The 144,179-nt window shown below is 41.2% G+C and overlaps 2 protein-coding genes and 1 pseudogene across 5 annotated transcripts; all 3 read left to right on the forward strand.

Moving 5' to 3' along the window:
- The first annotated feature begins 3,456 nt into the window (after nt 1–3,456).
- On the forward strand, nt 3,457–77,207 carry Aplp2 (amyloid beta precursor like protein 2). Of its 4 annotated transcripts, XM_071616871.1 has the most exons (18): nt 3,457–3,658; nt 38,701–38,874; nt 39,735–39,858; nt 50,939–51,051; nt 52,187–52,377; nt 52,776–52,975; nt 54,040–54,207; nt 57,526–57,656; nt 58,638–58,712; nt 60,771–60,929; nt 61,846–61,974; nt 65,940–66,039; nt 67,934–68,086; nt 69,674–69,709; nt 72,810–72,895; nt 73,749–73,823; nt 74,150–74,305; nt 75,740–77,207. In XM_071616871.1, exons 1-18 carry the CDS (start codon nt 3,554–3,556, stop codon nt 75,839–75,841), a joined length of 2,277 nt encoding a protein of 758 aa, XP_071472972.1. In that variant the 5' UTR covers nt 3,457–3,553; the 3' UTR covers nt 75,842–77,207. The 4 variants fall into 4 exon arrangements, with proteins under 4 accessions (XP_071472972.1, XP_027801237.1, XP_071472973.1 ...); XM_027945436.3 differs by lacking the exon at nt 69,674–69,709; XM_071616872.1 differs by lacking the exon at nt 54,040–54,207.
- Nucleotides 76,379–82,313, forward strand: LOC114100673 (holocytochrome c-type synthase pseudogene; annotated as a pseudogene).
- Nucleotides 82,314–98,699: 16,386 nt separating this feature from the next.
- Nucleotides 98,700–143,738, forward strand: St14 (ST14 transmembrane serine protease matriptase). The gene is made up of 19 exons (XM_027945528.2): nt 98,700–98,910; nt 119,686–119,845; nt 120,148–120,275; nt 120,499–120,569; nt 121,539–121,696; nt 121,887–121,922; nt 122,210–122,450; nt 125,815–125,954; nt 126,290–126,387; nt 128,756–128,865; nt 128,997–129,127; nt 130,519–130,623; nt 131,039–131,149; nt 131,255–131,368; nt 131,680–131,802; nt 132,631–132,817; nt 141,635–141,909; nt 142,783–142,919; nt 143,013–143,738. The coding sequence occupies exons 1-19, from the start codon at nt 98,830–98,832 to the stop codon at nt 143,172–143,174; spliced, it is 2,568 nt and encodes an 855-aa protein (XP_027801329.1). The 5' UTR covers nt 98,700–98,829; the 3' UTR covers nt 143,175–143,738.
- Nucleotides 143,739–144,179: the final 441 nt, after the last annotated feature.

Below are 144,179 nucleotides of genomic sequence, written 5' to 3' on the forward strand. Positions count from 1 at the left end.
GGAGACCACCAGACCAGAAGTTTCTGACCCCAGGGTAAATGATGTCATGGAGAAATCTGGTGGTAGCTGATAAGGATTGAAAGGGGGATCAAAAGTCCCAAAATTTAGTATAAATGATAGAGCTGATGAATAGGGATTGATAAGGATTGAAAGGGGGATCAAAAGGCCCAATATTTAGTATAAATAATAGAGCTGATGAACAGGGATTCAGCTAGCTGAAATAAGGAGGCACTTAAACTGGAGAGCCTGATGAGGACCTGACATCCCATCACTTGTCATCATTTCCTGATTCCCAGCATAGTCCTCACCGATCTCGAACTCTACCTCCTGGTCTGGACCTTGGTGAGAGCCCTACAACCTACAACCCTCCCTACAGCCCTCTCCTAAACTATACCCCATTACACGCCAGGGAAGCCTGCCTTGGTTCCGGACCTGATCACCGTGGTTTGAGTGAGTGTGCATCTGCTGGACATAAAGCCTAAGGCTTAAGACTTTTGATCTGACATTTGAACTTAGCATGCAGAGGGAATGTCTGTTATTAGCCTGTCATGATTAAGTGTGTTTTGTAGTGCTTAGAATTAATCTAGAATTGTTTGCTGTGATTAATTAATCTAGAATTGTTTGCTGTGAATTGATTATGTCTATTGCAGTGCCTAGCATTAAGGATTGTCGTTTGCTTGATTAAGAACCTATAGAGTGAAATTGTATTGAGTAATTTGAGTGAATAAAACATTGAAAGGGGCAGAAGTATGTGGACATCCTTTATTTCTCCTCTTGACTGCATACATCACAATTTTGCCCTCTGGAGACACTGAGGCAGGAGGATCATGAGTTCAAAGCCAGCCTCAGTAACTTAGCAAGGCCCTAAGCAACTTAGTGAGCCCCCGTCTCAAAATAAAAATTAAAAGGCGGGGCTGGGGTTGTGGCTCAGAGGTAGAGTGCTCACCTAGCATGCATGATGCACTGGGTTTAATCCTCAGCACTACATGAAAATAAAATAAAGATATTGTGTCCACCTATAAAAAATAAATATTAAAAAAAAATTTCAAAAGGGCTGGGGATGTGGCTCAGTGGTTAAGTGCCCCTGGGTTCAAGCCTTGGTACACACACACACACACACACACACACAAAAGATTATCAGTTGTTTTACCATCTTCCACCATTTATATTTAAGTCTCTTTATGCTTTTCACTTTTGTATATTCATTCCCTCCCCCCCCCCCCCATTGAATTCAGGGCCTGGTGCATAACAGGCAAGTTCTCTACCATATTCCCAGCCCTCAGTTTTCTTTTCTTTTTTTTTTTTGGTGCTGAGGATTGAACTCAGGGGCACTCAACCACTGAGCCACAACCCCAGCCCAATTTTGTATTTTGTTTACAGACAGGGTCTCACTGAGTTGGTTAGCACCTTTCTGTTGCTAAGGTTGGCTTTGAGCTCATGATCCTCCTGCCTCAACCTCCAGAGTCGCTGGTATTACAAGCATGTGCCACTGTGCTTAGCTCTCATTTTTCTTTGAATCACCTAACTGGTGAAATGAGATAGGCTTTAAGATTCACACTTGACAAGTAAGAGAGTCCCAAGTGTTGAAGGAGGGAGCCCATTGTTACACAGGTGTTCCAGCTACTGTAACAAAATACCATAAACTAGGTAGCTTAAACAACAGTAATTGATTTCTCCCAGATCTGAAGGCTGAGAAGTCTGAGATTAGGTGACAATTTGGTTCCTCAGCGATGGCCCTCTTCCTGGCTTGCAGATGGCTACATTTTTATGATGGTCTCAGAGACAAGAGAATGCAAAGGAGGAGGGGTGGGACAAACTCTAGTCTCTTCTTTCTCATAAGGGTACTAATCCTTATTGGAGGGCTTCCTCCCTCCAATATCCCTAAGGACCCACTTACAAATATCACATTGGGGGTTAGGGCCTCAACATATAATTTTGGGGGAGGGCCAAAACTCAGACCTAAACTCAAGTCAGTTCCAGAACCAGGACTAGCACCCAGATAATTGGCTTCAAAACCACTGAACACACATCTGTCAAGGCTTCCACTGTGAGGGGCATTGCAGTATGATATAGCCAAGTATCTTCAGTGGCATAGGAGGCAAGGAAATAACTAGGGGAGCAAGCGCCATAGTAGGAAATAATCCTCTGAGCATTCAGTTATGAATGATATCACATCTACTTGAGCATAGAAAGAGTGAAAATGTTCCCAATAGGTAAATATGGAGCACACAGCAGGAGCAGTGTTAGGAAGACTCTGTAATGGAAAGGTACTCAAAGTTTTTGGGGAATGAGGAAGAGCCAGTTTAACCACAGGAACTACTCAATGTAGGTGAGTAGTTCAAAATAATCCAGGGTTCTTCTCATTGCTCCACTCTGTTCATTCTGTGAACGTTGCCTCCTCTGTTTACTGTCAGTTGCTGAGGGTAGAGACTACTTATTTAGTTGAACCTAAAGAAGCTAGTCCAGATTTCTGCAGAAAGTGGTACATAAATTACAGGTTACTGAAAGGATACAAAGCTAGCAGAGCCCTCATGATGGCAAGGCCATGGTGCCAATGTGAAATGGGGCAGCAGAACCTTTTCCCGGTGAGAAGAAATGCAGTGGAGGAAGAAAACAGAAGGCAATTTTCTTGCTAGTGATCTTAAACAGAGTAAGAAATAAACCAGGATCTTTTCCTAAAACACGAGGAGGAGGGGGGCCTGGTCTTTCTACTTAGCGTGGTGCTTGCACTAGGGGTCTTCATGCAAAGCAGCTATCCCTGGTTTGGGATGAGGCCCAAGGACCACAGGTCAACGGTGTGGAAATTCCGTTGGTTCACGGGCAAGGAAGAGGCGAAGCAGACTAGGGGTGGGTAGGTAGGTAGGTAGGAGAGCGCGGGAGGCGGGCGCGTTCCACTTGGGGGATTGAGGGAGCAGGAAGGCTCGCTGCTTTAGTCTACCCTCTGCCTCGGGGTTCACCTTTGGTAAATAGTCCTGGACCCTTAACGATCCATCCTGTTTTTAACAAAACCATTTTCAGAACCAAAAAGAAGGCGGTACCCAAAGGAATCTGAAAAATATTCCGCAGGGGCGGGGAAGCGGAATGTGCTTGAATCCGGAGGCTGCAGGCGGATAGACCAGAGTCGTGAACACAAATCACCGCGCGGGTGCTAGTATCCGGAGCGCACCTCCGCCCCAGCGGAGCAGAGGCCCGCGGTCCACCCACCGCACACCCCCGCGCCTCACGCCCTCGGGGTCCCAGGCGGGGACGGGGCTGTCCGCGGTTGGGGGCGGAGCCGGGCGGGGGCGCGCGTCTGGGACTGCGGGAGGAGCAGGCTATGCCATGCACTGATTTGGTCTGGAACGAACAAGGGGCGGTGTCTTGGGGGCAGTCCTGCGGGCCAGCATTGGGTGCTGCAGGAGGAGGGCGTGGTTTTGTGAAGTCAGTTCCGGTTGGTGTAAAACCCCCGGGGCGGCGGCGAACCGGCTTCAGATGCTTCTGGGTCGCGGTGGGGAAAGCGTTCTAACCCGTGTGTGTGAGCTTGAGAGCCCAGGCTAGAACGACCCGGTGAGGGATGGCGGCCACCAGGACGGCGGCCGCCGCGGCCACGGGCAAACTCCTGATCCTGCTGCTGCTTGTGCTTACGGCACCCGCTGCGGCGCTGGCCGGGTACATCGAGGTGAGGACTAGGCGAGTACCCGAGCACCGTCTCCGCGAGCTGCGGGGAGCGCGGCCTGTGGGCTGGCAGTGGGGTCCGCGGCGGGCCGGACAGGGGGCGCAGCGCGGGGTGGTAGGGGTGGTCCGTCGCTGCGGCGGGTCTGGCGCGCCCTCCCCCGCCCGCCCCTGCTTGGCGCAGTGCTAAGCGCTGAGGTCGGACCGCCTCCGCCGCCGCAGAGGCCAAATGAAAGGCGTCGGGGCTGCGGGGCGCTGGGGGCGGCAGGCCGCCTCGGCCGCCCCGACCGCCCCAGCCCCCAACCTGCCCGCGGCACCGGTACATTCTCCGGGGATTCGGAGCCGCCCGGACGCTCGCCCCACCCTCCCTCGGGAAAATGCTTGTCTCTGCGAGCGCCCTGCGGCCCCGCCGGCGTTAGTGGGGCACTTGCCACCGCCTCTCCGCATCTCGCATCTCGGGGTCTGGGTCCCTTCGGAGGCGGTCCCGCACACACCCGGTTCACTCTCTCCCACGGCGGCAGGGCCTCTGGTCACGGGACTCCCACCTGCAGACGGCAGGCTAAGCCTTTGTTGGCCAGGTGGACTTTGTTGTGGGATGCGGCTCCGCAGCCCCGGCTCTTGGCTAGCGGCCGCTTTGCCGGGCGCGTCCCGAGAGGCGCCCGCACCGGCCGCGGGGTGCCTTTGCTCTCCTGGCCGCCGCGGGAACCGGTGCCAGCGCGCGGGCTGCAGGCCGGGAACCGGAGCCTTACAATACAGCCGGTTGCTCAAGTTTAATGAACTATGGAAAACCTGCCTCTGGATTTGGTGTTTGCCTCTTTTAAGTAGGGGGGAAAGGGTGGGGTCTTAGCCAGAGAGGAAAGTATCCTTTGAAGGCGTTATAAAAACTCTATTTAAATGCTACTTTTTTAGTGTCAGAATGTCAGTGGACGTTTCGCATCGGAGGTAACCCTGTAAAAAAAAAATTTTTTTTTCCCCGCTGCTGGGTGGTGAAGTGGCCAGGCTCCCTGGTGGTTGGCGGGAGTTCAGGCCACTGGAAAAGGCAGGGTGGCCAGAATCGGTGTGGATTGGCGTTCTGCAGCGCGGTCTGCCTTGAGCCTCCTTAGAGGATCCCTCTGTTGCTGAAGTAGACGTGGGACTTTATTTTTATTTTTTTTTCTCAAAATAGTGCTTGAAGTGTTGCACTGGAATGTGTGTTTCTATGTAGTTTATTCCTTGTGCCTGTTCGCTATATTTAAGATTACTTTTGGTTTCTGCGTGTTGTGCTAATTTCAGAAACGTGAGACTGGAGTTGATAACTAGGCATTGCCTGCGAACTTGTTAATAAATACCCCAATTTAGAATGTATTATTTACTTCTATAGAATGTGTAAATATTTCCATGGCAAAAGAAATCTAATAAGAAAAAATCCCTTAAGGAATGGCTTAAAAACGTTTGTATTCGTCTTGCTTAAGCTTTTTGATTGGGGGGGGGGGGGAGTTAAGTTTTAAGTAGAAATAGTCAATGTTGATATACACAGGCTTTTATTTTAGTCTCCACAAAGTGGATCCCCATAAGATGTCTCATGAAAAGCAACTACATAAGTAGAACGGGAAGGGAAAGGGAAAAAAGGGATTTTGTATTGCAAGATGGAACTTAACTAGTGAGGTAGGATGTCAGAAACCATTGTTCATACTCTTACCTCACTTTCCAGTGGTATGAGAGACTCCAGGCACTAATGAATTCATAAGAGAGGATTTATCAACTTAAAAATATTGGAGCTGGCATTGTAGCTCTGTGGTAGAGTGCTTGCCTAGTACTGGGTTTGATCCTCAGCACCACATAAAAATATAAAAATACTTTAAAAAATATTAACATGCCTATGGAGAACGAAAAAACAATAATAGAATTGGTTGTTGTGGATTAAATTTGCTAGCCACACTGTGTTCAATTGAAAAATCTGACTAAAGAAAATAAGATATCAACTTCTGCAAAATGCTTTGTAAATGCTAGTTTATGGTAACTTTTATCCTATGGAACTGTTTTTGCCCACTTAATAAGTTATCTTTATTCTTTTGTGAGAATGGCAGAATTTTATTCACATGTATATAATTTGATTTTATTTGCTGTCAGGATTGCTTAAGCCTTAATTTAGATGAGAATGGCCTAAATCAGGATGTCTTTGGGGAGGCCCGTATTGAGATTAGCCAAAGGGATTCTGGCCAAATCCCTGATCAAGTTGCTTGGCACAGAATTATTGATTGGCGAATCTTTTCGTGTTGCTTGGTGTTGACTAAATTAATCTCTTACACCTGTTTAAAAAGAAACCCCCCCACCCCCTGTACTCAGGGTCACTTCCTCTGTTAAATCCGAGACCTTCTCCTGTGTGCCTGCTCCTGTTTGGAAATCAAGAGACAGTTTTTGCGTTGAAACCCTGTATGCTAAACACAAGGACATTTTAGACTTCTTAGAGCTGGAACTAGTTCTGGCACATCTGAAAATAAGAGGGCCACTTGATTGCCAATTTTCAGGAAACTCAAATTAAGCCTAAATGACAGTATGACAACTGAGGCACAGGAGAGAAGGCTTTGTGTTGGTATTTCTGAAATAGGGAATATCTAATTGTGTTTGGGAGAGGTACGTTGGTAGTGTTTCTGTTATGACTGTGTTAAAAATCTGTTGATAATAGAAGCTGTTTTATGAACTCCTTTTGTAGAGGGAATTTGTTTTATTCTCATCTAAAGTTAGGCTTTCCTATATTGTAGCCATTACCTATTGAGATAATTGTGGCTAGTGTGGCTGAGAAATGAATTTTTCTTTTTTCTTAATTTTAATTTAAGAAGTTTACATATAAAAAATGGATTGGAAAACTTTTTAACTTTGAAATAATTTTGTCTTGTAAATCTAGTTTAACTGTACATTTATGAAATCTAAATGCAGGTGAAATATTTCCTATATGGTATAACAAACTTAGCTTCTGAATTGAGATACACTGTTAAGTGTAAAATATCTGGTTTTGAAGATTTAGTATGAAAGTTGTAAAGCATCTCACATTTTATATTGATTACATTGAAATGATAATATTTTAGACATTTGGCTAAGTGTATGAAAATTAATTTCACCAGTTTCTTTTAACTCTAATATGGCTATTAGAATTTTTTTTTAAAAAAATATTTCTTTATTTTTGTAGTTGGACACAGTACCTTTATTTATTTTTATTTGGTGCTGAGGATGGAACCCAGGGCCTCACACGTGCTAGGTGAGTGCTCTATCTCTGAGCCACAACCCTAGCCTCTAGAAAATTTAATACTAAAAATTTAATTTTCTTGGATAGTACTGACTTAAAGTCTACTGTTGGCCCAATGTGTTGCTATGTTTTCTTGCTTGTAGTTGGGGTTCAGCATGATCTTAAGTGTTTTTTGTTGTTGTTGTTGTTGTTGTTAGGACAGTTTCCAATATACCTTTTTTCCTATTACTTTTTTTCAGTTAAATTAAAAAAAAATTTTTTTTTTAGTTGTTGATGACCTTTATTATTTTTATATGTGGTGCTGAGAATCGAACCCAGTGCCTCACACATGCCAGGCAAGTGTGCTACTGCTGAGCCACAGTGCCAGCTCCCAATTTTTTTTAAATTTAGAAATAACTTTACGTTTAAAAAAATTCAAAAATTGTACAAACAACTTTCATACTACTTTATCCACATTTACCATTAATATTCAGAATTTGCTTTCACTGGCTGCCAGGTTTAGCTCAGTGGTAGAGAGCATGCTTAGCATGTGCTAGGCTCTGGATCTCCAGCACAGCCAAAAAAAAAGGTTTACTTTAACATTTATTCTATTTACTATATTTTTTTGCTAAATTGTTTGAAAGTAAGTTGTATTCACTTTTCCCTTTGTCCTTTAGAACTTTAGTGTGTATTTTCTAAGAACCAAGGACATTCTCATACATAACCTTAGTATGGTTATCAACCTAAGGAAGTTCAACAATACTTGAATCCAGTAACAAATGTCTATAGAACCATTTGTTAGTTGACCCCAAAGTGTCCTTGCATTTGAAAACATGGTTATTTTTAAAGCTGAAGAACTTTTGAATTCTTAGCAGTAATGTGTGGAAGGTTATTTATTTTTTCAAAATACAAAAATCAGATTTTTAACTTATGCTCTTTTGACTTGGAAAAATAAAGACATAACTTTTTAAGATTCTCATGTTATTTACCCTTACTGATTTTTCAGGCTTTCATGTTTTATTTTTAAAATAACAGAAGAAAATTTGTGTAGGTAATGCGTACTCATTTGTAAAAACATATTAAAGGGCTGGAGTTGTGGCTCAGAGGTAGAGCACTCGCCTAGTACGCATGGGCACTGGGTTCAATCCTCAGCACCACATAAAGTAAAATAAAGACATGTGTCCACCTATAACTAAAAAATTAAAAATATATAAATAATAAGGAATGAAAACTAATCTGAAATCTCCAGGAATATTGCACTGTAAACATTTTGGTGGTGTATGTTCTTCTCTATCTTGTACAGAAATTTTATAAAAATGACACTATAATGATTAGTTTGAATTATCTTATAATAATTAACTCCTGAAAGAAAAGAATCTTGTTTTGTCAAAAAGTAGGGGTAGAGGCTGGGGATATAGCTCAGTGGTAGAGTGCTTGCCTCAAATGCACAAGGCCCTGGGTTCAATCCCTAGCACCACAAAAAAAAAAAAAAAGATAGGGGTAAATCTTTGTATAATAATTGTAGTTGTTGTGGAGGAACCAGTAGAGAGAGAATTCTAAATTGCCTATAATTCAATTTTCATGACTTGTTTTTTAGTGAGATAAACTAGATTACTTTTAAGCTTAATTAAATTTAGTATATCATACCTTGATTTATGACCTGAAATGGAAAGTGGATCATGTAGTTATTCAGATAGAAATGGGTTTCAGTTCTTTGTATTAAGTGCAACTAATAATTGCTTTTAAGGGAATTTTTCTTTATATAAGCATCATAAATTATTATTTAATTTTAGTTTTTAATTTTTTTTGTTTATTTTTTGTGGTGCTGAGGATTGAACTCCAGGGCCTTGAACATACTAGGCAAACACCCTACTCCTGAACTACACCCCAGCCCAAATCTTTGATTTTTTAAAATTATTTGTAAACATAACTGTAATCTTTTTTAAAATAGGAAGGTTAGAAAACTAGCCAGCTTTTCTTTTGTTATTCAAGTAGTATTAAACTCCTTTTTGGGGTTTTGTGCTAGGTGCTATAACAATACAGAAGTAACAACAAATAAGGTTTGTTTTTACTCTTAAGAAATGCCCTTGCATGTGATTTTGAGGTCCCCACCCCCAAATACTCATTGTAGACATTTGGGCTGCTCAGTTTCAAAAGCTCTCCAGGTGATTCTAAAATGCAAGTAGAGAAAACAACTCCAGCCAATAAGAAACCCCAAGAAAACAGCAGTCTGGTTGTTATCCTCACCTAATAAGGTAGTTAGTAGAGACCAAGGTTTGGCCAGGGCATAAATCTGTCCATCCTAAGTCCACTGCTTTTTTCCTTTTTTTCTGTTTTTGTTTCATAATGTTTATTGTTTGTTTGGAGTTTTTTTGTTTTTGTTTTTAATGTTTACTTCTCTTTCACACTACTAAAAATCTTGACATGACTATGTCTTTAAAATGCCTGTAATCCCAGTGGCTCACAGTGGCTCTGGAGGCTAAGGCGGGGAGATTTTGAGTTCAAAACCAGCCTCAGCAGCTTGGCAAGGCCCTGGGCAACTTAATAAGACCCTATCTCAAAATAAAAAATAAAAAGGTTTGGGGATGAGGCTCAGTGGTTAAACCCCACTGGTTTCAGTCCCCCGTATACATATATATATATCAAACGAATCAATATGAGATTTAACAATGACTCTGGAGGATATAATTGACTTCTTTGACATTTTACATTTTACACTGATTAAAAAAACTTTTGAACTTTTTTTGTATAATATGGAAGTTCTCTTTTTTCATCTTTATATTCTGACAATAGTTTTAAAAGAAATTATGACCCCCATATGGGGAGTTTTATCACAATCCATAGCATTATTTGGAAGAGGAAAGGCTAACAGCACCAGATTTATAACTACTGATCAATGACCAATGTGACTGTGACAGTTTTTGGAGTGAGACGTGTAAAGGTTGGTTATTTAGCAGTTTGCCACCATCTTTTCTACTCCATCTTCCTGAAACTAACTCCCCCAGTGGTTGAAGAGTGGTTATTGCATGCTGTGGAGAAAATATCTGGAGGAGCTGGGAGTAGTGGTGCACTCTTGTAATCCAGCGGCTCAGGAGTCTGAGGAGGATTGCAAGATCCAGGCCAGCAATTTAGCAAGGCCTGTCTCAAAATAAAAAATAAAAATGGCTGGGGATGCGGCTCAGTGGTTAAGTGCCCCTGGGTTCAGTTTCTGGTACCCCACCTCCACTCCCCTGCCCCCCCAAAAAAGAAAAGAACATGTCCAGAGGAAGAGCAGGAAACCGTCTCTTCTCATATATCTCCTTTAAAGAATGAAGAAACCTTTCTCAAAGTCCACCTTCACAAGACTCCTAAAATGTCACTGGCCAGATTATGAGCTTCTAGCCAAATCAAGCCTTTGCAGGAGAGATGGTGCTACCTCAATAGTCGTAGATTCTCAAAACCCGCTTTTTGATGAAGCAGGTGGCCAGGAGCAGGAGATGCAGCCTTGAATCAAATTGTGTGTGGTTTGAAAAGAGAACTATGAATATTGTTAATAACCCAGTGTTATCATCAGTTAACAGTGTCTGCTACGTGGACATTCTCCATTTGGGAAGTTATCCAGCTGAGCTGGTGGAAAGAGAAGTAATTTTTTTTTTTACTCGAAATTACCCATGGGTTAAAAGTTACTGGTAAAATTGAGACCTGTCTTAGGCATATGTGTTACCTATGCACTTCATTTTGTCATCTAGAACCCAGTGGCTGGAAGAGTGAATATTTTGACTTGCATGAACTATAAAAAGGAGATAATCTGGAATAGAAGAAAATGGGGAAATTTTTTGGTGGTGGTAAAAACATAAATATTTTCAAATATTTCATCTTTTTCTCTGTAAGGCTAACAAATGCACAGGTAAAAGCAGGATTTTTACCTGGAGAGATGAATTGATAGGATCTCCTTTATTTTACCCTCTTTAATTATGAATAGCTGTAATATAAATATATTTAAAATACATAGCAAACATCCAGTTTTGATAAATTTAACACTTTGCCTTAGCCTTAAAAAACAATAGTACAGATACACAGAAATAAAACAGAAATAAAGATCATATTTGAACTTTCCAGAAGCAAGTTTTACCTTGAGTGAGGAGTGTAGTATTCCCAGTCATGTTTTCATGAAGCTTGCTCAGGTTTGATTACAGCTGTAGTAAATAATTTGTTTAGTGTTAAGTAAGCCCTTGGGTATTTTTGAGATTTTTAAAACTTAAAAGCATACAAAAAGAATATACCTCCTTGTATTTTCACCAAACACTTGTGTGATCACCACCAAAGTCAAGAAAAAGAACATGGCCAAAATTTCTTTTCTGTCTCCAGAAGTAACTATTACCCTTTTATGGTAATCATTTCTTGCCTTTCTTTATAGTTTTTCCACCCAAACTTCCTCACACCACCCTAATTTTTCCTTTTTTTTAAAGCTTCATGTAAATGAAATGATTCAATATGTATTTGTAAGTATTTGGTCTCTTTCAGCAAACCTATTTTTTAAAAAATATTTTTTAGTTGTTGATAGACCTTTATTTTATTTATTTGTATGTGGTGCAGAGAATTGAACTCAATGCATCACATGCATGCTAGGCAAGCCTGCAACCACTGAGCCACAACCCCAACCCCTCAACAAACCTATTTTTGAGAGTAGTTTGTATTGAATGCAGCTGTAATTGGTTTGTTTCCATTGCTGTGTAGTATTCTGTTGTATGAATGAAACACAATTTGTTTTGCCTATTTGCCATTTATTTCTAGTTTAATGCTGTTCTCTCTGTGGCTTTCCTTTGCTCTTTTTTTGGGGGGGGTTGGGGGTGGGTACTGGGGACTGAACCTAGGGTCACTGTGTACTCTACCACTGAACTACATCCATATCCGTTCACTGTCTTGATGTCTTTTGAAGAAGGTCTTAATTTTAATGTCTAATTTTTCAGTTTTTATTTTATCTCATGTTCTGCGTGGGCGAAGGAAAGGACTCTCCTCTGGAGAGAGGGGCTGGCTGAGAAATAAAAGCTAGGAAAAATAGTACTAGGAAATAACCACAGGACACAGAAATACGGTTTCAGAATGGGGGCTTCTGACAAAGAACAGAGCCTGTGCCTGGTTTATTTATATCAGAACACATCAAAGACATTCGATAGAAAGTTCTTCACCAAAACAGGATAGAGGTAGGGGCAGGTAGGCTACTCAGTCACACCCATTCCAGTGTTGCTTGGGACCTTTCTGGGCAGAGTGGAGGGGGAGTTCACTTGTAATTGGGCGATCTTAATAACAGGAATGCCACTATAAGTTCCCAAATAACAGATCTACCCCCTCACTGGCTTCAACGCTGAAAAGGTCCTCACACATTTCACAGGTAGCTTCCTCCAACTTTATGTAAAAAAAAAAGTATAGTAGGTGCTTTTTGTGTCCTAGGTGCTTTTTGTGTCCTATTCTTCTTTTACTATCCTGAAGACCTAAAAATATTTTTTTAAACTGGATTTTCCCAATCTTATGACTGTATATACCTTTTATTAGAATTGTTTTTTCTAAACTTCTTTTCTAATTTGTTCTTTTTAAATTCACATGACAGTAGAGCATATTTTGACATACATAGGTGGAGTAAAACTTCCCATTCTTGTGGTTTTTATATGATTTGGGATTACACTGGTCATGTATGCATATGTGAACATAAGAAAGGTATATCTAATTCATTCTACTGTCTTTAGGAACTTTTTTTTTTTTTTTTGCCTTTTACATTTGGAGCTATCATATACTTGAACTGATTTATTTATTTAGGTAGGTATATAGTGAAGGTCTTTTTTTTCCTAGTTGCTCCATATGGATATCCAGCCTGCTCCATTTATCGTCAAGGTTGTCCTTTCCCTTCTGCTCTTCTCTGCCACCTTTATTGTAAATCAGGTATCTCTGAATCTGGTTTTCTCTCTTACAGTACATTGTTCTCTTTGTCTATCCTTGCACCAGGTACTATGTATGGTTCTATATCTAATAGAACAAGCTTTTTTTTTTAAACCTTGATTGTCTTTGATGGTGTCTTGGCTATTCCTTAACACATTTCTTTCTATGTAAATTTGCCAGATTCCACCAGAAACAACTACCTGGTAGGACCCTCCCTGCACAATACTGGGGATTGAACCCAGGGGTTCTACCACTAAGCTAACAGTCCCAGTCTTTTTTTATTTCATTTTAAGACAGGGTGAGGGCTGGGGTCGTGGCTCAGCGGTAGCCTCGCATGTGTGAGACCCTGGATTCGATCCTCAGCATCACATAAAAAAATAAACAAAATAAAGACATTATGCCCATGTATAACTTAAAAAAAAAAAAAAAAGACAGGGTGACATTAAGTGGCCTAGACTAGCCTGGAGCTTGTCATCCCTCCTGCTTCAGTCTCCTGAGTAGCTGGGATCATAGGAATGTGCCACTGCACCAAGGGCCCACTGGAATTTTTATTGGTATTGTATGAAGTCTGTGGTTCAATTAGAAAAAAAACCTGACCCTAACCTTGAGTCTTCCAATCCAGGAAAATGTCATATGCTTTCATTTAGGTCCTCTCTATACTCAATGTTTTATACTTTGCATAGAGATCTTAAACAGTTTTGTTAGGTTTATTAATAGGTTTTTTTTTTTTTTTTTCCTGAGACAATCTTGTTAAATTGCTTACACTGGCCTTGAACTTCAGATCCTCCTAACTCTCAAGTAGCTGGGATTATAGACATGTGCCACCATGCCCAGCTTGATGTATTTATTTTTTTGGTATCAGGGATTGAACCTAGGGACACCTAACCACTGAGCCACATCCCTAGCCCTTTTATCTGTAGCTTTGAAACTTTTTGAATATATTCTGTGAGTTTTCTTTGCATTTAATCCTTGTAGCTTTTCTTTTTCTCACTTTATTATATTGGCTAGGACTCTAGTAACATGTTTTCTGTATTAGATGATATAGATGAAGCTGTTATATAACATCTTTGTCTAACTCCTGATCTCAGAGGAAACTGTATCATTTATATGATACTAACAGATACTACCTTTTAAAAAATATTTATTTTTTAGTTGTTGTTGGACATAATACCTTTGTTTTATTTTTATGTGCTGCTGAGGATTGAACCCAGGGCCTCACATGTGCTAGGCTAGTGCTCTACTGCTGAGCCCCAGCCCCAGCCCCAGATACCTACCACCTTTTATCAGAAGAGAAAGAACTCTTTCATTCTAAGATTCCCAAAGATCTTCCCCAATCCCTGGTGCTAGAGATCAAACTGGGGCCCTTGCACATGCTAGACAAGTGTTCTACCACTGAGCCACACCCACAGCCTGCTCTTTAATTTTGATAGTGCAATATTGTAAGCAATTTTACATTCCTGAAATTAACCAAATTTTGTTTGCTAAAATTTTTCTGGATTTGATTTGCCAAAATTTTGTTCAGGAATTTTGCCTCTGTGCCCCAAAGTGGGTTTAACCTATAATTTTTCTCTTGTTTATAATATACTTGTAAAGTTTTAGTTTCAGAGTTGCTGGCTCCATAAAAGCTTGGCAGAGAGCTTGCCTTTTTAAAAAAAATATCTAGAATATTTTATTTAAGAGCAGCATTATCATTTCCTTAAAAGTTTGGGAGATATTTACCAGTGAAGTCATTGGAATTTTCTTTGTGTTAAGGTTTATAGTTATGAAGTCAGATCTTTTGCCAGTTTTGGTGTGTCTAGTTGTTATTTGATCTGACTTTTAATTTAATTTTGTAGTCCTGGGGGATGGAACTGAGGGCTGCATGTGCTGTGCATATCATCCTCTACCACTGAGCTATAACCTCAGCTCTTATCTGATTAAAGTTTTTTATAAATATTCTTATGGTCTCTGAAATGTCAGAATCTGCAGTTATGTTATGTAGCCCACCTTTTTTTTGAAATGGGTTTGTCACTGTGTTGCTCCTGGGCTCAAAGCAATCCTCCTGCCTCAGCCTCCCAGGTAAATGTAATGTCAGGCATAAATTACCCTGCCCAGCTTCACCCCTCCTTTTAGCTAGTCTTGCCATGTGTTAGCAATAACTAGACTTTTCAAATGATCAACTTGGGGGTTTGTTCATCTTACTACATATGTATGTGTATGTGTGTGTATATATATATATATATATACACACACACACACACACACACATACATACACACACACGTATATATATATATATATATATATATATATATATATTTAGAGAGAGAGAATTTTAATATTTATTTTTTTTAGTTTTCGGTGGACACAACATCTTTGTTTATATGTGGTGCTGAGGATCGAACCCGGGCCACATGCATGCCAGGTGAGTGCGCTACCGCTTGAGCCACATCCCCATCCCATACTGCATATTTTTTTCAACTTTATTTCTGCTCATTATTGTTTCTTTCTTTATACCTTCCACAAGTTTAATTTGTTCTTTTTCTTTTTTAAAATTTTATTTTGTTATGCTGGGGATTGAACCCAGGGCCTTTGTACATGGTAGGCAAGTGCTTTAACACCAAACTATATAACCAATCAAGTTTGTTCTAACAATTTGATATGGTTGCCTAACTCAGTTTTTTTATACTTTCTTTTATTTTATATTAAAGTTATAAATTCCCCTCCAAACAGATCTTTAGTTTTAGTTCATGAGGTTTTTTTAAAATGAGCATTTAGTTAAAAAGTTGGTTTTCCTTTGTGATTCTATTGTTTTTTTGATTCAGGTATTACTTAAAAAGTGCATCTTTCACTGTATGTCATTTTTTGGGTGTTGGGGATTAAACTCAGGGCCCTCGTGTGGCCAGCACACACTCTACCCCTGAGCTTCATCTCCAAAAGTATATTTCCTTTTTTTTTTTTTTTGTGGTACCAGGCATTGAACTCAGTGGTGCTTAACCAGTGATCCAAGTCAGCCTTTTTTTTTTTCTTTTGGTGATGCTGGGGATTGAATCCAGGGCCTTGTACATGCAAGGCAAGCACTCTACCAACTGAGCTCTATCTCCAGCCTACCACCAGCCTTTAAAAAAAATATTTTATTTAGAGACAGGGTCTTTGTTGAGTTGCTGAGTCTGGCTTTGAACTTATGATCTTCCTGCCTCAGCCTCCTGAGCTGCTGAGATTATAGCCACATCAATGTTTATAGCAGCACAGTTCACAATAACTAAACTGTGGAGCCAACCTAGATGCGCTTCAGTGGATGAATGGATAAAAAAATGTGGCATGTATACACAATGGAATTTTACTCAGCAATAAAAGAGAATAAAATTATGGCATTTGCAGGTAAATGGATGGCATTGGAGACAATAATGCTAAGTGAAGTAAGCCAATCCCCCCCCCACAAAAATGCCAAATGTTTTATCTGATATAGGGAGGCTGACTCATAGTCTTGTAGGGAAGGGGAGCATGGGAGGAATAGATGAATTGTAGATAGGGAAGAGGGGGGTGGGAGGGAAAGGGAGGAGGCAGGGGATTAGCAAGGATGGTGGATCGTGATGGACGTCATTATCCAAAGTACATGTATGAAGACACGAATTGGGTGTCAACCTACTTTATATACAGAGATATGAAAAGTTGTGGTATATATGTGTAATATAAGAATTGTAGGGGCTGGGGATGTGGCTCAAGCGGTAGCATGCTCGCCTGGCATGCCTGCGGCCCGGGTTCGATTCTCAGCACCACATACAAACAAAGACGTTGTGTCCGCTGAAAACTAAAAAAAAGTAAATATTAAAAAATAATAATAATAATTTAAAAAAAAAAAAAGAATTGTAATGCAAAAAAAAGTACACGTATAAAGACATGAATTGGCGTGAACATACTTTATATACAACGAAATGAAAAATTGTGCTCTATATGTGTATATAAGAATTGTAATGCATTCCGCTGTCATGTATTTAAAAAAATAATTAAATTTAAAAAAAGATTATAGGTGTCTGCCACCATGCCCGGCCTTATTTATTTCCATGAATATTAATTATACAACATTAGAGTGGCATGCATTATTGCAGGTGGCAAGTGGTGGTAATCATGGAGATAGTAGATGCCCTTATTGTGGTACCAGTAGAAATATCTCCAGGCAAACTGTAGCCTTAAGACTTGAGAGACTATCCTCATGATGTGAAGGTTGCACACATTCATATCTGCCAGCTTTGGGTGCTTGGGCATATAGACATTTTTCTTGGCTATCATCACACTGTCCTTAAAAAGGAGTTCATAAATGGCAGTCCCATTCTTCTTGGGCATCTGGCATGGTGGAAACTGCAGGGTTTGAGGTCACTGCAGGAAAGAAGTGTGAATTCTTAAAAAAAAGTTCTTGTGAAGTTCCTTAATCTGTAGTTGATGTCTTTCAGTTTTAGAAATTTCTCAGTCATTCTCTTTATTTTTATTTATTTAAAATATTTTTTTAGATGTTGATGGACCTTTATTTTATTCATTTATTTATATGTGGTGCTGAGAATCAAACCCAGGGCCTCACACATGCTAGGCAAGTACTCTACCACTGAGCCACAACTCCAGCCCTGAATCATTCTCTTTAAATGTTTAAATATCTACTAACATTTTACTACTTAGTAGTTTTCTATTTTCCTATAGGACTCCAAAAAATATCTTAAAACAAGATCCTATATCTCAGGAATAATGCCAAGAGTTAATACATGGATGACATAAAATTAAAAAGCTTCTTCATGGTAAGGGAAACAAGTAGGAATGTGAAAAGAGAACCACTTTTTTTCTTGGTACTGAGGATTGAACCCAGGGTGTTTGACCACTGAGTCACATCCTCAGCACCACCACCCTTTTTTAATAGGTGCAGATGGATACAATGTCTTTATTTATTTATTTTTATGTGGTGTTGAGGATTGAACCCAGTGCCTCACATTTGCCATTCAAGCGCTATATCATTGAGCCACAACTCCAGCTCCTCAGCCCTTTTTTATTTTATTTTTTATTTTTTGAGAGAGAGAGAGAATTTGAGAGATTTTTTAAAAAAATATTTAAAAAAAAAATATATCGGTGGACACAACATCTTTATTTTTTATGTGGTGAACAGGATCGAACCCAGCTCCCCACGCATGCCAGGCAAGCGCTCTACCGCTTGAGCCACATCCCCAGCCCAGCCTTTTTTTATTTTGAAACAGGATCTCATTAAGTTGCTTAGAGCCTTGCTAAATTGCTGAGGCTAGCCTCCCAAACTGCTAGGATTATAGGTGTGTGCCAGTATGCCTGATGAGAACCTACTTTATCTTTGCTAGCTGCTCTTCTAATAGAGGGTTAATATCTGGAATATATAAAGAACTTAATACCCTCAAAACAAATAACCCACTTAATAAATGGGCAAATGAGTTAAACAGACACTTCTCAAAAGAAGAAATATGAAAGGCCAACAAGCCAGGCATGGTGGTGCACACCTGTAATCCCAGTGATTTAGGAGGCTGAGACAGGAGGCTCACAAGTTCAAAGGCAGTCTCTGCAATTTAGCAAGGCCCCAACTTAGTGAGACTGCTCTGTCTCAAAATAAAAAATAAATAGGGCTGGGAATGTGACTGAGTGTTTAAGCACCCCTGGGTTCAATCCCTTGTACCAAAAAAAAAAAAAAAAGCCAACAAATATATGAAAACATGTTCTATATCTTTAGCAAATAGGGAAATATAAATCAGAATTACACTGAGATTTCATTTCACACTAGTCAAATTGGCAGTCATCAAGAATCCAAACAATAAGTGCTGGAGAGGATGTAGAGAAAAAGGAATACTTTTACAGTGCTGTTGTGATTGTAAATTAGTACAACCGTTACGGAAATCAGTATGGAGCTTCCTCAGAAAACTAGATATGGAACCATCACATGACCCAGTTATAACCCTCTTTCGTATTTATCCTAAAGAATTAAAGTCATTATTACACTATAGTGATACATGGATACTCATGTACATAGTCACACAATTCACAGTAGCCAAACTGGAACCAGCCTAGGTGTCCATTAGTGGATGAATGGATAAAGAAAATGTGGCATATTTACACAATGGAGTTTTATTCAACCACAGAGAAAAATGAAATATTTGCAGGAAAATGGATGGAACTTGAGACCATCATGATAAGCTAAATAAACCAATCTCAGCGAAGGTCTAGGGGGTTATACGTTTTCTCCGAAATGTGGAACCTAGAGAGGAAAAAGGAAAAGAAAGGTGAGGTCAGGAATCTCATGAAAATTGAAGGAAGATAGTAGAGGAAAGGGACCAGGAGGTGGGAAGAGGGGAGAGGGAGCAGGGAAGTCCTTGGCCAAATATATTGTTTGCATGTGTGGATATATAACAACAGATCTCATCATTATGCACCAGTAAAAGACCATGGAAAGGGGGAAAAAAGTGTGTGTGAGTGTGTGTGTGTGTGTGAGAGAGAGAGAGAGAGAGAGAGAGAGACAGACAGACAGAGACAGGGGAATCTTAAGACATTATCATTGTATTCCTCATTTGTCTTCCCTCATTTAATGATTTTATTTTGACTCATTCTGTATATTGACAATTTCTTTAGCTATAGCCTATTTACCATTAAGTCCATCCAGAGTTTTTTTTTTTTAATTCATTTATTTTTTATGTGGTGCTGAGGATCGAACCAGGGCCCCACACGTACTGGGTGAGCACTCTACCACTGAGCCACAATCCCAGCCCAGTTTGTTTGTTTTTAATATTTTTTTACTTGTAATTTATTTACTTATTTTTTATGTGGTGCTGAGGATTGAACCCCAGGGCCTCGCATGTGCCAGGCGAGCGCTCTACCACTGAGCCACAACCACAGCCTCCATCCAGACTTTTAAATTTTCATTGTTGTGGCTTTCAGTTTTATAATTTAAAGTTGGTTCTTTTTCTTCTTTCTAGATCATAATGGGGAAAGTCTCAGTCTTTTTTGTATCTTCGAACATGGTAAGAATAGTGGAATAGTCTAATAATTCTTGTATCTGTGGTCCCTGTGGAGATCTTTTCCTATTTTTTTTAATATTTATTTTTTAGTTATAGGTGGACACAATATCTTTATTTTTATGTGATGCTGAGGATCGAACCCAGTGCCTCACGCATGGTAGGTGAGCTCTCTACCTCTGAGCCACAACCCATTCCTATGATTTTTTTCTGCTGGTTTTCATTCATGTGATTTTATTTTTTTTTTAACATTTTTTTTTCAGTTGTTGATGGACCTTTATTGTTATTTATTTACATGTGGTGCTGAGAATTGAACCCAGTGCCTCATACATGCTAGGCAAGCCCTCTACTACTGAGCCACAACTCCAGCAAGTTATTTTTGATTGTATGTCAGACATTTTATTTATATAGATGCTCATAGATTAATTTGAGGGCCTAGTGTTTATGCTCCAGAGACCATCTTTCATTTGATTCTACCTGGAGCTTAAGGACAGGAGCAATCCAGAATCTCTTTCTAATTTCCTGGATTTGAATGATTGGAAACTGAGCTGCAGTCTCTTTGGCGTTTTGCCAATTTCTGGCTTACCTTTCTAGGTCAGTTTGTTTAGGGATATCAAATCCAAACCTTTATATTCTCCAAGTATCCTCTCTTCCTACTCTTCTTCAGCCCTGGACTCCAGTCCCTTTCTCTCTTTAGTCCTTCTATGATGCCAAAAGATATATTTTCTTCAGAATCTTTTAACTTCCCTACAAACTGTACTTGGGCTTCTATCCTATCCTGGATAGTGGCTTGGTAATTCTTTGCTCTCTTTCTAGATATCCTCACTATCTGCAAGCAAATGCTTTTTAAATGTTTAATATTATTTTTTAGTTGTCCTCAATGGGAGGACTGACCATGACTGCACATTAATTACCTAGAAATTACAAATATTTTTAAAGTAGCTTTAGAGAGAATTTATGAGACTCAAGTAGTTTAGGGAAGAAGAATAGATTAGCAGGAATAGACTAGAAAATTCTGGAGTTGGTAGGAGTAATAAAAATAATGGTAGCTATTTATGGTCCAGTTATTTTGTGTTTAGTGTTCTTCATATATTCATTAAAACTTTCAAATAATCCTCTGAGACAGGAATTATTATCCCTGTTTTACAGAAGCAGAAACTGAGGTGTGTATAGGTAAGTAACTTGACCAAGGTCATAAATCAGTAAGTGGAGGTTTTGCTCTAAAGTTTGTGCCAAGTGGAGGAACAGATGGCTTGAAGTATGGGCCATCTCACACCAGCATGTGGGTATAGATCAGCAGGTTGACCAGACAATTAATATTTAGGCAGAAATTTGGAATAGGTAATTATTAGTAATCAAAAAATAAAGGGAAAACTATTATGTTTCTCAGTACTTTCCCTGCACCAATTTACTATCCTGTCATGGAATTTAGAGTTCTAGTAGTTGCACATTATGATTTGAAATGTATACAGTGTATCTTAGGAATCTGCTGCTGCTTCTTTCTTTTTTTTTTTTTTTTTTTTTTAATTGGTGGTACTAGGGATTGAACCCTGGGCCTTTGCATATGCTAAACAAGTTCCCTACCCCTGGTTATAGTGCTTGCCTAGCTCATGCTAGGCCCTGGGTTTGATTCCCCCAGCCCCGAATAAACAAAAGACCTTGAGGGGCTTAGAGGTGTGGCTCATTGTAGGGCATATGCTTTCGAGGTTTTAGGCCCTGGGTTTAATCCATGGCACACAACAGAAACCAAAACCTTGAGATTCTAAATAGACACTTTACAAATTATTATATAGTGACTCTTGCTGTGTATCTAGTAGTATGTAGCGCTTGCTTCAGCAGCACGTATACTGAAATTAGAACTATACCAAGCAGATTAGCTTTTAAATGAATCAACCTTCATGGTTTGGAACTTTCATTGATTTTTTTTTTTTTTCAAGTTGTAGATGGTTATCCAAAGTACATGTATGAAGACATGAATTGGTGTGAATATACTTTGTATACAACCAGAGATATGGAAAATCGTGCTTTGCTCTATATGTGTAATAAGAATTGTAATGCATTCTGCTGTCATATTAATAAAAAATTAGTTAAAAGAAAAAAACTGTAGATGGACACAGTGTTTTATTTATTTACTTTTATGTGGTGCTAAGGATTGAACCCAGTGCTTCACACGTGCTAGGCAAGCGCTCTACCACTAAGCTACAACCCCAGCCCCAAGAAATCACTGAAATTTTACAAGTCCACTCCCTGCCCTCAAATAGCCTTTCATATCCTGATTTTGAATTTGGGCTGTTACGTAAACATTGTAGGGGGGTGTTGCTTTCCAGCCTGTAGTTGCTTATTTGGAACTGGTATTTGAATATTTTACTACATTTTACCCTCATTTTTATAAGAATGTATTTTAAAAAAAGGAAAGTGCTTATTTTACTGATGAAAGACGCACGGTTTGATAGAATTGATACATATTGGTGCTTCCCAGGTAGAAAATATTTGAACTTAGGTGAACACTCAATGGATTCGGTTATGTATGAATTTTTATAAAATGTTTAAGGATTTTCCCCTTGAAACACTGGGTATAATTGAAATTTGATAAATTATTAGTTTGCTAGAAGCAGAACTTCCAAATAACATGCATGACTCTGAAACTTCCCCATGTTTTCGGGAATACTTTATATGTGAAAGTAGGGAATTACCTATTCTGTGATTTATTTAATTGAACAGCCATGTTTCTAATATTTCTTTGAAAAGCATGCATTGGATGTTTTCCTGGTCCTTTTAGCTGAAGCCCAAGTTGACATTTAAAAGAACCTCTGGATATAACTTATTTAGAAGTTGAAGACATTCCATGGTAATTGGTTCATTCAAAGTTCTTCAGTGTCATTATTAGCAAACATTTATTAAATTATTATATGTAAGGCATTGTGACAGAACAGATAACATCAAAACTGAAGGTGTCATGGAGTTTCTAAGGTGATAAATTCTTGAAGTTTTTTGTTTTTGGAAAAATGATAACACTTTTCAAGTCCTTTAGTGTAGATTATTTTAATCTAGCAGACTTGTTTTCTCACTGATTTATATGCTTTACTTCCAGATAGTTTGTTAGCTACAAGAATAAAAATTCTGTAAACCTGGGAGATGTGAGATGTGGCTCAGTGGTAGAGGCGCATGCATGAAGCCTGGGGTTTGATCCCCAGCCTGACAAAAAAAGTTCTTTGAATTACACATCTCAAAATCCAGATGCTCATTGTTGTTGTTTCCTTAGTAAACATACATAATATAAAATTTATCATTTTAACCATTAAATTTTTTTCTTCAAGATAAGAACACAATGTGAGATTATCCTCTTAAAAAATCTAAGTGCTTAATACAATATTATTAACTATAGGCATAGTACTATATAGCAGATCTCTAGAACTTATTCATCTTACATGAATGAAACATATTTATATCTGTTGAATAACAACTCTCTATGCCCTTCTTCCTCCAGTCTAGTAGCTATAATTCTACTGTTTCTATCAATTTGACTATTTTAGATAATATATAAAAATGGAATCATGCAGTTTTTGTCCTTTCGTGATTGATTTATTTCACTTAGCATAATGTCCTCCAGGTTAATTCGTGTTTTGTAGCTGGCAGGATTTCCATCCTTTTTAAGGCTGAATAATATGACATTTTATGTATATGTCATTTTTTTTTATCTATTCGTCTGTTGGTCATTTAGGTTGTTTTCATATCTTATTATAAAAATTGTAATCGACAGGATACAATCAATTTTAGTTTATGTTATGACTTTAGGGTATTAGTATTTGGTGAATTTTACTCACCTCTTCATTGTAATACCCACTATATAATCAAAAATCGAGGTAGAAAATCTGCAGCCTACAGACATAATGTGTCCTGTCCTTATGTTTTATCTTTTCCTCACCATGTTGGGCTTCGTTGTATTTTAAATTCAAAGTACATATTTTCATTTCCAAATAATATAGATTTTAATGTAAAATTTTCTCCTGGTGTTTGGAAGAAATTGAAAGATCTGACAGCAGGGGCAGGTAGCAACAGGTTTCTTTTAGTTTGCAAAGAGACCCTGTGGTCTTATGAAGGAGAGACCAAGTGTGGTTTGCCATTTTTGTTTTATACATCCATCTACCTTGTTATGTGTAACCAGTTAAGTTTTTAGCCCTTATTGAAAAAGAAGAGATAAAGGTGGTTTGAGTTGATAGCTTGAAATCAATATTTATAGTAGTAACCTCCTTATCTACGGGGGGATATGTTTCAAGACCCTATCTTGTTTTTTCTTATACATACCAATGATAAAGTTTAATTTATAAATTAGACCTACTAAGAGATGAATGATAAATAAAAATTGAACAATTGTAGCAATATATTACATTAAAAGTTATGCAAATGTGGTTTCTCTCTTAGAATATCTTACTGTACTGTACTTACCCTTGTGATAATATGAGAAGATACCTGAAGCATTTTATGACATCTTTGGTATATTCAAATTGCCAATATTACTACTCTTGTGCTTTGGGGCTGTTGTTAAGTAAAATGAGGGTTAAACATAAGTGTTGTGATACTGCAACAATCAGTTTGATAACTCAGACAGCTGTTAAGTGACTAACAGGCAGGTAACGTATACAGTATGGATACACTGGTCAAATGGATAATTCATATCCCAGAAGGGACAGAATGAGATTTTATCTTACAACTCAGAATGGTGCCCAATTGAAAATTTATAAATTATTTTTTTCTGGAAGTTTCCTTTTAATATTTTTAGACCGCATTTGACTGTGGGTAACTGAAACCATGTAAAATGAAAGCTCACATAATGCAGGATCACTGTATTACCCATGGTAATATATGTGGGTGTGTGGGCACGCGCGCACTGCATATCAAATGCAGGGCACTGAACTATATATCTCCAGCACTTTTCTGTTAGGTTGAAACAGTGTCTTGATAACTTGGCCAGGCTGGACTTGAATTTACAATATTCCTGCCTCAGCCTCCCAAGGAGCTGGGATTAGAAGGGTGTGTGTAACTATACCCAACCCATAGCAAATTTTTAGTGAACTAACAGAATCATCTGATCTCTCCGGTTCTACCCTGTCCCATTATCCCCTAAGGATATTAGTGTTGACATTATACATTTTTTTCTTATGGCAACCTATTTCCCCCCTCTCTTTTTCATAGCAGCTGCTAGAAAAATGATTATTTGAGGCTTTGTTAGCTTCCTCAGGATCAATATTACTAAATGTCCTTCTGGACTATTGCTTTGGAAGATTAATCTTGTGAATTAATACAAGTCATTGAAACGATGCTGGTTAGTGTTATTTTTAAACAATAGAAATAATATACAGGACAGATTAAAATCAGATTAATTTTCATTTATTTATTTATTTATTTTAAGAATTGCTCTTAAAAGATTAAATACAGGGCTGGGATTGTGGCTCAGAGGTAGAACACTTGCCTGACATGTGTGAGGCACTGGGTTCGATCCTCAGCACCACATTAATAGAAAATAAAGGTAGTGTGTCCACCTATAACTTAAAAAAAAAAAAAAAAGGTAAAATACAAAGCACAGAATCAAACCTGATCAGCTCCTAGCCAAGCAGAGCCATTGTTGTTTTATGTGTATACAACATGTAGTGTGTGAAAGGTGAACCCATCGTAGAGTATGGACATAGAAGTCTGTTGTGAATCATCGAGTGCCAGTCTCTACTGGATAAATGGATTTTCATTAAAATATCCCTATGGTAGTCTGATTTTTATGGTATCAAGTATTAACAGGGCCTGTTCTCTACCACTGAGCTCTACAACCTTGGCCTAGAATATGCCAAATTCAATAGAGCCATGCATGGTAGTTCAGGTCTATAAACCCCCAGGTATTCTCAAGGCCAAGGCAGGAAAAGTGCAAGTTTAAGGTCATTTTGGGCAACTTAGCAAGACCTTGTCTCCAAAATAAAGAGAATAAAATAATGATGACTACTATTATTTAATAGAAGTCATCCAGTCAAAGGGTCAAACAAAATGAAACTAGGAAGAAAAAGATAAGAAGGATAGAACAATCCAGGAGGTCCAAGGTGCAATTAAATAAAAATTTGAGGAAGGGGGTGGAATCAATAGGGCTGAATATGTTGAGGTTGACTTGGCTCATTGAGAGCTCAGGTCAGTGAATGACACAAAGATCACACCATAGCACATTTGTCATTTCAGAATACCAGAGATTGGGAAGAGAAGGAGGAATAAAACAGGACTGCACAAAAGATTAGGAATCAGACTGACTTTAGATTTATCAACAGCAGTGCCACTAAAACTGGAAGTAAGTCAAGAAAGATTAAAAACAGTCAGGAAGCCAGAGAAAATTGTAAGGAATTTTCAGGACAGATGACATCAAGATCAAGAATAATAGGTCTAGGGGCTGGGGATGTGGCTCAAGCAGTAGTGCGCTCGCCTGGCATGTGTGCGGCCCGGGTTCGATCCTCAGCACCACATACAAAGATGTTGTGTCTGCCGAAAACTAAAAAATAAATATTAAAAAATTCTCTCTCTCTCTCTCTCTCACACACACACACACACACACACACACACACACACAAGAATAATGGGTCTAGATGAATCAGGGATCTGAAGGCCTGGAGGAGGATTGTCTTCATGTAGTGAAGCCATGAGCTGAGAATGTAGCTCAGTGATAGAGCACTCTCCTAGCAATCGCTAAGCCCAGAATTGCATCCCTGGTACTTGTGTGTGTGTGTGTGTGTCTGTCCAGTAGATCACCTAGTACATCTGACTGTAGTGTAAGGAGTTCATGGTGTGTGAGTGTGTTTCAACAATTTCAGGGGAGAATAAGTAATCAGTACATGAGATATCAACAACATGTACTGATTAGTAATTCTCCTTGAAATTGTTAAGGAAATAGATGCTAAGAAAGGAATTCTAATTGCATTATGTGTTTATGTTAGAATAAGGGAAATAAGGAGTATGGATTTGACCAACAAACAAGTTAATGGATGAGTTTAAGGTGTAATAGTTAAAGAGTTGAAACCTTCTTAATAGCAGGTTGATAGATAATTTCTGGACTGAAATGGTACAAAAATACATGTTCAGAAATGTGGAGCTAAACAGACAGGGGAGGCCTTGAAGCTATGGAAGTAACCCCTCTGAGGAGTGTGCTCATATTGGATTGGAGGGCTGTTCTTCTAGTACATTGTTCGGGTCTTGTATTATATAAGTGGCTTTCTGGAGTCAATTGGCAAAGATTAAAATTTTAAAAACAAAATTTCCATCCTGTGTAAGTTTGTTTTGTTATTCTTTGTAGATCAGTGTGCAGATTAGTACAGTGTTGATGATTTAGAAATCACTGTTGTTCAATATTACTTTAACTAAATCCCAAGGTTTTAGAGTGTAACAGTCAATTACTTGATTATAAATGACTGTGTATTATATTCTAGGTGCTATTGCTGGATACAGAGGTTAGAAAAATAGGAACTTGTGTTCTTTTAAAAAAAAATTTAAAGTTGTAGATGAACACAATACCTTTATTATTTAATTTTTATGTGGTGCTGAGGATTGAACCCAGTGTTTCACTAATGGTAGGCAAGCGCTCTGCCACTGAGCTATAACCCCAGCCCAGGAACTTGCATTCTAATGGTGGGCAATGGATACTACAAGTCAGTGAGCAAGGTAGTTTCCGGTTAATTGAGGAAATAAACTAAATGGGCCTTAAGATAGAGTCATCAGAAAACCTCTCAAATGACATGTACTTGAGCTGAGTACTGAAAAGTGAGAATACACGTGCTTAGGGAAAATTTGTAGTATAGGGCCTGAAGATGAGTCACCCTGGCGTGGTTGCAGTATTAAGGGTGCTATTGAAGTGAGTGGGGTGATAGAGCAAGGCAGGGGCTGTGCCAGTGTCCTTTGCAAGCCATGCTAACAATCTTTTTTTTTTTTTTTTGTATGGGGTATCAAACTCAGGAGTGCCCTACCACTGAACTGCATTTTGAGACAGGTTCTTGATAAATTGCATTGCTGAGGCTGGCCTCAAACTTGCCATCCTCTGCCTCATCCTCCCTCATCACTGGAATTATAGGAGTGCACCACCGCGCTCAGCATAAGGACTTAGAATCCTATGGAATGGAAGAGGAATGGGTTCTGACTTGTGGTGATTCAGAGTACTAAGGTGGAGACTGGATCCTGGAAGGCAAGAACTGGCTCATCTCACTGGTGGCCACCTGACAAACTGAACAAAAGTACTGTTGTACTTGCCACTGTGTGAGGTGTGTTTACCTATGTTCATACATGTTTATATCCTTATTCATTCTTTTTATTTGAGTGCAGCTTTTCCTTCTGTTCTTTATGCATTTATTTAGTAATTAGATGGCTTTAACCCAGCAAGACTAATTAATGGCTAATGCAGTAAGCAGTAAACATACTGACTTGCAGCATACACTAGCCTTATTACTTTATTTTTTAAAGTTGCTGATAATTACAATAATGCACATGGGCATGGGTCCAAGACAGGAAGAATTATTGTCTGCAAGCAGATCTGGTGTGAGCTGATAATGCAGTCTACTTACTTTTAAATTTAAATGCTACATAAATCACAGGAAAGATGTCTTTTGACTTGCTTTGAACTTGGAGAGGGTAGAGTACTTTCATATTTTTGTTATTTTCACAGTTTTAATGGACATTAGTTAAAATGATTTGTTTTTATTTCCTTGAGGTCAGTATCTGAGTATTGCTTGCACTTACTAAAATGTTTAGCAGGATAACTATATAGAAATTGCCATTTGTATTTTAGATTGTCAGTTTCCTCCCTCTGTGCCTTGTGCAAATTATGTTGACAGATTTTCATCTTTTCTAGTTACAGACAAAAGTACAGGTTATTCATTTAAGAATTCCTTGCCTTTCTGCATCACAGAACCTTAGAAATTAAGAGCTGTTTGTGGTTTCCAATATTTGGTTTTCATAGAATAAAGTTTTAGGTAGAGAAGGATGTTATTGCTAAATGCTAAATGTTATAAAATATTTTTTTAAAAACCAGACTGTTTATTTATGATTGCCATCATTTTATGAAAAACATTTTTTAAAAAAATTATTAAAAACATTTTTAATATAGAGCCAGGTGCAGTGGTGAATGCTTGTGATCCCAGCTACTCAAGAGGCTGAGGCAAGAGGTTCATAACTTTTAGGCCAGCCTGGGCAACTTAGACCTTGTCTAAAAATCATACAACATCAGACCAGCTAGCAGAGTGCTTATAATTTGAGAATATTACCAGGTTTGTGCTTAATATTCTGTAGAAAACCCTCCATCATAAAAATGTTTGTCATCTATGAAGCAATAAGAATGATTTAGAATGAACATATTTTATTGTTAGTATTTAATTGGTAGTCCTGCGTTACTTGAAATCATTTCACCCTTTTAAGGTTTAGGCCAATTCATCTTTGTGCATTCTCCCCAGTCCTGCACATGCAAACGACTGGGGGGAGGGCAGGTACCGGGGATTGAACTTGGGCACTCGACCAGCAAGCCACATCCCCAGCCCTATTTTGTATTTTTATTTAGAGACAGGGTCTCCCTGTGTTGCCTGGTGCCTTGATTTTGCTGTGTCTGGCTTTGAATTTGCAATTCTCCTGTCTCAGCCTCTTTGGCCGCTGGGATTATAGATGTGCGCCACTATGCCTGGCCAGCACATACACCCACTTACTAGGTGGCCAGTAAGTACAAAGATTAAGCCTACATCACACCATTTAGATCATCTTATACTAAAATCTCCTGAGAACCTGATCTCCGCAGTTAGCATGCCTTGCAAAGAATGACAAATGACAGCTTTGCTACATAATCATAGTGAAATGTAGTTCAGTGAGGAAGAAGTCTTTATTTGCAAGATATGTTTCTCATGCATTAGAAGTTTTAGGAAAGTAAACTGTTGTTTGTTGTTGGATGAACCAAAGTCCAAAGTTAATATTGTAATTGTCTCACTGATTGAAATAAACGAAAATTTGGGTAGCACCATATTTGTGTTGCACAAAAGTAAACACTAAAGTGAAGAGCAATTCAGTAACTTCCGTGAGGTTGTTTAGCTAGTATGTAGAGGAAATATCCTTCAAGAAAATAAATTTAGAGAAATAATTTACATAGAGCTTCTTTATCACAGAAGTGTCTCAGTAGTGACTACGTATTCATTTGACTGCAGTTACCAGCCAGCAGGAAGGTGGGCCAGTCAGAAAATCAGCAGCTCCTAGTGCTTTTCTTTTAAATGGTAGGGCCACGTTAAATGTTCATGTAAACATTTGGTGACGGATTCTCATACCTTATGCATGTCTAGATTTAATAGGTAAAGAAGGAATGTCTAGTCTTTTAAACCCATTTCTTGTCATCATGGATTTTGGAGATGTATAGTCACATGGAGGCTTCATGTGCTCTTCACTTGAGTGCCTGTAATTTAAGCCCCATTCTGTGTAATTGCGGCCAAGAGAATTAAATCTTCAGGAGCCAGTTCAATGATGCTGGCTCTGTAGCACGCATTGTGTTTAGTGCTTCTGTGCATTATCTTAATTTAATCTCCACAAATAGGCCTGAGAGGAATAGGTATGTTAGTAGCCCTATTTTACAAATGAAGAAATCTAAAGCCCATTATTATGGCCACCAATGCTTGAAAAGTTCCTTCTGTGTGACAAGCACTATTTGAAACACTTCATCATCATTTTAGTAGAAGGAACAGGCTTAGAGAGATTAGGTGATTGCCATAGGTGGCATAGCTAGTCAGTGATGAAGCTGAAACTCAGTCATGGTTTGTATCTTAAAGCCATGTGCTTAGCTAACCCCTCATGCACTTCCTCTGAGGCACAAAGTGCAATGAAAAAAACAAAAAAACTACTGGCAGCCCAAGGTAATCCCTGGAGACTATACCCCTGGAAATCAGTTTCTGAGACTTCCTTTTTTATAATGACATTTGGGAAGAAACACAGGAACTAGTGAAAAATTCATTCGTGAGAATATGAGTAAACACTGTTCTGCATCCTTTTTTTAAATAAAAATATTTTATTGTCTACTTTTATTAACTTTATAAAAGTTATATTTAAAAGTTATTTATAAAAGACTTTTGACTCTCATCTCACACACAGTGAAAAGCAGACCTGTATTAAATCATGGTTCTTGGATCTTTACCAGTGAAATCCAGATGGACAAATTACAGTGTTCCTATAAAAAGCCTTGGAGACAGGCTAAGCCATTTTCAATCTTGGAAATGATACCTCATTTATGCTTCAATATTTAAAGCTCTAATGAAAGCAGGGTTATTTGTATAAATTACTACCTCCGAAATAATGCCCAACAGCTGGTATACATCTGTATAAGAATAATGGCCTTTAATACTTGGAGTTTTTCCTGTACACTTAATTTACCAATTTATAATTAGAATTAAGTTCAAATGGAAAAAATAGGCCAAGCATTTTCAGTTGGTATAATGTAAACTATCCTTTTTTTTTTTGGTACTGGTGTTCAACCCAGAGGTGCTTAACCGCTGAACCACATTCCCACCCCTTTTTATTTTTTGAGACATATATCAGTTGCTCAGCCTGGCCTTGAACTTGTGATCCTCCTGCCTCAGCTTCCTGGGTTGCTGAGATTTAGAGGTGTATGCCACCATGCCTGGCTCAAACTCCTTTTGTTGCCTAAACTTGAACATGCTTAACAAGACGCTATTCTGTCAGATAGTGGATTGAAATGTTTGAAGCCTGGAATTTATTTATTTATTTATTTACTTTTTGGTTGAACCCAGGGCCTCGCACATGCTAGGCAAGCTCTATTCCCTATCCCTTTCATTTTCTTTTGAGATAGGATGTCACTAAGTTGCATGTTGACCTTGAACTTTGGAATCCTGCCTCAGCTTCCATAGTAGATGGGTTTACAGGCATATATCACCAGGCCTGACTTGAAAGCCTGGGTTCCTCCCACTTAAAAAGTTTCCATTTTTTGCTGCTGAAGATACTCTAAAGTTTGTAGTCACTCTTTTTATAGCAACCAAGGTGAAATTTTTTTATGTTAAGCCCTGGATCAGAATTGTAATAGACCTCTGAAACAAAATTTAATTATATGTATTAGGATATGTGCCTGTGTGTTTGGAATAAACAACATGCTTTTCAGGTATTGAACCTGCTTTGGTTGCGCTTATTAGTTGCCTAATCTAAAAATGTGTTCTAGGGCGGGGGATGTGGCTCAAGTGGTAGCACGCTTGCCTGGCATGCTTGCGGCCCGGGTTCCATCCTCAGCACCACATACAAACAAAGATGTTGTGTCCGTCGAAAACTAAAAAATAAATATTAAAAATTCTCTCTCTCTCTAGACTCTCTCTCTTTAAAAAAAAAAACAACACATTTTTATTTTTATTTTTTATCAGTCCCTACCAGACATTTTATTTTGAACTAATTTTAGACTTTTAAATAAAAATGGCAAAGATACTACTGAGTTCCTTGTGCCTTTCATTAATGCTAACATCTTAAATAATTCAGAGCAATTATTTAAAACAAACAAACAAACAAAAAAAAAAAAACAGCCAAGTGTGGTGGCGCTGCGCCTGTAATCCCAGCAGATCTGGAGGCTGAGACAGGAGGATCACAAGTTCAAAGTCAGTCTCAGCAACAGCGAGGTGCTAACCAACTCAGTGAGACCCTGTCACTAAATAAAATACAAAATAGGGCTGAGGATGTGGCTCAGTGGCCGAGTACCTCTGAGTTCAATCCCTGGTATCCCCCAACACTCCCCCCCGCCCCGCAAAGAAAAAATTAGGAGAGTTACATTGGCCATTGGTACAGCTTATACAAATAATTGCTTCAGTTTCCCCACTTAAGTCCTTTTCCTATTCCAGGTTCCTGTCCAGGCTCCCACACTGCATTTACTTGTCATTTCTGCTTAGTCTTTTCTCTACTTGCAACCTCAGTGTTTTCTGATCAGTTGTTGTTGTTTTATGTTTTGGTTTTGTTTTGAACCTGGAGATGTAACCCAGGTCCTTATGCATGCTAGGCAAGCACTTTACCATTGAGCTATGTCCTCAACCCTTGATCAGTATTCTTGAATGTTTTATTGCTGGTAAAGTTAACCTTTTTTTTTTTTTTTTTTTTTTTTTGTGTGTGTGTGTGTGTGTGTGTGTGGTCTTGGGGGTTGGAACCAGAGGTGCTTTACCACTTAGCTACATCCCCAGCCCTTTTTGTGACACAGGGTCTCTTTAAGTTGCTGAGGCTGGCTTCTAGCTTGTGATCCTCTTGCCTCAGTTCCCCAAGTATCTGGGATTACAGGAATGTACTATTGTGCCTGGCAACATTGGTGTTCTGATGGGTGCCTGTACTCTAAAGTAATTGCATTTCCTTTTGTAATTTAGAAATACCTTGGGGAGGGAGGGAAGGGAAGGGAGAGGGTATGGGGGTAGGAAAGACGGTGGAATGAGTGGACATCATTACCCTAAACATGTATGAAGACACGAATGGTGTGACTCCACCAGAGATATGAAAAATTGTACTTTATATGTGTAATATGAATTGTAATGAATTCTGCTGTCATATATAACAAATTTAAATTTTTAAAAAAGAAATACTTTGAGGAAAATACTTTTAAAGTATGCTAAAAACAGGATTTATTTCACTTTATACAGTTAAGTAAATCTTTGTTGATGGTTTGTGGGCACAGATTAAGCCATTGTAGTTTATGAATCATGAAGTGTCTTTCAGCACTTGATTAAACAGGAATGAAAGTAGTATATAGGTTCTTCAAATCTTTTAATAGATTGCTCTTTACTGACTTTTTCTTTAACAAAAAAAGAAAGGCCTTTGTGTAGGAATGTTGCATCTTTTTCAGTCATGAACCTCAAGTGGTACCTAGGCCCGTGAAGGCCTTTTTCATTAGTGTTTATTAGAACTGGAACTGTGTTGACTTGCCTTCAGAGGGTGGAGCATGTCTGTAAATCAGTGCCTTCCCATCCAGGAAAACATGGTTCTACCCTAAGTAGTAGGATAGAACCCTGCTCTTTGGAATATGTTCTCTTTACAGTAGTTGGCATTTTCACAAACCCTGTAGCTGATTTGATTCTGGGGCAATAGCTTTAGTGAGGGTAGAAATAACTCAGCCTGTATGCTGGCTTTGGGGTGGGAGGGCTAGTGAGGTCCTGAGTGTATGTATAAAGGGAGAAGTAGGGATTAGGTGGCCCCAGTAGCAGTGTCTTTTGAAGCGGTGACTAAAGGACCTGATTTATCATAGGTTCAGATTCAGATTTATCATATTTACATATTTATTGCTTAAAGTTATTTCAGGGTTTCAACCAAGTTACTAGAAGCAGTTTTTACCAAGTTGAATTTTGTCCTTGGATAGCTAAACTCTTTTCCCCAAGCTAAATTAATAAAATGGAATTTCTTATTAAGAATGAATTATTAAGTAAAGTGGAAGCACTGGCTAGGAAAGCAATTGATGCAATTTGTTTTCAAAGCCTTAAAAGTGCTGCAATGTGCATAGATCACAAAGACTGGCTTAAGTGCCAACACATGGGGCATTAATTTTCTTTCATAGAGGATTCCAGGTTCACAGGAGCTCAGAAATGCTGACTTGGCAGTGAAATCCCATTTGTAACATGTTAGATTAGGAAACAGATTGATTTATATGTTGATGTAATGGATCAAGGCACAGTCTGTGCCTAAGAAAATGGAAAGCACATTAAATAAGAGCATTTTCAAAGGAGTCTAAATGTTATAGAAAAAGTTACCCTATCATACACTAGGTAAGGATGGGGTGTGTTTGATTAGTTGATTCCTAGACATGGTCCGCAGAGGCTTTTTATATTTCAGATGATACCTTCTTGAGAGTCTCTCATAACCACAAGGATTAATCTTTCTGAACTCAGAAGTGAATCACTATAGCTTATTAGCTGTCTGGATTGATTCCAGTTACTCTCCTTTTTCTTGGTGGTAACTGATGTGAGGATCTGTTGCTGCTTATCTCTTCTTCCTGTTGCTTTAACCTCTGGTATTTTAGATTCTCTTTAGAGATGATAATGCTGACCATTTCAGTGCAGAGATCAAATGCACTTACTACTGATGTATTGACCTCCGTGGTTGACTCATAAACTGAACATTTATACTGTTGGAACTCTTGTGGTCTTATAGCCAACAACCATAATGAGTAACATGTGGAACATAATCTTTGGTGCTGATGAATGGTTGCCTGCACTAAATTTGACCACTTCAGGACTGTGGCTTGGGTGAGCTCATATAACAAATTGACACTTGTTTCTTACCTGTATCAGTTTTAGAATTTAAGGTATAAATGTTCTCTGCATTCCCCTCTATTATTTTTGGGGATTGACTGGGGATTAGACTCAGCCACTCAACCACTGAGCAACATCTCCAGCCCCATTTTGTATTTTATTTAGAGACAGGGTCTCACAGAGTTGCTTAGCACCTTGCTTTTGCTGAGCTGGCTTTGAACTCAGAATCCTCCTGCCTCAGCCTCCTGAGCTGATGGGATTACAGGTATGTGCCACCATACCTGATCCTCTGTTACTCTACCACAAATCCTATTCAGTAGCTGTGTTGTTTAATGTTGAAAGTATACAAAGCCATAGAGAGAATTTAGGAAACACTGCTTAGAATCTTTTGCTAGTTTATTTGTAGTAAATTCAGGAAACATATCCTTCTGACCTTTCATTTGACTTTCTCATATAACGTTTATCATGTTTTAGATTTTCTTCATTTATTTCTATCTGGACATTTCAAGTAGGGAAATAAAGAACTTAGGAAGAGTACTGGTTTTGCCTTTATCCCTGTATGTACCCATATTCTTCTGTATCATAATCCAGGTTTCTAGCCACAATTCTTAGTTATGGATCACAAAAGAAGAGCCTTCTCTCCTTTTTGTCATTCTTTTGGGGGTGAGATGCAGGGCCTCCCTCATGCTAAGCAAGCTCTCTACGACTGAGCTACACTCTAAGCCCAAAAGAAGCCCTTCCTTTTGGTTCACATCTTGAACTTCATTTTAAGAATTAAACACATTTGTCTTGTGCATCCTCTGTACCTTTTAATGATTTGTTTACCTTAAACACATTGTTTGAATTTATAGTATTCCCTATAATTAAGTATGTGTTACTTTCTTTAGATAGCTTTAATTTTTTTCCCTTCTTTCAAGGAAGCAGGAATTCACATCAGTCTGTAAGCTTCATATGCAGTTTTACTGAAGGCATAGAACCTAGGGTCTTCTCTTTTAATAAATGATTGTTGATCACAGCAGGACTACAATCAGTTTAATTAATAAGGGTGCTAATTGTTTGTTGGATTTAATTGCAGTGTTTTCCAACCTTGATAGATCTTGACAACATTTTAATTCCAAATTAGCTTTCTCAACAGATATTTGTGTTTCCTTCTCCTGAGTGGAAAGGAGGTTGATTTTAATAAGCTCTGTTCTATTTTATTAGCAATTGTTGCTTGTTTCGTACTATACCTAATTTATAAATTAAACTTTATCATAGGTGTGTGTGTATGCATACAAAGAATATTATTCATCTGCTAGTAGAACACATCCCTGCAGATAAAGGTGGACAGCTGTAATAATAGATGCACTCCTGTGCTTGTTTCTTTGCAGGAGGCTTACCACCATAATTCCTAAATGGTATTTCCTGTCTGTAATTTCTGAGATTACTAATAGTTAATATCTGGTCACAAAACAAGAGGCTACTGACCAAAGACTTTATGGAATATTTGATTATTGTTGGATAAAAATAGTTCATGGAATCCCTTTTGTTTTAAAAGAGTTGATCTTCCTGCCTGCCTGCCTGCCTGCCTGCAGTGTTAGTGATTTAACCCAAGGCCTCTCTACCACTGAGCTACATCCCCAGCCTTTTTTTTTTTTTTTTTTTTTTTAATTCCTTTGAAATAGGTCTTGTTAAGTTGCCAAGGCTGGGCTTGATCTTGTGACTCTTCTGCCTCATCCTCTTTAGTTGCTGGAATCTACAGACATGTAATGGAGAATGGACTAAAAGGAAATAAGAATGTAAGCAGGGAAATGCCTCAGGAAGTCAGAGGTGCACAGTCCAAAGAAGGAGAATGGTAGCTTGGGTCAACTCAGCTAAGATAGGTCTTTCTGTGTTGCCCAAGCTGGCCTCAAACTCCTGGGCTTGTGCAGTCCTTCTGCCTCAACTTCCCAAGTAACTTGAGCAGTAGACACAAATTTTTCCCAGCTCAGGAATTCCCTTTTGGTATTGTTTCCATGAATGATGCCACCACATATTGAGTAATGCAGACTATGGTACTTGGTTTTGCATCACTGTAATAAGATATCTGAGATAAGCAAACTAAAAAGAGGAAAGGATTATTTTGGCTCATTTTAGAGGTTTCAGAATATGGTTAGTTGGGCCCTGTTCTTTTGGGCCTGTGGCATGGCAGAACATTATGGTAGGATTGCATGGCAGAAGAAATTGTTCACCTCATAGTGGCTGGGATCCCAGTGTCTTTTTAAAGGCATGCCCCCAGTGACCTAGCTTCCTCCCACTAGGCCCCACCTCCTAAAGGTTCCACCACTTTGCAGTAACACTACAGGCTGGTCACTAAATTTTCAATACATAGGCCTTTTACGGGATGATGGAGATCTAAATAGTGACACAAGCCAAATTTTACATCTTCCTCTTCCTCCTCCTCCATATTTAATCTATCTTCAGGACTTACTTATTTTCCTTTTGTCCTTCTCTAGAATCTCTGTGCTTACTTTAGCCCAAGCTACCATCATCCTTTTGTACTGTGCACCTCTGACTTTCTGAGGAAATTTCTTTGTTTACACTCTGCTTTCCTTTTAATCATTCTTCATATTGCAACCAGGAAAAGCAACAGAGTTACATATTGAAAGTAGTAACTTTGTCCTTAAAATCTCTCAACACTTCTAGTGAAGTAGACAAATTCTTGGGCTGGGGTTGTACCTCAGTGGTAGAGTGCTTGTCTAGCACATTTGAGGCACTGGGTCTTATCCTCAGCACCATATAAAAATAAATAAATAAGGGTATCATGTTCATCTGTAACTAAAAAATTTTTTTTTAAAAGACTGAAATTTTTTCCATCTACAGATTGTCTAGAACTATTTCTGCATTCCACTCTACCTTTTCTCTACCTCATGGTCTACATTTTCTCCATGGGAGATGCTCAAAGCTCTGCTCAAGCCTCACTTTTTTTTTCCAGGAAGATTCTTTGATCATCTTTCTATTGAAGATTGGGTCAGATACCTTTTTATTATTATTTTTTTAAATTTTTTTTGTAGTTGTAGATGGACAGAATGCCTGTATTTATTTTTATGTAGTGCTAAGGATCAAACCCAGTGCCTCACACATGCTAGGCTAGCACTCTGCCATTGAGATGACCTTTTTGTATATTTTCTGAGCACTCTTCTCTTTTCCTTCTTAGAACTGGGAATGTAATCACACATTTTTGTGTGAATTTTGACTTCGTGTATTACATCAGAAACAGAGAGTGGGGCCATGACTTCTTGCTTATCCTTGTGTGCTAAGCATTAAGCACATTGCCTTCAAAATAATTGCTCAATAAAATTTTTATTGTTGTATGTGTGAATTAAGTAAAATCACTGGAACTTGAGCCATTCTCTATTTTGTGACTTATTATATTGAAGAAGTGAATAGATTTGCTTGTAGTAGGGCAGGTACAGTCAGGTTTCTTAGGTTACAAGTATCCCAGGTTGAAACTGGGGTCTGGATTTCTAATTGACCTTTCTCTTTAGCCAAAGATGTCCAGAGGTCATTTTAAAATTCTGGATCTCCTCCTGTGGAAAGGGTTTGTATATGAAGATAAAAATAGTAAATAACAAAGTTTATCAAAAGATCAGTTTTGTCACAAACCACTGAATGACTGTGCTGCCACCCTCTTTGGAGTAAACCTGGACTTTCCCCCCACCCCACTCTTTGGTAGGCTCTTGCAGCCAATGCTGGAACAGGATTTGCTGTTGCAGAGCCACAAATTGCAATGTTCTGTGGGAAGTTAAATATGCATGTGAACATCCAGACTGGGAAATGGGAACCTGACCCAACAGGCACCAAGAGCTGCTTTGGAACAAAAGAAGAAGTTCTTCAGTACTGTCAGGAGGTAAGATTGTTGCCAGGCAGTTAAAACTTACCCCACCCCTGGGGTCAGGATTGAATTTGTTTACCTTGGAAATAGATATGATGCCAATAACTGGAGCCCAGGCCTTTTGCTTCTAAATGTCTGGTATGACTGAGGTCTCTCAAAGGCTTTCCCTGTGTATGCTGTGAGGTCTCAGTCCTTTCCAGAAGGAATACTCCAGAAACTTGGCAAGTGCTGTAGAAGCAGAGCTTGCTACTTTTGTCTACCTACCAGTCTTGGGAAGATGGAAAGCAAAATATCATGTGTATGTCTGCTTGTTTTCTACTTGCTAATAGAAAGTCACCAGTATTGTAATTGATCATCTCATATCTGAAGTCAGCTTCCCTTTTGGTCCAAAGAGAAAAGGTCGTTCAAAGAAAATGAGATGCTTTAACTTACCAAGGCCAACATATAGGGCCAGGAATGAAATTTTGTTCTGTATTTTTAACAGATATTTCCATAGACTTGCCTTACCTAAAGAGTTTCATGAACTCAGTGATTTACTCATGCCCTGTAGAGGAACTTGATATCCAGTTGGATTTGTTTTGGGATGAAAGCCTGCTGCTTTTGTTTGTCCTTAAATACAGATTCCTTTTTATAAGAGAATGCATGGGAGCAGTCAGAAATGTAACCTGTCAAAGGAAAACTAATAGTTTATGTCTTTTTTATTTGGTGACTTTAGTTTGAACCACAGGGGTGGTGGAGTGAAACTTTATGTAGGATAAGATTAGAGCCTGAGTAAACTTAAATACTTATCCTAACTTGAAAGTACATGTCCATCTGCATGTCAATTTATTGTATGTGCATGTTTTTGTTTTTGTGTTTGTTTTTTTCCTTAACAGATTTATCCAGAACTGAAGATCACAAATGTGATGGAAGCAAACCAGCCTGTCAGTATTGACAATTGGTGCCGGAGGGACAAAAAACAGTGCAAGAATCACATTGTTATACCTTTCAAGTGTCTTGGTAAGTGTTTTGAGTTACTTTTGACATCTCCCTCATCTTTAAATTTAACTTTTTCTAGACATAACAGTGAAGTATCTGCATCTGTTAAGATGAACTTACGAGGGAATTTGTCCTTTGGATAGGCAGCACTTTCCTATGTTGGTGGTTGACTTATCAGTGATTACTAACTGCCTTTTCCATTGTAGGTGTTTTCAGTCTCTAGAGTAAGAGTACTGCCCAAGAGCAGTTCAGCTTTTCCCTCACATTAACAGTTTGAAATTAGTGTTTTACAATGATAGTAGAGAGTGGTGATAGTAGAAAGTTGTCCAAGGAAAAGAGTCTTTGTCTCCCTTACTTGAACTGCATTTGTACTGTTAGATTAGACTTCTGGTAGTGTTCGGGAGAAGGAAAAGTGACTCATGGTAAGTACAGGTGCCAGGGCCAGATGCTATGGAACCCACCATTCTTATGGGTTTGGGGCTTACTGAGGTGTTTATGACTCCATTGATGGCATTAGCATTTGGAGCCAACTAAATAAAGCTGTGATAGTATATTATTCAGCAACAGTATTAGTGAGTAGTCATCCTAACCATTCCTCATCTGACACATTCCATATTTGGTCATAGATGATTAAAGGGACAAAAAATGGGTTTAAATGATTCATGATAATTGTGTGTGTGTGTGTGTGTGTGTGTGTGTGTGTGTTTTGCTGGGAATTGAACCCAGGGCCTTGTGCAGGGGAGGCAAGCACTCCACCAATTGAGCTATATCCCCAGCCCAAATCCATGATAATCTTAACATAAATTTGGCATCAACAGTTACATCCTGAGGAGTTCTGTAGATACATCTATTTTGAGCTGTCAGTTAAATTTATTTCCCTCCCTCTCTTTAAAACATTTCCTTAAACTACAGACAGCAGCAGAGTAGAATGCTATTTTTCTTTGCCTAACATCCAGCAAGCAAATAATAGGAAGAATCAGCACTTGAAGGAACAGTATTTAAAATACTGAGCAATTAACTTAGTTTTAAGAGCACTCAGTAGGGGGAAAGAGGGACAGTGTGCATGCTTTAACATTTACTTTAAAACTGAGCATCTTGCAGTAGTGTGAAACTTGTCAAAATTTTTGTATGATGCATTTTAAGGATATTCTTTCCTTCCATTTGACTCTGGGAAATCTCGGCCTATGAGGTTTCATTCATCATCTGTAACATTTTCAACTAAAAGTGAAACATGATAAACATAAATGTGTGTGTGTATATGTGTGTTGCCATGCTGAATATTGTACCCAGGGCCTTATGCATTCTGGGCAAGCACTCGACCTCTAAGCTACATCCCCAGGCTAAGAGATTATTTTTGAATATTTGTGGACAATAAATAGAAAGTACTTAAAATTATTTCTTTTGCATCCTTACCCCTAAAGATTTTGCATTCAAATCTTCCTATTTGTTCTTGTTAATTGCCAGCTTTACTGTACAGGTAGACTTCCAAGTGAACCTGGGACCTATGATTCTTCTATTATCATTTATCTCCCCATATCCATTTCAGTTTTTTTTTTTTTTTTAAACCATGGATTAAATACAGGGCCACTTAACCACTGAACCACATCCCCAGCCTTTTGAGACAGTATCTCATTAGGTTGCTTAAAACCTTACTCAGTTGCTGAAGCCAGTTTTGAACCACTGATCCTCCTGCCTCAGCCTCCTGAACTGCTGGGATTATCAGCCACCATGTCCGTCCCATTTCAGTTTTCAAGTCAGCTTGATTTTTACCTCTTATATATGGCTTATATCCATGATTCCAGGATTTGCAAGAAACTAAAAAGGACATATTTTATTTGCAGGATATATTTTATTTGCAAGGGAAACGTGACATATGCCAGATGTTCTTCAGACTGTTATCTGGAGGTAGTTTTATTTCAACATTATTTATCTTGTGAAAACTTCATATCTTTATGAAGCTGTGTTCTCAGTGATTCCTGTGGAAAAAAGCAAACATACCAGTAAAATCACTTTAGAAGAAGAAACAAGGGCCATGATATTCAGTCTGATTGCAGTGTGGAGGGAGTTGTGCAGTGCCCAAAATGCACTTAATGGTTGGACACAGATACTTATTTAGTTTGTTTTTTGACCTAACTACTTATCTTTAATGTGTTTTTTAGTTGTACATGGATACACAATACCTTCATTAATTAATTATTTTTTGAATGTGGTTCTGAGACTCAAACCCAGTGCCTCACACATGCAAGGCAAGCATTCTACCACTGAGCTACAGGCCCAATCCCTCTTTAAGTATTTTTTTGGCCTCGGGGTGCTATGAAAAAATTGAGATACTTGGGGTGCTGTGAGTTGAGGAAATTTGTAAATTTCTGGATTATGTCCTCCATCAGATTCTCACTGCTCTAACTCAGGCTTTGGTCACTTCTTGTCTCCATCATGACAGAAGCTTCCACATATTTCTCTGTTCTGTCGTCCAGTCTGTTGCCCTTATGGTGATTCAAAGTGAAAATAAAGTTATGTCTCTCCTGTATGTAAAACTCTTTAGCATCTCTTCTTAAAATAATTTTGAAATTTCTTAGTATGGCTTTAAAACTCCATAAAATGTTGGGCACAGTGGTGTATATCTGTAAATTTAGCTACTTAAGAGGGTGAGAGAGGAGGATCATAAGTTTAAGACCACCTTGAGCAAGTTAGTGAGACCCTATCTCAAAAGGAAAAGGGCTGGAGGTGGAGCTCAGTGGTAGAGTAACTATACCTGAGGCCCTGGATTCATTTCTTAGTACAAAATAAAAATAAAAATAAAAATTACCTTCCATAATTTGCTGAACCTTGACTTTAACCCTGCCTTGTTATCTACCACTTCTTGTTCCATGCTTCATTTAGTGTATGCATTTTTTTTTTTTAAAGTACAACATCCATTGCGTTTTTTTTTTTTAACATTTATTTTTTTTTTTTTAGTTTTCGGTGGACACAACATCTTTGTCTGTATGTGGTGCTGAGGATCAGAACCCGGGCTGCATGCATGCCAGGCGAGCGCACTACCGCTTGAGCCACATCCCCAGCCCATAGTGTATGCATTTTTGAGAGGAATGTCACAGAATTTTGTGACATTGTATTAGCAGTTGTGTGATGTCAATTTGTTGTGTTATCCTTGATCATGTTTACCTGCTGGCTAAGATGCTGTTTTGGTTTGGATATGAGATGTTCTGTTAATGCAATCAAGTGATTGAATTATGAGAGTCTGTCCTAGTTTGAATGGACTGACTGGGTGGGTAACCATAGGCAGGTGGGACATGGCTGAAGGAGCTATGTTACTGGGCTTGTGCCCCCTTCTATCTCCTCTATCTGCTTCCTGGCTACCATGAGGGAAGCAGCTTCCCTTCATCACACACTTCCCATGATATGCTGCCTCACTTTGGACTGAGACCTCTGAAACTGTAAGCCCCAAATAAGCTTTCCCTCTAACTATTTTTTTGTAGGGTACTTTGGTCATAGGGATGTGAAAACTTAACTAAAACAGATGGTTTTAGATTTCAGTTATTTTATATGTATTCATTTTCCAGATTTGATCTGTGGAAACCATTTTATGCTGTTTTCCTGTATCCTTTTAACATATCCCTGTCTTTCTTTGAGGGCTTACTTGCCTGGTACAAAAGATTCTCTAAGTGCATTCTGAATTTTCCTTTGCCCATGCCTGGAGTAAGCCATTTCTTCTTTGATTTCTTAATGGGACTGGTAGCAGTGTTCAGGATTTGGGGTCCTGGGATCTGGGCATTAGGAATGCTTACTGCTGCCAAGGGTGTTGTTGCTTCTAGGCGCACTCAATAAACGAAGCTAAGAAATATATGTATGTATTACATGTCCAGATGTACAAAAATCTGCATTGCCTTATTGACCTGTGAGTGCATATTAAAACCAGTGAGCTGGATGCTATGGTGCATGCCTATAATCCCAGCAGTTGGGGAGGTTGAGACAAGAGGATTGTGAGTTTGAAGCCAGCCTCATCAAAAAAGCAAGGCACTAAGTAACTTAATGAGACCCAGTCTCTAAATAAAATACAAAAAGGGCTGGGGATGTGGCTCAGTGGTCCAGTGTCCTTGAGTTCAATCCCTGGGAACCACCCCCTGCCCCTCTCTGTCCCCCAAAACAAACTAACAACAACAAAAGGCTTCAAAGTGATAGCTCAAATTCCTGTATTCTCAGTATATTTTCTTCTTTGCCTGCTATTCCCACAACCAAATCTTGGCTTTTTTAAAAATTGGGTTTGTTGAGGTATAATTCACATGCTATACAATTTACTCATTTAAAAGTATGCAGTTTGACTGGAGATGGTTGCACGTACTTATAATCCTGTGACTCAGGAAGCAGAGGCAGGATGATTGAAAGTTCCAGGCTCTGTGAATGTAGCTCAGTGGTGAAGTGTCCCTGGATTCAGCCCTCCCCAGCCCAAGTTAAAAAAAAAAAAAAAAAATGAATGCTATATGTTGAAAGAGAGATTGCAATAGGGTGGTTGGCTTAAATCCTGAAATCTCCTTTAATATATTGCTGCCTAGCAAATCCAAAGCATAGGCCAGCCAGAGGAAGGGTGAAGAAATGGGGAACTGGGGAAGACAAGCTATGTATATATTGATTGGGTGCGGGTTTATTAATTGATTTGGATATCACAGTGTTCTTACCTATGTTTCTGGGCACTATTTTTGTTTGCTTGTTATTGTTTTTATTGGGTAGTATATATCTTTTTTTTTCTTTTCTCTCTCTCTCTTTTTTTTTTTGGGGGGGGGGGGTACCAGGGATTGAACCCAGGGTTGCTTAACAGCCCAGCCTTTTTTTATATCTTATTTAGAGATAAGTTCTTACTGAACTGCTTAAGGCCTCAGCCTCCCAAGCCTCTGGGATTAAAGATGTGTGCCATTGAGCCTGACTGCTAGGTAGTATCTTTATTACAGTTGATTAAGTTACTGACAGTGTTCATAATAAGTCCAGGGTTGGATTGTCTGAAGTTTTATGATGCCGCATGTCTATCAGTGTGGCTCTTTTAAATGTTGTATAGTAAATTTGGTGAGAAGGAACAGTTGAATAATCTTCTCCCTCCTCAACATGAACCTTGTATCTTACATTACTACTGCCTCCTGGTTATCTATAATATATATAGACAACCTACCACTATATATATAGATAGATAGATAGATAATCTACCACTGAGATTATATATACACACACATGTACACATATACATACATACATACATGATAATAGTGACCCAAGTAGGACAGAGTAGGTGATGTGTGAAGAAGCAAAACTGACACCTGGGGATATAACTCAGTGGTAGAGCACTTGCTTACCTTGTATGAGGTCCTGAGTTCAATCCTCAGTACTTGGGGGTGGGAATGGGGGGCGGTTTAAAAAAAAATGCAGCAAAATTGTAGGTACTGGTGGTGGTGGGGAGTTTAGTCATCTCCGACATTTGTATGTGTACTGACTCCTGTACTAAAGAAGAGAGTTTTATAAGTTCATGACTGATTTTGTTTTGGGTTATATTTGGATGGAGATTTGGACAGGGAATGCTACTGCACTGGAAAGACTACCAGAAAAATTCCCATTTAATAACTAAATCAAAACCAGTCTCAGAGGCTTTGAGATGCAGTCTTCAGCAGTTGTAGGTAGGTTGCAGTAACTTGCTTTTCATTGTAGGTGTTCCTTTGCAAGTCCTGTAGTCTTTGAATTCACAGTGGCCCCAAACATTATCTCTGTTGACAGTGTGGACCCTTGTGCTAGGTAAATGTTTCTGCTTGGATCCTTCAGTTCTTGGAGCACTCTTTACCTCAGAGATGTCTACCAAAGATGGCTCCTACTTATTGCTTTAGGCAGTTTTCTTCCACCTGGGCAGTATCCTCCAAGAGTTCCATAAATGTATTCCTTTCCAGCTGGAGAGTACTTTTGCTGTAGGTTTATTTACACACATGGATGTTAGTGTTGGGGGCTTTCCTGAGTAGATAAACAGCCTTTGTTTTTCTTTTAATTTTTTTTTTAATTTTTATTGTTGGTTGTTCAAAACATTACATAGTTCTTGATATATCATATTTCACACTTTGATTCAAGTGGGTTATGAACTCCCATTTTTACCCCGTATACAGATTGCAGAATCACATCAGTTACACATCCATTGATTTACATATTGCCATACTAGTGTCTGTTGTATTCTGCTGCCTTTCCTATCCTCTACTATCCCCCCTCCCCTCCCCTCCCCTCCCCTCTTCTCTCTCTCCCCCCTCTACTGTCATTCATTTCTCCCCCTTGTATTATTTTTCCCTTTCCCCTCACTTCCTCTTGTATGTAATTTTGTATAACCCTGAGGGTCTCCTTCCATTTCCATGCAATTTCCCTTCTCTCTCCCTTTCCCTCCCACCTCTCATCCCAGTTTAATGTTAATCTTCTTCTCATGCTCTTCGTCCCTACTCTGTTCTTAGTTACTCTCCTTATATCAAAGAAGACATTTGGCATTTGTTTTTTAGGGATTGGCTAGCTTCACTTAGCATAATCTGCTCTAATGCCATCCATTTCCCTGTAAATTCTATGATTTTGTCATTTTTTGCTGGGAGCCATTAGCCAAGTAGGTATGACAATTTCCTTGCCAGCATACCCCATGTTGTAGTGACATTGCATGTAGGTGACCTTGCTCAAGGACCAGGGCGGATTAGGGTGTTCCCGGTTTAGGATAATCGGGTTTAGGGCGTTCCAGGTTTAAGATTATTCCTGCTGGGAATAGGGTGTATCCTGCTGCCTGAGTTCCCCTTGAGTTCTCACGGGATTCAGACAGTATTTTTTGGGAGACAGAAGCCCAGTGGATGTGGATTTGGGCAGAGAACGTGGATTTCCCCAGAACGTGTTTGTAGACGGCTGGTGTGAGTTCGGGAATAAAGAGTTGCTGTTTGAATCTACAAGCTGTGTGGTGGCTCGTGATTGTGTGCCCAGCCAGACTGCGGCAATTTTTTAATGCAGAGTAATACTCCATTGTGTATAAATGCCACATTTTTTTTATCCATTCGTCTATTGAAGGGCATCTAGGTTGGTTCCACAGTCTTGCTATTGTGAATTGTGCTGCTATGAATATCGATGTAGCAGTGTCCCTGTAGCATGCTCTTTTTAGGTCTTTAGGGAATAGACCGAGAAGGGGAATAACTGGGTCAAATGGTGGTTCCATTCCCAGCTTTCCAAGAAATCTCCATACTGCTTTCCAAATTGGCTGCACCAATTTGCAGTCCCACCAGCAGTGTACAAGTGTACCCTTTTCCCCACATCCTCGCCAGCACTTGTTGTTGTTTGACTTCATAATGGCTGCCAATCTTACTGGAGTGAGATGGTATCTTAGGGTGGTTTTGATTTGCATTTCTCTGACTGCTAGAGATGGTGAGCATTTTTTCATGTACTTGTTGATTGATTGTATGTCCTCCTCTGAGAAGTGTCTGTTCAGGTCCTTGGCCCATTTGCTGATTGGGTTGTTTGTTCTCTTATTGTCTAATTTTTTGAGTTCTTTGTATACTCTGGATATTAGGGCTCTATCTGAAGTGTGAGGAGTAAAGATTTATTCCCAGCCTTTGTTTTTCTGAAAGGAATTTCAGCAACTCTGAAAAAGCTTTAAAACCTGGAAGGCTGCCATGCCCCTGTTGGAGTGAGGTGGCATGAAAGAAAAACTGAATCTCAGAGAGTGAATAGAGTGAAAAGAGGTTGGAGATTAAGTCACAGCTGAAGCTGTAGGTTAGGTTTTGCTGTATTGCCTTATGCATTGAACAGCAAAAACAATATAGCTTTATGTTTGTGTAGTGGCTTAGAAAATAATAGCCATTATATTGTGCTCCAGCAGGTTAAACTGAAGATTGTTACCACAAACTTGCATATAAACTTTTAAAGTGATACCAAACCATTTTTAGTGTTATATAAAACTGACTGAATACTGATCTTTCTACATAAATTTTCCCCTCAGAAGCTTCTGATAAGTGGTTTTAACAAAGGCAGAAAGTTGTAATAAATTGATAGAACGGATGCTGGGATTGAAATGTGTTTCCTCTTTTAGTTTACTTTTTAGAAGTTTGTTTTTCAACAAATGAAGTATGAGGTGTGGGGGAGGGGGCAAAAAGTCATTTCCATTTCTGAACTCAGTCAACCTGACTAACATTTTGGTGTGTAAGTGAAAATATTTTTCTTTAGATACATGTAGAAATGTGTATGCTTTGAGATCCCTCCCCCCCCAACTCCAAAGTCAGGCACAGTGGTGCACAACTGTAATCACAGATACTTTAGAATTGTGCATGGGAAAATCACAAGTTCAAGGCCAGTCTGGGCAACTGTAGTGAGACCTATCTCAAAACAAAACAAAACAACACAACACCCCCTCCCCATTTGTTTTTTTCTCAGTGGGATCATACTCTATATGTGCTTCTTTTTAAGTTCAGATTTAATAAACATCTATTACGTGTTACATGCATCTTTGGGTAAGAAACAAACCTGGTCTTAGAAGTTAACCACCCTAAATGAGAGAGCTTAGGGATATATGGGGTGTGTTTATTACTTTTGTTTAATGCTTTTAAAGATAATATAATGCTTTTAAAGATATATATAGTAGTGAAATTGCTGTTTTAATTTTTAAGTGTTGTAATTATCTGTATAAAACAAAAATAAAGTGCATTAACTATTGCTTCACTATAGATTGCTTTACAATTATGGTTGTATAGTTTACTTTGTGTAAAAGTAGTTGGGCAAGATTTTAAAATAACATTAACATCAGTAGTTAAAACTTACAATTACATAGTAACTGATTGGTTTGGTTTTTGTTCTCAACTTTTTTCGTGTCAGAAAGATGAGGCCATTAATCCTTAGAATAAGAGATGGGAACTGAGGTACAGGCAGGTTAAATAATTTGCCTAAAATCACTCGACTAGTAAAGAACAGTGCTGAGATTGAAACTTGGTGTTTAATCCTGTATACCCTGTCCCTTAAGTATATGCTTTTGTTGTTTTTTATCATAAATTAACAAGGCAAAAAATGCCTAGGTAATACAAAATTGTCAATTAAACAATGTTAGTTGATGATTGGGTGTCAGAATTTAAGTAGTTAGATCGAATTGCATTTAGATTGAATATCAGAGTTGGTTTTCCTAATAGAAAAGATCTTTTTTACCACTACATTTTTTTGTCATTTTTAAACGAAATGAAGTTGTATGTCCAATTGATTGGTAAAGCTTGTATAATACAGGCACTGACTGCTCTAGGGCCTTCAGGGTCCTTGGAAGCAGCACTCTATCTAGCTTACCTTGGCATTCCTGATTTCATGTCAAATGGGGCAATTTGACTCCAAAAGTCCATGTACTGATAGTGCTATGAAAACGTGTGTTTTCATGCTGGGAAACTATTTCCCGTTCCAAGTTAAAACACAAGGAACCACATCCTTCCCCTTTTAAGAGCAGCAACTCCCTTCTTGAATCAGCTGGATAGTAGAAGGACTGACTTTTTAACTTTTGTACCATTTTTAACTTTTTCTCCCCTTTACCGCAGATGTTAGCCTGCCTGCTTTTTTCTCCCATGTCCCTACAAAATGCAAAACACATATCCCTCCTTTTGTCTCTTTTCCTCTACTTAGATCCTTTATGGAACATGTGGCTAATGAATCAGATTCACCTGGGAAGCAAATTACTGAGTTTACCCTTACACTACTGAATCAGAATTTAAGCAGTAATGCAGTGAGACAGACAGACACACACATACCCCACTCAGCATTTTATTATGAAAAATTACAAACATATTCAAACAGAGATAGTAGTATTGTAAACCCACATTGCCCAGCTATATAATGGTCATCAGTTCAGGAGCCAGGATCACTTTATCTATGCTCTTGCCCCTCACCCCTGCTTATCTGGGTGATAACACCACCACCCCCAAAAATGTAGAATTAAAAAAAATATAATAGTGAATACCTTTATGCTCTTTACCTGGATGCTCCAATTTTGCCTAATTTATTTGTGTGTGTATGGGGGTACTTTTTGGTTGCTCAACCATTTGAAAATAAGTTGGGACATCCTAAAAGTTCACTTCTAAATGCTTTACTTTGTGTTTCCTAAGACCAAGGACATTCTCCTTTGTAATGATAATATATTTACTACACTTTGGAAGTTTCTGTAAGTATTCAAATAATGCCCTTTATAGTCTCTTATATTTTATTTTATTTGTGTGTGTGGTCTTAGGGATTGAACACAGGGCATTGTGCATGCAAGGTGAGCACTCTACCAACTGAGCTATATCCCCAGCCCTTTATAGCATCTTTTAAAAGAAAAATCACACATTACATTTGATCTAGAACAGCTCCTCAGTCTTTATGTTTGTAAATATTTAATGACAGTGACATTTTTTGAATCCAAGCCATTTGTTTAACAGAATATTCCAGAATTTGGATTTGTCTTACTATTTTATCGTGAACATATTCAGGTGGTATGTTTTGGTAGGTGATATTTTCTTCTCAGGATATCACCCATGTCAACTTGTCTGTTATTAATGATATTTAGTTGGTCACCTTGTTAAGGTAGTTTTGCTAGCATTTCCCATTGTAAAGGTACCTTTACCTCTTTATAATTAAACATCCATTGATAATTTTTACTTTAATCAATTTGTCTAGTATAAGGTTCATCTATACTTCAATAGAACACCAAGTTTTAATTTCCGGGGCATTTTGTGATTAGAGGAGATCTGGGCCAAATTAGGAAAGTAAGAAGCTAGGAATATTGTTCCCATGAATCTAGAGGTCAGGGGGAGTGGCTGTATATGTATTTGAGATGGTCATGAAGGGGGATCCTATTCATGTCCCCTTGTCATGTCTTGCTAAAAGCCTTCCATGGGACTTCGAGGGAGTGTGGTTAGGAAAACATGAGGAAAGCTGCTGGCATTGTGGCCCTGATGCATTGATGAGTTCTTATGCTCACACCTGCTTTTGAGCATTAGTGACTGCTCCTGTATACACCTGACTATGTAACTGTCATTAGTCTGCATGTAAGTCCTTTCTGCCTTGAATCATAATCAGATTTGCCTCTGACAAAGGTTCTTTTTTTTTCCCCCCTCAGTGGGTGAATTTGTAAGTGATGTTCTGCTAGTTCCAGAAAAGTGCCAGTTTTTTCACAAAGAACGGATGGAGGTGTGTGAGAATCACCAGCACTGGCACACAGTAGTCAAAGAGGTAAGAGAGTGGATGGGGAAAAGTAAAGCATTGTACCTGTTAGAAGAGAAAGTAATATTGGTGTCCAAAACCTCACCATGCCTTTCAGTTATTTTTTTTTTAATTACTTCTGCTTCTGAATTAAAAATACATGGGAGAGGAATAGATGTTTTTGTAAGAAAGTACAGCTTAGATTGTCCGACTTCTAAAATTAAAACTATTATAGGGCTAGAGATGTGGCTTAGTTGTAGAGTATTCACCACACCCTGGATTCTATCCCCAGCATCCCAAAAAAGAAAATAGTGAAGTTTCTCTCTTCATTTGAGCTGGGTGTAGCTTATTAATACAGCACTTGCCTAGTAGGCATGAAGTTTTATCCCTAGCACACACACAGAGAAGAGATTAAAAGGCTGTTAGGCAGGGATTGTACATGCTTTCAGCAGGGCTCCTCTGAAGGCATCCTAACCCTCTTTACTAAGGAATGTGTGGAAATAGCCAGTTCTAGAAAAACTGGATACGGAATATAAACCTCAGAATTGGTTGCCATTTCTCTGTTCTGCTGGAGAGAAACACTTATTCTGGTCACCTGTAGTTTGATTGATTCTTCAGTCAGTAGTCTTTTCTTTATTCAAATTCTGAAGTAGTATCTATACCAGTGATAGTAAAAATTAGCATTAGTCATCTTTAATGGGTGTTGATAATCAGTAGAAGAAACTCCCACTTTCTTAAATTTTTTTTTTTTTTCAAATTTGGACTTTTAGTTGTTTTGGCTCATCTGATGCTATAAGTTGGGTATAATTTTTTTTGGGGGGTGGGGAGGTACTAGGAATTGAATCAAAGGCCTCATACATACGAAGCAAGTGCTTAACCACTGAGCTACATCCCCAGCCCTTTTTATTTTTAAGATGATATTGTTATTATAGGCAGTCCTCGAATTTGTGATCCTTTTGCCTCAGTCTTCCAAGTAGCTGGGATTATAGGCATGCACTATGCCCAGTTAATAAATCTTATAGCATCACAACTTTTTGGCTGGTAAGTTGTGTGTCTGTAAGAGAAAGCATTACTTAGTGATTTGATAAGGGTTTCTTTGGGATAAAGACAGGTATCAGAAGTCTTTGTGGAATATGTTTTGATGTGGTCTGTGGTTTTCCTTTAGGCATGTCTGACTCAGGGAATGACCTTATATAGCTATGGCATGCTGCTGCCCTGTGGAGTAGACCAGTTCCATGGCACCGAATATGTGTGTTGCCCTCAGACAAAGGTTATTGACTCTGTAGACTCTACTGTGTCAAAAGAAGAGGAAGAAGAGGAAGAAGATGAAGAGGAAGACTATGATATTTATAAAAGGTATATTCTTGTCCTGAGCTCTGAAATAATTTAGCACTTCTGTAATAATGGCTGTTGGCTGATAGTTCCTCACTTTTGGGTAAGGTGGGCATACCCTTGTAATGCTAGAATTGATTCAACCTGCATTTCATTCTGATTGAAGCTGATCATATACACACCTGTGACTTTTGGCTTTTTATTGTTGTGGGCCACATTATTTACTGCAGTTTAATGTAGTCTATGTTCACTAACTCTTCCCTTTTGCTGATGTAGCTAGGCTGAGGGCTTTCATAGCATAGTTACATATAAGTTGAGCTTATTTCCTGTCTCTTTTTGTGTTTGAGAATAGGGAAGGGAATCATTGTGCTTTGTGTGTAGAATTGATATTAACCTTCCTTTATTTTTATTGTGGCCTTTAGTGAATTTCCCACTGAAACAGATTTGGAAGACTTCACAGAAGCAGCTGTGGACGAGGAGGATGAGGAAGGGGAGGAAGTGGTAGAAGACCGTGATTACTACTATGACACTTTTAAAGGAGATGACTACAATGAAGAGAACCCAACTGAACCCAGCAGCGAGGGAGCTATTTCAGACAAAGAAATTGCTCATGATGTTAAAGGTAACCCAGTTTCAAGCTGTGGCTTTAAAATCCATGTGATCATTGTTTAATAGTGAAGGCATACAGATTCTAAGTAATCAGGTAAGTCTCAGAAGGAAAGGTGGTGTTTCTGCGCTGAAGGGGAATCCTGCTTTTCTGTGTAGTGGTAGAGCGGTAAAGTGATGTTAGCAGTAAGCAGGCATGCATGACCAGGAAGAGATACAGGGTTGACTCAGAAACAGAGTTTGCTTTGTAAGAGTTTAGAGAATAAAGGGCAATATCGTCTGTTTGTCAGCAGGATTATTCCACATCCAACCTTCTCCTCTCAAGTCTTAACTTTTAGGATGGAATAGCTTCCTGGGTTTTTCTTTCACTAAGCATATTCTAATCTGTAGGCTGCTCCATCTGTTCAGGTATCTGTAGCTGGTAGGTTGAAATTGAATGATCTTGTCAACTAAAACAAAGAAAAGGTTGTGATAGTTCCAGAGAGCACATGGCCTCTGCTCATTGTGTATTTGAAACCAGTTAGGATCTGAAGAATTTTAAAACCCAGCTGGGAGAAAATTAATTGGTCTAGAAATTTATGATTCATCTTGGAGAATATGAAAATAGGAACACTTGTCCTTTGTAGGCACGTCAGTGTTTGCTGTGGGTATCACCACTTAAAATAACCTTTCTGCCTGCATTGACTCCTTTGGGTCCTTGAAACCACTAAAATAGACAAACCAGGATCTATTTCCATTTAACAGATTTAAAAAAAAAAAAAAAAAATGAGAGACTCATGAGGCTATGAGAGACTCCTCTTTGTTAACCTGTGTGTCAATCTAGTCTCAGATGGTGCAAAAAAAGTGTTTTGTTTTTAATTTTTTAAAAAAATCTCCATTCCCCTATGTTTTTGTCACATGGAAAGTGACTTCATCCACAGAACCCCTGACCTGTGTTGGTGAGTTAGGTCAGCCAGGGCCTTAATTTCCTGTGTGGTCCCTCATTACCAACACCTGGTTTTATCATGGCCGGCCTGTAGCATTTTGAAGCATTTGAAGCACTGCCTCTGCTCTGCTGATACTCTGACCATTTTCACACAGCTGTCTGCTCCCAGGAGGCGATGACGGGGCCTTGCCGGGCTGTGATGCCTCGTTGGTACTTCGACCTCTCCAAGGGAAAGTGCGTGCACTTTATATATGGCGGCTGCGGCGGCAACAGGAACAATTTTGAGTCTGAGGATTATTGTATGGCTGTGTGTAAAGCGATGAGTAAGTCCCGCCTTGCGCTGGCCCTGTGCAGCAGCGCTGTCCTGTCCAGCGTTCTGTCTCTCCCGGCCGTCCTCGTGGCTGCATCTGTGACATGTTTCCGCCGACTCAGGTGTTTGCTGTCAGTTGTTTTCCCCTCATCTCTGTGCTTCCTAGACTGAGGCTTTGCTTTCCTGTTGGCAGTAGTAAGCTCAGTTTTCCATGTCCCGTGCTCCCCTTGTGTCTGCTGGACATTTAGTGGTGGTGGTGGTAGTGTTGTGTGCCTTCCCTGGTGCAGTGGGTGGCCACAGCCAGGGGCTTGTTTTTTCTCATCTAGACTTGGAGTCTATAAGTGCTGAAGGTGCTCTGGTATTGGTTGGGAAGCATTCATGATTGAAAGGCACCAAAGGGTAACTGAATAGTCCTGAGTTCTGTCCATGATTGTATTCTAAGCTTTGCCTCATTTTTTTTTTTTGCGGGGGGGGGGGGGGTACTGGGGATTGAACCCAGAGGTGCTTAATCACTGAGTCTATCCCCAGCCCTTTTTTATATGTTAAGAGACAGGGTCTCATTGAGTTATTAGGGCCTCACTGAGTTGCTGAGGCTGGCTTTGAACTTGAGAGCCTCCTGCTTCAGCCTCTCAAGCTGCTGGGATTTCAGGTGTGCACCACTGCACCCAGCCTGAGTTTTGCCTCAGTTTTGCTTCTTAATCTCATCTTTGAACTACTCTGTTACCGAACAATGTGATGCCACCTGATGGAATGCCCACTTTTGAAAAGAGCATCAATATTTTAGGGATTCCATAATACCGAAAATACCTTGCATTATTTACTCTAAGGATAGAGCTTTGTAGCTGAGTACTATTTCTTTAATATATTGGAAACCTTGGATCATGCAGGGCTTTAGGAAATGAGGAGATTTTAGTTTGTGTTTTTTTGGTCTTAGAGAAACTACTACTCAGTGCAGTAGTTCAATTGAGTTGGGTTTATGTTAGACACAGGTAGGAAGAGTTTTTCTTGTCAAGCCCCTCTTAACCTGGTGGTACCTACCCATGTGCTGGGAAAATCCTCAAGCCAGGCAGTTTTCTTTCATTCCTACTCTGGAATTCATCAGGATGACTTGCTGCCTGTTCCTGGTATTTGCTCTAGAGGTCTGGGTGGGGATGTAGTTTCTGATGGTTTTTCATTTCATTCAGATACCTTCATGCTCCCTCTTTTTTCTTTCTCATAAAGAGTTTTAAAATCTTTATTGAATTCAGCATGCTTTCAGAGCTTCTACTCTGAAAGTTGCTGTACTTGGAAAAGACTGTTATTTGAATCAGTTGAAAAGGTGAAAGAGAGTGAGCTTTAGGAACTTTGGTGCAAAAACTTTACCAAGGAAAGATTTAGTGATAAAAATTATTGCTTTGCAAAACTACTCAAACTAAGAATCAATACAATTTCCATAATTGGAGCCCTTTAAAGATCTCACAGAATACAGAGGTGGCAACCTCTATCCAAAGGCTCAAATAAATAGTCTTCTGAGATACCTTGGAATGGAAGGTCTGTGAAATCCATGTGGCTTTGGGGAAATTGCGGAGAAGAAATTCTGTTTGTGTGCTAGGGGGAGGGCTTGCTGGCTGGAGGGCTTTGAAGGTCTAGAGCATCAGGTTTCTAGTGGTCGTGTTTGTGTCCCTCTTCAGAGGGTCTGAGGCAAGTAGATGTGCTAGCTTCATGAATTGTAGTGATTTTGCTCTGAGCCCTTTGTGTCTTTAGAAGTAAACTTCTAGATATGCTGTCCTTTTCCCCTTTTGTTCCCATGGAGGGTGGAGGCACACTGTGTTTTGCATTCTGTGTATTCACCCCAGTGATAGAAACCATCCTCAGCTCATGAGCCTGCAGACATGTGTCCCTGATAATGAAGTGCATTTAGCACAAAGGACTTGAATTCTCCTTCACTGAATTTTTTAGTTTCTTGGAGAATGTGATCTGTCTGCTCTTTAAACTTATTTGGGACTCAGGTATTCTTCACATGATTTTACTCTAGGTTTATTAAAGGGAGCAAAGAAGATTCTTCTGATGGAAAAACTTCGGAGTGACTGATTAATCTGTAGTATTATTTTTATTAGTCACATTTTTTTTAGTATTTATTTTTTAGTTGTAGTTGGACACAATAGCTTTATTTTTATGTGGTGCTGAGGATCGAACCCAGGGCCTCACTCATGCTAGGCAAGTGCTCTACCGCTGAGCCACAATCCAAGCCCTAATCAGAATGATTAAAATGACACAGTTCTGGAAATTAGGTGAATTTGTTTCCAAGGTAAAAATTAGTTGTATTTTGGCATTTGTCATGATAAACAAGTTACACATTATTCCTCCCTGGTTTGGGAAATCTTGAATGAATTGGGCTAACACATAATTCCAGAGGTGTTTCTTAAGAAGTTAGCCAAGTGAACTTGCTCCCTTCCCAGTTCTTTCTCTTAGAGATTAAACTCCATTATACTTATACTCACTTGCCTGGTGCTAGTAAGACATTATGTGTGAACAACAGTGAGGTGAGGGGTTGTCCATTCCAATGGGCTTATGTTTGGAGGGATGCTCAGAAAGGCCCTTTGGTCAGTGTCATGAGTCCAATAAGACCAAGGTATCGTCACATCCATGGAAGGTGTCCTTCTAAACTACAGAAACTTAGTTTTACTTTTACCCCCATTATCCCCTAATAATTGGGGATGGGTGTAAGAGTCCGTCAGTGATATTGAAAACTCAAAAATTATATCTAGAGTGAGTTGGGCTTTCTCTACCCAGTCTATATTTAAAGACTTTAGCCAGTTTCCCGAAGTAAGCTAGGATCTAAAGATTACCAAAAGAGTAAAAGTAAGTTCCTCAAAAATGTATACATTTGTGGAAGTGCTTCTACAGGGTCTAATTTCATGCTGGTCCCTATTCAGACACCATTAGTTGATGATCAGTAAGGTAGCTGTTTTTTTTTTTTTTAATGATTTTCAGGTTTCACATTATGAAGGGAAGACATAAAAGCAGCTTCTCTTTTTCTGCCCTGCAGTCCAGAGTGGATGCCTCATGAGTGACGAAAATACCAGGGGACTGAGCTACCAATAAATTGGTGAATTAGCATGGACTGACATGGTTGATGAATATTGTGTAAAGAATATTGCCCACTGTAATCTAACAAAGTGAAGACTTGGCAGACAGTAGCACCCTGTACTTGTAGTAAGGCATGACACAAATTGAGTCCATCTTGCAGGTCCTGAGCTTGGTTTTCTTCCTAAAGCACTGTGCAGTTTTAACACTGCATCTGACTGATCCCTGACCCTCAAAGCAAACTCCGTCTGTAATTTTGTTTCAGTTCCTCCAACTCCTCTGCCAACCAATGATGTTGATGTATATTTTGAGACCTCTGCAGATGATAATGAGCATGCTCGCTTCCAGAAGGCTAAGGAACAGTTGGAAATTCGGCACCGCAACCGAATGGACAGGGTAAACTTAGGCAATTCTGTTATTCTTCATGGTGCTTGGCAGTTAAGTAGCATAGGGGTTTGGGTTTTTTTTTTTGGGGGGGGGGCTTGTTTTGTTTTCTTTAGCTGGGGATCCAACTTTAGTCAAAGAAAGAGACACCATCTTTCTAGAATGTTGTGTAATGGGTAAGGAATAGTGAGGTTCCAGAGTATCAAGGGAACTCCCTGCTGGGTGGGTGAGTCCTTGTCTACCCTGTCTCCATAAGGATATAGTTGCTGTATGACATGTTGCAGACACTGCAGAGCTCTTCCTGTAGCTATTACTCACTTGTTGCTTTTCTTTGCCATCACTGGCTTTAAATACCACTGCCTGTGGAAGGTTGTGAAGTCTCAGGGACTTTCGTTTCCTTAAGAGCATTCTAAGTTCAGAGCAGTGAGAGCCCAGAGTATAGCTTCCTCCTGAATGCACTTAGTACTGAGAAGAGATTGACACAGGAAAATCTTGTTTGGCCTGAGCTCTCCCTCCAATACCTGTACCTCACCTGCACTGAGCATTACCATATAGGAAATGCTCATTATGTTCTCCATAGCAGTTCTGAGAAATAGGTATTAACCTCAATTTTTTTTTTTTAAATAACTTTTTATTTTATGTGGTGCTGAGGACCGAATCCAGCGCCCCATGCATGCCAGGCGAGTGCTCTGCCTCTGAGCCCCAACCCTAACCTCAATTTTTTAGGCGAGTAGACTAAGGCACAGAGACTTTTAAAGTAAGTAATCGAAGGTTATATAACAAGGTGGTCATGGAATTGAGGCTCCATCTGGGGACAGTTGAGGCCTACAACCTTCTGAGGCAGCAGCAACCCTGAATTCTTAAGGGATCACATGATGCAGTTTCCTTTTGCACAGTTTCCGACACTGGATTCAGTTCCTGGTAGTATTTTTAGAAAATGGGGAAGTTGTTTCAGAGGATTGTTCTCTGGTGAAGTGTTTTTAACCTTTGTAGGTAAAGAAAGAGTGGGAAGAGGCAGAGCTTCAAGCCAAGAACCTCCCCAAGGCAGAGAGGCAGACCCTCATTCAGGTAAGATGCCTTCTCCAAGGATAAAGCATCCACCTACCAGTTAAAAATATGGTCAAAGCCAAACTCCTAGGAAATTTAAATTTGGCACCTCTTTTTATTCAGGGGCTTAAGTTACAAGGAAGTTGTAAGTGACCTATTTTTCTCTTTTCACTCTAGTATTACTCACCTACAGTAGAAGGAAACCAAACCCCCTCCCAGAGTATACTTAATTCATGCCAGGAAATAACCTCAGGTTAGCTGCCACTTGTTAATCTGCTTTCCTGGCAAAAGTTCTCTGTCATCTTTGTTCTTGGGCTATGACTTGTTTTTCAGCAGTACTGATTTATTTATTTATTGGCAGACTGAAAAGTCAAAAGACAGAAAACAATGATATAAGTTCATCTCTAATTTTGTAAAAATACAGCCTTAAAATCATAGTAGTTAACTATATTGCCCTTCAGCAAAAGAAAGTTGCTAGGAATAGGGACAGCAATTTATAGGACTGCTTTAGTTTTGGAATACAAATATATATATACACACACATTTTTTTTTTTTTGGCTGCAGGGGTGGAGGGGCAGGCACAGTGTGCTAGGGATTGAATTTAGGGCCTTACTTTAGCTAAACACACTCTGACATTGAGCTATACCCTAGACCCTGACTACATTTTAAATTAGTTTATTTCTAGCTAACTTTTTTCTTCCTGTGATGTTAGTTCTTTTCTGGAAGACCTTTGCTTTCTTATCAATGACTTAGAAAAATCTTAAAGAGTTACAAGCCAGTGCATCTTATGCAAGGAAATTAAATTCAGCAGCCTTAAATTGTACTTCTAAACCTGGCTAGATATCTCATAGATAACTTGCCCTTCACAACTTTAAGGCATGATTCAGCATAACTTACCACATTATTGTATTATGTTAGAAAGTATATTTACTACTGCTTGCCAATTTCAGGGTTTGGAAGTTAGTCCCTTGCCTAACATGGAAAACCCATTGATTGATTGATTGATTTAGGACTGCAAATTGGTGCAGCCATTTTTTTTTTATTGGTTGTTCAAAACATTACAATGCTCTTGACATATATCATATTTCATACATTTGATTCAAGTGGGTTATGAACTCCCATTTTTACCACGTATACAGATCGCAGATTCACATTGGTTACACATCCACGTTTATACATACTGCCATACTAGTGTCTGTTGTATTTTGCTGCCTTTCCTATCCCCTTCCTATCCTCCCTCCCCTTCCCTGCCCTCCCATCTTTTCTCTCTACTCCATCTACTTTAATTCATTTCTCTCGTTTTTTTTCCTTTTCCCCTCACATCCTCTTATATGTAATTTTGTATAACAAGGAGGGTCTCCTTCCATTTCCATGCAATTTCCCTTCTCTCTCCCATTCCCTCCCACCTCTCGTCCCTGTTTAATGGTAATCTTCTTCTCATGCTCTTCCTCCCTGCTCTGTTTTGAGTTGCCCTCCTTATATCAAAGAAGACATTCGGCATTTGTTTTTTAGGGATTGGCTAGCTTCACTTAGCATAATCTGCTCTAATGCCATCCATTTCCCTGCAAATGCCATGATTTTGTTATTTTTTAGTGCTGAGTAATATTCCATTGTGTATAAATGCCACATTTTTTATCCATTCATCTATTGAAGGGCATCTAGGTTGGTTCCACTATATATTTATTTTTTGTGGTGCAGGGAATCAAACCCAGGGCCTTGTGCATGCTAGGAAAGCTCTCCACCACTAAGATACCCTGTCATCCTGGTGTTACTCCTTTATTGCAGTGTACACTGAAAAATACAGATATTGAGCTTGAGTTTGCAGTGCTAATAATTTCAGTTACAGAAATGCTAGGAGTCCGTCTAACATTGAGATTTAACTTACTTTTTTAGTTAAGGAAGTATTTATCATGATAGAACTCAGAAGCATATCTTGATTTTTACCCTCACTTTACTCTCTGAACCTGATACTGTCTTGCATAGACACTGGGCATGGAGAAACGTGTGAGCCTAAGGGTATTTGCTTAGACTTCCTCCAAGTATTGCAAATTAAATGTTATTCCTTCTTTCATGGGTTAGCACTTCCAAGCTATGGTTAAAGCATTAGAGAAGGAAGCAGCCAGTGAGAAGCAGCAGCTGGTGGAAACCCACCTGGCCCGTGTGGAAGCCATGCTGAACGACCGTCGACGGATGGCTCTAGAGAATTACCTGGCTGCCCTGCAGTCTGACCCCCCTCGGGTGAGTTGCAGTCAGAGCAGAATCACTCTTGAGTTGTCTTCTCAGTGTTATTCACCCTAAAATGATGCCAGTTTATGTCATACAGGTTGGTAAAATTTACATATTTCTGACAAGTTTTGGCAGTGCTGATGGTAAAGAAAAAAGATTAGGATAGAAAAGGTATTATGTAGAAAAGCATAACCTCAGGATATTGTTTAAGAATTAACACAATTTATGCATTTTCTGTAGTAGCCTTATTTTCAAAGAATAAAAATTTGCTTTCTATGAATGAAGGCTTTTGGACCAGTTCCATTCAAAAAGAAAAGGGTGAAGTAATTTATATTGAAACTCTTGGGTGAGCAATCACAACCTTTTTTTTTAGTCTCTTAATTCTAACCTGCCTTGCTTTTGGGAAATGGGAAGTATTGGAAGGATATTTGTATCCTTTCTGAGTGAGTTGGTATACTCTTTAGGGTGACATAGGAGACTTCCTAACTTATAATTCAGGTGTCAAGAGGCTTAGCCAAGAAAGAAGACTTTTAGAGGAGGACTGTGGGCTGGAGATTCTGGGAAATACTATTTTTTTTTTTACAGATTTAATATAATGCTGGAACTCAGTTTGGGTATTTCACCTAGAAAGAGGTTCTTATTGCTTGGTAGGCTAAAGCTTTCAGAGTTACAGCTTTCATTCTTGTTCATAGCTAAGCTTTACATTCTTATTTTTTAAAAAAAATACTTGTATTTTATTTATTTACATTTAGGTGGTGCTGAGGATTGAACCCAGTGCCTCACATGTGCTAGGCAAAGCACTGTACCACTGAGCCATAACCCCAACCCCATAAGCTTTACATTCTTAAGTGAATTTTTCACGCTTTGTTTCCTACCTGTTTTTAATTCTTGAGTCTCTGGATATTAAAACAACTATTCTCTCTTGTAGCCTCATCGCATTCTCCAGGCTTTGCGGCGTTATGTCCGTGCTGAGAATAAAGATCGCCTGCATACCATTCGTCATTACCAGCATGTGTTGGCTGTTGATCCAGAAAAGGCAGCCCAGATGAAATCCCAGGTATGCCAGACACAAATGACTGCCTTGAGAATATTTTCCTTGGGGACATAGGCCTTGACTGATGGTAGGACAGCACTCTAGTTGTGTTTATTATTTGTTCTTAGAAAATGATTTTTGATTTCCAAAGACATTCAGTACATGCATTGGTTGTTGTAGTAGCACTCTTAAAAATATCTTTTCTAGGGGCTGTGGCTCAGTGGTAGAGCACTTGCCTTGCACATGTGAGGCACTGGGTTCAATCCTCAGCACCACATATAAAATATATAAAGGTATTGTGTCCATCTGCAACTAAAAAAAAATAAAAATAAAAAAAAATCTTTTCCATACCTTATACTAAGTACTTTGTATTTAAAGTTTCTGAAGGTTCTGAAATGCATGATTGTATTGAAAATATAATCGATTTCTAAATTGGTTTTTATATCAGTTTATTTCTGATTTAGGATATTACCAGAATTAATATTTGAAACCCCTTTCTAGACAAATATATTAAGCAGATCTTAAAAGTTGGTCTTGGGCTAGGAGTATAGCTCACTGATAAAGTACTTGCCTAGCATGTGCAAAGGTTCCATCTCTTAATACCACAAAAATATTTTTAAAAGAGTCTTCTGTGCATTTAGGTCTTTTTTTTTTTTTTAGACATGTTTACATTCCTGGGTTTTGTTCCATAGTGAGTCCAGCTTTACTTTACAGTTATCTGTAGAGACTTGTTTCTGGTTCCTCTTTCTCATTTTGGTATTATCCATATATTAACTTGTTTTTACTTCTTTCATATATTCCAAGAAAATGATTTTTGCCTATAAGACAGGTTTATTTTAAGCTAGGAAGTCCAGCAGCTCAGCCTGTTCATTTTCCTAGATGGCCTTGTAATAACATCACTGATCTTATTTCCTTCCATATTTTAAGTATAATGCTGTGCTGATGGTACCATTATACATAGAATACAATTACAGCATGGGTCCCTCCGAACTTTTTCTGTATGTTATGGTCAGAATTTGCCTAGAGGTATTAGGAATATATAAGCTGAGTTTTGTTCCACTTGTTGGTGAGAAATTGTGTCACCATCTACATGCCAAAATCTTTCATATCATCTGACAGTACAAAGTTATATCACCTAAGTACCCTTGAGCGGCTTTCAGCTAGTATGAAATTAATTTTATTAATTATAAAGGTGAATAATCATCTTTAAATATACAGAGTTTACATTAGAATTTGGGTGTTTGGGGGAATAGAAGAACTCAGACTCTTGAAAAGTGGGAATGTAGGAAGGAGATGGATCTAGGACTCTGGGAAGTATATGATATGGGCTTGTTAAAGGCTTTGCTTCATGTCAGATGGAGTAGAAAAGAGGGAGAAAAGGCACAGTAGTCCAGGAGTACTCTGAGAAGAAAGGTAGAGAAATGCATTTTGTTGGATTGAGTTAGATGCATTTTGTTGGACTAGGTTAGGCTTCTTGGGGTCCTACTGAATTTTTAATACAGAATGTAATTTTCCAAACTTTTTCTTTAAAATTAGATTGTTATGCTGTATTTTCTATAAAAAATAGCCTATTTTATGTGGTGAGAATAGAAAGGGGTGTTTCAATCCATATATTGAATTAATAATTGGACAGCATTTGCAAGTGAGAGCAAAGTCCTATACCAAGAAGAGTGGGAAGTAGAGTCCTCCCATTGTAGAACATCTTGGTGGTGGTGGTGGGGAAGATCCAGCTTTCCTGGATCTATTTACTGTCCACTTTGAACTTGTCATTCTGTCAAAGTGTGGCCAAGTATCTGAATGCTAGAAAAACCCAAGATCTAAAATGCTTTTCTGATTTTGGATTTTTTTGGACTTTAAAGTATTTTTCATGTACATATGGGATGTCCTAATATCCTGGAATGGGACCCAAGTGTAAACCTGAAATTTATTTGTTTCATGTACACCTTATATGCATAGCCTGAAAGTAATGTTATGCAGTATTTTTAGTGTACCTGTGTTTTGAATACAACCTTCATGTGAAGTCAACTGTGAATTTTCCACTTGTGGCATTATGTCAGCACTCAAAATGTTTCAGTTTTTAGAGCATTTCTGCTTTTGGATTTTTAAATCAGAGGTGCTCAACCTATGAAACTTCTGCCTGAATATGAGTGAGATGATGCTTTTACTCCCTTATTGCTCTATAATTCAAGAATTACTATAAAGGCGCTAATTTCCAATATTCCACCCTGTGGCTCTTGTCCTGCTGTGGGTATATGAACTTCCTCTCAGATGGTTTCTTAGTTCATCTGAGTAAGTATAAACAGCGTCAACACTTGCTGAGGCTGTAAGTGGTACATTTCAGTTCCATTTGCCCTTTTTCTCTAAGGTACTCATTCTTATGCTTTCCCATCAATTTACTTGAATGACAGAATGGCAAATATAAAATTAAATTGCTTTCATCCTTGCTTTTAAAGGTCAGAGACCCATCAGTCTTCAATAAAAGGATCTTTACATTTAACTTTCTTTCATTTTGACCCTTCATCTTAATGGCTTCAAGCTCGTGTAATTAATGCATTGGCTTTGAGCACCCTCTTTAGGCAAAGCGAGTAACTGCAAGTCTGACTGGGCTTAGCTTAGAGTAGGAGCTTGTGTGAGCAGCAAGAGTATGCCTCACTGTATCCTTGAGGTGAACTTTATCCCTGGTCACCATTCAGCTCCACTCTGAATGACTTTTTTGTTGTTGGATAAACAATCTTGAAACTTGTACATTCAGAAAGGATAGTGAACTAAGTGAGCTATGGTCAATAACTTCCTTTAACAGTTCCTTAACATCAGTTTTTTTAGGTATGGGGATGCAGTTCAGTGCTAGATTCCTTGCCTAGCAAGCATGAGGGCCTAGATTTGATCTCTGGTACTAGAAAAAAATCAGCATGCTTTATTTTAAAGAATAGTGATTTAGTTAATTAGGAATTAACTAATTCTATTCTTTACCATCATAATCATCTTTTCCCCAGTGCTAGGGATTAAACCCTGTGAAGTTCCTACCACTGAGCCATATCCTCAGCCCTTTTTATTTATTTATTTTCTGAGACAGTGTCTTGCAAAATTGCTCAGGGTGACCTCAAACTTGAGATATCCTCCTGCCTTAGTCTGCCAAGTCACTGGGATTAGAAGTGTGTGCCACCAACTCTCCTGGTTACCATAATAATTATGTTAAGTATTTGCTTCACTAAGCAAAAGCCATAAATGGTCTTCCCACATATCTACTTTTTAGATATGTGGGATCAATGATAAAAATTAACCGACACTTTCCCTTTTTCATTCAACTAAACTTTTTTGAACATCCAGCACTGTAAAAAGTGGGCTCTTTAACTCTGTGTAGTTGGTGATAAGTGCCTTGTATGAAAATCAAGCCAGTAACTGGCTAGCAAATATTTTTAAACTAACGTTTCTTTTATTTTTATTTATTTTTTTTTTAATTTTTTAATTTTTTATTGTTGGCTGTTCAAAACATTACATAGTTCTTGATATATCATATTTCACACTTTGATTCAAGAACGTTTCTTTTAATTTGGAGTCTTCCCGTAGATATATTCTCATGTCATCTAGTGGTATCATAATGTTGCCTGAACATATTCTTACACTTTAGCAGTTGGTCAATATGGTATGGAGAGTAATACATTTCCTCTGACCAGCTGCCCTGTTGGACTCTATAAAGAACTCACCTTTTGCTTGGCGTGGTGGTGCACGCCTGTAATCCCAGTGGCTTGGGAGGCTCAGGCAGGAGGATCGTGAGACCCTGTCTCTGAATAAAATATAAAAAAGGACTGGGGATGTGGCTCAGTGGTTGAATGCCCTGGAATTCAATCCCTAGTACCAAAAAAACAAAAAAGTACCTTTTGAACTTGTCTTTCTGTAAGTGTGTGTGTGTATGTCTTTCTGCCTTCATGTTCCTTTCTGGCCTGGTTGTTTTCAGTGATAAGACCTCTCCATCATAACTGTGCTTCCAGGTAATGACACACCTTCACGTGATTGAAGAAAGAAGGAACCAAAGCCTCTCTCTGCTCTACAAAGTTCCTTATGTAGCGCAAGAAATTCAAGAGGAAATTGGTGGGTACTTGATGAGTGTGTCAAGGGCAGGTTGGGACTTCTTGCTGAGTGAGGCTCAGGCACCATGGCTGAACAAGATGAGAGAAATAGGAGTCAGCAAGGCCAGTGGAGTAGGACATTATCTCACTGTAGCTTCAGGGGTCTGGAAGACTGGAGCTCACATAGTAAGGTCAAGGAGTCCCCAAGGACAGATGTCCTGGCGGGGAGCCTGGAGTTCCATTGTCTTCACTCTTGTTAGCGGAAGAAGAAAATCCAGGGTGTGAAATTACAGGGGCCTTGGAAATTTCCTTTTACTATCCACCCCATCCTCTCACTGCCACTGTCGCCTTAATTGTTGATATATTCAGCAATTCAAGGTACTCTGTTTTATACAGATTCCCACCTTCTCTCTCTCTCAGTTCATTTATTTAACAAGTTTTATCATGTCTACTGTGTGTTCCAGAGTACAATGGTAGAGTTTATCTATTACAGTAGGAGAGAAACAGGCAGCAAAATGGAATGAAATACTAACCAAGTGTCAGATGGTTATAAATGCTAAGTAGAACTTTAGAAGCAGGATGTAATAGTGGGGAGTGACTTTAAGTCATTGCATTCAAGTAGATCAGTGAGGCTAGATCATAATAAGGGGAAGTGAGACCTGGGAAATAGAGAGGGTCCAGAGTATGAAGCAATTTGAGTAAAATCAAGGCATTTGGGTTTTATTTAAGATTTTAATAGGAAACTTTTAGAGGGCTTTAACCTAGGGAGTAACTGGATATGGATTATACTTTTTAAAAAAAAAAAAAAAAAGAACATGAATTAAAAAATATATATATTGGGCCGGGGTTGTAGCTCAGTGGTAAAACACTTGCCTAGCATGCGTGAGGCACTGGGTTCGGTCCTCAGCACCACATAAAAATAAACAAAATAAAGGTATCGTGTCCATCTACAACTAAAAATAAAAATAAGAATTAAAAAAAAAATCACTTGACTGCCATGTGGAGAGCTAATTCAACTTGGAAATCAGACAGGAAATGTTTATGAAAACCCAGGAGAGAGATGGTGGTAGTGCGTGCTGAGATGATAGGAGATATTTTTAGGATATTCCAGAGGAAGGGTGAAGGGATATGCTGAGATTTAGATGTGGGGTGAGGAAGAACATCAAGAATAACGTACGGGTGTCACAGTAGTTGTGTGGATGGATGGTAGTATTAATGTTCACTGAGGTGGGGAAGAAAACCTAGAATTCTCTTTGTACAGGTTAAAATAGAAAGTGCTGTTGTATGTTAAGAGAATATAATATCTAAGGTAGATGAGACAGTTGACAGTTTGGGCAATAGCTATGGGAGCCATGATGCATGGATTTTTTTTTTTAAACTGGCATTGGCAAAATAGGTCAAAGGGTATGAAATTGTGGCTGCATGTACAGTGTAAACACTGTAGTTAATATTATTGTATGCTGAAAATTTGCCAGGAAAGTAGATTTTAGGCATTCTTACCAATAAAAAGTAATTACAGAAGATGATAGGTGTGTTAATTTGTATAATTAGTAATCATTTCACTATGTATATCAAAACATGTTGTACATCATAAATTATACAATTAAAACATCATAAGTTGTACAATTAAAAACCCAAAACTAGCTTTGGAGGAGAGCACATAACCAGAGCGTGGAAACAGAGGATGACTCTGATGATGGAGCCCTGGATTCCTTGCTGAAGCTCTGCTGTGTTACACTGTTGGGGAAGGTCTTTCTGGGAGTGAGTGGTCAGCTGCGTTGTAAGCTGGTGGGACACTGTGGATCTTGAGCTCTGGAATGACAAGCATTAGTCTTTCAGACTGCTGGTCCTGTACATAGATACTAGGTCTTTGTGAAAACTGCGTCTCTATTCCCTGCTGTGTCTGTCTTTGTCAGATGAGCTTCTTCAGGAACAGCGAGCAGACATGGACCAGTTCACTGCCTCCATCTCAGAGAGCACTATGGACGTCCGGGTGAGCTCTGAGGAGAGTGACGAGATCCCACCGTTCCACCCCTTCCATCCCTTCCCATCCTTACCTGAGAATGAAGGTGCGTATGGTCCTCAGTGCACTTCTTGACCCATGGGGCTGGGAGAAAGAAATTAGAAAACTGGAGTCCGTGTTTTCAAACTGGGTTGAGCTGGGGAGGTTGTATTACTGGTAAGAGTTGGGGAGACAAGACTCCCCCACCACCTGCTGTGTGTGGGTACTGTTCTAGGTGTTGCCAACTAATTGGCTTCAGTATCACCATGAAGTCAAGAATACTCCTCTGTTGGGGCTGGGGATATATAGCTTAGTTGGTAGAGTGCTTGCCTTGCATGCACAAGGCCCTGGCTTATCCCCACCTCCACACCCCACCCCACCCCCCAAAAAAAAACACCTCCTTTTGGATTGCTTCAAGCCCACTGCTCTTCATGCTGATGTGATACCCCTCACATGTGGGAGTCACTTGGCAAGTGAGATATCACCTTTATATTTTACTGTGTTTTTTTGTTAGTCTTGGGAGATAGATAGGGGAGGGGTTGAGGAGGTGCCTGAACTGACTCAGGGTCACATCTCCAGTGTGGTAGGGTAAGAAGCTATGTCATCTGGCTCCTAGTCAGGCATGCTTTCCTTTATTCCCTTGCTGGTTTTCAGTGTCTAAAAGTATCTCTAAAAGCCTTGAGTCTGCACCAGAAATAAATAAGCTGTAGAGACCAGTGCCCTGAGACCAGTGTATATAATCAGATTCTGATTACTGCTGCTGCTAATGGTGATGGTAATGATAAAAATGGCCCACAGCTATGGAACTGTGATTACATGCCAACTTTAGTTAAGCATTTGGCTTGGATGCTTTCATTTAATCCTCAGAGTAATCCTCTAAGGTAGGTACTGTGATTATCCCCCTTTGAGGATTCCAAGGTTTAAAAAGTTAAGTACTTGTCCCTGGGGTCATGTAGCTTTTAGGTGGAGAGTCAGGATTTGAACCCCAACTGACAATGCCCTGTAGTCACTGGGGTATAGTCACATGACTGTATACTGCTGGAACAGAGGTCTGGGGAAGGTGTCGAATTGAATGGTATATGTGCAGTCAGCTTAGCCTTTAGAAATGCCTTCTACACTACTCATTGAACTACACAAACTCAATAGTTGGCCCTTTAATAACAAAACAGGAACTGTGAAAATAGTGGGTAAAGATATGTTACCCCATTTTTAATACTTATTTTACAATCTCAAACCTGTGGGGCTATTGGGTGGTCATGTATGAACAACTTTTTTATGCTTGTTTGGGGTTGGGGCATCTTGGACATTAGTTCAGCTGGGACCTTGTCTCCTTACAAGCAAACCACAATCAGTACTAACTACAATTTTTGCTGTTTTCAAAGAATAATTTTATGTGCTAAACTAATTTCAGAAATTCCCTCAAAAGGCACAAGTCAGATTACTACTTTTTGTCTCTTCAAGGATACCTTTTAATGATTTGTTGTGGATCTTACTGCTGTTCGTTTATGGGATATTTTGGAATGGTTTTTAAGGAAAAAAATGCCTATTGTTGACATTGTAGAGAAATTCTAAGACAGAAATTTTGAAAGAAGCCGTTTTCTTTCTTAATCTCCTTTTGTGCTGTTTTGTTTTTTATTGTTTTCCTTTCTGCTAGACACTCAGCCGGAGTTGTACCATCCAATGAAAAAAGGTTGGTTTGTCAAAGATGTTCCCTTTAAGACCTTCATTCCTTTTCATTTCTCCAGCGTGTTGGAAGTTTCATTTTCTGTTTCATGCCGTCATCTGATCTTTTCCACCTCATTTCTTCAGCCATGGCTGTGAGAGGAGCCAGAGTAGCTCTACTTCCATGTGAGCTGGGCCAGCTTTCCTATACTGAAAATCTAGTGTCAGTGGTATTGGTTACTGAATGGCCATCTTAAAGCTTTCCTTTTAAAGTAACCAAAACAGATGTTTTCCTGAATCATTTTAATCTGGGTAGGTTTTTAAAAATAGCTTCTGTTTAAACAGGTTGGTTGTTGAGTTCTAATATATGTAAGAATTTGCATAATTTACAGTCAGGTGGAGAGGTTTTTTGTTTTTCCCTCATTTCTTTTCTTTTTTTTTTTTGCTATTCCCACCTATATTTTTTTCCCTTCTATTTTACTGTCTCTGCCCTGTGTTCTACTCATCTTATATCCCTGAATTGTAGCATTTCTCAAATGTGAGAAGCTGATAGGTGCAACAAGTGGAGACAGGTGAACAAACCCTTGCTGTAGTAATCTATAGTTTTGAAGACAGTTTAGGAAAGCAATGTGCTGAATGCCTTGACCTCCCAGTCTTGTTTGATGGTTCAGACCTCCCTGTAGGGCAGATTTTGAGCTCTATTTTCTAGATGAGGCAATTTGAAGAAGTCTCTGAGATTGCCATGACTTGCAAGTCATGAATGTAAAAAGTAGAAGACCTGGGGTCTGTACCCAGTCTCTTGGCTCAGAGCCCATGTGGTTTCTGTTGCCTAGGTTCCCATTCTCAGTTGTTGAATTCCCTGGGTAGTTGGACATCCACTCTTTGAAGTCACTGAGGATACTTCATGTTTTTTATGAGCCCACTCTTTTGGCTTTGCCAGTCTGATTATGGATGGACCAAACAGTGTTCCCTGGCTGAGAATTTGGTATTCTGATTTATACCACAGTTCACTCTTAGAACATAAAAGTGATTTGAATCTTCTGAAAATGCTTTACTATGTTCGACTGGGGTATGTCTGTTTTTGGAGATCACTGGTAACATTCCTGTCAACAACACATCTTTTATAAAGTACATGTTTATAGATAAAGATGAATTTTCTAGACACTAAACTGGCTTTTGCCTTTGTACTTAAACTATTATGAGTTGCAACCATTTGACCATTAACTTTTGGTCCCTTGAAGTCACTTGTTTATGCACTTTATAAAACCATAGTGGTTTTGGTTAGTATTTACAAAATGTGGGTTTTACCAGCAAGAAAGTATTATAACAGGGAGCTGAGCATGTGGCTCAGTGGTAATGCGCTCACCTAGCATGTGTGAGGCCCTGAGTTCAAACCCCAGCTCCCTGTCGCCCCCCAAAAAGGTATTAAAACGTGTGGATTGGTAGTAGGTCTTTGTGTGAGTTGGTTCAGAACCACATTTTTTGAATTGGATTCTGCCTTTGCAAGATTCTGAGGAGAGGGAACAAGATAGATGAGCTCAGAATTAGATTTGCTGGGCTGGGTCCTTGCTCAGGTAACTCCCTTCTTTCTCAAATAGTCGAGGCACAGTATTATTGCTTTCAGGTGAAAGGTTTAGGAAAAAATAATCATTTGTAGCTGCTATGTTATATAATAAGTTAATGAATTCACTAACCTTCAAGTTCAGCAAATTAGGTAGTGTTAATTTCTGCTATTGTTCTGTGTTAATGATTCTAGTTGTGATCTAGAAAGCTTTGTTTTATTGCTGGGAGCTGTGATTCACATCTGTAATCCCAGCTACTTGGGAGGCTGAAGGAGATCACAATTTTAAGGCCAACTTTGGCAACTTAAGAGCCTCTCAAAATTAAAAAATAAAAATAAAAAAAAAAGTGGGAGGAGGGGAACTGGGATTGTAACTTAGTGGTAAAATGTTCCCAGGTTCCATCCCTAGTACCACTAAAAATAAAACAAACAAACAAAAACCCTTAGCTTTCTGGCTAGACTTGCCTGCTTTTAACAAGCCCAGAAATAGCAGCATGGTGCATAAACTCACATTGGAATTTTATTCATTTGCAGAGAATTACCAATGAATGTCGAGTATGCTGTCAGGTTGGTCTGTTTATAATAAGTCACAGATGTGTATAGAACTATAGGTATAATTAATAAGAAACTTGCGATAACTAGAAATCATGTGCTTTGGAGCTATACAAAGAGGTTTGCTCCTCTTTCAGCCTCCCTGTGTCAGTCATGCTATGTATTTGGATGCTATCATTTCAAGTGCCATTGATTCAGCAGTGTCTGACCTTGGAAAGAGAAGAGTTACTACTCTTGTTCCTTATGGAGAAAGGCATTTTCCCACTGGTGTTAGAATTCTCCCTGTTGATGGAATTCTTTGTTCCTGTTCATTCTGTATGTATCATTTAGGATGTGATCATCTAGGATCTAGAAGGAATACAACCAGTGGGAGAGACAAAAGGACACTGATAATTACAAAGTGTGTGGTTTTAAATGTTATAACCTGGGCATATCCGCCAAGAGGAGCTGAAGCTTGAAGGACAAATAGTAGAGCTTGAGGTGTCTGGGAGGGTATTTGAGACAGAAAGAACTACCTGTGGAGTAAACTGTCATGCACAAGGCAAACATGCAGATCATTGCTGTGTGATTGTCCTCCTTTGTACATGTGGAAAATCCTGGGTGCTGAAGAATCAAGTTGTTGGGATAGCAGGTGCTCAGCAGTGTCATATGAGGGTTCTGCATGTTTTTCTTGCTAGAATGCCTTCAGACTCAACTTTTATCTATTTTAAAATAAACATTCTCCCTGAAGGCTGTATATTTCCTTTTTTTTTTTTTTTTTTCCCCAAGTGGAGGACAAGTAAGCTCTCTGTCCTCCTCCATTATACCCATCGGTCCTTGGAAAGTACCTCTGTCATTCATCCTTATAGAGCACAGCACATCCTCAAACATGGGAACGCAGTGGCATATTGCGTCGGAGGTGGGGGAGGCACTTGGTGAGGGGGCTTCCTGGCCCTCAGGCAGAAATTTGCTGTTTCTGTGATATTGGCCCACAGTGGGGCTCCTAGAAACTCAGCTGTGCTCTCTCCCCACACAGGGTCTGGAGTAGGAGAGCAGGACGGGGGACTGATTGGTGCAGAAGAGAAAGTGATAAACAGTAAAAATAAAGTGGATGAAAATATGGTGAGCCCATTCTCTCTTCTGCCCAGAACATTTCCTTTTGAGACTCATTAGAATCAGTGGCCTGATGTTAGCACTTCATATCCAGTAGGAGATGGGAGCTCCAGCTGTCCTCCTAAATTAGCTGTGTCTCTTAGCATCTGCAGATGAGAAGGACTAATGAAGTCTTTCATTGTAGTATTTTATCTCTTAATACAGTAGGAAAATAATATTTGCAACTAAACATATCAATAATACTAGAAGCCATTTTCAAGTGATTTACAATTTAATAACTTAAAGTTGGGCTTAGTTTTTATACTGCAGAGTTTATACCCCTTTATATTCTTCTGGTGTTTTCTGTCATTTATGTTTCTGGATTATTTTTAACTAAGTTTGATAATTAAACATGGCTTCTTAGTAGTCTTTCCTGAGACGTGTATCCACAATAGTTCCTTAAAGAAAAATGCAAGTGGTCAGGCACGGTGGAGCATGCCTGTAATCCCAGTGGCTCCAGAGGCTAAGGCAGGAGGATTGGGGGTTCAAAGCCAGCCTCAGCAACTTAGTAAGACTCTGTTTCAAAATAAAAAGGGCTAGGAATGTGGCTGAGTGGTTAAAGCACACCTGATTGAATAGGTAAACGCCACCACCACCACCCTCAAAAAAATGCAAGTGAAATCCCATATTACACCAGCTCCCACACAGTAATTTTTGTATCCCCATTTGCATTAAGGGGTTGTGACAGAACTGACTGGTTAGTAGGTGTCAGATATATGTCTGCTTTCTACACCAAATGGAGTACAAAAGAAGCAATAATACTTAAAGTAAATTTCCACTCCTACCCACTTGGTAGTTGCTGACGTTTTCATTACTCTTCCAGGTCATTGATGAGACTCTGGATGTTAAGGAAATGATTTTCAATGCCGAGAGAGTTGGAGGCCTTGAGGAAGAACCGGTATGTGGTGGTTAATTCCAGAACCCAATGCTAGATTTCATGTCAATGTTGGCTGTTTCCAGTCTGCTCAGTTCACGTAGGGGAGACTTGTGTTTTAAGCAAATAAGGGCTCTCATACTTTTGGGTAAGAAAACTAAAATGAAAATCTCTAGAGATTGGAAAAGAGGGCATTCTTCCCATTTGGATAGTTAACGTGAAGTAGGATTTTGTTCTGCTCCCTTAGGTTTTAGAAACCCAACTTTAAAGGCTCGTGACCGTCCTTGAATTACCTGTCTCATGGTTTGCAGGTGGTCACTGGACTTTGTTCCCCATCTTCTTTATTTTAGGAATCTGTGGGACCTCTGCGGGAGGACTTCAGTCTGAGCAGCAGTGCTCTTATTGGCTTGCTGGTCATTGCAGTGGCCATTGCCACAGTCATCGTCATCAGCCTGGTGATGCTGAGGAAGAGGCAATATGGCACCATTAGCCATGGGATTGTGGAGGTGAGGAGCTGTACTTTGTTCTGCCTTGGCCCAAGTTCATGAAGGTTTCCTCTCTGCTTTCCACCTTGGGGTGCCATGAGGGGGCTTGTTGGTAGAATTCAAACATCTTAAATTCTTGAGTAGTGAACACACTGCCATCATCAGTTACATTACTCACTGGATTATTAGGACACATTTTGGAAGTTAGCCATAACTGAAATATGTTGATTTCAGCATTAATTTGTGCTCTGATTGTGAATATTAGAAAATTACAAGAACATTTTGTGCTGTGGAGAATAAAAATAATTTTCTGAGTATTTCCTTTGTTCTTCCCTTTTTTTTTTTTTTTTAAACTAGGGATTAAACCCAGGGGTGCTTAATCATTGAGCTACATCCCAGCCTTTTTATTTTTTATTTTGAGACAGGGTCTCACTAAGTTGCTAAGGCTGGCTCTGAACTTGGGATCCTTATGCCTCAGCCTCCCAAATCACTGGGATTACAGGCTAGCACCACCATGCCCAGCCTTAGCTTTTCCTTTTTTGAGATGTGTTAGATATTTAATGATCAAGGACTGCCACTCATTTTTGATGGTGGAGGTGGGGGAAATAGAACTCTTTTTTTTTTTTTTTTTGCTGATCCTGGGAATAGGACCCAGGGCCTAACACATGTTAGATGAATGCCTTACGGTGAAACTACACCCTCAGAACTGCTCCTCTTTTTTTAGTGGGGGAAAACCAAAAAAGAAACAGAAAATTGAGAGAGAGCCAAAGCAGGCCATTTCTGTTCTGTCTTCTGATTTGTAATTGGAACTGTTTGTCTCTCATTTTTTAATGGATGTGGGAAATGTCCAGTGTTTCTTGATTCTAGAATATAAATACAATAAGGACTATAATGTGTCCTAAAAAATGAGTTTGTTTGTTTATTTATTTATTTTTGGAGGGGAGAGGTGGCACCAGAGATGCTGGATTGAGCTCAGGGCTTTGTACATGCTAGGCAAGCACCCTGCCACTGAGCTATACCCCTTGCCTGAAAATGAGTTCAAATGCAAGTTTCAATAGTATTATCTCCTGCTGGAGCCTGGCCTGGCTGTGGAGTTTTAGAATTCAAAAGGACTAGAGACTATCTGGCTCTACTCCTTATTTTATAGCTGAGTGTGACATGACTTGCCTTCACTGTCCCACATAGTTAAATAGCAGAACTGAGTTGCTTGGCATTATGGAAATTCAGTAGGGTTTTTAGGACTCTAGTTACAGAAACTAGTATTACTCTTTGACCCCATTTCTCTTCCCCCTGCATCTTATCACCAGCTCTCCTTGGTCTCTTCAGTGGAAACAAGATGCTGAGTTGCTTTTGGTCCACAGGGTATTACAAATAGCAGCAAATAACTCTGGTCTCCTGAGACCCTGCACAGGCCTCTTCAGATATATTACAATGACTTCTAACCTTTTCTTCTAGGTTGACCCAATGCTCACCCCAGAAGAGCGTCACCTGAACAAGATGCAGAACCATGGTTATGAAAACCCAACCTACAAATACCTAGAGCAGATGCAGATTTAAGTAGCAGGAAGCATGTGGCACCCTGGATGAAGGGGTGGTGCAGGTGGGCCAGAACAGGTCCCGCATTTTGGACCAATTGCTGACCCCTAGCTGCTGCCAGAAGGTCTCATCTTACATCATGACCTCCTGGATTGTTTAAGACTATAAAGTACTACTGTAGAATTGCAATTTCCATTCTTTTAAATGGGTGAAAAATGTTAATATAACAATATATGATATATAAACCTTAAGTAAAATGAAAAAAAAAAAAGATCTATTGCAGATATCTGATGGATGTAGTTTTCTTTTTTAAATTAATTGAAAATCCCACTTCTATTGTATGGTCTCACATGCTCTCTATATAAATGGAAATTGTTGATTTTCAATGATAGACTGTATATGCAGACTGTTTGTTCCAGTTACATTGTGTAAGTCAACTCTTTAGGCTCATTCACTGTTCTGATTTTTATTATTTAAAAAAGATAAAAAGGCAGTATTCCCTTTTTAAACTTTCAGAAAGTTGCTGAGAAACAATGGAATAGGAAACTGCAGTTGACCATGAAGCACATCATGATGCCCTTGCTAAATGATTCTGAAGGGTCAGTAGTCTCCTGGAAGCCCAGTGTTTACAGTCTGGGTGGGTGCCTTGGTGTCTTCATACTAGTTGTGTCACCAAGGTGGGGTGTCAAGGCATTTTTGTTCCCGTGTCTTTCAGCAAGCCTAATGCATACAGATGGGGGTGTCCACTGCTGCTTTCCTTCTAAATCCAGTTCTTCCACAGCAACTAGCCTGTAGTTTGTGAAATTCTTTAGCTATTTTTTTGTTCACTTACTGTAGCTTTTTACTCTTCACTTCCCCTTTAAAATTATGTGCAGATGTGCAGTCTCCTCTTCTTTGGATGTCTCCCTCTAAGACACTGACCCTTGGCCTCCTTTTGTACTTTCACTTCTGCCTCCTCTCCTGTCATCCAGAGAAGACACTATAAGTAGATGAGGGAGGGTCCAGAAGAGAGCACGGGGAATATTTATGTGGTAAGAGAATGTTCCGGGTTGTACACAAAACTGGATCTTTAGACACTGTGGAAAGCTTTGAAGATTTTTTGTTTCTTTCACATGAGTCTCTGTAATGCTTGTATAGTTCATGTTGATGCTCACAGCTTTTCTTTTTTCCCATTTTCAGTTGAAGGTTCTGGTAACCTGTGGTGTATTTTTTTTTCCTGTTTTTTTTTTTTTTTTTTTTTTAACTTTTTTTGTTTTCTTTCCTCCCCTTTGACCTTATCCATGTCTCTTCCCACTATGCACAGATTAAACTTCACCTACAGACTCCTTAATATGATCTGTGGAGAATGTACAGAGTTTAAACACATCAATAAATACTTTAACTTCCACTGAGACTCCTTGTTTTATTGACCGTGCAAAGTATTGATCTGTTATGATGGTGTTACCCCTCCTACCTTCAGAGATGACGGATGTCTTCTTTCTGTGAAGGATTACTGGGCTGTTCCACGGAGAATGAAATAAGCCAACTCAAGCAAGTCTTGACTCTTGAGTATAAATTCCATTTTCATTCAAAAAATAAGAAGGAAAATCTGCCTAGAACATTGTCTGGCAAAGTTTGTTTGGCTACCGGTACTTTATTAATGACAGACTTTTTGTCTCAATGATACTAGAAAGAATGAAGAGGGCTTATGGCACTAAATTTTCAAAGAAATGTTTGCAGCCTTCATTTCTGAGTTTCTTCAATAACCTGCCACTAGGAGACCTAGTTGAAGGGGGTGTTATTGCCACTAAGACTCATGCTCCCCCAGCCCCCCATACTGGGGATTTAACCCAGTTACATCCCCAGCTCTTTTTATTTTATTTTGAGATGGGGGTCTAAGTTTCTTAGGGCCTCTTTTTTTTTTCAAATAAAGAGAGGGCGGGGAGAGAGAAAATTTTTTTAATATTTATTTCTTAGTTTTCGGCAGACACAACATCTTTGTTTGTGGTGCTGAGGATCGAACCCAGGCCACACGCATGCCAGGCGAGCGCGCTACCACTTGAGCCACATCCCCAGCCCTCTTAGGGCCTCTTTAATGAAGTTGTTGAGGCTGGCCTCAGACTTGCAAACTTCCTGCCTTAGCCTCCCAAGTTACTGGAACTGCAGGCATGTACCACCATGTCTGTCTTCACTAAGCTTTTTTAATGCTGTGATACTCTGGAAAGTAAATTTCAGGGCTGATTCATCCCTACCCCATTTAATATAATTTAAATATCTGGAGCAGTTTTCAAGGTCATATTGCATACACCCGTATGTAAGTGTACACACACATATATGTATGTATGAGGGATCTTTCCTAGAACACTGGAATAGAAAGAGCACTTTATGAGTCTCCTGCCAAAAAGCACCTTGGGTTGAGCCACTGAACGAGGTGGTTCTCTGACTTCCCCATCGTCTCTCCCTTCTGCCTGGTCATTTAGGTGCTGCCAAGAAAGACATGGAGGAGAGGGGCCTTTTTATTTTTGAAGCCAGTTTCTGCCAGTGTGCTTTAAAGAAGGTTGTCACTTAATAATCTCAGCCAGGAAATGGTTCTAGCATTCCTGATCTGATTCCAAATGCAGCCGACCAGCAGCTTCTTTTTTTTTTAGCGTCTACCATCTGCTAGCTTTTTATGGGCGGTGTCTAGTTTAATCATCTTAACATGTGGAGGTATAGTACTCCTGTGTCACAGCAAGCTGAGGTTTTCCAAACCCAGCTCTAATGGAGTTCCTCCTTCACTGTATGTCAGTCATAGAAAATGGGTCTTCAAGTTTGCCCTAGAAGTGGGTTTCTGTCCACTGGAACTAGCCAACTGGTCAACTAAGGACTTTTATCCATTACCAGCATGCCTATTGATCATGTACCTCAGAGAACTTCAGAGATGGTGAAATTGCAAAAGTTTCCACTTAGACATTATCCAAACAGGTCAGCACAGCTACAGCTGGGGATAGATCAGAATGTAGGAGACCCCCAAGTGGATTCTTGACTTTCACTGCTGAAAATAAATTCTAGAATGTATGAAAAGCAAGGTATGAGCAAAGATCTATTTATGGACAACTAAGATAAACACACCCCAAAGGCAGAGTGCAGGGGGGACCCTTGCCTCTCAGAGAAGAGATGAGTGATGCACCCAGAGCTGAGCTAACTACACAAATGATTTTCCTGGGAAGACATGCACAGGTTCTGAAGCAAGCTCCTTTGAAAATCAAATGCCATGGCAATCCTTTGATAATTGGGACTTAGAATATTTCTTTTTAGTTAAGCAGCCTAGCCATAGAACATTTGTCGACATATAAGTCTTTGAATCTGGTAACATTTAAATCTATTATGGCTTTGCTCTATGTGGTTCACTAAAAACATATGCTAGAGGTATTCATTTAACTAAAGGGATAAACATGATTGGTCATGCTCATAGATCCAGGTCTCCATCTACTAAGAGTTTCTTTCTCTCTCCCCGGGAGACTACCTATCTCCAAGAGGACTTCCTTAAGTAGTCAAGAAAGGAAGATGGAATACAGCCAAAGAATACCTGGAATGAATGATAGAATTTTCAATTAAATAATATGTGGTCACCATGAACATAATGGCCATTCTCCTGAAATGATTGACCTGCCGTGTAGGATTGTACAAAACAGCAAAAATGTGACCAGATAAAACAAACGCTTTCCCAATGTGTGACTTCATAAATTGGAATGCTCTCATCTAGGACCTTTATTACACATTAAAAAAAGAAGAATGTAGGCGTCTTGGCAGTAAAGCCCACCCGTCTCCTTCACTATGGCCATATTTGCTTTACACTCAACCGGGTATGGGTTCATTGAATCAAATTCTTATATACAGTTGAGGTAGATGTAGATGGTAGCCATATAGAGATTAAGTTTAAATTTTGTAAGGAAATAGAAGTCAGGAACTGCGCGTAGACCTCACCCTAGGCTGGCTCCACTCTGCTCCCCTGGTATCGTAGCCCCCTCTTGTTCAGAGAGAAACTTACTCATCTGGTTTCTGCCTTGGTGACTCAGCTTTGACCTCAGGGGAATGTGGCCCTACCCACCTGCCCTTAGCCTCAGGTGCTGGCAATTGACTCAGGTGCAAAGTCCTCCTACCTGCCTACCTGCGCTCAGCAGCTAAGGTCTGAGCCAGCCCAGGTGTCTGGGAGATCTGATCTGATTTCATTTGCTGTGACAACTGATACACTTAAAGTAAGAGTATCATAATAAGGAGAGACAAATTAGGATGTATGGTGAGTCTCTAAGAGTTGGAGAGGCCCAGGGGTCCACTCTCATAACACTGTCCTTAAGATTTCTCATGGGATATCATGGACATGGAGAAAACAGAAGGAAGTAGAAGGGTTCCCTGTCACTGATGAAACGGGACCACAAGCTCACACGTTATTAGTGGCAGAGCCACTGTCAGCGTCAGGCTCTTTTTTCTGCACCAAAGGGGCAAAGTGGTCCTTAAATGAATATACTATAGTGAATCTCATCATTATGTATAACCACCAGGCACTAATTTAAAAAAAAAAAAATGTAAATAGGTCAGCAGAGGGAAGGAAATGGGGAGGGAAGAGAAGGAGGCAAGGGTAAGTACTAGGGACTTAATTAGAGCGTTTATAATTATGTCAAATCCTGATGTTATGTATAACTATTATGAAGCAATAAAAAAACAAATCAGCATCTTGCCTTATTACCTATGAAGTAGGGGATGTCATGGCTATTCTGCCCCCTGTGAGTACTCACTTCAGCAGGCCTTAACACAGGCTTTTTTAGTGTACCCCTATTGTGGAACACCCTAGGTTTTCAGAGGATGGGCAGAAGAAATTTTTCCTAGAACCTTGGAATGGAGGGTCATGACTTATTGAGGTATCTGCCAAAGTGCTGTGGCCATGATAACCCAGGCCCAGTTGAACTAAAAATGTGGAAATCGTCCCTCTTTCTGACTAGAGCAATGTGGCTTTCATCAATGACATGTTTTTAGTTATGTGCCACATGTTTCTATGTGGTGATTTTAAAGTTATGTACATGTACTATTTTAAATAGAAAGTTGGAAAGTCTAAAATAATTTTTCCAAATTTTATTTAATAAAGGTGCAAAGCCTTTTGGATTTCAAAAAACCCTAGTTTTAGAGTGAGCAAAACAACGGCTTGCTTTTGCTCTTGCGCTGGTGGGTGTACTCGTGCACTCTAGTTGAGTCAGATTTCTTTGCTTCTACCTAATGTCCATTTTCTGTCCAAAATTATAACATTTTATTTATTTGTGCCTCTAGCCTCTTGACTCAGGCAATTTCTCAGACTTTCCTTGTTTTATCATCTTAACAATTTTGAGTAGTACTGTCAGATGTTTCATAGAATGTCCCACTATTGGGATGTGTCTGATGTTTCTCATAAGACCCTGGAGTTGTGATTTTGGGGGGAGGAAGATCACAGAGTCAAAGGTCTTCATCATATTAGATCAAGAATACAGGGCTGGCATTAGATCAAGAATGCAGGGCTGGCGCTGTGCTCAGTGGTAGAGCAACCGCCTCGCACGTGTGTGGCACTGGGTTCGATCCTCAGCACCATGTAAAAATAAATACATACAGATAAATGTCCATCTACAACTAAAAAAAGAAAGAAAGAAAGAGAAAGAAAGAAATGGCGAGAGAATAAAATGATGGAAAACAAAGAACAAAATACTGTGGGATGTTGGTAAGTTGCTGTCCTCCAGGCTTGGGTTAGAGGCAGGCCAGCCACCTGGAATAGCCCAAGGAGGAAGCAGGAGGAAATTTAAAGTTGTTTGGCATGAAGGGAAAAATGAAAGTTTGTCTGATGAGTGCATCCAACCTGTGAGAGCAAAACACTCTGTGCCTGCCCACCAAGATCATGCATATGAGTACACGGAGTTTCCCATTACAGGCGGCGCTGCTAAGAATAAGGAGAACCTAGAGCCTGCAAATCTGGTGCTACCACCTAACCAAACAGCCTCCAGATCAGCCTTTGCATTGTCAGCTGTCAGAGAGGAGTTGTGCATTCCATGAGCAGATTCAGAGAAAAAGTGTTTATCCTTCTGAATAGAGGTTCTGAAATGTGATGTTAAAGTGTGGAGGAGGAAGGATGGGGATATTAGAAAGATATGTGTAACATCATTATAATCACAATCAGAACAGTGAACAGGCTTGGAAGGAGATTTTGCAGTGGGAAACACTTTATGCTTCAAAATGTCCTTGTGATCCATCATTGATCCATCATTGAAGGGAAAGCAAAAGAGTGTTCACCAAGGGCAAGAATTCATTCTTGGATGAGGTCTGAGTTGCCTTTCGACAGGCATGATTGGATCACCAACCACTGTGGCACAGAAGTTAAATACATGATAGATTACTATGATGGCGGCAAAGTCAGCAATGACTACCAGTTCATCATGCTGGACATCTGCCCACCTTAGATTCCCTTTCACCAGTATGGGACAGAATGAAGATTGCTTGATGGTGCTGGACATCATAACCACTGTTTTCTTTGTGATGCAAAGTATAGACTTTTTTTCTGAGAGATACATTAAACTATTTTTCCCAAACTGAATTGCATTCATGATGTAGCAGGGACTTCAAGTGGGTCATCTTGCTTCATCCTTTACTTAGCCAAGGACTCCTGCTCCATTCAGTTTGGAGCTGCATTTTCCCTTGCAGTTTATACTGATTGTTTTCTCCCCGTTTGGGTTCAGTGGGAAGCAGTTCCTCAGTTTGTCCTTTAACTGCAATATCGCCTGTGCATTTCATCTAGAAAAGTCTGAACAACCTCTGGAAAAGAGTTTTTAGAAAGGGGGGAAAGCTGCTTTTACCTTGCTCTTTTCTCAGGAATATTTGAGAGGTAAAACCTGGAAGTCAGCGTGATGCTCATGAGCTTTTACCTGGTCAAATATTTTAACTAAAATAGTTTATTATAAATAAACAACATCTTTTTAGAAAGAGACTATTATTTTTGAAGTCCCTATAATTTAGTAGTGACCCTGAAGGAAGTGCAAAGCCATACCCTTGCACTCAGTGTATGGCAAGACGTAGGTGCGTCTTGGCTCTCTAAATTCTCATTTAGATGCATTTTTTTTAGACTGGGCTTTGTTGAAGATTCAGCTCATCATGAGGTGTTGATGCATATGCTTTGAAACATAATTATTTTCCTGTTGTTCTCATATGTAATTCTGCTCCCCCCAAACAGGTCTCCGCATTGTCCCTGGCATTTCAAGTTATTCCAACTTTGAGTCCCATTCCTTCCTCCATTGGGAGCCTTCCTACCCTTGGCCTAATTCAAATTTAAAGCCTGGCTCAAGTCACAATGCCAGTGATCATATTTAGCTGAGTATTAATGTTCACAAGAGTATTTTTCTCAGACGTATAGGTTTGCATCAATTCACTATCTCATTTTTTATGTTTTAAGGAAGCTCTAAGTTTGCTGCTGAAATTCCTTGTATCAGTAACCCCCAAACTGGTTGTTCTAATTACAGCAGCATGTTACAAACGACTATTTTTAAAGTGTGATAATATTAACTCCTTTAATTTATTCTGGGGGGGGGGAGTACATATTGTCAACAGGACTCACCAATGTCAACGTTGACCTTGAGCCCCTGACTCAGGCATGTTTGTCAGGTTTATCCACTCTGAGGTTACCTCCCCCCCTTATTTTTGTTTTATTGTATTTTGACACTTGGAAATAGAGTGACTAGAAAGTCTGTTTCTAAGGCCAGTTGGTTGCAATACTTTACATGACAGTTATCAAAGCTGAGAGTAATAGATTGTGGTGATGGTTTCACAGGTGTACATGTATGTCAAAACTTAGATTGGAGGGCTGGGGTTGTGGCTCAGTGGTAGAGTGCTTACCTTGTATATGTGAGGCACTGGGTTTGATCCTCAGCACCTCATATAAATAAATTAAATAAAGGTTCATTAACAACTAACAAAAATATTTTTTAAAAAACAAACAGATTGGATACTTATGTATATTTATTACATACCAGTTATATATCATTAAAACTATATTTTTAATCCAGAAAATGTGCCTCGCAAAAATAGACTGGAAGAAAGATGCTTCATTCATTGGCTGTGCTTATGATAGAATCATACTAAATTTTTAATCCTATTGATTCTATTTCCAAATGTACAAATAGATCTTCCAGGTGAGACATCACTTTTGACAGTGAGATTACTTGGTTATGGAACTTTCCACACATCTGTTTTGAAATTTCTCTATAGCATGAGTTTCCTTGGGAAAAGTTCAGCAAATTGGAATGGGTGTCAAAAAGAAAAAAAAAAAAAACAAGGTTGGGAGGTTTTTTCCTCCAACCTCAGTTGAGAGTGCTAACTAGCATTTTGCGAGACCTTAGTTCCATCTCCAGCACTGCAAGAAACGAAAAACAAAACCATGTGACATCTTCAAGTTCAAAAACTCTTTTCCACAAAATGAAAAATCTCTGTGTAATTTAAAATGTTTTCTTGGCCCCTTTCAATCTTATTTAAAAATACAGCACAATGAGAACACCAAACAACAACAAAAAACCCCCCACACAGATTCTACTAGGTTTTAAAGTTAACTACATGAAGACATTTCGTAGCTTATTATGCATTTAACATTCCAATGTAGGATAGCACCCGAACCCTACCTAATAATGCTTCGACATCAGCATTATCTTGGCCTTGATTTTTAAAATACATTCTTCCCCACAGGGTATAAGTAAAATTTAAGAGTGTTCATATTAAAAGCTGAAATTCTGAGGTTAAACTGCCTGTTCTTTTCCTAACATGTCCCCTTACTGATTGAGTGACCTTGAGTAAGTTATCTAACTGCTTAGTGCCCTAGTTTTTCCATCTGAAAAATGGGGTTAGTGATGCTACTTACCTCATTGGTTTGAGAGTAACTTACTGCCAGGCACAGTGGCACCTTCCTGTAATCCCAGAGGCTTGGGAGGCTGAGGCAGGAGGATCTCAAGTTCAAAGCGAGCCTCAGCAATTTAGCGAAGCCTTAAGCAACTCAGCAAGACCCTATCTCTAGATAAAATATAAAAAAGGGCTGGGAATGTGTCTCAGTGGTAGAGCGTTCTTGGGTATCAAAAAGAAAAAAGAGTGAGTTATCATACATAAAGCTCCTAAACCTAGCCTGGTACCCAGGACAGACTAGGTGCTCAGTGAATACTGGGTATTATTATCATTATTTGAGATAAGGTTTTGCCATGTTGCTTAGGCTGGCCTCAAACCCCTGGGCTCAAGTGATCCTTCTGCCTTAGCCTCATAAACAGCTGGGACCATAGGCGCAAATGACTGAGGACATATATTTTACAATACACAGGGCTCACTAAAAAAAATAGTATATTGTATTTCATGATCAAATAATTAGCAAATATCCATGAGCTGGGCTATAGTAGAAACATCTGTGCCTTCATTAATATCTTCTCTACCTTTGTTTTTTTTTTTCTTGTTTCTTCCATTCTGTGCATCTTCCAACAGTGCTTCCTGACAGAATAATGAATTATAGTTTTTGCCCTATTCTTTCTTTCTTACTTTGAGTACCAGGGATTGAACTCAGGGGCACTCAACCACTAAGCCACATCCACAGCCCTATTTTGTATTTTATTTAGAGACAAGATCTCACTAAGTTGCTTTGCACCTCATTGTTGCTGAGGCTGGCTTTGAACTCGAAATCCTCCTGTCTCAGACTCCCGAGCTGTCACCTCACCAGACTTGCCCTATTGTTTCTGTGTATAATTTCAGTCCTTTTTCCTGTGGAAAGAAAACATGATTCTGTGATGGTTTATGGCTGTTTGTCTTTGTCTTTTAATTAAGAGACCTCAAGCTGTACATTTATCATTTTCAATGAAATTTTGTAAATTACTAATTGAATATTGAATGACTTAAAGCACTGAAAAATTATAGTGGCTTGTCTTTGTGTACTGGTCATTTAATTTTTATATCTCATTAATCACACTGACCTCATAATATGTGTTAATACCTTAAGATTTAACAGACTCTTTAGAGTGAAAAATGTCATTGTTAATAGTACCGTAGCTTCTCTTATTTGTGGAGAACAAGTTCCAAGACACCCAGTGGATGCCTGAAACTTCAAACCCTGTGTATCTTATGTTTTTTGTATACATGCATACTTACTGCTGAAGTTTGGATGCTAATGTTCCCCAAATGTCTGTGTGTTAAAGCCTTAGTCTCCAGCCTGGCACTATTGGGAGGTAGTGGAACCTTTAAGAGATGGGTCCTATTGGAAGAAAGCTAGGTCATTGAGTGTTTGCCCTCAAAGGGAATTGTGGGTCTGTAGTCCCCTCCTCCCTCTTCCCTCTCCCTCTCTTTCCACTGGGGATTGAACCCAGTGGGTTAAACCCAGCTCTTTTAATTTTTTATTTCAAAATAGGATCTCATTAAGTTGACCAGGCTGGCCTCAAACTTCCAATCTTCCTGCCTCAGTCTCCCAAGTAGCTGGGATTACAGGCATGGACCATCTTGCTCAGCTCTCTTTCTCTTTTTTGCTCCATGGCTCACTGTGAGATAAACAGTTTTGCTTTACCATTCACTCCCCTCTATGATGTGTTCCCTTGCCACAGACCCAAGAGCAATGTGGCCAAACAATCATGGATTGGAACCTCCAAAACTGTGAGCCAAAATAAATTTTTACTCTTTGTAGGTTGATTATCTCAAGTATTTGTTCTGATAATGGAAAGCTGATAGTAAGAGATTAACAATAATGACTACTAATAAAATAGAACAATAATAATGTATGAGTGTGGTCTCATGTATTATATGTACTGTAATTTCCCTTCTCATGACGATGTGAGATGAAATAATGCCTAGGTGATAAGAGGAAGTGAGGTGAATGGTGCTATGTTAGCATATTGTATGGGAGTTACTTGAACATAAGCACTATGATACTGTGAAAATTGTTCTGATAACTAAGACAGCTACTAAGTGACTACTGGGTAGGTAGCATACACAATGTGGATACGCTGGATAAAGGGATGATTCTTGTCCTGGTTGTGATGGAACAGAATGACTTGACATTTCATCATGCTACTCCAAAAGACATACAATTTAAGAATTGTTTATTTCTGGAATTTTCCATTTAATTTTGGACTATGGTTAATCAAGAGTAATTAAAACTTTGGAAAGTGAAACTGTACTGTAAATATAAATCCACAGTTTTGATAATTTCAACTTTTTTTTTTGGTCAACTTCTTATCAGATAATACCTGTTGTCACCTGAGCATGAGCTCAGCATGAAGCAAGTGAGTCAGTGGACTTTGATATTAAAAACCAATCCAGAGCTTGGTGTGGTGGTGCACACCTGTAATCCCAGGGATTCATGAGGATCCCAAGTTCAAGTACAGTCTGGGCAACTTAGCAAGACCCTGTCTCAAAAAATAAAAAGGGCTGGGTATATAAATTCACCCCTGGGTTCAGTCTCCAGCAGCAGGAAAACAAATGAACATGTAGACCTCGTGTGGCACCATAAGTCAGGGAGTAGGCTGGGCCATAGCTACTTATATTAGAAAGAAGGAAGGGTGAATTTGGAGTACTGATGATGTGGACAGAGCAGGTGAAGTCTGGGAATGACAGAGTATCAAATAAGTAGCCCAGGATGAAATGCATTTCCAGAAAGGCTCAGAGAACACACTTTCATACTAGCATTTTAATTTTGTTAGTTAGATCTCCATTGATGTGACAAATACCTTAGATAGTAACTTAAAAGGAAGAAAGATGATTTTGGTTAATGGTTTTTGAGGTTTGAGGCCATGTTGCTTTGGACCTGTAGCATCACAGTGTATCATGGCAGGAGCATGTGGTAGAGGAAGTCTAGAAAGACAGGAAGGGGCCAAGGTCCCAAAATCCCCTTCAAGAACATGTCCCCAGAGACCTCACTGCCTTTATTAGGCCATACCTCCTAAACATTCTCCCACCTCCCTACTGCACCACAGGCTGACCACCAAGTCTTCAACATGCAGGCCTTTGGGGACACTCCAGACCCAAACTATAGTGCTAGTGTGTCTGCATTTACCAAGTTTATGGACACTGAGTGTCTTTGGAGCAACCCTCCCATGTTGAAGAATCCCATCGCATGAGTCCTGGCTAGGTAAGGCAGAAGCCACACTTCACCTTCTCAGCTCTCTGGCAGGTAGGGCTCAAGTTAAGATCTAATGAGATGCACTCTCAAGAGGCTTAGTCAGGAGAAAACAAAGAACACAGAGCTTGGGGACCCACTTTCTATCAGGGAAAAGTAAGAGGTGTCAGTTTGGGGGGGCAGCAGTGGCAGTGTGACAGGTGCCGAGGTTGGTGTCTAGTCTCAGTGAGACGAGCGGTTGTGCTGTCCATGGGCAAGACCAGCGGAGTTTTCCATGCAGCCTTGTCCTGTGGCTGGAGCTTGTCGCTGGCTCTCTTTCCTCCCCTCATGCCTCTCTGGCCCTTCCACAGTCTCTAAACATCTTCCAATAGTCCCCTCCCTCAAATTAGAGTATTCGGTTGTTTGTTAGCTGGCAGGTTGACAAAACTCCATTAAGGATGAATTAACTGAACTCTACTATGACAATTGTACCTGTTGCCTTTATTTAATAAAGGAGATAGTGGGGGAGAAGGGCGGATCATGAACTGAAACTGAATTCCATGCATGTATGCGTTTGTCAGGATGAACGTGTAACTATAAAGCGCTAATAAAAATTAAAGGAGATAGAGTTTTTCTCTTTTTAAAAGGTAATGCCAGAACAGGATTCTCTTGTGGAAAAAGAAAATACAGACACAAGATAAAATAAGTTAAGTCAGTACCATGTGGTCCTAAAATAGAATTGGAGGTATCATTATGAACGTGATGGGTATCCTTACCTCTTTCAGAAACTCCTAGCTTTCTGGGCTTGGGTGTGCCGCTCAGTGGCACAGCACTTGTCTAGCATTTGTGAGGCTCTGGGTTCGATTCCCAGCACCAAAATAAATAAACAAACAAACAAATGAATAAATATTCCTAACTTTCTTCACCAAAAGCCCCAGAAACAATGACCAAATAATAATGAACATTCCCTGTGCCCAGATTATGATTTAATACTTCAATATCATTTGTTAAAAAAATGACATTAGTATGTCTTGAAGAAATGACTGTATGTGTAAGCAAGGTAGAAAATGAATCTGGGACATTATACAAGGAGAATTAAAACAATCATAGATGACTAGGACTGGGTCAAAGAGCTCAGAGCTGACTTAAATAGGCTTCCACTGGACAAAGAGGGGATGCGTTAAAAATCAATCAGCATTAAAATGGCAATAAATCAAACACATCAAATATGTCTAAACCCCAAAAGCAAGCAAACAGAAAGCTGGTCTGTTATACTTTGGGGTTTTTGTTTTTAAGTTTTTGAGATGGGGTCTTGTTATGTTCTCCAGGCTAACCTTGAACTTCTGGGCTCCGGTGATTCTCCTATCTTATCCCCTGAGTATCTGGGACACAGGCACATGCCACTGTGCTATTTATAGCTTGAATCTTCTTAAAAATCTTTTACTTGTTCTTTTTAGTTATACATGACAGTAGAATGTATTTTGACATATCATACATACATGGAGTATAATATCTGATTTTTGCAATTGTACATGATGTGGAGTTACACTGTATTCATATAAAAACATAGGAAAGTTATGTCCAATTTATTGTACTGTCTTTCCTATTCCCACTCTGCCTTCCCTTCATTCCCTTTTGTCAAATCCAGTGAACTTCTATCCTTCCCTTCCCCCGTCCCCACTTATTGTGAGTTAGCATCCATTTATCAGAGAGAATATTCGGCCTTCGTTTTTTGGGGGAGATTGGCTTATCTCAATTAGCATGATAGTCTCCAGTTCCATCCATTTACCAGCAAATGCCATTATTTCATTCTTCTTTATGGCTGAGAAGTATTCCATCGTTTATATGTACCACATTCTTTTTTTATTGCTCCTCTGTTGTTGGTTCCATAGTTTAGCCATTGTGAATTGAGCAGCTATAAAATTGATATCACTGTGTCACTATAGTATGCTGATTTGTTTTTTTTTTTTTTTACCGGGAATTGAGCCCAGGGTGTTTAGCCACTGAGCCACATCCCCATCCCTTTTTAAATATTCTATTTAAAGAGAGGGTATTGAGGCTGGGGTTGTGGCTCAGTGGCAGAGCGCTTGCCTAGCATATGTGAGGCACTGGATTCAATTCTCAGCACCGCATATAAATAAATAAAATAAAGGTCTATTGACAACTAAAAAAATATTTAAAAAAATAAAGACAGGGTCTTGCTGAGTTGCTAAGTGCCTCGCTAAGTTGCTGAGGCTGACTTTGAACTCTGAATCCTCCTGCCTCAGCCTCCTGAGCCACTGGGATTATAGATGTCCCACCGTACCTGTCTATTTTGCTGATTTTAAGTCCTTTGGTACATGCTGAGGAGTGGGATAACTGGGTCAAATGGTGGTTCCATTTCAAGTTTTCTGAGGAACTTTCATACTGCTTTCCTTAGTGGCTGCACCAATTTGCAGTCCCACCAGCAACGTATGAGTGTACCTTTGCCCCACATTCTCACCAACATTTATTGTTACTTGTATTCTTGATAATTGCCATTCTGACTGGAGTGAGATGAAATCTCAGTGTAGTTTTAATTTGTATTTCTCTGATTGCTAAAGAGGTTGAACAGTTTTTTCACACATTTGTTGACTGATCATATTTCTTCTTCTGTGAAGTGTCTGTTCAGTTCCTTTGCCCATTTATTGACTGGGTTATTTGGTTTTTTGGTGTTAAATTTTTTGAGTTCTTTGTATCCTAGAGATTAATACTCTGAGGTACAGGTGGCAAAGATTTTCTCCCATTCTGTAGGGTCTCTCTCTTCACGTTCTTGATCATTTCCTTTGCTGTGAAGAAGCTTTTTAGTTTTATACCATCCCATTTATTGATTCTTGATTTTACTTCTGTGTAAGAAGTCTTGTTGAGGAATTTAGTTCCTAAGCCAACATTATGGAGATTTGGGCCTGCTTTTTCCTTCTAGTAAGTTCCAGGTCTCTAATCTAATGTCTAGATCCTTGATCCATTTTGAGTTGAATTTTGTGTAGAGTGACAGATAGGTGTCTAATTTCATTTTGCTACATATGGATTTCCAGTTTTCCCATCATCATTTGTTTTCTCTAATGTATGTTTATGACACCTTTGTCTAGTCTGAGATAATTATATGTATGTGGGTTTGTCTCTGTGTTTTCTATTCTGTACCATTGGTCTTCATGTCTGTTTTGGTGCCCATACCATTGCTGTTTTGTTACTGTAGTTCTATAATATAATTTAAGATCTGGTTCTGTAATATCTCCTGCTTCACTTTTCTTGCTGAGGATTGCTTTGGCTATTCTAGACCTCTTATGTTTTCAAATGAATTTCATGAATGCTTTTTCTATGAAGAATGTCATTGGAATTTTAATAGGAATTGCATTAAATCTGTATAGCTCTTTTGGTAGTTTGGCCAATTTGACAATATTAATTCTGCCTATCCAAGAACATGGATGAACATCCATGAACAAAAACTATCCATCTTCTAAGGTTTTCTTCAATTTCTTTGTTTAGTTTTCTGTGTAGAGTTCTTTTACCTCTTTTGTTAGATTGATTTCCAAATATTTTATTTTCTTTGAGGCTATTGTGAATGGGATAGTTTTCCTAATTTCTCTTTCAGTTGATTCATCACTGATGTATAGGAGCACAGTTGATTTAGGGGTGTTAATTTTATGTCCTGCTACTTTGCTGAATTTATTTATGAGTTCTTATTGCTGGTATCTTAAGTGACCCCAAAGGCCCATATGTTGAAGGCGTGATCTCTCGCTGGGCGCTATTGGGACATGGTGGAAACTCTAAGAGGTGAGCCTAGTGGGAGATCTTCCAGTTATTGAAGGCATGCCCTTTAAGGGGATTGTGGGATCCCTGTCTCTTCCTCTTTCATTTCTGACCATGAGTTGAGTAACTTTGCTCTACTGTGGGTTACCGGTGTTCCTCTTCATGATGTGCTCTCTCTCCACAAGCCCAAAAGCAACATGATCAACTAACCATGGACTGAAATCCCTGAAACTATGAGTCAAAATAGATCTTTCTTCTTTTTAAATTGATTATCTCTGGTACCTTGTTACAGAAATGGAAAGCTGACCAATACCTTTGGAAGATGTTAGGGAATTAATTATTGTAAACTAGCTAAATGAAGGGAAAGATTCAGATATTTATCCTTCCTTTCCTTCACTAATATTAACATTGTGTAACCAAATAGTTAATAAGATATCTCACTTTCTGGAAGTATTCCAGCAAGTAAATAAACAGAAAATGAGAAACTATTAGACTTCCCATTTCCTAATGAATTTAGAATTCAGGCAGACAGCTTGCAATACAAACTAAGGGATAGTTAGACATGTGTCTCCTGTTGAAGACATTACCCACTTTGAAGTAAATTTTCTCCAAAAAGAAAGCAAACTTTTATTCAACGAAAACTCCAGATACAATAGTTTTCAGGGAATACAAAGAGCCAGGGAGCCCACAGATAGACTCCTCCATGAGAATACAATCAGCAAAATTCTGACTATGGCAAAGTCTATAGAACAAATGACCTGGAGTGTTCAGAAAATACACTGTAAAGGGAGGGTCAAAAAGATTAAGAGAACTAAAAACCATTTAAGATAGAATGAAAGAAACAAAAATCATGCTAGGATTGGGAGTGTAATTCAGTGGTAGAATACTTGCCTTATGTGTATGAGCCCCTGTGCTTGATCCCCAGCACTGCAGAAAAACAAAACAGGTCAAAGGTAAATTTTTTTTTTTTTTTAATATTTATTTATTTTTAGTTCTCGGCGGACACAACATCTTTGTTGGTATGTGGTGCTGAGGATCGAACCCGGGCCACACGCATGCCAGGCAAGCGCGCTACCACTTGAGCCACATCCCCAGCCCCTCAAAGGTAAATTTTAATGGGCAGAGAGCCAGACCTGGATGATAAAACTGTATAAAGAAAAACAAATAAGTATTTACCATAGTGGTTTCTCTTACTGGGGAGGGTAATGATTGCTTTGGGGACAGTCATGGGGAGGTTTAGGGTGAGAGAGGGTTGACAAGTTTCTACAGTTTGAACATCCCTAATTTGAAATTCCAAAATATGAAACGTTTTGAGTACCAACATGATGCCACAAGTGGAAAATTCCACACCAGTGATAGATCACAGTCAAAATGCAAGCACACAAAAATAGTGTATGAAATTAACTTTGGCTATGTGTATAATGTATACATGAAACAAAAATAAATGAGATGTTTAGACTTGAGTCCCATTCCAATATTCTCATTATGTATATGCAAACATTCCAAAATAGGAGAAAATCTGAAATCCAAATTACTTCTGATCTCAAATATTTCCTATAAAGGAAACTCAACCTATATTTTCTCTTACAGTTGGCCATAAGAAGAGTGTTGCCATGTAATAATCCAGTAGGTTGTATACAATAGTTATCTTATGCTTTCTTCATATTTGCACTACATTTTTAATAATAATTATCAGTAGAAAATATTTACTTACATTTTACTTATTCATTTGAGTTTTTAATAATTTTGCGAAGACTTATCAAGCGAGTTCTGGGGAAACTAACAGGTTTGAATTCCTGCCTTTGGGAATTGTGGTTTTGAGAGCAGAGTGACGGGGCACACTTGGTCATTCACTGTAATCCCAACAGATTACAGTTGGGCTGGCAGTGTAGCTCAGTGGTAGAGTTCTTGCCTAGCATCCAAGAGGTCCTGGGTTTTTATCCCCAGCACCTCAAAACAAACAAATGAATTGGAGTGGAGCAAACTGGGTGAATGAGAGCTTCCAGAGGCTATGTGTGGTCCAGGGAGGAGATGATGGTGTTCTGGAATAGAGGAATGTAAGGCAAGAGAAAAAGTAGATAGATTTCAAACATAATGTGGAGTTAGAACTGATAGATTGGTGATTTGTTTGTGTGTTTGTTGTTTATGGTTGGGTGGAATAAGGAAAAGAGCCAGTGATGTGTTCTAGAATTAGTTAATTGAATGGGTGATGAAGCCCGTTTATTGAGATGACCAAATCCAAAATAATATAAAGGAGATGACACTTCAGGATCTCAAAGCTGCTACTCTGTTCTAAAAGGAGTGACTCATGTTGTGTCCCAGGTTCCTAGAGCTTAGTTTTATCTAGGGCTAAAGAAATGTCTTGCACATAGAAGGCACTCATGCAATCATCTGAAAGCAATGCACATGCAATGCCTCTACTAGCAAATCCAGAGAATAGAGAGAGAGGTCCACCAAGACCTTTCCCTAGCATCCCTGTGTTATGTCAACTTACCGAGCGCACCTGTGCACATGACAGAGAAAGCAGTGTGGCCATTTGTTAATATGTGAAACTCATTTAGTTCAATTCTCATAAAATTACAATATGCTTTTGTTTCTATATTGTTAGTGAAGAAACCCAACAGCACACAGCCTGCGCAGGGGCTTAACATTCCCATACTCAGCTTCATGAATTATTGTCACTTATTGTGCAACGACATTTTGAAAGCCCTTATGTGTAGCAGGAAAATAAAAATCCACTATTTTATAAGATATGTAGCAATTTTGGAAAGAAGAGATTGATTATGTCTAGGAATATGATCACAGATATGATGTTTTATTTATTTATTTATTTATTTAGGTACTAGGGATTGAACCCAGGGATGCTTTACCACTGAGCCACATAACTAGCCCTTTTTAGCTTTTTTTTTTTTTTTGAGACAGGGTTTTGCTAAATTGCTGAGGATGCAAGACTGTTCTTAGGCTCCTTCATGGAAAATTTAGGAACAAAAGCACTGAGATAAGATAATGAGAATTTTTAAAAAGTGGGTTTAATGTAATAAGATAAATTGCCATGACATAACGATTCTAGGGAAGGGTCTTCTGGGCTCCTCTCTCTTCATCTACATTTGCAGCAAACACATCACAGGTGCATTGCTTTCAAATGAATGCATGAATGCCTTCTATGGGCCAGACATTTGTTTAGCTCTAGATAAACATGAAGCTCCAGAAACCCTGGGATACAATATGAATCACTCTTTTTAAAGCAGAATAGCAGGTCTGAGAGCCATGAGTGCCATCCCATCTATGGCTTACTTCCAGTCATGCACTAATTGTCAGTGTTGTACCTTTGGTAATCCAAAGTAGGAAACTATTTTTTGATATCTTCTATTTTGACTTTGGAGAGCTTTATATGATGGAAGTTTACAGATATATTTTCCTATTTATTCAATGGACACAATTTATTGTGCTAGACTCTGAGGACTCAAAGGTCAATAAGAAACAGAAATGTAATGAAGAGGTGATAATGCCATAATAGAGGTACAAACACACCTAGTCCTGGTTTAGAAGGAAGGAAGGAAGAAATCTCTTGGTGGAGGTTTGTAAATCACTCAGGATAGGCTATGTTTGTAGCTGTAACAAACAACCATCAACTCCCAGGGTTTAATGTCCCAAAGCCATTATCACTCATGCCACATAGCCAGTATACCTGGCAGGATCTCTGTACATTGTGACCACTTGGGATCACAAGCTGATAAAGGTTGTATTGTTTTTTAAATGTAATTTTATTTTAAAATTATATTTCATTTAAATTACTTCAAAATTTATTTTTAAACTACATAAAACATAAAGATTATACATATTTATGGGGAACCACATGGTGTTTTTTAATTAATTTTTTTTAGTTGTGGATGAACCTTTATTTTTATTTATTTATTTATTTATTTATGGTGCTAAGAATCAAACCCAGTGCCTTGCACATACCATGCAAGTGCTCTACCACTGAGCCACAACCCCAGCCCCCAACTGATACATGTATACATTGTGTAATGCTTAAATCACGTTAAACATATCTACCTTCTTAAACATTTATCATTGCCTTAAGGTGATGACAGAGATTTTGTCTCAGAAAAGAGCATAAGGGCTGACTACTGTCTCCTGTGTTCCTATGTGAAAGTCATGGGTACCATTTCTTTTAATTCACTTTTTTTTTTTTTTTGGTTTCAGCTACCCATATGGCCAAACTTACCATCAAAAGGGAGGGCGTATAGCTCTGGCCTCTGCTCAGAAGGCAGAGGGGTAAAAACACTTAGTGAACAGTGCTAGTAACTCCCATTGGTGACTTTGGACTCAAGATATAGAGGAGTAAAGAGGCGCTTTCTACTGGATGAGAAGCTTTGGGAAAGGTGCAAAGGTCAGAAAATGTGGCTGAAAAGAAATGGTCCTGTGTAGTGAGCTTTCCTTCACCATGACCAAAATACTAGGCAAGAACAACTTAGACGAGGGGAACTTTGTTTCCATATTCAGCTGAATTCATTGCTCTGGGTCCAAGGTGAGGCAGAACATCATGGTGGGAGGGCATGGTGGAAGAGTGCTGCTCCATTCATGGCTGTCAGAAGGCGGAGAGAGGAAGTGGAGGAGATACAGGGACAGTGAACATTTCCAGGGCATCCCCCTGCCAGTGGCCACCTCTTCCAACCTCACCCCACCTGTATACCGTTACCACCCAGTCAGTCCATTCAAACTAGGATGGACTGATTAGGTTACAGCTCCCATAATCTAATCAATTCACCTCCAAATATTCCTGAATTAATACAGGAGGTGTTTGGGGATGTCTCATATTCAAACTATAATAGGTCCAAATAACAATGCTGGCAGGCATGGTTGCAAAGGAGGATGGATCAGAGCATGGAAGCTAGGCTAGGAGATTGGCTTTGGTCCAAAAGACACCCCAGGCTTTAAAGAAGCTGTGGTTTTAGAAAGTTAGCCTGACTGCTTTGTGTAGGAGAGATCCCATGGTGGCACACCGGAGGCAGAAAAATCCCTTTGCCTCTTACAGGAAACCAGGCAAAGAGTGGTGAGGGCTTGAATAGATTGATTAAATGGAGACAAAAGAAGGACTATGTATACATACATATTAAAGAAAGCCTTGGCCAGATTTAGAACTAACTGGATATGAGATGTAAGGTAAGTGGAGAGTCAAAGATAATTTTAGAATTTTGAGCCCAGGAAGAATGATTGTATTATGATTAGAGAAAACAGTGAAAGATGGACAATTTGGGGAAGTCCCTTTTGGGCTTGTTAATTTCAAACCAGGGGCCTTTATTTTGTTCACTCTTGTTGCCTAGTACCTAGGACAGTGTATGTGCTCAATAATATTGATTGACTGTGTAACAGTGGTCAACTCTATTACTCATGTAGAACACTGGTGGAGAAATTCCCTGGTGATTGCTAAGGCAAAGTGACAACTCCTTGGTGATGTCTCTTCTAGGAAGGCAGGTTTCCCTCTCTGAAGCCAGGAGATTAGATGAATTGCCAAGAGAGAAAAAAGGGAGGAGGCTGAAGAGAGAATTTTGGAAACCCTGACATCTAGGGGCTAAAAGATAAGACAAGAATCCAGGAAAGGCAAACATTTGAAGAAAGGATAGTCCGTATCCAATGCAGCAAATGGATAACATGTACAGAAGGAGATGGGCACAGAACCCGTCAAGTGCCTCCCAACCTCAAAAAAGAGGTTGCTACTGACCACCAGGAAGAAAAAAAAGTTAGTGGCATGGAAGGGAGGCTGGGTCACACAGTGGATATGATTTTTGGTTTTGAAGATGTAACTGAGACACCGTGTTGTAGCAAGGTGACTAAGTGTCTCTGTCTGGCGACAGGAGTGCACCTGCGCTGGAAACTCCTTGTGCAAAGGCAGGAGTTGAGACTGCCCGGTTGCTGCGGTGACGCCCTGTTCAAAGGAGGTTCTGTGTAGGCCACAAGACTATCATTCTTGACCCTGAGTTCAGACACCAGCTGCCAGGGTTAAATAATTATGAGCACAAGTTGATGATTATAATTGGGCTGCCCAGAATTTGTCCTCCATCCTGCATGCTTTGAAGAAAGTTTCTCACAAAAAATCCTTTTGTGAGATAAAGATTATAAATCTATATAATAAACGTGCCGAGCTAGTTTGGGTCTTTCATCCTCATCAGGGGATGAAGAACCACTGAGCCCTAACTTTGCCTCTTTGTGTGTGTGTCTGTTCGTCTTTTCTCCATCCCTCATTGCCCTTGACAGCTTTCTGAATTAATGGCTGGCAGGTCACAGCAACTAAAGTAAAAGATCCCATGGAGACTGAAGTTGCATGATGGCAGTAGAGAAACGATGGTTGGCATCAAAGAGCCAGATTGTGTGCACCCAGCACAGAGGTGCACACTTGTAATTCCAGCCACTTGGAAGGCAGAGGCAGGAGGATCACAACTTGGAGGTCAGCCTCAGCAACTTAGTAAGACTGTGCCTCAAAATAAAAAAAATAAAAAGTGCTGGGGATGTAGCACAGTGCTAGAGCGCCCAGTACCAAAAAAAAAAAAAAAAAAAAAAAAAAAATTAAATAATTACATAAAAAGAAAATAAAGAGGGAAAAAAACCAAACCAAACCAAAACCAAAACCAACCAACCAACCAACCAACCAATCAAACAAACAAACAAAAAAGAACATAGCTAAAGAAGCTCTCCGTTCCATAGAAAGTGCACTTTTGCAGTACAGGAAGAGAGATTGAATGAACTTGGTTGTTGTTAGGTCCTTACTGATCTCTGATCTAGTCTGGACATCCCCTCTCCCTTAACTGGAGGAGGGTTAACCCTTAACTCCTCTCCGCCTTTACAGAGGGGAGGAGCTTTCCTTGGAAGGCGTGACCAGAGGCGGAGCCCGAAGACGCGGCGGCGGGCAGGAGACAGGTGCGCGGGCTGGCGGGGCGGGGCAGACCCTGAAAGCCACACCCTGAAACTACCTGCGCGGGCCAGGAAGAATGAGAGCGAGAGCGAGAGTGAGAGCCGCCGCCGCCGCCGGCCGGGCGCGCTGGGCCTGCCCCGGAACTTGGCCTTACCTGCGCCCTGAGCTCCCCGTCTCCCCCGCGGCCCGCGGGCCATGGGAGTCGGCTGCCTGCAGGGATCACGTCTCTGAGACCCAAGGCCCGCCACCGAGACCATGAAGAGCGATCGAACCCACAAGGCCGGAGGGGATCCAAAGGACTTCGGCATGGGATTCAAGTACAACTCGCGGCAGGAGGTGGGCGAGGACCGGGGTCCTGGGTGGGCTGGGCGCTGAGGATTCGGCCCCACGAGCCCCAGTGTCCTGCGCACGGCGCTTAGTCTCGGCCAAGCTCCTCTCCATTGCCCGTTGGTGGCCCGGTCGCTGGGCGCACAGGTGGAATTTCCTGTTCGGCGGGTACCTGTCCGCCGGCGGCCGGGCGGGGCTGACCGTACCTTTGGTACCAGAGCTGCGGTGCGCTGGCCACCGTGGAGGGCCTGGAAGCACTGAATCACCCCCTCCGTCTTACTTCCCTCTCGGTCCTTTCCCTGACTTGAAAAGAGGAGCTCCGTATCCGTCCCTCCATTACCTTTGGATTATTAATATACATCTGTGGGGAGCCAGGGCGCGGACGCAGGGAGTAAGATGATTTGGGCGAAGGAAAGGAGGTTTCGGGGGACTTGGAGATTTGACTATCTTTGGCCTTTGCAGGATTTTTTTTCCCCCTTGATCAAAAGCACTTTGGGACCTTTGCTGAGAGTAATTGGGAGACTTAGAGCTTTCCGTGATATAGAGGGTGGAGCGCGGGTCTCCAGTGTTAGTTTTGCCTGGGCTTCTCCAAAAAGGAATGGAGCCCTTTGGGAAGGTGACTGGGTAGGGATGTGGGAGCACGTGCTTGAATCTTTTGGAAGATACTGAATCAGGAAGCTTTTCTTTGACAGGAAGAACAGAAGCGAGATCTTTTGAAAGATCTCAAAAACATTACATTTAATATACAGAGTCCGGGAAGGGGGTGTTAGTCACTTTATTGAAGGACACACCTAGGTGGCAGTGCCTAGGCAGGACTAGCAGCCAGAACTCCCTCTCCGAAGAGAGGACCCCAGCAGGACCTCACATTTCTTGGAAGGCCCTGAATGGGTACTGAGAGGTAGGTTTGTTTTGTGAGAGAGATTTATTCCTTTGTCCCCAGCCCCATTGTTCCTGGCTTCTATGACAGGTCAGATTTTTTTTTATATGTATTTTTTTTTTTTTCAGTTGAAGGTGGACACATGCCTTTTTAAAAATTTTTATGTGGTGCTGAGGATCGAACCCAGTGCCTCAGGCATGCCAGGCCAGCACCCTACCACTGAGGCCAGATTTTGGAGCCATCTCAAATTGATTCCTTTTCTTCAAGCAGCATCCTGACTTAGGGAGCTTGCAGAACACAAGATTCCTGGGCTGTTGTGGGTGCCCCCACCACACATACCAACTGAGGCTGGGCAGTGTTGTTCTCTCCACTTTTCGCCCCCAAAGACTCGAGCTTCTGGTTGTGCCTCTGCCCTGCTGTGGAGCAGATTGACCTGTTCCTGCCTTCTCTTCCTTTCTGTAATTGGGGTGTTTGTGAATCCTTAATAATTACCTACTTGAGGCTCTAGACTCCTGCCTCAGCAGAGAGCCTACTATTTGGTGTTTATTATTTCAGGGCTGTTTTTTCCCCCTCCTTCCATGTTTACCCTTTCTGTCTTCCCTTTCTGCGACTTTCCTGCTGACACTGGGAAAGTGGATCTTCCTGGAGTCTGAGTCCAACTTACTCCCTGGGCCATTTCCTGGAGGGCACAGCATCTTCCCCTGATGGGGACCAAACTGGGTCTAACTTCCCACTCTTCCCTGGGTTGCTGGACTTGTCTGGTCACCTCATTTTCTTTTCCTTTGGTTCCTGCTCATTTTCTCCTGTGAGGCTTATCCATTCTCCATGCCATTGGGTTGCTCCTTCCACTTTTGATTCTGCTGTTTCCTTCCTGTGACTCACTCTTTGTCTTCCTTTTGCAGAGCTCCACTCAACCAACTCTGTACGTAGTTCTAGGCCAAGTACTGCTGAGGGGCTGGCTCTCAAAGACCAATACTGTGTGGTTGTTCGTGGAAGGAACTTACAGCCTGGGGGAGCAATGCTAAGAGACATGTGCAGAAGGTTAGATGGGGGCAGTGTTTCTGGAAGGAAGTAGCCAAAGCTTGTTTTCATTTCTTCTGAAAGTTTTCTTATATTCTTCCCATCCCAAGCCTCACCTGAAATCTCACTCCCTGGGATCACCTGGAATTGTTTGTGGCTGGGGTCTGCCTTGGCACATTATCTGACCAGGAAGTGGGGCTGCTCTCCCCTGGGTTTGTTCTTTGTGTCATCAGGTCATGCTGGGTCCCAGGAGCACTGTTGCTTTTGGGTTTCACATTCCTGAGCTACTTCCATTTCTGGATCCTGGTTGGTAGTATACTTGGATCTTGGCTGCCTTCTTCCTAAGGCTGATGACCTAAGGCCCCTGCCCCACCCCCGCTGCTCCCATCAAGTGGGAAGTGGCCCTGCTGTGCTATGTGGCATTGTAATATTCTCTGTGGCTCTAAGGCCCTGTTGCCTGTACTGTGTCTGGGGATTGTGTGGGCCCTGCCTGTGTGGGAGCAGGTGTGCAGGTGCCAGTTGTTAAGGCAATATTAAGGAGAACTGAGAAGCCCGCCTCACTGAGTTGCTAGGTCCCTGTTGAATATTTGGTGGTGACTATGAAGCTGTTTGGACATATTCATATACAATCAGGTCTTAATTTTCATAAGCAAGATTCAGTGTCCCCTAGCCATATGGGAGACTGGCTTTGGGGAATCGGATTCTGTGAGGTCAAAATCAGGTGTTTGGGGTGGGGGGCTAGTCTGTACAGCCCTGGCTTTTTAGGGTCATCTGTTTATCAATTGGTCAAACATTCACCCATTCATTAAGTCTTTCATTGACATAAGAGACACTTATTTATTAGTTAGGTACCCACTATCTGAGCATGCACTGGGAAATAGAAGTGACACAGTCCCTGCCAGTCACACAGTGCCTGCCTTCAGGGCCCCCTTGTGTGGTATGGGATAATGGAGTTATATTCAGTGTCATGAGTACTAGATTCTGGACAAGCCCTTAGGAGCATCAAGAGAGCATCTGTGTAACCCAAGCTGGAAGTGTTTGTGATCTGGTGGCAGTAGAGTGCTACATGGAGCCGGGGCCCTGCCTAGCCATATGATCTCAGAAATGTTACTTAATTTCTCTAAGTCTCAGTTTCTTGTGGCTATAAAATGGAATGATGCATATGTGCAGGTTGCAAGTATTCAAAGGGATACTTTACATGAAAGTTGTGTGTAAGTTTTTGCACAGTATTCAAATCATATAGTTTGAGTTTTGGAGTTGGAAAGCTGAGGGATGAACAGGAAGTTGATATAATAGTGGGATGCAAGTCAGGAGGCTGAGAATCCCAGGTTTTTTTTTTTTTTTTTTTTTGATACTGGTGTTTGAACCCAGGGATGCTTAACCACTGAGCCACATCCCCAGCCTTTTTTAATTTTAGTATTTTAAATTTTGAGACAGGGTCTTGCTAAGTTGCTGAGGGCCTTGCCAAGTTGCTGAGGCTGGGGTGGGGTGGAGAGTGAGGGGAACTGTAGTGGAGGCAGTGAGCAGAGGGAATCTGGAAGTGCTTGTAGGGAGGGATTCATAGATCCTAGCCTTGGAGGGGAAACCTGTCCTTTCCAGAGTGCTTCCCTCTACCATGGTCCTGGGAATGTCTGGAAATTCATAGCCCTCATTTAAGAGTCTGGAAAACTGAAGCATAAGAGACCATCCTAGTTTGATAGCAAGCTTCTTTGGGTAAGATACCCAAGTTGTTTGCTACCAGTGGACCTCATCAAATGGTGGTTCTGCTCAGAGCCAAAGCAGCGGCTTGGGTGTCTTGTCATCACAGGCTGTAGAAGGAGAAACAACTGAGGCTCCCTCACCCCTAGCCTCTGTGGCCAGTGGCCTCTGTCCCTCAGAATGCTGTGGTCCTGCAGTTCCCCTGGCTTCTCTCTGTGGTTCTTCCCAGGCTGTTGGCGTGGTTCTCTCCTAAGACAGGAAGTCTGTTCTTGGAAGGGGAGGGAGAATGTGACAGGGTCCCCAGGTAGCCTAAGTTCCAAAGATGAGATATTTTTCCTGATACTGTGCACACAGCTACTGGAGCATCTGGAGCACTTGTAATGACACTAGCATTTATGAGCATGGATGTGTTAGCTATGCCCCTTAGAAGTAGTAATATTGTCTCTCACTATCTGAGGGGGATTGGTGCCAGAATCCCTGGTGGACACCAAAATCTGAAGTGCCATTATATAATGTAACATAGACAGTCATGCATTGCTTATGAGGGATATATTCTGAGAACTTTGTGGGTAGGTGATTGATGTGTGCAAACACCATAGAGTGTTCATACACAAACCCCCATAGTGTAACTACCACATACCTAGGCTAGATGGCGTATACAGTTGAATCTGTGGTCTGTTGTTGACTGAAATGTTAATCACACATGATTCTATGTGCAAAAATTCTGTGCACATCCTCCAGTATGCTTTAAATCATCTTTAGGTCACTTATAATCCCTGATGCAATGTAAATAGTTGTTGCATTATATTGTTTAGGGAGTAATGATAAGAAAAATCTGCACCTGTTCAGTTCTGATGCAATTTAAAAAATATTTTTGGTTCTCAATTGGTTGAATGCTCTAATGAGTACCAGGGGATATGGCATGTTGACTGCTATTATTATTATTATTATTATTATTATTATTATCATTATCATCTTTTTACAGGTGAGGAAAATGGAGTCTAATTAACTTGCACAAGGTCACAGAGCAAAACAGAAGTGGGGTCTAGGTTGGGACCCAGCTTGTCTGCCTCTGCTCTATTGTACTTGGACTTTAACATACAAAACATGTCTGTCAGCCCAATAGGCACAAGAAGGGATGGATTACTAAGGATAAGAGTTCATTTGATATGGTTAAGAAACTAGATTTCTTTTTTGGGGATGTTTCTGAGATGCCTGGGGCTAAGTTATGAAAGCTGTTTGATAGTGTGGAAATGAGAATAAAAACTTCTTGGCTTTTCAAGAGAGTTTCCACACTAATTGGCAGTGGTGAAAAGGGTGTTTGCTTATGGCTTAGAGTCTGTGGATAGTAATTCTTTATTGCAAGCTTTTTTTATATTAAGAACTTTTCTAGAAGCAGGGCCCAACTAAAAATTCTGTCTTGGGTGCTCATTCTTTCCGTATTTGCCCATTTTGTCTGGGCTTAGTGCTATATTGGGTTTTCCCCAGAATCCTTATGATAGTTGACTAACTGTTGTAAAGCTTGGGTCCTTCATCTCTTTTGGCCCACATGGATAATTCTGAGATGCTGTTGGTGGTAATGATGATGGTGGTGGGAAGAAGGTTAAGAAAAATATGACAGTCATTTCTACCCTTCACTAAATATGTGCACTTCAGTTCTCACTTGCTCCTTGTAGCAGCTATAAGAAGGAAAATGCCTAGTTCACAGATGAGAATACTGAGAATCAAAGGGCTTGTGTAAGTGTCCCAAAGACAGTAAGAATTAGAGCAAGAATTTAAACCTGATCTGTGCAACTTCAAAGCCTATGATCTTAACCACAAATGCTATCATAAAATTGTATCCCAAAGATGTTGGTGATTGACGCACATCCCTAGCAAAGCCCCAGAACACATCATTATCGAGTTGTGAGCACATAAAAAAAGAAGTAGTGATCACCAGGCGCCAACACAAGTGCACCAAATCGTCTCACTTCAAACTTGTCTAGTTTCCCTTTTGATGAGGTTACTTAGCTGGTAGACCAGGAGCTCACTAAGCTGGAGGTATGATTCCAACAATGCTTTAAATAACACATAGCTTTGACTATCACGCACATGATTAAATATCATTAAAAATTTAAACTGATAAAATAATTCACCTACCCAAGCCAACATGTCGTCAGGTTCCCATCTCTTGTTCCTTGTTCTACATAGGTGTGTGTGCTTTGTCTAGTGTGTTGTAGTTGTGCACATACCCTCTGTGTTCTGGGGATGGCCTGTCAGTCTGTCTATTAGACATGCTGGAGGACTGGGGAATCCTGAGATCTGGTAGTATTATGTCTGATCGTGCAGTTGCATTTAAGAAGGTCCCTCTGGGTGTGGTCTCCCACCTGGGTTCTGGGCCATTTCCTTTTTAGTGACAACTCAGATGAGGTCTTGGGGCTCTTGCCTATTAGCTGTTATGGATGACACCCAGCTGGGAGGGAAAGGTCGATACCTGGATGATTTAATTATGAGTCAGAAAAGAGCTGGACAGTCGGAATGAGAGGCTGCCACGAGCAGAACATGTCCTTCTGGGTTAGGAGTAAGAGCTGCACATACCACACCACCTTCAGTGCCAGGAACAGAAACACCTCCCTCCTGTGGTCACCCTTGAGGAAATGGTTGACTCCAGCACATGAGATCCAGAATTTAGAGTTGACAGTAATCACAGGAAAGGCCACGCTTGTAATGTGGCTGCCCAAAATCTAAACTAAGTTTTTCTCCCCTACAGTTTTATTTGGTCATACCTGTAATATTATTAAAAGGCTAATATACTATAATTTATTGAATACACACATATATAGTCAAAGAATATCTGGCCAATGAAGGCAAGTAGTAAGAATTTTAGAAATGGAGGACAGTGCCCATGCATAGGCATTGTGACAGTTTTCTGTTGCCTATGCCTGTTTCCTAAAAAATGTTTGTTTATTTTTCATTAGAAAAATTAAGATTTTTTTAATCAAACAATGTAGAATTGTATAGCTAGAAAGCAAAATTCTTCCAAATTCTTTCTAGATTTTAATCCCTGTAAACAGAGCTGTAGTTTGGATCTTAAGTGTCCCAAAGGCCCATTGGAGATGGTGGAAACTTAAAGAGGTGCAGCCTAGTGGGAGGTTTTTGGGTCACTGGGGACATGCCCTTAAAGGGGATTTTGGGACCCCAGTCTTTCTTGCTTTTTCATGTCCCCACCATGAGGTGAATGGCTTTGCTCTGTCACTCATATCCATCATGATGTGCCAACACAGGCCCAAAACAAGCATGCTGATTGGTCATGCACTGCAGCCTACAAAACTGTGAGCCAAAATAAACTTTTCCTTTTTATAAGTTGATTATCTTAGGTATTGTGTTACAGTAACAGAAAGCTGACTCATGCAAATAGTTTCACTGATACTTTCCCACAAGTCTTCTATGCCTATACTAATGTCAATGAAGACATTAATATATATATATATATATATATATATATATACACACACACACACACACACACACACACACACACATACACACACACACACACATATATTCTTTTCCAAATGAAATCATAGTATAATACCATTCTGTAGGTAAGACATGATTCTGACTAATTGATTCATCAATCATATATTAAATATCTTAATCTGGGCTGGGGTTGTGGCTCAGTGGAAGAGCGCTTGCCACACATGCAGGGTCCTGGGTTCGATCCTCAGCATCACATAAAAATAAATAAACAAAATAGAGGTATTGTGTCCATCTACAACTAAAACATAAATATTAAAAAAATATATCTTAATCCATGCTGGGATTATTGAGCAAAGACACAAGTCTTTCTCTTCCCCTTCCTCATCTAAGAAGAGATACCCCATAAACTGAATGGTGGGAAGTAGCCATATAAAGTTGGCGCTCAATATCTGCATACTGCATTTATGAATTCAACCAACCACCTATTGGAAATGTTTGGAAAAGAGATGTGTTTATATTGAACACATACAGATTTTTTTTCCTGTATTTATTTCCTGAGCAATACAGTATACCAACTATTTACATAGTATTCACATTATTAGTATTCTGAGATGATTTATAGTATAAGGGAGAATGTGTATAGGTTATATGCAGTACTATATCATTTTATATAAGGGACTTGAGCATCTGTAGATTTTGGCATCTTATGGGGTCCTGGAAATAGTCTTCCAGTGGATATGATGGACAACTGTACTTTTTGGATTTTTTCAGTCTATCTTAGTACTTTCATGTTAACTACCTACTCTTTGAAAACCATCTTTGAGGGCTGGGGTTGTGGCTCAGGGGTAGCATGCTTGCCTAGCAAGTACGGGGCCCTGGGTTTGATCCTCAGCACCACATAACTACAGCTAAAAAAAAAAAAAGAAAGAAAACCATCTTTGCTGCATAAGCTTTTATCAAGTGGATATATCATTTGTTCTTATTTTCATTTTATTGCTGCACGTGCTACTTGTCTGGATGAGGTGGGTTACTGATGAACAGATACTTTGGAAGTCATGTGGGTCAGACTTCGTGGAGTTATGCTGTTGAATTCCAGGGACTAAGGTAGTTGTGTTCATGGAAATATGACTAACAGTGAGGTTAAACCAGATAGCCAAAAGTTTAGAAAACATTTTGTATAAACAATCAGAGGAATTGATCATGGTTAACCAGATCAAGAGAGAGCTTTAGCACTAATGTGGAGTATTTCTGCTGCTGCCCTGAGATGGAGAAATTAGACTGGTTCTGTTGCAATGCTGACTAGTGCCGCGGTCATTGCAATGCCACACTCCGGGGAAGCAGAACTTGCTAATATTGATGCTCAGTGAAACTACTATTTCCCCTATGAAGGATGGCCCCAGGAAGATGAGAGGTGAGCTGCTCTCTAAAATCTGTCCTGCTGTAAGCATTGGGTTCCAAGAGCCTTGAAGTTTTCGCCTTGCTCCTCTCTTTTTACTTCCAGAAATTTACCACCAGAAATTCTGCTTTGCAATTATGGACCCAAGGGTCTCCCCTGTTCTCTCCTGGGGTCAGGGGTTTTCTTATTTGCCTATTCCATCATTTCACTCCAACATCTTATATAGCTCAATTAGGGGACTGGGAGCAATAGGTATTTCAGAATCCAGTCAATTCTCAGAGACTACACGTAGATTAGGACTTTTCCACTAACTTCTGCAGATCCCTGGGTCTCCCAAAGCAGAAAGAAATTGGGTACCTGCACGTCACAGAATACTCCTCAACCATGAAAAAGAACATTGTCTAATCTACTGATAGATGTCATAGCTTAAATGAGTCACCAGGGAACTTTTTACAGCTTTTTACAGTGAAAAAAGGCAATAGTCCTTAAATCCTATATGCTGATTTATTTATATGAAATTTTTTAAATGAGTGAGAGGATGGATTAGTGGTTTGGGGGTCTGAGGGGGATGGGAGATGGGAGGGAGGTGAATATAGTTGCAAAAGGCAACAGGGGGAACCTGGTGCTGGACCTGCTCACAAGCTTGACTGTGATAGTGGCTATAGGAGCTTGTACAAGTGATTAAATTCTGTGGAACTCATTACACACATAAGAGCAAATATAAGTAAGACAAGCTGTCTGAATATTATCCTAGGTTATATCAATGTTGTGGTATGATCATATGGTTTTATGAGGTGTTACCATTGGGGAAAACTGGGTAGAATGTACAGAGGAGCTCTCGTATTATTTCTTACAACTTCAAGGTAATCTACGATTATCTTGATAAAAGTTTCAACAGTGAAGAATGCACTGAGCCATGGAATCAGATTGTGGGTTCAGTGAAAAGAAAGGAAGTAACATGCTACTGGCCACACCCTCACTCCTCTTGTTTGGTGTCCAGAGGATTTGGTGTTTGGCTGAAGCTGTGCAGGAGGAAGGTGGCTGGGCTGGGAAGGGCTTCTGCAAATAAGGAGACTTGTGCGAACTTGGTATAGGCTCTTCTGAGAGCCTGAGATAGAATTCTTTGGTTGGAATTTCCAAAAGAGGATGTGTCCTGGTGGTGGTGGTGGTGTGCATATGTGTGTGTATTGCAGAGGCAGGGACAGGAGAGGAAGAGACCAGGCAGAGTCCAGAGTGGAATGGTGGCCCAGCCACTTCTGATACCAGAGAGCCCTGGAGGGGGGCTGTCAGCAGAGCTCCTCAGTGGGGATAGAACATTCTACCTTTTTCCAGGATAAGGAGAGTACTTTGGGACACAGGCTTGGAAACTGTCCTGGTGCCTGGAACCTCCAGGATAATTCCAACCTGCCCTGGGAGGCTACCTAGATCTAAACATGGTGGGAGAAGTCCTTCAATCAATCTACGAACCAGTCATCAATCAACAGATTTACATGCCCTGGGCTCCATCCCCAGCACTGCAAAACAATCAAGTGCTAACTCTGGGCAAGATTGGGGGTGGAAGGGATGGAGGGGAAGGGGGCAAGAGAGGAGGCTCTCCTGGCTCGGGTCAGGCTGGCTGGTTGGGCAGACCTTGACACAACCCCCCATCCCCATGCCTGGGCTTTAGGAAGATCTGCCAGGTCTTTAAATCAGCCCACACACCGTAAACTGGTGCTGTAAAAGTTTTTGTTTTGTTTCAGTGTTTGTACTCCAGCTGTTCCCACCAGACCTGAGGGAGAAGTGGGACTGCATGGCCTTGGGCAGGTGGATGGGTGGTGGGTGGAGAAATAAAAATCAAAGGGAGGTACTAGGTTAGGCCCCTGTCATTAGCAGAAATCAGCTTAATTATATTCTACAGTTGGTTTACTTGGAGGGGCATAAGGAATCATTAACCCACTTTTAAGGGGGAAACAGGTGCCATGAGAAGTATTTGCCCCAGTGGCTCAGGGATCTCAGCTCCGACCCCTTATCTAGGTCACACCCATCCTACTACTCCCCGCAAAATGAGTCTCTGTCTGGGCCTTGTTGCAGGGGTGTGTGGCTCCCATCTGGAAGGTGTGTCGGCAGGGAGGGCCCTGGCAGTTCTGGGAGGTATGAAACCTGCAGGATCTAGCTGCTCCCTGACAGAGAACCACAGTGTTTCTGTGTTGGCAGAGTGTCCTCAGTAGACAAAGCCAGGTCCCTGGGGGACTTTCCTTCATGATCTGGCTAGGTGTGGAAACTTGGTTTATTTCCTTAAGTCAGAGCTACCAGCTGGCCAGAGGATCAGCTTTCTGTTCCCCTGATGGGTTGGACTTATACATGTATAGCAAATTCTGGATCCTCCTTGGGAGCCTCATGCTCCCATTTGTTTCTCAGTTGCTCTCTGTCTGGTTGGGCAGCTGAGGAAAGTGATGGTCAGAGGGCAAGGATGAGAGGGCTCAGTGGCAAAATGGCAAAAATGTTTGGAGAGCTCAGTGTTCTCCTGGAAGCTGGGACTGGGAGTATGTGTCTGTGGAAATTGGTGACAGCCCCAGGGACTTTTGGGATGATGCTATAACCTATGGTGGGAGGATCCCCAGGGCAAGGAAGTAAAACCCAACCCCACACAGCAGGTACCTTGCACCTTAGGTGGTTGCTTAAAATAGACCAGCCTGACTGATGAATCTGGAAGCCTCCTCTCACTGGTGATGGGAATTGGGTGAGCCAGGCAGGCAGCCTCCTGCAAGCTGGAAATGGTAGGTGGAATTTCTCAAACTCTCAGGTTCCTAAGAATGATCTGGTGCACTTGTTAAAATTATCAGATCCCAGGCCCTGCCCCTGACCAAAATATCAACATCTCCAGGAAGGAATTTGGGAATCTGGAAGCTAAGCAAGCCCTTTGTTTGTTTTAGTTTATTTATTCATTCATTTTTTTTTTTTTTTTTTTTTTTTTTGTGATACTGGGGATCTAATCCAGGGGTGCTCTGCCATTGAATTATATCCCCAGCCCTTTTTATTTTTTATTTTGAGGCAGGGTCTCACTAAGTTGCCGAGCCTGTCCTTAAACTTGTAATCCTCCTGCCTCAGCCTCCCAGTTGCTGGGATTATAGGTGTGTACCACTTGCACCCAGCTAGTGTATTTTTTATTATAATTTTCCACAACTGGACAAGTCTGGGGAATGCTGGGTGGTATGAGCATAGAGAACTGTAGCCTCTGTGTGCTTCTTGAGAATCTGTCTTCTTGAGAGATCATTTGTCCGAGGTCAGTGAATAGGTGGGAGTATTCCAATGGGGGTCTTCTTTTTGTTCCCTTCTCATTTGTCCTTCAGTCATCCCTGGGCTCTCTGGATTAGAAGTTGTACTGGGCACTAGATTTTGATGGTGGTAGAGTGGGTGGGGTCCCTGCCCTTAGGAGCTTGCAGGTGACTGGCTGCTCCCTGTACACAGCTGCTCAAGTCCACCTGAGGCTGCTGGTTTAACTGGAGAGACCCCATCTGTGCAGGGCCTCTCTTAGCTGAGACCACCCTTTTAATACAGGTGTGCCTCTGGGGTGTTGTGGGTTCAATTTCAGAATATCCTCATAGAAATTCACATGAAATATTTGGGTTTCCTAGTACATATAAAAGTTATGTTTATCCTATACTTTAGTCTACTGAGTGTGCAGTAGCATTCTATTTAAGAACACAGTTTATATACTTAATTAAAAACACCTTTTTTGTGGGGCTGGGGTTGTAGCTCAATGGTAGAGTGCTTGCCTAGCATGTGTGAGGTACTGGGTTCGATTCTCAGCACTGCATATAAATAAATAAAATAAAGGTCCATCAACATCTAAAAAATATTAAAAAAAACCCCTTATTGTTAAAAAGTGGTAACAGTCATTGAACTGTTGAAAAAATGTTACTCATAGACTTGTTGTATGCAGAGTTGCCACACCTTCAATTTGGAAGTGTCACAATATCCGTGAAGCGCAGTAAAATGAGATATAATAAAACGAGGTAAGGCCACCATTAGCAAATGAATGAAGAGGCCTTTCTCTGACTTTACCTCTGGTATCTCTCTCAGTGCTGCCCACGTCTGGGCTTGGCATTGTCCAGATGACAAATATGACAGTTCGAATTTGGAGATCATTCCTTGTGCAGTCATCTGAGATGGCCACTAGCCATTCAGTGGGCATTTAGAGATGGCCACAAGAGTCATGATGGCTTGGTCTTCCCATTGAGCAGGGGGAACATCTTTGACGTGTTGCAGAATACTTCTCAACCTGGAGAAACATTCCTGGTGCTCAGTCCCTACTGTCCTTTCTTGCTTGAATGATCACAGGGACTTGACTGCCCCCAATGGTGGTGATGATGTCATGGGATTGAGATGTGTCCCATCTGGTTAGGTGGATGCACTGAGTCACTGAACATGCAAGTGAAGAGCGTCTGCCACACATCAGGGACAGTTGGCAGTGGCACATGAATCTATCCACCCTTGTCCTGATCTCAGGTCTGAGCCACCTGTGTCCCCAGACAGTGAAATCACATCTGCCCCTTGACCTTGATCTCCAGCAGCAGAAGCAGGCTACCATTTGTCTTGTGATTGCCCTTAATGGTCCCTCCCTGAAGTCTAAGTAACCTCTCAGGTTTCCAGGATCATCCACTGCCTTCCCAGCAGATCACACCCACCTTAGTTAAATGAGGAACAATCTTTAAAAAAAAACAAAGTCTGGCATGAAGATTTATTTTGTCCCTCACCTGTTTTGGTTGGTATTTCATGTGAATTTTGGATTGTTAGTAGTATTTTTGCTGTTTATAAATATAATCACCAGTTGCTTTTCTCTAATGAGCACATTATGAGCTATCATTGGCAAATTCTTGCTTTGGATTTGCTTGTCCTAGAGCTGGAGGGAGGGGTCATGGGCCATAGTGAGTTTGTGTCCCAGTGATGGGTGTAGTAGTGAGTGCTAGGAACTAGGAGAGGGTTTCTCTCAGTGGGCGGATCCTGTTGTTGATTTGAACAGAGTTTTGTTTGTTCTGCTTTTGGCTTTCAGCCCAGGTTAGTTTCTTATTTAATGGGAGTAGGGTGACCACAAGCCTTTTTCCTATATTAGTAAATAAAATATACTTTTTTTGGGTCTTCTATAAAGCAGTTATGTTATTATTTTTTGACAAGCATTGACCTTGAGGAACATACCACTTGCACTACTGTGCTAAAATCTACAGGGTTGCTATGATATCCCTTCCTGGGTTTCTGGGACTGTCCAGGAAGTTGATTGGTAATGGCACTATTGAATCACATCCTCCCACCTGCTGCCTTGATTCTCCTTCATCTGTCCCAAGTCCTTTACTCAACAAACACTTCAAACACTTTATTCCCATCCATCTTCCTGGAAGTCATTCCTTGTTCTTTTGTCACAGTGGCCTAGAACTAGCTTGTGTTTCTGGGGACCCTGGCCAGGGGCCAACTAGAGTTGGTGGTAGGAAGAGGCCCCTGTGGTTATGTGGCCCTATCTATGTTTGTGGTAAGCCAGCACCTGGCTTCATAGCATTATGTTGTGCATGTGCACCTGTGGATGTTTACCTTTAAGAAAAAAAAGAGGCAAAGCAGGTACAGGCGCACTTTCTCTTCGTTTGGCTCTATGGCCACATGGATTATGTGTGCAATTAAGCCAGGGTGGATGGGAGCTCCCTAAGACCTCTTCCTCCTCCCTCCACATCTGCCCAGCACTGGCTTAGGGGCCTGTGTCTGAAGCCCTGCCTAAGAATTGAAGAGCTTGGTTCCTGTTCCAGCTTTGCTGCTTACTGATTACTATCTTGGGGCTGGGATATAGCTCAGTTGGTAGAATGCCTGCCTCGCATGCACAAGGCCCTGGGTTCAATCCCCTGTACCCACCCCCCCCCCCCCCATACACACAGTATACTGATTACTATCTTTGTGACCTTGGAGGTCACTCCCTCTTGCTCCACCTCAGTTTCCTTATCAAAAAAAATAAAAACCACCAAGGGATTATGCAAGATGACATCGTTATTACTCCTGAAAATGGAGTTGAGAGTTAGGACTATAAAAGGAGGCAGGCTAGTTACTGATTAAACAGTTGTTTCTGGGCTGAGTAGAGCCTCAGAATTCATACTTGCTTCTGGAGGTTGACCACCCAGGGAGGCAGAAAACCAGGATCAAATTCTGGATCTGCCACTGAGTGCTCTGTGAGTTTGCAGAAGCGTCATTTCTCCCTGCCTTTCCTGTAAGTCAGAAAGTGATAGTCTTTTTTCTTCCTATGTATTTCATGATTAAGTACCTAGAAGAGCACAAAAAATGTATTAATTCCTGATAAAATAATCTTCAAGGGCTGGAGTTGTGGCTCAGTGGTAGAGTACTTGCCTGGCATGTGTGAGGCCTTGGGTTCGACCATCAGCACCAACACCACATATAAATAAATAAAATAAAAGATTCATTGAAAACTATATATATATATATATATGTATAAATCAAGTTTTTTTTTTCTTTTTTTTTGGTGATGCTGGGAATTGAACCCAGGGACTTAGTGTACATGCTTAGGTAAGCACTCTACCAACTGAGCCATATACCCAGCCCTCAAGTTTTTTTTTTATCAGGCTTCATATGCCTGATAAATAAAATGAGGAAAATAAATATAAGCTCATAGAAAATTATCTGGCATCTGATCTAACTTGTTAACATTTTGATATATATTCTTATATGTGCATGTATGCTTTAGACATACATACTTATAGTTGAGACCAATAGTGCCAGTTTTGAATGACTGGCAGGATTAAAGTGAGGGTCAGGAAGGGAAATAGTTGGAAAATTACTTTGTAAATTGAAAATACATCTAAACATAACAACTTACTACTTTCTTATCTTTCTTTTTTGTTGTTTGTTTTTGAGGCAGGGTCTCACTATGTTGCCCAGATTAGTCTCAAATTCCTGGACTCAAATGATCCTCTCACCTTAGTCTCCCTCCCAAGTAGCCGGCATAACAGGTGCATGCCATAGTGCCTGGCTTGTTATATTTCTTACACACACACACATACACACACACACACACACACACACAAACCATCTGTTCAGAGTCCAGCTGAAGCCTTTCTTTTATCATTCTTAAGTAGGAGTAGATCTGAGGGCCATCCAACATTTAAAGACAACTATAGCCTGAGAGAGAAAGGAAGGCTAAGGCAAAGTCCAAAGATAATCTTAAAAAAAAAAAGGAAAAAAAAAAAAAAAAATATATATATATATATATATATATATATATATATATATATATGTATCAGCTTGAATGTAAAACCTAAAACTATAAAATTGCTAGAAGAAAATACAGGAGAAAGTCTGCAGCATAGGCAAAGATTTCTTAGATACAGCACCTAAATTACAAATCTTAAAAGACAAATGTGACAAATTGCACTTCATCGAAATAAAAATACCTTCCACTCTTCAAAAGAGTTATTAAGAGAATGAAAACACAAGTCACAGACTAGGAGAAGATCTTTGCAAAATATATAAACAACTTGTATTCAGAATGCCTGTAAAGACCTCTCAAAACTCATTGATGGAAAAACAAGCAAGCCAATGAAAATATCGGCAAAAGATTTGAAAAACACTTCACCAAAGATGAAAAACTGAGGACAACTGAGCACAAGAGAAGATGATCACTATGGCGAGTCATTAGAGAAAAACCACTGAAAACCACAGGACACTGCTGTATGTCTAGTAGAATGGCTAAAATTAAAAAGATGACCATACTGAGCACTAGATGGGACGTGGAACAATGAGAATTTTCACACACTGCTGATGACCATGTAAAAGCCTAATCACTTTGTAAAACAGTTTGGTGGTTCTTTAAAAAGTTAAACATATACCTATCATACAAACTTGCTAGTCCACTGCTAGGTAATTACCTAAGAGAAATAAGAGCATTTTCTAATACAAAGCTCATATAGGAGTGTTTAGAGTGGCTGTATTTGTAGTAGCTCCAAACTGGAGACAATCCAAATGTCCATAACAGGGATCCATGCATAGGATAGTGCTTCACAATAAAAAGGAACGTAGTATTGATGCATGCAGGAATCTCAAAATAATTGTGCTGAGTAAAAAAAAGCCAGACAGGACTGGGGATGTGGCTCAAGCGGTAGCGCGCTCGCCTGGCATGCGTGTGGCCCGGGTTTGATCCTCAGCACCACATACAAATAAAGATGTTGTGTCTGCTGAAAACTAAAAAATAAATATTAAAAAATTCTCTCTCTCTCTTTAAAAAAAAAAAAGCCAGACAGAAAAGAGTGCCTACTACATTATTCCACTTACACAAAGTCATGGAAAAAGCAAATTAATCTTTAGTGACAGGAATTGGATTATTGGTTGCTTGGGGCAGGAAAGGGAATCAGGGAGGAACTACAGGAAGCTTTGGAAGGTGATGGTTATGTTGATTATTTTGATTGTGTTGATGGTTTTGTGGGAAAATAGATGTATTTGCCCCAAACTGTATACTTTGTGTATATATAGTGAAGCTATTTTAAAAATTAAAAATAAAAGATTTTCAGGAGCAAGTTTAAAAGCATTCCCCGAAAAGAACCAAATGATGAGGAGATATAAAATATGGGAGAGAGAGAGAAAAAAAAAAGAACAGATGTGTAGAGTATCCACTCTTTATACACACACACACACACACACACACATGTATTTTTTAGTTGTAGTTGTACACAATATCTTTATTTTGTTTATTTATTTTTATGTGGTGCTGAGGATCAAACCCAGGGCCTCACGTGTGCTAGGCAAGTGCTCTACCGCTGAGCCACAACCCCAGCCACCCACCCTGCCCGCCCCAGTATCCACTCTTTATCTTTCTTGTTCTGAAATTTCATCATGACATATTTAGTTGTTTATGCTTTTGTATTTATCTTTTTTTTACTATTCATTGAGCCCTTTGAACCTGAAGATTTATGCATCTCTTCAGATTATAGAAATACCCCTTGGGTATTTTTTTGGTAATTGTCCTCTTTCTGCCAGGAATTGGGCTCAGGTATTATTTATTTTTGTAGTGCTGAGGATTGAACTTGAGGGGCAAGTATTCTACTGTAAGTATTCTACCACTGCACCACATCCTGGCCATTGGGCTCAGGTATTATAGAAGATATGGGTGAGACAAGGAAATCATTGTTAGAAATCCCCAAATCCCCACCTCTGCCCAAGCAAAAAGACAGCTACCCCTCCAAATCCCTGTAATAGAGGAAAGGATCTGGAGAAATGGAATCAAATATCTCGACTTGAGGATACCAGATTAGAGGAAAGCTATATGAGGAGTGGAAAGGGGGATGAGTTTTTCTCTCCTATCTATTCCTGAATGCTAGTTGTCAGGTTTAAATCACTCCAGTCGGGAGATTAGAAAATTGTAATTCTCTGGAGCAATTAAACTGTCCCTTGGAAAGATCCACACAGACTAATCATTGGTTATGCCCAGTAAAGTAATCTGGCTGAGCTTCCAAACAGCCTTTTCGGCGGCCTCATTCCTGAATATGAATGAACAAGCAAGGACCCTCAGGCATTTGTGGAAAGCCTTCAACATGAAAGGTACAAGATGCCATCAAAGAGGAAAATTTCAGAGAACAAGAAAACTTGTGTTTATTAAAAATTTGACAGCAAACCCGAAAAACCTTAATAGTAAGGTTAGAGATAATAAGATGCTCTGTCTCTAAATAAAATACAAAATAGGACTGGGGATGTGGTTCAGTGCCTCTGAGTTCAATCCCCAATACCCCCTCTCCCCACAAAAAAAATGAGAAAGGATAAAGTAGAGGATCAATATAATAAAAATTAGGGGCTGGGGTTGTGGCTTCACGGTAGAGCGCTTGCCTCACACATGTGAGGCACTGGGTTCAATTGTCAGCACCATATAAAAATAAATAAGCAAAATGAAGGTATTGTGTCCATCTACAACTAAATAATAATAATAATAATAATAATAATAATAATAATAATAATGATTGAAGAAAGGTAGATCAGAGAAAATTCCAAATTGAAAGGATATGTGGAGAATTTAGCATAATGAAATGTATATCCTGGAGGCTTTAAGGGAAAGACAATAAAGTTATTAAACATGAGATGATGGATTTATAATATTCTGATAGTTCTCAAAAGCAAAATTAGAAGCTGAAAGACAATGGAGCTTTCAAAATTCTAAGTGAAAAATTAAAATATATTGTTTAGTTGTAGATGGACACAATGCTTTATTTTGTTTATTTATTTTATGTGGTGCTAGGGATCAAACCCAGGGCTTCACACATGCTAGGCAAGTGCTCTACTACTGAGATATAACCCCAGTCCCCTAAGTGAATTCTCAACAAATGTGAATATACAGCTAAGATTTTTTTTTTTTTTTTGGTACCAGGAATTGAATTCAGGGGTGCTTAATCACTGAGCCACATCCCCAGCCCTTTTAAAAAATATTTTTATTCAGAGATAAGATCTTACTGAGTTGCTTTGGGCCTCACTAAGTTACTGAGGCTGATTTTGAATCTGCAATCCTTCTGCTTCAATCTCTCTAGCTTCTGGGATCACAGGCATCCACCACCCTGCCCAACTCTAGAGTTAAAATTTCAGAAACATGAAAGTGTCCAAATTTCCTCAGGAATGTACTAATGTATGTATTTTTATGAAAATGCAACAAACCCCTAGACATTAGGATATGGAATTTTAGGAAATAGGGCTTCAATTGGAGACAGAGATGAAGGAAGTTCCCAAGGATGATGGTGAAGGAAGATCTCCAGAAAGGACAGAAGGCTCCAGGAGGAAGGCTCTCGGGAAGGAAATGAAATGACAAGTCATGTGACAGACTTTATATGTCGGAGATGGAGACTATTACAGAGACCTTAGAGATCATACATAGAGAGTTGGGTATACGTTAAAAAAGAAACCCAAGTAAATGAAAATTTGAGCAAGAAAAACAAATTATACAGGAAAGAAAGCTTAATAGCGAACAGTATTTTCAGTTTAACAACAAAAGTAATAAAAACACAAAATGGATGAAATTTTTAAGAACTTTGATCCTAGAACTTTTGGTAGGAATGGGGGAAATAAAGAGAAGGAAGGATATTAAAATCCACATTATCAAAATAGGAAATCAGTTCATGATATTTTAAGCAGATGAATTAAGACAGTGGTATTAGTATATGCTTTATAATATGGGAACAATCAGCTTGAATGTGTTTTAAGTGTCTATCTCTGGGGCGTGCTTCTGTGTATGGTATTAGGTAGAGTCATTAGCATAAGCAATTAGGAAGCTAAAATTAGACATATAAATATTCCAAGGTGGCAGGAGTGGGGAGAATCTTTCATAGTGGTGCATTAATCGATGATATGAAGCGGTGACAAATCAAGAAATATCAAGTTAAGCATATAAGGTAGCATCAGAAAACTGTTGAAAGTGATGGTGTCACTTTGTGGAATTTGGAGTAGGGCTGTTGTGGTCATAAGCTCCTTTGGAGGGGGTATGAAGTAGTTGAACTTAAGGCACCACACTGAAAAAGCAGGCCTCTCTGCAGGATGAAGCACCAGTGTATGCTCTGGGGAGAAATCTTGCTCATCTGCCAGGGGCCCCTGGGACACCCCTCCTGCTCCTGTCCATATTCATGTCCCCCCATCCTGGCAGGGAGGAACCCAAAGAAGCTGCCATCTGTTTGTCAGAAATTTTGCTTGTTTGCTTTTACAAAAGGGTGTGGATTTCAGGAGAGGGCTGGCTTTCCATATCCACTTGGGTCCTGGGTTAAAAGCATGGTGGTCTGTTTCACTGCAGCTCTGCAGAGCTGCCCAGGCTTAGTGCCCTTTCCCTTTTGGCTGGTTAAACATCAGCAGGGGCAAGGCTGCTGGGCAAGGGCGTGGAGTTTCTATGCCACCCGCAGGCTCCTGGCCCTGGTGACCATGGGGACTGAATCTAAATAGGGTGGCACTGGAGCAGGTGAGGGCTGGCCTTACAGGTCACCCCAGAGATTCCCCAGTGCCAGTCACGGCTTTGAGCTTACATCTACCTGAATCAAAGATGATTCGTGGAAATTGAGACCCTTGGTGACTGGGTTTAGCTAGCCCTTAATTTCAATTTAATTTTAAGTGATTCATGCCTGGGATGTGTGGATGGGAGGGCTTCCCTCACTTTCCTCCAGTAGGTTCACATCTTGCAGCAGGCAGTCTTGGCACAGTGGTCTTTATGTTCATGGATGGTCCTTATGTTCAGCCCAGCCCTGACTTTTTCTCCAAGGCAGACCTCACAAAATGTCAATGTTCTTCCCCAGCATGGCTGGGAGACTCTTAGGCTGAGAGTTTCTGAGTCCCAGTGCATCTTTCTGTTCAGAACATGAAGGGCTTTGAAGAAGGTGTGGAGTTTTTGCCGGTGAACAATGCCAAGAAGGTGGAGAAGCGGGGACCTAGGCGCTGGGTGGTGCTGGTGGCCTTGTTGATCGGCTTCCTCTTGCTCTCCCTCGTGGTTGGCTTGCTGGTGTGGCACTTCCAGTGTGAGTACAGCTGGGGTTGGCTATGGGGGAGGGGGATATGGGGTGGCTCTCCCTCTTCCCGCAGTGCACAGAGCCAGGGGCCACCAGTGGTGGACGTGAGGAAGAGAATGGGGGAAGCCCAGAGGGATTGGAGGGAGTGCTCTCAGGTGCCACCTCCCTCGGCTGTTTTTTGAGCCATGATAGGGAGGGATGAGTTGCTGGTCAGAGCTGGCCCCTCCCCACACTCCTCCCCCAGGAGCTAAGGGTAGCTGTAGGTGTGAGGGGACAGGTGGAGGCATGACCACTCTCCTGGCCTGGCACAGACCGGAATGCTCAGATCCAGAAGGTCTTCAATGGCTACCTGAGGATCACAAATGAGAACTTTGTGGATGCTTATGAGAACTCCAACTCCACTGAGTTTAAAAGCTTGGCCAGCAAGGTGAAGGAAGCGGTGAGTCCAATCCCGGGGCAGGGTCCCTGCCAACTGCTGCCTGTCCTGGCATCCTAACCCCCCCAAGTAGAAAGGACACTCTCATCTTTGCTCCAAGGTCACTGGGCTGGGGGCCAATGGAGAGGGGAGCTCAGGTCCCAGGAGGGGAGGGAGCAGCCTGGGCTTGGGGAAGGGATTATTATTGTTCTTTGGCCTATTGTGAGTGTTGTCCCCTCCCCCTCAGCTGAAGCTGTTATACAGTGAAGTCCTTATCCTGGGTCCCTACCATAAGAAGTCTGTTGTGACTGCCTTCAGGTGGGTGCCGGGGGATGGTTTGAGTGGGGTGGACCCTGGTCTGTCTGGGAGTGGGATCAATGTGATATTCTATGTGGGGCAAAATGCCTGGGTCCCTAGGGTATGATGAAGCTGAAAGCCTTGGCTTATAGGACCAAGGCGACTCCTTGTTCTACCCTTTGTGCACGTGATTAGCACACTTGATTCTCCTGTCTCCAAGGCAGTGGTGGCCACAGCAGTGTTGGTAGGAGGAAGTGCACAAATGCCTGTGGATTGCTTTGCCTAGGGCCAGCCAAGTGAGCTGCGATCAGGAAGGGCAGTGAGTATTTTTCTAAACTTGGCTTTTCGGAAGTTGAGTGCCTGAGAAGGCTTCCATACAAATATATCTTTTTAAAAGTAGATTTTATTCCCAGAGTGGTTTGTTTTTTTTTTTTCAGTGCTGGGGATTGAACCATGTGCCTTATGTAGGCTAAGCAGGTGCTTTACCAGTGAGCTGCATCCCCAGCATTTTTTTTTTTTTTTTTTGGAGATGGAGTGTTGCTGTATTGTGCAGGCTGACCTTGAACTCCTGGGCTCAAGTGATCCTCCTGCCTCAGCTTCCTAAGTAGCTGAGACTTTAGGTGTGTGCCACTGTGCTCAGCACCCAAAGTACTTTTTGTTTTGTGTGTTCAGTTGAAACCTCAGGACAGCTGGGTGGCAAGTGGTGGTCTTACCTCCTTTCCCAGAATAGAAAAGTGATTTTGTGTGCCCAAGTTAGGGGCCAAACTCCAATCTAGAATTTTTTTCCCTTCCCTTCTAAACTTGAGCTTACCACAGAATATGTCTCGTTTTGAGAGGAGGATAAGAAGGTAGCGGGGGACACTACAGAAAGTTGGGATGATAGGGCCTCTATATGCACTGAGGTCCCTGTGTTCTGGGAGATTATGGGTCTTCAGAACCTCCTCCGGCCTTGTCTCAGTCCTTGTCTCAGGCTTGACCTTCTCTCCCTAGTGAGGGCAGTGTCATCGCCTACTATTGGTCAGAGTTCAGCATCCCGCAGCACCTGGAGGAGGAGACGGAGCGCATCATGGCCAAGGAGCAAGTGATCTCCTTACCACCCAGATCTCGGGCACTACAGTCTTTTGTGATGACTTCGGTGGTGGCCTTCCGTGAGTCTGGGGCAGGCTAGGAGTGGGCACATGAAGGCCAGCCTGCAGAGGAGTGGAGTTGGGGGGACCCGTGTGCCTGGGGCCCATTGCACTGAAGAGGACTCTTGCTGGGCACCTCCCTTATGATAATAAGGAAGCAGGAATAAGGAAATAGATGCTATGAGTAAATATTCTCCTTCTTGTTCTTTAGCCTCCGACCCCAGAACAATACAGAGGCCCCGGGACAGTGAGTATCATGCTTCTCACCCCTAAAGCTGAGAGAAGGAGGGGTATGGCGAGATGTCCTTTGAGCTAAGGGGGTCCCTAGAAGTCATTGCCAATGGCCAGCACATCCCTCCTCTTTTTCCATTCCCCTCTGAGAAGCCCCCTTCCTTCTCTCTCTCCAGGCCCAGGGCAGCCTTGGAAGTCTCAGAGTGGGGAGGCTAGGCCTGGGGTACACCCCTGCTGGGTCTCTGGGTTGGTCACCCCAGGGGCAGCCCTGGCCCCACCCCATGCCCTCCTTATCTACTGCAGACAAATGCAGTTTTGCCCTGCATGCCCGTGGCAAGGAGCTGACGCGTTTCACCACACCTGGATTCCCCAACAGCCCCTACCCGGCCCGTGCCCGCTGCCAGTGGGCCCTGCGGGGGGATGCCGACTCAGTCCTGAGCCTCACCTTCCGCAGCTTTGATGTTGCACCCTGTGACGTGCAGGGTAGTGACCTGGTCATGGTGTATGACACCCTGAGCCCTGTGGAGCCCCATGCTGTAGTGCGGTGAGTGTCCTAGGGAACTGGGGTGGGGCCACAGGAGCCTGGCAGCTGCAGGGGTCAGCCACTGAACCAACTGTAGTGAGGCATCGGGATTCAGTTTATGATTTTGGCCATAGGCCAAACTTGCAGGTAACAGAGGATAGTTGTGGGGTGCTTCTCAGCACAGGCTCCAGTTGGGGAGGGGATCTCAGGTGATTCCTTAGCTTTGGCAAGGTTGAGGAAGGCTCACGGGCCCCTGGATGCTGAATCCTAACTGCCAAAAGGAAGGTGAATCTGCCTTGGAAAAATGTAGTTCTTATTATTAATTAGGGATAGTAAAACCCACAGATGAGGAGGCCACCGCCATTGCGGACAGTTCATTATAGTTCCCAACAGGGGGGGGCTGCTGTACGTCATGGCCAGCACGCAGGGCCATACAGTGGAGCCCCAGGGTTGTCCAGGAAGCAGAGGGAGAGAGGATGAACTGTGGGTGAGAGCCTTTATCATGGTTTACACAGGAAAGGATGAGTACAGGGTGAACAGGCTTAGGACTGGCTGGTTTCAATCATTATAGCAGGCTCTGGAGCATAGGACTGTCCCTTGCTGTCTGGTACTTGGCCTAGCGCCCAACTTTGAGACTTCCAAACTACCCTTGGCTTAATCACCCCAGGGCCAGGTACCAGACATCAAGGGACAGTCCTATGCTGCAGAACTTACTGTAATGATTGAAACTAGCCAATCCTAAACATGTTTGCTCTGCACTCTTCCTTTCCCGTGTAAACCCTCAGTAAAGGCTGTCGCCCACAGTTCCTCTTTACTTTCTCTGCCTCCTGAGTACGATGTGGGAGTTTGATAGTGTGTGGGGTCTGCATAGGAAAAGTGCCGTAGCCAGCAAGTCCTTTACCATTTCTAAGATTGGCAGCTCTTGGAAGGTAGTCTTTCCAGGGTTAGTAAAACCCCCGATGTCAGAGCATCAGAATTATAGAAAATAGCCAGATGCAGTGCCACAGGCCTGTAATCCCACAGGCAGCAGGGTCTCAAGTTTGTGGCTGACCTACGCAACTTAGCAAGACCCTATCTCAACAATGAAAAGGGATGGAGGATGTAGTTCAGTGGTTGAGCACCTCTGGGTTTAATTCCCATTATTGGGGGGAAAAAAGAATCACAGATAATAAAAGGGCATGATTAATACACCTGCTGAGGGAAGCACCAAGGTGCTTGCCCTAGCTGGCTCCACGTCAGGATGGAGCCCACTTCTCATACCTGGGTGAAGGTGGTCAGGTTCACCTGACATTGATCTCTGGAAGTGGGCAGGTGTTTCTTGATTAATGATGAAATTAATTCCATCATTAATTCATTTAATGATGGGTTAAAATTCAGGCCAAAACCAAGATAGAACCATTTTTTTGCCACAGCTCAGCAGTCAGGATTTCTACACATCTTTTCCTACCTCTGTAATTTACTAATTTATGACAAAGAAATACACAACCTCAAGAGAGTAAAAGTAGAAATCATCAATCAAGGAGGGTAAAAGTCACCTATTACCTTACTACCTAAGAGTAGCCATTGTTAAGTTTTGTGTGTGTATGTATGTGTGTGTGCGTGCATTTGTACTGGAGATTGAACTCAGGGGCACTTAACTATAAGCCACATCCCCAGCCCTTGTTTGTATTTTATTTAAAGACAGGGTCTCGCTGAGTTGCTTAGAGCCTTGCTAAGTTTGCGAGGTTGGCTTTGAATTGGTGATCCTTCTGCCTCAGCCTCCTGAGCCACTACAGTTACAGATGTTCACCACTGTGCCCGCCCATTGTTAAGTTTTTTTTTTTTATAATTTTTCTTTTTTTTTTAATTGGTTGTTCAAAACATTACAAAGCTCTTGACATATCATATTTCATACATTAGATTCAAGTGGGTTATGAACTCCCATTTTTACCCCAAATACAGATTGCAGAATCACATCGGTTACACATCCACATTTTTACATAATGCCATATTAGTGACTGTTGTATTCTGCTACCTTTCCTATCCTCAACTATCCCCCCTCCCCTCCCTTCCCATCTTAAGTTTTTGATGTATATTCTCCTAGACTGTTTGGCTACGTACGTATGTGTATGAGTCTTTAGAAATAGGATTATATTTCTGGCCATTGTGGTGCAACCCTGTAATCCCAGCTACTTAAGAAACTGAGGCAAGAGGACCACAAGTTCCAGGTCAGACTCAGCAACATGTCAGACCCTTTCTCAAAATAAAAAAATAAAAAGTTGGGATGTAGCTCAGTGGCAGAGCACCTCTGGGTTCAATCTCTAGTACTGAAAAAAAAAAAAAAAGAATAAAAGAAATAGGATTATGGTTTACAATAATACAATAGTGTACAATTGGTTTTGTTACCTGTTCTTTCCAAATCAATCTGACCTGGTCATTTATCTTATTTATTTATTTATTTTTCTTGGTATCAGGAGTGCTTTACCACTGAGCTACACCCCCAGCCCTTTTTAATATTTTATTTTTAGACAAGGTTTCACTGTGTTGCTTAGGGTCTCACTAAATTGCCGAGGCTGGCCTTGAACTTGTGTTCCTCCTGCCTCAGCCTCCTGAGTTGCTGGGATTACAGGTGCGCACCACCATGCCCAGCCGTAAGTCATTTTTAATGGTTGTATTAGAGTCAGGATGACATGGTCATTGGCACTGTGGGCTCTGAATGCCTTGAGTTTGAATTCCAGCCCTGCTGCTTATTTATTTATTTATTATTTTGTGGTACCGGGTATGGAACCCAGGGCTTTGTGGATGCTAGGCAAGGGTTTTACTACTGAGCCTGTCATTTATTGACTGTGGGATCTTGGGAAAGTTACTGAACCTGTCTGTGCTTTCTATTATCTGTGACATGGGGATAATAGTATTGCTTAGATTTGTGAGTTAGTAGTTATAAAAGCACTAAGGGGCTGAGATTGGGGACCAGTGGCAGAGCATTTGCTCAGCATGTGTGAGGTCCTGGGTTTGAACTCCAGCACTGTAAAATCAACAACGACAGAACTATGCCTGGCGTGTTCTTAATTAGTATTAGTTGTTTTGACTACTGATGTTATAATTTAATACGATTTACTTAATGAATCCTCTGTTAGGCATTTCATTTTTCTTGGGTTTTACTATTTTAAATAAAGATGAGCAGTCTTATCCCTAAGTCCTCACAGTGTTTATTGTTCTTTGTGTGAGGATTGTCCAACTCTTTGGGGAGGGACTTTATTGAGGGTCTTTTGGACCCCACCCTTGGCCTTTTGTGCACCTGTCCAGAGTTAGGAAAGGGGTCCTTGACTCCCCTCTGTGTGGAACTGAGCTGGGTGTGTGACAAGCCTGAATTCTCTCCTAACTTCCTGTCCCTCTGCCCCCACAGGCTGTGTGGCACCTACCCTCCCTCGTACAACCTGACCTTCCTCTCCTCCCAGAACGTCTTGCTTGTCACGCTGATAACCAGCACTGAACGGCGGCATCCTGGCTTTGAGGCCACCTTCTTCCAGCTGCCAAAGATGAGCAGTAAGGAAGGGCAGGGGAGGGCAGAAAATGCTCACAGGTGCAGAGGAAGGGGCCGGCCTTAGGGGTGAGCTGAGCCCAGGAGGCCATAGGCTCAACCTTGTGGCTAATAAACTGGGCCCCATCAGCTACAGAGGTTTGGAGCTTGAGCCAAAATGACACTTTGCTGACCACCTGGGTCAGGAGCTATTTTTAAAACAGTCAACTTGTGAGCACCTCACTGGAAAGCAACCAGGTGCCCAGGCAGCTGAGGGCCTCAGGTGCTGCCCTTGGGGCATGGTCTCTCTGCCTGCCTAACTGGTGGAGCTGGCCCTCCACCCTCATGCTTTTCTCTTCAGGCTGTGGAGGCTCCTTACGTGAATCCCAGGGGACATTTAGCAGCCCTTACTACCCTGGCCACTACCCGCCCAACATAGACTGCACATGGAACATTGAGGTAGGTGCTATATGTGAAAGGGAAGGTCACGGGGGGGGGGGGGGCGGGGGGGATGCCCCAGGGTGTAAATGGTGAAAGGAGAAGAGAGAAGATGAGCACCTTCAGCAACAGAAGAGTTCACATACTCATGGGTTAGGTGGGATCTTCCTCTGCTGTACCAAGCTGACTCGGGTCCCAGCTCCTCCCCCATGCTAGGCCTGCTTCTAGGAAGAAAGGGGGTTGAAGTTCTGTGCCTTAGAGGTGCTGTCAGGATGGTCTCTGGGAATCTGCATGAAACACAGAGAAAAAGTCCTTATCAAGTGGTAGTGAGATAAGAGCATTTTGCCCATTGATAACACTCACTGTATCATCCTGATCATCATCCATCCCTTTTCCTTCTCCAAAAACCTTCTTTAGTAATAGAAAAGCCTTCTTTAGTAATAGAAGATGGTATTCTCCTCTTCTTTGTGGATTTGCTTTCTGAGGTCTCAGTTACAACAGTCTGAAAATGTTAATTATAAAATTCCAGAAATAAATAATTCATAAGGTTGGAATTGCATGTTGGTCTGATTAGCATGATCAAATCTCATTCTGACCTGAATCATCCTCCTGGGATAGGAATCATCCCTTTATTCAGCATGTACGCTACCTGGGCATTAGGTACTTAGTAGCCTTCTTGGTTTTCAGATTGACTGCTGTGGTAGCTCTTATCTTCAAGGACCTTTATTTTACTTAATAATGGCCCCAAAGTATAAGAATAGTGATGAAAGCAATTCTTATTTGCCAAAGAGAAACCCTAAAGTGCTTCCTTTAGGTGAAAATGTGAATGTTTTTAATTTAATAAGAAAAATAATATTGTACACTGAGGATGCTGAGTAAAATAAAATCTTCTATCTGTGAAATTAAGAAGGAAAAAGAATTTATATTGTAATTTTTCTATTTTATTAGTTACTGTTATTAATTTCTTACTGTGTTTGATTTATAAATTAAACCTCAGCTGGGCATGGTTGGGCACGCCTATAATCCTAGTAATCATCAGGAGGCTGAGGCAGGAATATTAAAAGTTAAGGCCAGCCTTAGCAATTTAGCAAGGCCCTAAGCAACTTAGTGAGATCCTGTCTCAAAATAAAAAATAAAAAGCACTGGGTATGTGGCAGAGTGGTAAAGTGCTGGGTTCAGTCCTCAGTACCAAAAAACAAACAAATATGCAAACAAAAAAATATTTGGGTACATATACACAATGAAATACTAGTCAGCCATAAAAAAGAATGAAATCTTGTTGGCAACATAGATGCAACTGGAGACCATTATGTTAAATGAAATAAGTCAGGCACAGAAAGACAAGCACCACATGAGCTCACTCACTTGGGGTTTTAAAACAGTTGATCTCAACTGAGTTTGGTGGTGTACTCCTGCAATCATAGTAACTTGGGAGGCTGAGGCAGGAGGATTGCAAGTCTGAGGCCAGCCTTAGCAATTTAGTGAGGGCTTAAGCAACTTAGGAAGACCCTGTCTCAAAATAAAAAAAGGGCTGGGAATGTGGCTCAGTGATTAAATGCCCTGGGTTCAGTCACTGAATTTCATAGAAGTTGAGAATAGAATAGTGGTTACCAAAGACTGGGGTGAGCAGTGGGAGGGAGGAATAGGGAAAGACAGGAACAAGCAACTCTGGTATACTGTTGCACAGTATGGTGACTACAGAATAACGTATTGTACATTTCAAAAAAGCTAGAAGGAAGGATTTTTTTTTTTTTTTTTTTTTGTACCAGGGGTTGAACTCAGAGGCACTTGGTCACTGAGCTACATTCCCAGTGCTATTTGTATTTTATTTAGAGACAGGGTCTCACTGAGTTTCTAAGCACCTCACTGTTGCTGAGGTTGCCTTTGAACTCGTGATCCTTCCGCCTCAGCCTCCCAAGCTGCCAGGATTACAGGTGTGCACCACCATGCCTGGCGAGGAAAGAATTTTGAAAGTTTTCACCATAAAGAAATAATCAGTGTTCAAAGAGATACATATGTTTAACCTGATTGAAATATTAGTGTATACATACATCAAATATTATATGGTTTTCCCCATTAATATGTACAATTTTAGTATTTTTGTGTATCTGCTTTAAAAAAACTCTAAAAAATAAAAATTGGGGGGAAAAAGAGAGAGAGAGAGAAGCACCTCTAATAGGTATGTATTGGAAAAACCATGGTATATAGGTACTATCTTGGTTGTCAGGCATCCACTGAAGTCTTGGGACTTGTCCCCTGTAGATAAGGGCACTACTGTAGTGTGTCCCTGCTTCATGCTGTTCCATGCCCACCTGCCCACCAGCCATGTGACATCCTGGGGTTCAGGGAAGAGGAAAAGAACTCAGAGTCCAAAGCATTTTCTCTCCAGGTACCCAAAAATAAGAATGTAAAGGTGCGCTTCAAAATCTTCTACCTGGTGGAACCCAACTTGCCGCTGGGCACTTGCCCCAAGGACTACGTGGAGATCAATGGGGAGAAGTGAGCTCCTGGGGATTGGGACCGCCAGGCCTTGGCACTGGAGGTGGGGAGGGGGCAGGGGTCCTGTGCATGCCCAGTGTCCTGGCTTCATGCTGAGCTGTCTCTCCCTCACACTCACGCCTCTCCACTAGGTACTGTGGAGAGAGGTCCCAGTTTGTCGTTAGCAGCAATAGCAACAAAATCACAGTTCGCTTCCACTCGGATCAGTCCTACACTGACATGGGGTTCCTAGCTGAATACCTCTCCTATGACTCCAGTGACCGTGAGTAAATTCTACTGCAGCAGGGGCCTGGTTGGTTAGAGGGATTCACACAGGATGCACTGTTTGTTCTATATATTATCAGCATTGTGCTTTTCCTGATTCAAAGATAACTAGAAATGTAAGATGCATATTACTCTAGTAGCTTTTTGAGGAAAGAATTTTATTTCAGATGCAGTTATTATAAAAGACTGACAGCAAATGTAAGTTCACACCATGCCCTTCAGGGTTGCTTCCCAGCACGATGTATCTGGAGCCTGAGGATTCTCCTCTCTTGTCTTCCTGGGGCTATCTGTCCCTTCGGTTCAACATCACTGTGACTTTTCTTATCTATGCTTATCTTTATGGCTGTTGAGCACTTTTAGGATAAATATCAAATTTTTGAAGCACATTAGAAAATAACCCTTGGCTGTGTGAATAGCAGTTGGTTGATGCACACAATACAGATTGAGTCTCCATTATCTGAAATGCTAGGGACCAGAGTGTTTTCGATTTCAGATTTTGGATTTTGGAATATTTGCATATGTGCAATGAGATATCTTGGGGAGTATGTGAATTTAGTGCTTAGACTAAGTTCATTTATATTTTACATATACCTTGTACACATAGTGTATTTGGTACACCTATTTTTTTGACTATAATCTGTCACACAAGTTCAGGTGTGTCATTATGTTGGAGCTCAAAAATTTGGAATTTTGGAGCACTTTGAGTTTTGGATTTTGGACCTGTAGTTTTAAATTTCAACACTGCATCATAGAATAACCTTTCAGAAGACATCTTTGCTCTACTAAGGAACCCACGTTTAAGTTAAAATTCAACTGCATGACTTACCAAAAGTGTAATTAGATGAGCCAAGTACCTTTGATCCAAAGACATACTTGTGACCAAAGCATATGTGTGCAGGGCCAGTGACAACAGTCTCCTCACATCTTTGTCCTCTGCTTGATGACCCCAATTGTCAAACACCTCCCAGTTTCAGAGACAGTGAAATATGAACAGTTCCCTAGCATGAAGGAAATAGGTGATGTCATTAACCCTTGGGCGAGGACATGCACATTATCCATGTACTGAGCCTCGGCTGCCCCTGTCGCAGGCGGGAGCCTGGTGCTCAGAGGCATGAGGGTACAGCAGCACTGCTAATGCAGCCCCCTCCTTCCACTTTGCCTGGAGCTGCTAGCGTTCGTCACTGGTAGTCAGGAGGAGCTTGGCCAGCCCTGCCCTGCACCGGCTGCTGCTGTAGGAACCCCCTTCGCCATAGTTTGGTGGGCCTGGGTGACCCTGAGTGCCTGCCTGACTTCCCTGTTTGCAGGCTGGGTCTTCCATGTGGCTGTGAGGTTGGCGTTGAGGGCGGGAGGTTGGGACCACAGACCTCGGACCTGCTTTGTTCCCTACAGCTTGCCCTGGGATGTTCACGTGCAAAACTGGGAGGTGCATTCAGAGGAACATGCGCTGCGATGGCTGGGCTGACTGCACCGACTACAGTGACGAGTTACACTGCAGTGAGTCACGCTGGGAAACTGGAATGTCCCCTCCTGCCCTCATTGTGCCCCATGGCTCCTGCTGGCTGCCCCTTGTGGCAAGAAGGCCCGAGGTGGTGGGAATTTGTACTTATGTTCTGCTGCCCTCCCTCCCTCTGGGTGCAGAGACATCTGGCCCCTTTCCCTCCCGCTGCTGTCTGCAACTCCTGGCTGCTGGTGAAGCAGGCGATGGAGTGTTTTGAAAGTGCTGAGGTCAGCTCCTTAGCTGGTGGAGCAGGCATGCCCCAGGCCAGCTCTCCAGATGGGAAGTGGTCCCCTGGCGGCTCTGATTGTCCAGGCTTCCCTGGGGGAAGTCGTGAGTGATGAGGCTGCCACCAAGAAGACCAGGATCACAACCGAACCTTGCAGCTGATTTCTGCCTCTTGCCTCACTCCAGCATGCAACGCCACCCACCAATTTACCTGCAAGAACAACTTCTGCAAGCCCTTGTTCTGGGTCTGTGACAGCGTGAATGACTGTGGGGACAACAGCGATGAGCAGGGGTGCAGTAAGTATCCTGGGGCAGGTGGCCATCTGGGCTTCCCTGCAGCTGCCCGCTTGGCCTGGGCAGAAGGGCATGTCAGGCCATCATTAAGGAGTTGTTCTTCCCCAGGTTGTTCAGCTGGGACCTTCCAATGTGCCAATGGGAAGTGCCTCCCACAGAGCCAGCGGTGCAACGGGAAGGACAACTGTGGGGATGGATCTGACGAGATCTCGTGTGACAGTGGTGAGACCTGGCTCTGCCTTCCTACAGGGATGCGGACATTTCTTCCTGGTGTATCTGCACTAGGAGCACACTACTGTGCAGCGTGCCCAGAGATTAGTAGATAAACCTGTTAAGAATGATAAGAAAGAGCATCAGTTGGGGGAGAATCTTTTAGAAGGTAGAGAACATGGGTGTGATGGTTGGGGCCAGCCTGGGGGAGGGGTGGAAGGTAGATGGATCATGAGATGCTTCTGAGGGCTTCTGGCACTGACTCTGGCTTATAGTTATGGGCTGCAGAGGAGCTGATTCCCATCTGTGTCCTCCTTGAACAGCGAGCGTCGTCACTTGCACTGAACACACTTATCGCTGCCACAATGGGCTCTGCCTGAGCAAGGGCAGCCCTGAGTGTGACGGAAAGAAGGACTGTAGTGATGGCTCCGATGAAAAGGACTGTGGTAAGCAGAGCTTCTGTGTCTGGTTAGGCAGGCTGTTCACTGTGCAAGGTACCCACAAAAGGGTGCACCTAGAGGTGGAAATCCTGCCAGCACCTTGCTCACCTAGGTCTGTGCCCAGAAAGCTGGTGCATTTGACTGGAGCAAAGATGCTGTACCATAGCCTAGCTCTGGTTCTGGAGAAAAGCCCAGGCAGGCAGCACATTGGTACCTCTGTGGCACAGCTGGGGTGCTAGCAGAGGTGCTGGGGCTGGTGCCTGCTCTGTAGATGGAGCCACTGGTGAGTAGCTTGGAGAGGAGTCCTTAGCTCCTCTGAGTACCAGACAGGGTTTCCACCACCGGCCCATATGTTAACTTGCAGCCCCTGTGTGTTGCTGAAACAGGGGTTCAGTTTGGGCAGAGTTATAGTTCTGTGCCTTCCTGTCAGGCCTCGGCTCTTCCCTCTCGGCAGTCAACAAGAATATTTAGGCAAATGACATCCAAATTGAGTCTAAGCAAACCAGCAGGTGTCTCAAGACCCTTAGTGCATTTGTGCAGGATAGAGGAGCTGAGAGCGTGGGGGTGAGAGGAAGGGGAAGGTGGACCACAGAGGGTGCCTGAAGCTCAGAGTGCTGAGGTCAGCCTCCTTAGCTAGTGGAGCAGGCATGCCCCAGGCCAGCTCTCCAGATGGGAAGTGGTCCCCTGGTGGCTCTATAGAGTCCCTCATGCCACCTGTGCTCCAGCACTGCTGTGCAGGCCAGAGCCAGAGGTGATTCCCCTTGGAGTGGGGAGTCTGGCTGTTCCCTTGTGGTTGGGTGGCCCGCCATCTTTGGTTCTCTGTTCTCTCTCCAGACTGTGGGCTGCGGTCATTCAGCAAACAGGCTCGGGTCGTTGGGGGCACAAATGCAGACCAGGGTGAGTGGCCCTGGCAGGTGAGCCTCCACAGCCAGGGCCAAGGCCACGTGTGTGGGGCTTCGCTCATCTCTCCGAACTGGCTGGTCTCTGCAGCCCACTGTTTTATGGATGACAGAGATTTCAGGTAGGTCTCTGGGTGGGTGATGAGGTCCCCTGTGCCTATGAGTCATGCCAGGGTGGGCTGTCACTAGGATAGGGTGGTGGAGAGTGGCAGTTATCTAGCAACAGAGCTTAGTAACAGTGCTAATAAAAACTCACTTTTATTAGGTACTCTCTCAGTCAAATACTTTCTGTGCCACCCCTAGTGGGGCCGATCTGTTTATATCTCTACTTTATAGAAACAGACTCAGAAAGGTAAGGGCATTTGGTCAAGGTTGCACAGCTATGTGGCAAAACCAAACTTGAGCTCAAGTGTGTTGATTCCAAAGCCTTTTTGGTTAATGTCTGTATTGCATGGTTCCCTGGAATTGGTTAAAGAAGAGTCTTGGTTTTTCAATCCTGCTCTGGTTTGCAAGTGACCTTAGGCAAGTTATTCAAACTTCTTAGGCCTGGGGTTCTTCATGGATAATATGATGCTGTTAGTTCTCATTCTTAGAGTTGTGAGAATTAAATATTATATTGTCCTTGGTACATAGTGCTATGCCTGTCACATAGTAGGTGCAGGCTGTTATGCTCGAATTCAGGATCCCCAAAAGACCACCAGAGACCCAAGATCAATGTAAGCAGCAAAGAGGTGTTTATTGCGAGCTAGCTTGGTCCTCCACGCACACACAGCAACTGGTGACGCTGAGAGGCCCCAAGCCCAGGGTTTGCAGCAGTTTTATACATTCTTTGGAGAAGGCAGGGACCCCCACATACATAATAGCATCTCTTAGCAAATCATCACACACCACCGGAAAATCAAATAACAACTCTAAAACATGATTAGCACATTCACTGGCGGGAACAAGTTGGGTAAGAGTGATTGGTTACTACAAGAGGGGGATTCATTTGAACTGATTGGTTTAAGCCATGAGGGGTGTTCGTGCTGAACTACATGGTTTCCCAACACGTTATCAACCACCATAAACTACTGGGAGGGTCATCTGGCATCCCAGGTATTTCCCTGTCTCATGCTGATTGGTGGCTGCTAGGGGGTTGCTATGGATCCCCACCTAGCCTGACTGAGTCAGGGACACCTGGCCAGCAGATCTCTCCTGTTATTTGTAGAAAAACAACTCAGCAGGGTGGGAATATGCCTAGGAGTGCTCTGTGGGTCTTTCCAAGGACAAAGGTGATATCCCTTCCTTGGACAGGCTTTGCTCTGAGGTAGAGGCTGGTTTTTCAAGGCCTGGAAGAAGAGCCACATTCGTGTTCCAAGGCTAGGTGGACAGGCACCAGAGTCTAGGAGGCCAGAGAATTTGCAGGAGTTGACTAGGTATGGGGCTGGGGTTATTGGGGTCTTGCTCCTGGCCTGTGCAGGTTGTCTGGCCATTGGCCACAGGAAGGAGTCTAAGGGGATAGCTTGCTCTGTGGGCCTTCTAGGGGATTGTACCTTGCTGCCAACTGCAAGCTCTTCTGCAGTAGGCAGCCCGGGGACAGGCAACCCAGGCTGCCTTGACCTTTTATGGAGAGGAGAGATGGGGCCCACAGCAAGAAGGCAGCCAAGGCAAAGGTGTGTGTGGTGTGGGTGATGGAGGCAGCAAATGGCTGGAGGGAGCCGGGCTGGCTCATTTTCCCCTGGGCCTCTCTAGATTGTCGCCATCCAGCCTCATCCGGGCCCATCCAACCTGAGCCAGTTCTTCTTTCTTGTTTTGTCATACTGAGCTCCACCCTGGGCAGGCAGGATTTTTTTTCTTAGTGGGGTTTTAAGAACTTATTTAAGAATTTTTAAAAATAAACTTTTTATTTCAAATTGTAAAAGTGTTATGGATTTCTCATGTACCCTTTACCCAGGGCCCCTCCACGTTAGCATGTGTATTTATACTCAGAAACTAACACTGGTCCGTTCCAAGTAATTAAACTCCAGATTTCACTAACCAAGTTTCATGCTAATGTCCTTTCTGCTCAGGAGCCAGCCCAGGCAGGCGAGCGTCTCCTTACCCTGTCTCTAGGACGGGAGTGTCTCGGTCCCCCTTGCCCTGTCTCTAGGATGGGAGTGTCTCAGTCCTGTCCTTGCCAGTGCCAAGGCCATGTGCTGTGTGGAAAGTCCTCCTGTGAGTTAGTCTGATGTTTTTCTCATGACCGGACTGGAGTTAGGAACATTTGGAAAGAATGTCACATCATTTCAGCAGATAAATGACATGTGGTAGTCAGCTTTTTGTCACCGTGACTAAAATACCCAACGAGAACAACTTAGAAAAAGAAAGATTTATTTTGGCTCAACAACTCAGAGGATTCAGTCCATGGTTGACTGGCTCCAAGGCAAAAATTTCATGGCTGAAGGGCGTGGCAGAGGAAGGCTACTCAGCTCCTGGCTATCAGGAAGGAGAGAGAGAGAGAGAGAGAGAGAGAGAGAGAAAGAGAGAGACACACACACACACACACACACACACACACACACACGGAGGGGGGCAGGGGGGGAGGGCCTGGGGACAGGATAAACTCTTCCCAGGCACACCCCCAGTGACCTCTAGCTAGGTCCCACTCCCAGTAGCCCATTCAGCTACCAGTGGATAAGTCCATCCAGTGAGAGCCCTCAAGATCCAGTCATTGCCCAAGCCCCATCTCTGAACCTTGCTGCATGAGGTCCGTGCTCTCAACACGAGCTTTTGGGAGGACAGTCCAGATCTAAACCATCACATGTGTGAGCATGACCTGCCTCTGGTGATGTTGCTCATTATCCTTTGGTTAAGGTAGTGCTTGCTAGCTTTCTCCACTACCACGTCATTATTTTCTCTGATCTTTGGATGTGAGTCTATTTATTTATTTATTTTTATTTTTTTTTTATTGTTGGTTGTTCAAAACATTACATAGTTCTTGATATATCATCTTTCACACTTTGCTTCAAGTGGGTTATGAACTCCCATTTTTAGCCCATATACAGATTGCAGAATCACATCAATTACACTGGATGTGAGTCTATTTAGAATTTTTCTTTTTTTGGAAAATTTTGTTATATATGATAGCAGAATGCATTATAATTCATATTACACATATAGAACACAATTTTTCATATCTGGATGTTCACAAAGTGACTCTATCTTACTCTGACAAAAACTGTCACATTAGCTGTAGCATCAAAGCATGTTTTGTATAGAGTAGGTGAAGACCATTCTTGCTTTTGTTGTCTAATAAAAAGGAGTGATGAGAATTTTGAGAAGTCTAGTAGATTGGGGTCTCAAAAATTACTCGCCTACATGCACAGCAGACTCTGGATTTACTTGATAGATATATATCTGTAAGTTGACAGCTTCATCTTTTTTGTAGTCCCCTTGGAAAAGAAATGGCTGTTGCTGCAAATAACACTCCGGATGACTGGTATATCCAAACACAATAAGTTTATGAAAACAGGGCTTTTTCATTCCACTGCTGTCTTTTCTATCTTTGGATACATGTCTGAAACTGTCTTTTCTATCTTTGGATACATGTCTGAAGAGTGTACAAGAGGCAGCAGTGGAATTGTGTGCCAGAAGAATAGAACTCACTGTGCAGAAATTAAGCATGTGATATAATGTTCCTAAGGAACAGTACATAAAGCAGTCTTGGATGACTTTAAATGAAACGATAGAAATGTAAGTCCTCCATAACATTTAAAGAAATGGGATATAAATGTACCAGACTATATGATAGATTTCTATTTCTCTCAAGTGACTTGGATACTGGTGTAAGAGAGGAAGAAGACAGAACTGGTCACTCAGTGAAGAATACATTCCCTTGTCCTGGCTCTGGTTAAGATGAATGTTGTGTTCACTAATCATGATCTCTTTAATTAAACATGATTAATTTGAACCACTTTCAAATCCCTTTTGTGCTAATATATTGAGTTATTTATTGGTTAGCTGACTTAAAAGAAATATTGGTTAAGAGTGCTGGCTGTGGAGCTAAGATTGAATTTAAACTTTGACTTCCCTAATTACTAATGAGTTGTCTCACATGTGACTCAAATTCTCAGAAACACAATTTCCTCATAGGTGAAACAGAAGAATACCTACTTGTAAAAGTTAGTATACAGATTAAATGAGGAAAAGTATTAAACATTCAGCATAGTTTACCTGGCAAATAAAAAATACTCAACAAATGAGAGTGAAAGCAAAGAACAAATGTTATTTTCCATTCTAGTATAGGTGCACTGTAAGGAAGTTTGTCCTTTTTCATTTATTTGCATTCATGTTGACTCATGTATCTATTTTGTATTTGGGGGTTGTAACCCAATAACGTGATACTTACTTTGTTGCTCATATTGTTCCAGAATTGCCAGTTGGGAACTCCTTGAGGGCCGCTTCTGTGTCCCTTTGACTTGTTCCATTCTTTCAGTGTTTCGGAGTCACTCCCTTGCTTTCTAGCAACACTAGACTCATCTGACACCTTCTCTGCCCCAGCCTTAGAACCAGTCACTTCTGCAAGGAGCACTTCATCAGGGGATGGTATTAGAAATCAAGAACTGGGTGCTCATTGTTATTTGCAGAGTCACTATTTCTAGGTCCTTCAGGGGGCCCAGCTAGGAGATAGGGGTGTGTGTGTGTGTGTGTGTGTGTGTGCGCGCGCGCGCGCGCGTGCATTGGGCCTGTGTTTACTGCTTTCTCTTTCTTTGCTTCAAAATTTCATTTTTTATTTCTTTTTCCTCATCTTCTGTTGAATATCTGTCTTACTTCTGCTAATTCATGGTGCCTTTTATAACAGCCATTGTTGTTAATAGTATGTTGGAAACGAGCCTTAGTTTCTGTACTTCACAGTCTTGCTAGGTCAGGGATAACACACTACAGTTGCTCACACCTTCATGCACACATGTACACAGGTGGTAAGTGCTGTGCTGGAACTGTGTACAGGCTACCTCAGGCCCCCCAGGCGATGGGAAAGGTGATGATTGAGCAGAGGTGTCTAAACCAAGTGCTGGAATGTGAGGGGTTTTGTCAGCAGGACCAGGTGGTGCAGACCTTCCAGACAAAGGGAGTGTTGTGCACAGAGGCAGACGTGTGAAGTGTGCGGGGACCTGGGGTCGAGTTACTCTGCGTGCATTTCTGAGTCATCTAGTGCTCCTAAGGCACTGTGGAGAGGTGGTTTTTTTTTTTTTTTTCTTTTTCTTTTTCTTTTTGGTACCAGGGATTGAACTCAGGGGCACTCAACCACTGAACCACATCCTCAGCCCCATTTTGTATTTTATTTAGAGACAGGGTCTCACTGAGTTGTTTAGTGCCTTGCTAAGTTACTGAGGCTGACTTTGAACTTATAGGTCAGCCTCCCCAGCTACTGGGATTACAGGCATGCGCCACTGCACCTGTCCTGAAAGGTGTTTTAATGCCATGAAGTACACAAGCTGCCTACATTTAAATGGTGGCCCACACTTATTAACTGTGTGTCTTAAGCAAATGATTCTTTACTCAAGTCCTTATCTTAAATTGCAGGGCTGTTTGGTCAGCCTGGAGAAGGGTGCTTGGTTCTTGTAAATGCTGTCTTAGTGATTACTATGGGAAGTTTCAATGACTGCATCTGCCCTCCTGGTCTCTCTGTTCCTGGTAGGTGTGCAGACCTTAAACACTGGCAGTCTATCAGTTGGCTTTCCATCACTGTGACAAATACCTGAAACAATCAGCTTAGAAAAGGGTCACTTTTTTTTGCTCACAGTTTTAGAGGTTCCAATCCATGATTAGGTGGACCCATTGCTTTTAAAAGCCTCTGGTTGAATGGCCATGGCAGAGATCAAGGGACACAGCAAAACTGTTCTCCCTGCTGGGCATGGTGGTGTATGCTTGGCAATCCCAGACACTCAGGAGGCTGAGGCAGGAGCATCACAAGTTTGAAGCCAGTCTCAGAAACTTAGCAAGACCCTGTTTCAAATTAAAAATAGAAAGGGCTGGGGATGTGATTCAGTGATTAAGCACCCCTGGGTTCAATCCCCAGTACCAAAAAATTGTTTACCTTGTGGCTGGGAAGCAAAAGAGAAGAAGAAGAAGGGACTGGGGTCTCATAATCTCCCCTTCAAGAGCATGCCCCAGTGACCTAAAGACCTCCCAGTAGGCCCCACCTCTAAAAGGTTATACCACCTCCCAAAAGTGCCACCATAGGGACCAAGTCTTTAGCATATGGACCTTTAAGGCGACACTCTAAATCTAAACTATAGCACTGAACTTGCTGATGAAATTGAATGCTTTTCTGGGTGAATAATGTTGGCTGTAGGAAAAAGACCACTGTGCAGGATTAATAGAGAGGGTTTCTCGAAAGAGGGTTTGGGGTTGTTGGGTGCATGGGGCCCAGTTTCGGGGAGAGGAGGTGAGGCAAGGAGCCTGACAAGGGCCTTTCTGTGCTGGGATAACACAGAATGGAGGTGGAAGGGACTAGGCTGACTGTCCCTCTCCTCCATCCTATCTCATCCTTTCTACTTCTGAGATCTTGCCTACTGAGCATTCCTGAAGCATCCTTTGGCTTGCCCTAGACTACAGACCTCCTTGCTCCCTCCCAGCACTCTGGTCTGCACAATACATTGCCAGCACAGTCTTTCCAAAATCTTATTGCATCAACCTCTTGCTTAAATGCTTGCCCTGGCTTGCAGGATAAAGTAGAATCCCCTTTCCAATGACCCCCTTCCAATGACAGCCATGTCATCTGTCTTCTGCCAATCTGACCAGCCTTAGTCTCACCTCTGGTCTTATACCTTTATGTTATTCAAGTTTTGCTTCCTAAAAACTCACCGTTTTCTTTTTAAATATGCTGCTTTCTGCCCTACCTGCAGACTTTGATCCAATCCTTTTTGACTTCAGGACTTGATTTATTTCCTTCCTCTCACTGCTACCCAACCTGTACTCTTCCAGAGCTTTCTATCCCTTCCTCTGTGGGACATTTTTCATGTTGGGCTGTGATCGATGATTTTCATGTCTCTCTCCCCCAGTAAACTGTCAACTTAAAAAAAGGGACTGAGTTTAGTGTAATTCCTAGAACATCATGGGTGCCCAATAGTTACTGAATGAATGAATGAGTAAATGGATGGATGCCTGTATCGCCAGGATGAAGGATGAATGGGAAGAAACATTAGAAAAGGGAAGACTAGCTGGGCACAGCAGTGCACACCTCTAATCCCAGCTACTTGGGAAGCTGAGTCAGGAGGATCACAAGTTCAAGGCCAGCCCGAACAACTCAGCAAGACCCTGTCTCAAAATAAAAATAAAAATGGCTGGGGATGTAGCTCAGTAATAGAGTACCCCTGGATTCAATCCCCCATACCAAAAAAGAAAAAGAAAAAAGAAGAAAGGGAAAGGCCAATGAGTGGTGGTGGGAAGTTGAGGTCTGACCTGATTCGTCTTGGGAATCACTTTATGTTGCTTAACAAAATGAAAAGGATCTCACAAGAGCAGTTTTTAGGAAGTTCTTTTTTAGAGAGTAGAGACCCAGTTTGGAGGGTAATGCTTCAGTCAGGGTGTGAGGTTCTGGTGAGCGGGCTGTGTGGCAGCACAAATGACAAGGAGGTGACCAATGCAAGGGGAGTCAGGGGACCTGTGGAACAGCAGGGCTTCAGCAGGGAGGAGGCCCAGCTCAGGGCAGGGATGAGGAGGGGTGCTATGGCTACACAGCTCAGCTACCTCTTGACTTTCCTGAGAGATTAGAGAAAATGAAGTAGGTTTTCATGCTTTTCTCTGCAATTTAGATTTTTCTATTTTAAAGATCTATTTTTTTTTCAATTTTTTATTTTGGAAAATGTTCAGTCCTACAAAATGTTGCAAGTATAGTGGTGAAAGGAAGGAAGGAAAAAAGGACTAGAGCAATGAGCACCTCGGACCCTCTCTACGTTCACTAATTGTTGCACTTGACCCCATTTACTTTATTTTGCTCTTTGCATGTGTACCTGTGTTTTGGGGAACCATTACTGACTTAAGCGCAGCTGCTAGGACACTTCTTTAGTACTTCAGTACTAAAAAACTTTAAACTTTTTTTAAACTTTTTTTGCTCCAGATCTGAAATTGCCACTTGTCCAAAGAGCCCTGGTTCTTTTTAATGGAGAAACAGAATCTAAGTCTCGGGTGCCCCTGGGAATGGCATTACTTTGAGGCTAAATTTTTTAAATCATGAAGTTTTAGTGAGACTTTTCATTTTTGTAAATCTCTTTTTTCCCCACACTGGAAGTTGGCTCTCAGCCACATTTGTGTCCTCGCTTCTTTGCTCTTGTCCTCCAGATATGGTCTGATATGGCTTCAGAATTGCTAACTTGTTCCACGGCCAATCACTAACCTCACATTAAAACTCAATATATTTTTCAATTCGCTTTGGTTCAGAATATATATACCATTGTGTTAAAAAATTGGATGATTTTTGAGTTATTCCTCCTTGAAAGGTCAGATTAAAAGATACTTTTTTTTTTTTTTTTTTGCATTACTAGAGATTGAACCCAGAATATCGACCATGCTAGGCAAGTGTTCTACACTGAGCTACATCCCCAGCATTTTAAATTTTATTTTGAAATAGGGCTGGCCCCAGACTTACCATCCTCTTGCGTCAGCCTCTGGGATTACAAGTGCACTCAGCCAAGATACGTATTTCTTGATAATCAGATTAAAAGTGTATTAAAAGAGGGAATAAAGAGGTCCAGAGAGGTTCAGTGCTGTGTCAGGGTGCTTAATAGAGTTTTCAGTTTAGGATCAAGCCCAAGTAAGGGCCACTTTCCTCTGTCACCTGCTTCTTAGCAGGTCCTGGTGGCTTTATGTATGGTGAGCAGGAACTTGGTGTGGTACTGGTGTGCACACGCACTCACATGTGTCCTGGCGCAGCCTTGCAATTGCAGTCTCATGGCCACTTCTCCTCTGACACCTCCCAGGTATTCAGACCCCACTTTGTGGACTGCCTTCCTGGGCCTTCATGATCAGAGCAAGCGCAGCGACTCTGGGGTGCAGGAGCACCAGCTCAAGCGTATCATCACCCACCCTTCCTTCAATGACTTCACCTTCGACTATGACATTGCACTGTTGGAGCTGAAGAAGCCTGCTGAGTACAGTTCTGTGGTGCGGCCGATTTGCCTGCCTGACACTTCTCATGTCTTCCCTGTTGGCAAGGCCATCTGGGTCACAGGCTGGGGGCACACCCAGGAGGGAGGTAAGCTTCAGGCTGGGCCTAGGGACCTGCAGAGAGCCTCAGGCCTTCTTCGGAGGCGGCTATCAGCTATCCTGCCTCTGTATTTGCATCCTTTTTGGTGTCTAACCTGTCTGCCTGGCTTCTGAGCCAATGGATTTCCCTGATTTCTTTTTGCCTGGCAGGATGAGGCTGTATAAGGTAGAATGTAAAAGGGGCATGGGATTTGCAGGTTGGGCTCTGGATTGAAGGCCTGGCTTTGCCACTTAACTACCTGAGTGACTTGGGTGAGTTTCTTAAACTCTGACCTTGGTTCTTCATGGGCAAAAAGAAGTGGTACTTAATGTATATGAGAATGTGGGTATGGATGCCCTTTGTCACTTGGAAAGGCCATTAACTGTGGTGTGATATTACCTGTCATGGAAATGAGTGGCCTGTTCCTTCTGCACCCACTTGTAGGAGGCAGTCTGTTGGCAAACGTAAAAAAAATTTTAAATCCACTGTAATATTTATATAGCATGTTGCTGAAAATTTGTAGCATATAGAGAGGTAAAGAATAAAAACCTGACTTGTAGCTCCCCTGCCCTGGCAAAACCACTGTGGCATCTGGTGGCACTTTCTGTCCTCCTGCTTTCTTCACACCCCTTACCTTGGTGCACATTTGACTTCATATCATCTGACAGATTTCCAGCATATTGCCTATTTTCTGGTTGAGTAGTATTCCATTGAGAAGTGCCATCAATTACTTACGCATTTGTTAGTTGTCCACACCTGGGCTGTTTACAGAGCTTTGCTGGTCAACTGCCTCTTGTGGGGAGCATCTCCAGTGACCTTTTCCCCATGCAGCTCGTAGGAGAGCTCCCTGTTTGAGTCAGCCCTGTCCTACCCGCTCTACAGGCTCCGGGGCGCTGATCCTGCAGAAGGGTGAGATCCGCATCATCAACCAGACGACCTGTGAGGGCCTGATGCCGCAGCAGATCACCCCGCGGATGATGTGTGTGGGCTTCCTCTCTGGGGGCGTGGATGCCTGCCAGGTGTGTGGGCTGCCAGTGGGCGGGTCCTGGGGAGAGGCCAGTCCTGGGGAGAGATGGGGCAAGGCCCTCACGCACAGGGCTTTCTCTACTCAGGGTGATTCCGGGGGCCCCTTGTCCAGCGTGGAGGAGGATGGACGAATCTTCCAGGCAGGTGTGGTGAGCTGGGGTGAAGGCTGCGCCCAGAGAAACAAGCCAGGCGTGTATACGAGGCTACCTGTATTTCGGGACTGGATCAAAGAGCAGACTGGGGTGTAGAGGCCGGGAAGCCTGCCAGTCAACCCATCATGAACGCCTGTGGGGCCACCCCAACGCACACCTGCCGGCTGAGGACAAGACCACTGGCTGTATTCCTGCTTCGTTCCTCTCTTCTCCGCAAACCCAGACTGTGAACTGCATCCTCAGGACTCTGAATCCCCCCTGGAGAGCCTGTTGCCTCCCTCAGTCTCCACAGTGGGGTCGGAAAGGTGAGGAGGGGGAACAGTGGGCAGTGCCCGTGGCCCAGCCAAGCACAAAGGCTTGAGGCCACAGACTCCCGCTCCAGCCCCAGGCTGGGCCTGAGGCTTTTTCCTGCAGACCTGCTTCCTGTGTCTCTAAGGAGGAGCTTCTGGGATCTCATCAGTGGAGGTGGTGGCAACTGCAGTCGCGACTGTGGGGTCCTGGGTGATACTCCTCCAGAAACCCAAGTCCAAAGGACCCTAGAAGACAGATGAATCTGATTGGAATTGTTTTACACTCTTCCATTGTGGCCTTCAGTGTGTGTGTTTGTGTGTATGATAAAACATTTTATTTCTTTTTAGATAAAAATTTTCCTTTCTGGAATTGACTGGCTGTCTGTCCTTCCTCTTAGCTCCATTTGCAAGAAACTGGTCCTAAATTCCCCTCAGCACAGACCCTGGTGTCAGATTGCATGGAGGCCACACTACCCTGCTGTTTTCTTCAGGCCAGCCGGGTGCTGTGTTTCTGTACTGGGGTCTCGTGCCCTGAGCACGGGCAGTGTGTCAGCCAAGGAATCTGGGGAGAAGCAGTTGTAGGGAGCTGGTGTGATTGTCTAACTTGGGAGGGGAGGAGCTTTGCTGGAGAAAGTTGGAAGAGGTGTCTTTGCACTCAGTGAGGAGGTGGTCACTTGAGCTATGTGTGCTAGCACACCTAAGCTCTGTGCTCACAGACACGAGGGTGTGCATGAATTCCTGGCTGTCCGTCATGGGCTGAATGGATAGTTCACTAAGCCTTGTTGGAATGACACTGCCTTGATGTAGGGTG

The sequence above is a fragment of the Marmota flaviventris genome, chromosome 9 (genome assembly GCF_047511675.1).
Source record: "Marmota flaviventris isolate mMarFla1 chromosome 9, mMarFla1.hap1, whole genome shotgun sequence".
Taxonomy (NCBI): domain Eukaryota; kingdom Metazoa; phylum Chordata; class Mammalia; order Rodentia; family Sciuridae; genus Marmota; species Marmota flaviventris.

What these genes read in the sequence shown, in the direction of transcription:
- Aplp2 (XM_071616871.1), top strand. Translation starts at nt 3,554, where the DNA reads ATGGCGGCCACCAGGACGGCGGCCGCCGCGGCCACGGGCAAACTCCTG. An exon ending in CAGCCCAGATGAAATCCCAG is followed by an intron (nt 61,975 to 65,939) that starts GTATGCCAGACA and finishes CTGTGCTTCCAG; the next exon opens with GTAATGACACACCTTCACGT. An exon ending in GAGGCCTTGAGGAAGAACCG is followed by an intron (nt 73,824 to 74,149) that starts GTATGTGGTGGT and finishes TCTTTATTTTAG; the next exon opens with GAATCTGTGGGACCTCTGCG.
- St14 (XM_027945528.2), top strand. Translation starts at nt 98,830, where the DNA reads ATGAAGAGCGATCGAACCCACAAGGCCGGAGGGGATCCAAAGGACTTC. An exon ending in GTGGAGATCAATGGGGAGAA is followed by an intron (nt 128,866 to 128,996) that starts GTGAGCTCCTGG and finishes CCTCTCCACTAG; the next exon opens with GTACTGTGGAGAGAGGTCCC. An exon ending in GGGGCACACCCAGGAGGGAG is followed by an intron (nt 141,910 to 142,782) that starts GTAAGCTTCAGG and finishes CCCGCTCTACAG; the next exon opens with GCTCCGGGGCGCTGATCCTG.